At 36.8% G+C, this 126,419-nt stretch overlaps 3 protein-coding genes, 1 long non-coding RNA gene and 1 pseudogene across 6 annotated transcripts; 3 read left to right on the plus strand and 2 right to left on the minus strand.

Annotated features, from left to right (window-relative positions):
• Positions 1-12,016: 12,016 nt before the first annotated feature.
• On the minus strand, positions 12,017-14,940 carry LOC125676446 (uncharacterized; annotated as a pseudogene).
• Positions 14,941-20,147: 5,207 nt separating this feature from the next.
• Positions 20,148-81,431, minus strand: LOC125674160 (uncharacterized). 2 transcript variants are annotated; one of them, XM_048911248.2, is made up of 7 exons: positions 81,348-81,431; positions 79,780-79,941; positions 79,541-79,645; positions 56,329-56,433; positions 56,067-56,195; positions 34,045-34,137; positions 20,148-20,358 (listed from the first exon to the last, which is right to left on the minus strand). In XM_048911248.2, the coding sequence occupies exons 1-7, from the start codon at positions 81,375-81,377 to the stop codon at positions 20,281-20,283; spliced, it is 702 nt and encodes a 233-aa protein (XP_048767205.1). In that variant the 5' UTR covers positions 81,378-81,431; the 3' UTR covers positions 20,148-20,280. The 2 variants fall into 2 exon arrangements, with proteins under 2 accessions (XP_048767205.1, XP_056014070.1); XM_056158095.1 differs by having other exon boundaries at positions 56,067-56,207.
• On the plus strand, positions 69,272-76,687 carry LOC125674154 (uncharacterized). 2 transcript variants are annotated; one of them, XM_056158091.1, is made up of 2 exons: positions 69,272-69,344; positions 69,778-76,687. In XM_056158091.1, exon 2 carries the CDS (start codon positions 70,309-70,311, stop codon positions 73,186-73,188), a length of 2,880 nt encoding a protein of 959 aa, XP_056014066.1. In that variant the 5' UTR covers positions 69,272-69,344; positions 69,778-70,308; the 3' UTR covers positions 73,189-76,687. The 2 variants fall into 2 exon arrangements, 1 of the variants encoding a protein (XP_056014066.1); XR_008800964.1 differs by lacking the exon at positions 69,272-69,344 and having other exon boundaries at positions 70,821-76,207; positions 76,641-76,687.
• Positions 81,432-87,979: 6,548 nt separating the features above from the next.
• LOC125674158 (uncharacterized) lies at positions 87,980-90,702 on the plus strand. Its single transcript, XR_008800973.1, has 3 exons — positions 87,980-88,426; positions 88,542-88,978; positions 89,339-90,702. It is a non-coding gene; the product is annotated as an uncharacterized LOC125674158 (long non-coding RNA).
• Positions 90,703-103,622: 12,920 nt separating this feature from the next.
• Positions 103,623-106,702, plus strand: LOC125676445 (uncharacterized). Its single transcript, XM_048914308.2, has 5 exons — positions 103,623-103,753; positions 103,857-104,026; positions 105,318-105,510; positions 105,604-105,738; positions 106,037-106,702. The coding sequence occupies exons 3-5, from the start codon at positions 105,375-105,377 to the stop codon at positions 106,243-106,245; spliced, it is 480 nt and encodes a 159-aa protein (XP_048770265.2). The 5' UTR covers positions 103,623-103,753; positions 103,857-104,026; positions 105,318-105,374; the 3' UTR covers positions 106,246-106,702.
• Positions 106,703-126,419: the final 19,717 nt, after the last annotated feature.

Here is a 126,419-nt window from a genome sequence, read left to right on the forward strand (position 1 = left end):
TATTTAAAATATTCCACATTTTGTTGATATTTACACGGCACACTTTAACAAATTCTTTACATGTGTCAACATCACTCCGTGGCCGAGTGGTTAGAGGATCGCGCTGAAAATCACACGACCTCTCACCTCTGGTCGGCGCGGGTTCGAATCCCGCTCCACCAGATAACTGAAAAATTGTTGAGTATAGCGGAAAACATCAATCAATCGATATATAGTTATGACGTCATCAATTACTTTCATAATGATCAGGCAGAAACACGACAGCAGTATAACATTCCATATTTGTTTGGATCTTAGCTTAGTAGCTGCAAGGTTTATTTTATGCATAAAAGAAAATCGGAATTTGATATATACTTAGTAATTAATTATTTCAATTATGACGTCACATTCTTTCGCGGATTTTATCCCAGTAAGATAACCTGCCTTAACGTACCCGCGTGTTGCCTAAAGTTGAAAAAACTTTGCAATCCTTGACGGTAAACGCTAGTTATATTTTGAGATACACTGGCTTGAAGGAGACAGTCTACAGTTCTTGTATAACTTACCAAAACTGAATAGGTTCCATGGAGGGATTGGAATCTGCCCAAGTAGCCAATTGACGAAACCTGGACCACTGAAACCGAGAAATTGCATCTGCAATTTCATTTTCTATACCTTGAATATGCTGAGCTCTTATTTGTACATTAAATCTTAGAGTTTGCAGAACTATACTTTGAACCAGAGTCATGATTCTCTTGCTTGTGGAAGATTTGCAATTAATGATGTAAACTAGAGATAGATTGTCAATATGAAGGAGTTTTTTATTCCTCAATTTCTCAGCCCATGTTATAACTCCTTAGTACTATAGGAATGAGTTCTAACAAGGTAATATCCCATTAGATTTCCGCTGTCCAGCAACGAGGTCACTGCAGACAACACCAATGCCTACCAAACACAACACCGTAACCACGAGAACCTGAACTATCGGAGTAGAAATGGAGTGCCTCATCTTCCTGCCATACAAGATTAGGAAATGGTGTCCTTCCATTAAACTCGCTAAGGAATTGCACCCACATAAGCAGATCTAACTTAATTTCCTTTGTTATCCTTACAAAATCATAAGGTTTTTAACTATTGCGTTCATAAATCCTTGTACAAAAAGCCCTGCCTGCTGGTAATGCTTTAACTACAAATGCAAGTGATCCTGCCAATGATTGCATATATTTCAAAGTAACCTTTTTGATTCGAGTATCACATGTATTTTTGCCAACAATTCCTCAACTTTATCACCGGAAACAAAAAATAGTCATTGAAATAGTATCAATGCCCAAACCTAAGAAACCCAAACAAGTAGGCCCTTCCATTTTTTTCTACAGCTAAAGGAATACCCAATTCTAAACATAACACTTCAAACTGCCTCATTAAATCCTTGCACTCAAATGAATTGGCACTACCAATGAACGAACATGAAGTCATCTAAATAGTGAACAATACTACGAGACAATTCCCAATGCAGAAATGTAAAAAAAAATAATTCTCAAATAAAGAGCACGACAATGAACAACCCACAGGTAAACACTTGTCAATATATTATAAACAAAAATCCTGTGGACAAACTGGTAACAGTCGAAATGCACTGGAAATGTCCATTTTTACTAATAAAGTACCCTCACCCTTACTTGCAATTAAAGAAATTGCATCATCAAAGGTGGAATAATTTACTGAACATAGATAGGGGTCTATAAAGTCATTAACACTGTTGCCAGGAGGATATGACAGATTGGTGATCATTCGCCAACCACCTTGTTTCTTTGGGACTACGCCAATGGTGTTGCAACGCAAATTAGATATGGGAGGATACGAAAATAGACCCAATATTCTCCCTAACTGAACTTCTGTATTAATTTTTTCTTGTACCTACAAACTATATTGAAATGCTGATATCATGTTCCTAAACTCCACCCTCCTCCTGGGACCATTAACATTCAAAGAAAATCCCGACTTGAAACCCAGAGATAAACGATTAACATCTTGGTATGTTGATAACAATTTATCTAAATATTGTGAATTGATAGGTGATTAACCCAAAGCCCAAACATTCTGACCATTGTGTGGCAGAATTAAATTGTGACCGGCCTTTTGAATACTGGGAATGCTGGTTCCTGGAATGAAGATACGAACGATTGTTAGAATTAGATTGAGATGATGGTTGATCTGACACAGCAGTTGTATTAACCTTGTAACATTTAATAATAGGTGGGAATTATTACATTTAAGACAACTATGAAAGTAATTACAATTTGGCTTGTTGCAGATACCCTGATAATTATAACTGTAGCATTTATCGCGGGGCTCCAATGACTGCTGTCGATGTGATGCAAGATTAGTATATGCAGTTGATGGTTGCATGTAAATCATCCATAACTCTGCATTTACGGATGCCCAACTCAATGAAGTGTTACAAGATTTTTTGAGCTGAAATTGAACCAGTTGCCTTTGATTTATTAATGCCAAATATCTAAACAATGGGATTGTTTCTGTTGCATGTCTGACCAAATAAACTGATGCAAAAATTGCAAACGCATCTAGCCATTGGGACAGATTTGGTATTTTCTGCTTAGGTTTGACCTGAAATACCCCATACTCAAACACAACCTGATTTTGTTGAGTTGAAGTTGGGTCATGAAAAAGAAGGGTCCCGAAATTACAAAACTGATTATTGCAAAATTTATCTTTAATATTTTGAGGCAAATGTATTGCTAGTGGTGAAACTGTACTGATAAATGATTAGGCAGATCATTCAGAGGGTCAAAATGAACCGTACCTTGAGCTGGACCATTTTCCGCAGGTTGCTCGGGAATTACATGTAAAGGTATTGCAGTAGCTGCCTCTGTATTTCAGTCACAATAGGTTGCTCAGGTTGCACATATTCTAAAGATGCAGATGTTGATTGCTCCAAGATGGCGCTTTCTGGCTCCACACGAGGTTGAGTGGCTGCAGTTACTGGCTGTTTTTTCGGTGCAGAATTTGCTATCCTTCTCCCGGTATAGGGACGTTCTGGGTGCACAAAGCATATTTAAATGTCACTGATACTAAATTAGGCGATGGCAATCGATTGAGTAGTACTCAAAATTTTAAGCGTCTGCTCTGTTCAAATGACGAAATGAAAAAGGAATAATCTATGACATGTGATCCCGTGTGGATCCGGATTAGAATAGGTCCCCAGTACCCCATTGCTTGTCGTAAGAGGCGACTAAATGGGGCGGTCCTTCGGATGAAACCGCAAAAACCGAGGTCCCGTGTCACAGCAGGTGTGGCACGATAAAGATCCCTCTCTCCTCAATGGCCATAAGAGCCGAGCAGAGGCCTGAATTTTGAAGCCCTTCACCGGCAGTGGTGACGTCTCCATATGAGTGAAAAATTCTCGAGAGGGACGTTAAACAATATTCAATCAATCTCTGACATGCGCGCAGCAATGAGAATATGAATTTTGTACGACGAGCCCGATGCATTTCCGATTTAATCATGATAAAGCTGCACGAAATAACCTGGCTTATTCATATCAGATAAACCACATTAACGCCAGCCAAAAGAACCCAATACGCCCATCTCGTGAAATGAAATGAAATTCATGAAAGCAAAAATAATGATTCAGAATTAATAAAGAAAACATAAAAAGGCGTTGTGAAGAAGTTTCGGATCCAGCGAAATTCAAATACAGCATGGAAATATGTCTTTCAAATTTAAGTTTTTATGCGATATAATACTGGCCAATGAAATTTAAAAAAATGTGAATCTTAAAGTTGGAGCAGATAATTCTACTATGGGGAAATATCGTTTTAAGTGTTTCAGTGATCTTTCCGATAAATTAATGAAGATTATTTGAATTCAATGTCAAATAATTCAGCTTAATTGACCGAAGTTCATTTGCGTATATTACTTTTGTGTTATCACCTTGGTGGCTTTACTGTGGTCCGACGTATTCGTATAACGCACACCAATACTTGCCTCTTCCGTTTCCGTCTACAAGCAGACAAGTCACGAATTTTCGTTAGACGAAGTGTAATCTGTATTATCGACTACTTCTCCATCCTTATTTGCCATCATCATGCCACCCGTGCGAACCAGGGTGACAAGACTTTCAGAGGTGGAAAGAAACCGTCAATTCGTGTCCACAGCCCGGGACGTGGGAGAAGACGTAGGCCAAACAGCGTAGCCACCGACTCCTCGAGGCCCATACCCACGGCATCCGCTGTTGTAAATGCAGCGGGGGGAACCACACAATCAGAGACTGACGACACTCATGCCATTCAGGACTTGCAGGCTAATCCGTCAGGTGAGTTTGACGTAAACCATCAATGTCTTATTCCCCCCATTGACATTTTCCCGCCGGCTGTCGACTTCGCGGGACCCAATTTCTCAGTCGCGGAGTATCAACCCTCGGTAATCAATAGCTCTTTCGATCCGGTCAGCTTTCATGTCCCGGAAAAACTCAAAAATCAAATTTGGGAGGGAAAATTTATCGACATTTCCTTACTGCTTAGGTCAGCGCGGGAACTGGACGGCCATCTTGAAACTCAAGGCCAAATCGAAATCCGAAATGGTGTCATGTGCCTTGTCAAGCCTAAACATAATTCCTTTCTGTCAATTGAAAAATGGTCATCGGCTTTCATTATTTTCACCAGTATCATGCTAGAAAAATACAGAACTAGAGCCCAAGAGTTCCTCAAATATATGCGAGATATCAGACTGGCCGCGTCCAGGTCATCGGGGTGGTTCCGCTATGACGAGCAGTTTCGCTTGAGAAAACAAGCTGACCCACAGTCTTCGTGGGGAATCATTAACTCCGAGCTATGGCTCTTGTATATCACAAACGGTACTCATCCCTCACAACCCTCGGGAAAAAACTCCGCGGCCCCGAACATGCATCGCGAGTCTCCCGGCAATTATCCCCAATATAAAACACAGGTCAACACCTTATTTTGCAAGTTGTTTAACGCTGGTATAAATTGTAAGTTTGCACCAAATTGTAGGTTCAACCACAGATGCAAAGGGTGTGGTGGAGATCATCCAGCATCAAAGTGCCGGGCAACAAAATAATTACCAATCGTTGTATACACTTGGGAAAACCCCCATCAATGTCAACCAACTTGCCCATTACCTACACAACTATCGTGATCAACTTTTTCTCATTAGAGGCTTTCAATCTGGTTTTAGTTTACATTATCAAGGGCCAAGGCGCCCAAGGGATTCCAATAATCTAAAAAACATAGTACTAAATCTTCAACTAGCTCAACAAAAAATTCAGAAAGAATACTGCTCCAGCGAGTCGTCGGGCCTTTCGATTCACCCCCCTTCCACTCGCTACAAGTTTCACCTTTAGGCCTAGTACCCAAAAAGGATGGGGGTTTTCGGTTAATACACCACCTATCCTTCCCTGAGTATGACTCTATTAATGATTTCATTGACCCAGCACTTTGTTCTGTTCATTATGCATCCATTGACGATGCTGCTGCCATCAAATCCTTCTTGGGCCCTGGAACCTACTTAGCCAAGTCGGACATTAAATCAGCATTTCGTCTAATACCTATAGCTCCCTCAGATTTCGAACTTTTAGGTTTCAAGTTTCAGAAATACTATTACGATAAAATGCTACCATTTGGGGCATCAGTCAGCTGTGCAACCTGGGAAAGATTTGCTTCGGCATTACATTGGATAGTCCAAAATAGGACACGCAATTCATCCATTTTACACTATCTTGATGACTTCCTGTTCATGGGCTCCGCAAATTCAAACAAGTGTCAAGCTACTCTCTCAGAATTCAAACACATTTGTCAAGATATAGGTGTACCCATTGCTCTCGAAAAAACTACAAACCCAACTACAACCCTTATTTTCTTAGGTATAGAGCTAGACACAGTGAATATGATCATGCGACTCCCACAGGACAAGCTACTATTGCTCAAACAGCGCATTCATATCTTCCTTCACAGTAAAAAAGCTACTCTTAAATCTTTTCAGTCACTCATTGGGCTGCTAAATTTTGCATGTAAAACGGTAGCACCAGGGAGAGCCTTCTGCAGACGTTTAATTGATGCTACTATGGGCACTAACAAAACACACCATAAGATCAGAATCAATTCTTCCATCAAGGAAGACCTTAGAGTACGGGAACAATTCCTAGCAAACTTCAACGGCATTTCGGTCATTTCCTCTCCAACATTGACATCGGATTCGTACTTGCAATTATACACAGATAGCGCTGGGGGAACAAAAGGGGGGTTTGGCATCTACTTTGCAGGTAGCTGGGCTCATGCAAGCTGGCCGCACAGCTGGAGTCTTTCGGACATAGTTAGGGACATGACATTCCTTGAGCTTTTCCCGGTATATGTAGCAATCGTGCTATGGTCGCCACAATTGGCTAACAAACGTATTCTTTTCCACATAGATAATTCTGCTGTAGTCCAGGTTATTAATTCCGCTACTTCAAAATCTCACAGGGTCATGAAAATTGTTCGAAAATTGGTTCTCAGCACACTACAACACAATATTACAATCCAGGCGCAATACATACCCTCCAAACGCAACGTTATAGCAGATAGTATTTCTCGTTCGCAGTGGAGAAAATTTCGACATCTCGCCCCCCACACCGACCAGTGGCCAACCCAGTTACCCAACCAAATATGGGATATCTAAAGGTAGAATCACAACGCCTCATCAACAACGCCCTGTCTGATAACTCCAACAAAGCTTACATTTCGGCACTGAAGAAATTCAATACATTTGCCCAGAATTTTGGCATTGTCATTTCCTGGTCTTTACCCTTAGATATAATTTTAAACTTTATCGCATATTTGTCGTTCCAACATATGTCCCCAAATACAGTTCAGTTAAACGTACGCGCATTGTCATATTTTCATAAAGTAAGGCAGGTATCGGATCCAACAGCCTCCTTCTTAGTCGCAAAAGCTCTACAAGGGTTGGCACGTGGCAACACAGCCCCAGATACTCGGTACCCGATTACCCTACCCATTCTAGAAAAATTGCTAGAGTATTTACCTTTTGTGTGCACATCCTCTTTCGAATCTACACTCTTTGCTAACGCCTTCTCACTGGCCTATTTTGGTTTACTCCGAGTAGGTGAATTCACTCTGGCAAATCCTGCAATAGCCGATATTCTCATTGCATTCAATTTCGACATGTTACTCTCGGGGAGGAAAGCAAACATGTCACATTTACTATACCTCATTCCAAAACCGACCAAACGGGCAAAAAACCCCACTATATTCATTCGGAGTCAGCCCCACTCGATCGCATGCCCAGTCCACAGTATGCGCAATTTCCTAGCAATAAGGCCACACACCTCAGACAAGTAATGCTATGCCTTTGACTAGATTCCAATGATGGACCTCCTGAGGAAGTATCCTGCACCTAAATTCATGGTGATACATCTAGGTTCAAACGACATGGTCACCCCAGGCCTAACTGGCAAAAAGTTGGTCGAGGAAATAGTGTTCATTTCTCAGATATAATGCCCTAATCCCACAAACTACATTAGTATGGTCCTCCATCTTGCCCCGCCTATACTGGCATGGGGTTCCTGGCAAACTAGGTGGTAAGATTAACAAAAAACGCGTAAAGGTTAACAAAAGAATTCAAAAGTTCGTGTTAGATTTGGGGTGGGGGGTTGGGGGGTTGGGGGTCATTAACCATCACAACATCTCAGCGAGAAACGTGCGCTTATTTAGATTTGATGGAACACACCTTTCGGATATGGGCAACGACATTTTCTTAAACAACATCAGGGCAGCTTTTCACATATTCATCAATCAACTAGCCAATTGTTACCCTCAACCTGTTTAACTGGGTCTGGCATTTTAGGGGAGAGTTGGGGGGGTAGTGGTTTTTCATGGTTATTGGAGGTACATCATATCGATGTCTGTAGCAGGTCTGGGGGGATATAATACAGGAAAGTGTCCGTCCGATCTGGCCTGTTGTTCCCTGCCCATCTGTCATACAAAGACAGAGGGACTAATGTGGCTCATATGAGCAAGTACTGGCTCATATGAAGTAGAAAGCTGTGTATAGTGGCTCACGTGAAAAAGTTTTGATTCAAGTTAATTGGGGCACCCAGGACTGCAGTCTTGGTGTCCTCTCCACCTCCTTAACTGGGAGGGGAGACCCCAGTTCCGGAATACCAGGGGGAGGTACTGGTATGACTCACCGGGGGGCTATTTGGTGGAACAGGGTAAAGCAGATCGGGCGGGCCCGTTTTCGGTCCCTTGATGTCGCAGTCTGGGACGTTGGCTCTCGTGCTCACACGAGGCCACCGGTTTGCCCTAATACCTATGGTCGGTACTCCGGATATCCCTTTAGACCTGCAATTTTTTATTTTGTACATGTACATGTAACATGCGTCCAATTCACCCTGTGTGTACTATGTCCATTTCAGTTCTAATTGTTTCATGTTATGAAATATGTCTGGTTATTCTAATAAATATAGTAAAGCTCAGTATGTGTTCTCTATCAGTTAAAAGGCCAAAGGGGCCAAGAGAGTGGGCACCCAATATGGTTAGTTAGGGACTATCACCGGAGTGTTCAATTAATTTGGTCATAAAACCGGGGTTGGTTTTTTTTTCATGATTTCTAAACATTTATTTTAAAATACTCGTGAAAAAACATTTATTATCATTTCTAAGCTCGGAAATAGTAAAAAAAGGTGGGAAAAACATGATAAATATATTTATTCCGTATTGAAATCGAAATGGGGATTCCCCATGTAACTCTTCAAAAAAGGAGTCTCAAAAGGTATACGATAAATGCTTGCATCGTCTGACTTGTAGTTGTAATTTTTACAAAAGGTTGGGAGATCATAGCTTTATTTGTGGAAATTTTGGTCATAATTTCGAAGATTCTGACACTTCATCATTGTTTAATAGTAAGCATCAAACAGTTCGGAATATTCTTATTGATTCTGTACCGTACCGGAGTTTTATGCGTTACCGGACAGCTATATATGTCAAAAACAACGAGACCATTATCGCATATATTGGAAAAGGACACGGACAAATGCAGTGTTCTAGACTATTACAGGTTGACCGGGATGACTTCTAGGATAAACCTGCAACATTGGTATCAGAAGTGGGATACAAATCCAACAGTCGCAGATAATCCTGCACAGCTATATGTTTAACATATCTCAGGAGAGGATCTATCTAATGAACCAAAGTCCAGATTTTCTAGATGAAAATATCTGCATAATCAACTACGTATACAGAATCACATGGATTTGCAAGTAAAGTTTTGAGCGCAAGACATTCTGAGGTTGTAAGACATTCTGAGGTTGTAAGCAAGTGAAAATGAATCTAACAACGTCCGACTTTTGAAGCAGTCGTCTCTACGTATATCACATTTTATGTCCAAACTACTCTCCCTAGTTTTAACCTTGTACAAAAGAGTTAAATGTATATAATTTTATTCCTAACTTGCTTCCATACAGGTAAAGTTAATGATTTTCACCAGGTCTAAATTCATTTGAAATACCAGTTGCGTGTTAGTTTGGGCGTAGCAGGCAAGGTGTGCACAGAGATATAGTTGGCACCCAGTGTTCTGTATATTTAAAACTTTACTTACTAATTTCTCATATAAACCAGATTGTCTTCACTTCACTTCTGAGGTAAGTTTATCATTATTCAATATATTTAGTAAATACCGTAATGCATTGCAAACAGTTTTGCCATTTTCTCTTATCCTACAACTAAAAGTAATCTCAAGTTTGCATATTGTACAATCATGTAATATTGCATCACACGTCATAATGTACCAGTAGTGAATATATTATATCAAAGTAATGAGTAAATATGGGTGGAACTTTGATGCTCATAGAGTACTAGTAACTTTTTGTATGTGTAGTGCAGTGTACAATGTATATACGTCGTATAGCAAAATCTGTGATGTATACAGTAGTGGTAAAATGTGAAACCACGGTATTAACGTTATAGTGGATTTATCAAATGTACAGTATGAAGTTAACGTAAATAGTAAACTGTTGTGTAACGATACAGTATGTATTCTTTGATATTTATATTAAAGCTGACATGAATTAATATAGTATAATTCTATATGTCCGCCATATTTCTCTGCTAATCCGCCATATTAGTTGGATATTCTATTGGTATATGTATCAGGGTTCGCATGGTATATAAGGGGACGAGTTTTGCTACGCTTTACTTCACATTAGTGTCTTCGATTTACCTGTGCGGGTAGCTTCGACAGGTAACACGTACATCTCCGATACTAATTTATAGGACATCAAGAAGAAATGAAATCACGTTTTGGAACACCACGCAGTGCTCAAAATTATAATAAACATATCGTACAGTAGTAAATCATTCTAAAAGCTTTGGATAAATATATATATATAGAATGCCTTTTCTTTACGTGAATGTACGTACTTTTTTCAGTAAATATGTCAAAACTATACAAAAACGCGGAGAAATATTTCATCTATTATCTATTGATAAAATGGAATAAGCAAAGGGTATACAATCTATATCATTCACAATTACTTCAAGTAAAAGGCAAATACATAAATACTACTGTACTTATAAACATGACATGTATCCTCGCCATGAAAACGCATCGAATGCGGACGACTATTTACCTGGGTCAACTCGTAATATCTGTAAAAGACCGCAGATGTACGTGTACACTTGTCGAAAATACTCTAAGTAGTAGTAAAACTCCCTTTAATTGAAGATGAACAAGTAAAGTGTAGCATGTAGCTGAGCCAACATCGCTCACAATGTTATCCAAATTAGGCTCTGAATCACAATGACAACACCAAGTTGTATTTAACCTTTTATTGTTCAAACTATATTACACTAGTAGTGGATAAGAATGGCCGCACAATTTTTGTAGGAATCTAGGGAGACAACTAGTATACCAATGAACGGTGGGCAAAACTAGTGGCCCCGCTTTGATGCGAGTGCCAGAAGGGACCCGGGCTTAACATGGAACCACCCCATGTCTTAAATTACAAACCACGCCTGGTGGCCAGGTATACAATACCCAGCTTTTTCACCCTCTCTCTCGCTTGCTACCTGTATAAGTCACCGTTCAGTTTTAATTCCAACAGGCTTGTAGCCTCTCCTCCTTTTTATAGAGGTAGAGGGGGACCTAGCTCTGACTGCATCGGACCCTAAGCATTAAGTGAAACCAACCAACACAACATGACATATCACCTAGCAATGAGTAACCTGCCCTCATGATTTGATGCAGATGGGGAGAGACACCCAGGTTAAGCATGAGGCCAGTTGTCTCCCTAGACCCTGCCACTGACATTGATATGATGTCCCCCACAAATTTTTTTTGGTCTTCGTTCCAAACTTACAAGCGGTATGTACAATTAGAGGGTTATCCAGATCGAGGATGGAAGATTTTGCCCTTTCCCTTTAAAATGAAATGCAACCCCCTTTGTAAATTATCCAAGAATTCCTTATTGCCTGAATCTGATAAGTCTGAAAAGCTGTGCTTTTCGCACATCAATATTGGCATCATGCATGATACACGCCCCATTAACTTCAGATGTCATAATTTTTTTCAAGCATTTGTTGATCTTGCGGCGTTTCAAATCAATTTTGGGTCCCCCCTTCTTTAAAGGTGCCCCATGCCAGTAACGACGAGGGAGAATAGTGGACCAAATAAGCAATGTCTTAGGTAACAAAGCATTATAGCTGTACATGCTACATTTAATTTGATGTGAAAATTTAACTGTGGCGTTGCCCGGGGATGTAAGATCATTGGAACCTGCATGGATGACGAGCACATCTGGCTGTGGTCGGTTCCTGAGCTCCTCCACAATTATCTGGTCCAGTGATTCCCATTTCAGTCCTCTAACCCCCTTCCAAAAATGTTTACTCCAAGGTCAAGATTCTTCCCACCTGGTCTGTCCCTAGCCCCCTCGCCCACCCAATAGGGGATGAAGGTTCCAACAATCCACACCGACTTCACACCTGTAACTTGATTTTATTTGAATTTATAATCTGATATAATTCTGAAATGCATTGGATTCCCATCTTCCCAAAATTTTGATTTCTGAGTCTGGAACCCCCAGCTTTGCTAAATCTGTGTCTCTACCTATTCTGAAGCTGTGTGGCCTAAAGTGACCTTGTATATTTTTGAACTGTAGTGCTTTCTGAAGGATGAAATTAAATTGATACCTAGTGACCTGGCGATGATCCTTGTGAACGAAAATATTGTGAGGGGCAAGGTATGAGCGAATGTGCATTAACTCAAGTAGGCAGTGAACTGGACATATTTTGGGATTTGATTGCCTAGCTATATGTAATGTAGCCGTGTTGCCAACTTAGTCAGTTTTGGATTTTGGAATTATTATATTGACCTTGTCCTTGTAGATTGACAACTGAGTTAGTTGTATTGACAGGACCTCTCCTACTCTTAAGAGCCCATAATAAGACACGGAAAAGATTGTAGAAAATAGCACTGCCTCGTACGGAGCCTTGCAAACTGCGGGGAGTGCATCGATGACCTGTTCTAAAATAGAAATTGATATTGGGACTCTCGGGTCTACTGAAGTGCCTTGTTTTCTGTGAAGACCTTGCAGGGCTTTTTTAACAATGAATGTTTGAGTGTTGTCCTGAACACCTTTTAATTTATGTGCATAAGATAGAGCACTTATATACATGGCCACTGATCTATAAGCTTTACCTGTGAAAGAAAGATGGGCAATAAAATGAAGGAGTTGGTCCGTTAGGATAGGAAATTGGAACGAAGACCCACTTCTGAGCAAAATGTTTTGAAATTAGTCAATGCCCCTTGATAGGCTATGCGTGTGTTTTCGGAGAGAGCGCCATGTAACAGTTTGCTTGCCTCACTGGTTAGATATCCCAAATATTGCGTGGTATTGCCATGGATCTGCCGTTGGTGCCATCAGCCGGAATTTTCCCCACTGTGAACGAGAGATAGCGTCTGCAATTGAATTTGATTTGGAAGGGATATGTTTGGCCTTAATAAGGATGTTGAACTCAAGACAAGTCAGAACAAGTTTCCTAACCAGCTTTATGACCCTAAGGGACCTTGATGTTACTGTGTTAACTACATTTACCACCGACATATTGTCAATGTAGAAAAGGATTTTTGAGTTGGAAAACTGCATTTTCCAAATTTGAATTGCAACAATGACTGGGAACAATTCCAAAACAGTCATGTTCTGAGTGACTCCTGACATGAACCAATCCTGAGGCCATTGTGAATAAGCCCATTTGCCTGCAAAGTGAATTCCAAACCCCCTGAATTCGCCTCCAGTGCTATCTGTGAAGAGCTGCATTGCTTCGTTGTTTACCCAATAACCCGCACCAGTAACTGAGACGCCATTGTAGGACTTGAGAAAAGCAAGCCAAACCTGAAGGTCCGTCTTCATTTCTGCAGTAACACGGGTATGATGGAAGGCTTTAGTGAGACCGATAGTTGCATTGATGAGGCGACGGCAAAAGACCCTACCAGGGGTGATCACTCTGCAAGCGAAATTCAACAGTCCACTGATGGACTGTAGTTGGATGAGTTTAACCTTTTTCAATCCCATGATGACCAGGAGTTTTTCATGTATATCCCCGATTTTTTCTACAGGTAATCTCATAATCATTTGCTCCGTATCAAACTCTATGCCCAAGAAAACCAGGGTTTTTGTTGGTTCTACAGTTTTATCACTCGCAATGGGAACCCCTAAATCCTGACATAAATGACAAAAAGTGTCCAAGGTAAGCTTGCACATGGTTCGTTCTGAAGCACAGAAGAGAAAATCATCTAAATAATGTAGAATGTGGGTCTTAGGTGCATGACTGTGGATCAACCAATGAAGGAAACTGGCAAATCTGTCCCAAATGGCACAGCTTATTTTACATCCAAAAGGGAGCATTTTATCATAATAAAAAGCATGTTTGAACTGAAAACCTAATAAATCAAAATCCCGACTATTGACTGGCAGCAGCCTGAAGGCAGATTTGATATCTGTCTTTGCTAGAAATGCTCCCTGCCCAGTTTGAAAATAATTTTTGCAGCATCATCAATTGTTGAATAAGTAACCAAACTGTCTTGAGAATCAATGAATTAATAGATGATGCTTCGGGGCATGACAAGTGATGGATAAGCCGATAGTCCCCATTCTTTTTTGGCACAAGGCCCAATGGGGAGACCTGTAATGTTGGAAATGGGGGAGTTATGAAGGGGCCTGCTACCCGATCTAAACTGACCTCTTTTGCAATTTTTTGCTCAGCATTCGAATGTTGGTTTAGTAGACTTGCTAAGTTTTTTGACAAGCTGGAAACCCTGGGGCCTTTATACTGCAAACTAAAACCGTACTGAAAACCCTCTCGTAAAAACTGAAAATCATCATAACCATGAGTATATTTTTTTTTTTACTTAGATCGACTGGGGTTGTGCACAATTGATAAAGTTGGCTTGGTGTTGGGACAAGAGGCGGCTGGATGCTTGCCCCTACACGGATTCCGTGTTTGCCCAACTATCTATTCTGTATTGCTTGTAGGAGTTATAAGATTGATCACTGTTCGTTATCTTCACCTTGCATGTGCTTTTATCTGCATATAGGGAAGAAATAGCATGTTACACCCTGGTTGAACTTATGACAGTATTTGTTCCCTGCCATAGAAATGGGGATCCCCCCATGGCTCAGATTTGAACTATGTCGCCATAGTTGGCGGTATGGCTCTAACTTTGAGCTGATGAGGAATCGTTAACGTACAACAGCCAAAATTCCTGGTTAATAATCCCCCAAGAAGATTCTGGATTAGCTTCTTTGCGTAACCGGTATTGTTCATCATACTTGTACCACCCCCCTGACCTGCTGGCTGCTAGTCTGATGTCTCTCATGTATTTTAGAAACTCCTGGGCTCTTGTACGGTATTTCTCTAGCATGACACTCATATAGATAAAGAACACATAGGTCCACCGTTCAATAGTTAGAAAGGTCCCAGCTTTAGCCTTGACAATACAAAATTTGCCATCTTTGACTCCGATTTACCCCGTTCCCCCGATACTGTCCTGCATTTCTCTAGCCGACTTAAGTAGGAGTGATAAGTAAAAAAAACTGACCGCTCCAAATTTTTTGTTTGAATTTTATGGGGATATGGTGTCCAACATTATCGAAATAACTAATCACAGGGTCTGGGGTAAATTCTGAAAAGCCTGGGGTTAGGCAAAAAAAGAGAAGTGGCAGGGGGTGGCATTACTTCATCACTGGCATGGTCAACCTCAACTGGCGCAACTTGTGGTTCTGCCTGTGGGGGAGCAGATGGTACAGAAATGCTAGAAGGTCCTGGCTCTGGTTGCCGAGTGGAATTCTTCTGCATTTTTCTTGCCCCTCTCCCTCTGGATGGGGAGATCATCCCTCTTTTAGAAGCTTTTCTTGCTGGTGGCATCTCCTTTTCAATTTGCTACACTGATTCTTCTGGATATGGATTAATTTTCTAAGCTGATTGATTATGGCTACCACTCAATGAGGTTTAAACAGAAAGAGGAAGTGGTATGATTTGGTAGCTCATACCACTAATGGGTGTCTGTATAGTCAACTTGTACAAAGTTGTATTCCATCAATTTGTATATATAGTAGGTTGTCACTCAGTTAAAAGAGATTATCTTATATTCATTTCAATAATTTTTATTATCTTTAAATTTCTTTTTTAAAACTACCAGTTGGAGGAAACTGCTAGCACAATTTCTGCCTATATGTTGTTACAAAGTGAAGGTCAGTTGGTGCGAGTGTGTATTGAATTTGAGAGCAGAATGGAAAGCATATGCCGTAGGCCCATATGTAACAGTGCGTAGCTTCGATAGAACCATTTTCTCGCAGTTTATCTATGTCTTTGCCCAAGTGCTTGTTTGAAAAAGTACAGGGACAAATTCTACAGGGTTTTTTTTATGGCAAAGTCGTTGTGCCGACAAAAAATATTCACGTCTTGTCCCTCATACCTTCCTTCGAAAATTGGAAAAAAACCACAGTCCAAATTCTCTCTACTGACAGCAAATACACCCTTAAACGGCACTAAACACCCTAATGCAGTGTTATTTACTTTAACCTTCGGCCGAAAGCTAGCTTGAGTGACGTCACAATGGCGCGAGAGAATGGTGATTCATGAGACAATAAACTCATTGTCTACTTAGTAGTGTTATATAGAACAGAATGTAAATATAAATATATACCAGTACCTGTTTATCGCAATCTATTTACATTCTGCATTGAAGACTCGACTCCAATTCAGTTCTCGAAGTACATTGTAAAGTTATTAGTTTTGAAATCTTTAATCTGTTGTCTTACTGTTCATCGCAATTTTGCTCATTTACAAATCAAATATAGTTATGTGGTTTTCAAAAACAAAAACAAAAGAAAACCCAACCTACCTACCCACACTGAAAAATCTGAGTTGCGTTATAGCAAACATACAATTTTAAAGGATGGCCTTATGTTAAATTTGTAAAAATCATGGCCCACGGGGTAGGTTGGGGTCACAGTAGGGGATTAAAATTTTACATGCAAACATATAGAGGAAATTTTAAATATGAGCCAATGTGACTCATGGATCCCTTATTTTCATATTGCATCACAAATGTCACACTGTCCTATGGACAGACAAAATTTGTCTTTTGTCATAGGCCTTTGATATTTGGTATGTGCATTGTATACAATTAAAAGACATTGTGTCACGTGCTATTTTTGATGACCTTGACCTTTTATGTAAAAGTCAAATAATAATTTTTCTTTACTAGGCCTGTAATATTTGGTATGTTGGTATACAATGATTTTTTATATATTTCATATCACAAGAGGATGCTCTGCCTAACAGTGCTATTGTTTATTTCTTCCTCTTTGCAGGAATATTACACTGTTCATGGACAAGATGCATTGTTTGTTGCCAAGGAGGTCTTCAAGACAGTTGCTGTTATAAAATATTTAGGTACAGGTAAGGGATAATGCTCTTTACTGTATAATAATAAGAAATTTTTATACCCCTCCACAAACACAGCAGTCACCTTTATTCAGTTGCCACTTGTACCATGTGGTCATTTCATTTTATTTCTCCAGGTGAAATTTCTTTATAGTGTTACTCTATATAGCTGGGACATCACCTCTGTAACACGGTCAACAAATATACTAAACCAAGATTTTACTTTGTCATTACTTGGCAATTTTGACTTGTTGCATTACGCACATCCTGGATGTTTTAGCTCATGTGAGCTGAAAGCTCAAGTTAACTTCTCTAATCACTTTTTGTTCGGATTCCATCTGTCCGTCCATAATAAACTTTTAACATTTTCGACTTCTTCTCCAGAACTATAGGGCTAATTTCAGCCAAACTTGCCACAAAGGATGCTTGGATAAAGAGGAATTTTGTTCAAATGAAGTGCCACACCGTTTTTATGCCCCCCCCCCTTCAAAGAAGAGGGACATATTGGTTTGCACCTATCAGTCGGTCGACCACATGTTGTCCGCTCAATAGGTCAAAGGTCAAGGGTCAATCTAGTCTGGACATAGGAATATAATGTCCGCTCAATATCCTGAGAACCCTTGCTGGAAAGACATCAAACTTGGCACACTGGTACATCCTAAGGAGTAGATGACCCCTATTGATTTTGAGGTCATATGGTCAAAGGTCAAGGGTCAAACTGGGCATAGGAATATACTGACCATTCAATATCTTGAGAACCCTTTGCTTGACAGACATCAAACTTGGTACACCAGTACATCTTCAGAAGAAGATGACCCCTATTGATTTTGAGGTCACATGGTCAAAGGTCAAACTGGACATAGGAATATACTGCCCGTTCAATATCTTGCGAACCCTTTGCTTGACAGACATCAAACTTGGTACACTGGTACATCTTCAAGAGAAGATGACCCCTATTGGTCAAACTGGACATAGGAATATACTGTCCGTTCAATATCTTGAGAACCCTTTCCTTTCGGAGACTGGTCTCGCTTTTTCTACTGCTAAGTGCTATCTATCGGAACTCAGTTTTGTCATCAATGTACATGTCTAGCAGAATCCAGTTGATTCATTTATTATTAGGAAGTTTATGGCTGGGTACTGTCTCGGGATATGATTGATCGATTGAATATTGTTCAATGTCCCTCTCGAGAATATTTCACTCATATGGAGAGTTCAACACTACTGGTGAAGGGCTTCAAAATTTCGGCCTCTGCTCGGCACTTATGGCCATTGGGCAGGGAGGGATCTTTATCGTGCCACACCTGCTGTGACACGGGACCTCCGTTTTTGCGGTCTCATCCGAAGGACCGCCCCATTTAGTCGCCTCTTACGACAAGCAAGGGGGTACTGGGGACCTATTCTAACCCGGATCCCCACGGGAGGTCTCGGGATATGAGAAAACCCATAGCATTGCTTTTGTTGAAAAAAAATTGTCGATGTTCTGCCACATCTGTTTTTCCGATTTTGAAGCAGTCTTACAAATCCTACATAAGACCATTGGCACAATGAGTTTCTATTGAGTTGCTGTCTGAATATGGACTTGTGATAAAATCAAGACCAATTTTAATATTTTATTTTATACTTGCTTATCAATTACAATTTTATGTTTAGATTCCATTTGGATATTAGTTTCATCAATTATTCACTGGGCTCATGTATATGCACGGAATTTGAATCAAGATCATCTTGGTCGAGAATCATCCCCCATCTTATCGCATGGAATTCGTGGTATGGTTTGGGAGCAGTTATATCCCACAATCGAGTTTTTGTTGGCTCGTAATGAGGTTCCAGATATTATCATTATTCATTGTGGGGGCAACAATATTGGTCAGGCACACAATACGTTAAGAGGCCTTCAAAAATATTTTAAGTCAACTTTGGCTAATATTGCTAACTTAGTAAATCCCCAAAACTTTTCTTATATGGTCTCGCATTTTGCCTCAAAATAATTGGGTTAACTGCCTTGCGAACACGGAAGATCAAAAGTGTAGACGTAGGATTAATGGTGTATGTGCAATATTTGTCATAATATATACTGGTTCAACACAAGGAATTGTTTAGAAAATATAGAGTTCATTTGTCGGACTTGGGCAATAGCATTTTTATCAATACTTTAAGGAATGCCCTGGATCATTTCATTCGTTGTAGTCTTGTTTCACCAACATTTACATGATGCTTGTCATGAGCCAATGTTTCTATTGCTTAATATCTATATTCATTTATCTTATGCTGTCATATTATCATCATAGGCGCATACGTTGTATTATATTTGTACTTTTTCCAATGTATCATTAAATGGCCATGACAAGCACGCCAAATACATGTAGTATTAAACTTGTTTGACTAGATGCTATTTAGAACAAATTTTACCCCTTTTTGAAGGATTTTCTGGTCAAGTTTGTGTCTGTTGTCCATGTCAAGGCAGTAACGAAATAATTATTTCCTCATCCAAATATTCGAAAACACAATGCTTTTCAGATCAAAATTTGGCTCCATAACTTTCTCACCCTCCATATCCAGAATATAACACTCATTAAGATAGTATTCGCAGTACTTTCATTAAAATCCTTAAATTTTGACGTACATGCTCTCCCCATCAGAGGACGACATGTTGATATGTCTCAGTACTACAGAGTGAGCGAATATAAAACCTGCAGTACAAGATTACTTACCTGACACTGTCCAGTAAGTGAACAAAAGAAACATACTTCTACGCAAGACTGTTTATATTTTCAGACTATTAAAAATAGCTTTATTCATAATTATCATTGTCAATGGGTTTACCTGAGACTGTCCATTCTTAGAACAAAAGATGTAATGTTTAAAGTAGGATACAAGCCTCTAACTGTCCATTCTGTGCGAGAAAGAACTGATATCGGGCCTACGGGCCACGATCAGTTCTTTCTCTCACAGAATGGACAGTTTTTGCCCTACGAAAAACCCACCATATTGCATCAAGTTATTGTTAATTTGCTCACAATTTAATCTTTGAAAATCTAGAGTTTACGTACGTATCTTTTATATTGTCAATGATTTCTATTTAGGCGAACACAAAGCCCCACATGCAATAGGCTGTAGTTGTACTATATCCTTTCCTTTACTGCTACATGTACATGATACACACGGAATATTTATAAACACTGTCGATGTTGATGAATTTTTAAACAAATTTTATTAGTTTTTCTAGATATATATCCAAATTTTACGATAATATATCATCTAATGCGAAAAAAAACCCCATAATAATGTTGACTTAGATGCCTCAGTTGAGCCACTCAATTTATCCATACTGCTCTTCATATTGTTGAGCGATACGCTGTCTCCTAATGTATTCAATTCCCCAATCTCTCAGCAGTCTCTACAACAGAAATTAACATAAAACAATATGCCCTCATCTGATTCGCCCTACTCTTCCAAGAGATATAAATATTTAGCTCTTACCGTAAACTCGCAACAATTGGACAGCTTTACACAAATGAATTCATTGTAAAGCCATATTATTTCAGTAACCGTAGACTAATTATTCTTACCATTCTTAGAAATCTTTTTCCACACTATGAAAATTTGTCCCCTAAATCGTTCAAGGATTCATCAAATTTGATTTTACATACAATGAAGAATTTACAGAATACTCAATACTATTTTCAATACATACTGTTGTAGGAGGGTTGTTAGTGTTCAAAATTAATAGAATCCTTCATTAGTACGAGTATAGGATAGGGAAATTCCACCGAGGGGACAAGATTCGCAGTCTAGGACGAGGCTTTCCCGAGTCCTAGACAGCGAATCTTATACCAAAGGTGGAATTTCCCTGTCCCACACGAGTAAATAATGAAGGATTATTTTTCTCACATTTTACTTATAGTTTAGTACATAGAATTAAGTGCTTTGAGAAAATTCTAAATTATCAGAATCCTCATTTGAATTTCGATGCAAAAACTAATTAGATAGGCAGAAAGAATATGCCCGAAAATGGTTTACACTTTAAGTGTAAAGTAAAAAACCCAATGTTGTCCACCAGAAAACTACACTACATTAAAATTTAAAGAAAACAATGTAAAATATTTTACTTCACCATGTAACGTAAATCTTCACCGTGTAACGTCAATCATAGAAAATATATGACGTCACAATCAATTGACTCGCAGCAGTGTGAGACAGAAAAATCTCACATGGCTGTCTCACATGGGCAAAGTCGACTGGTGATAATGTGAGAATAATAGACTCCTTCATTCATACGAGTGTGGGATAGGGAAATATTCCACCGAGGGGACAAGATTCGCAGTCTAGGACGAGGCTTTGCCGACTCCTAAACAGCGAATCTTGTTCAAGGGGTGGATTTCCCCTATCCCACACGAGTAAATAATGAAGGATTATATTTCTCACATTTTACCCACAGTTCAGTGCATAAAATCAGGAGCTTTCAGAAACTTTAAAGTTATCAACATTCTCATTTGAACTTCAATGCAAAAACAAATTAGACAGCCAGAAAGAGCATACAGTGTAAACTAAATACACACAAGGTTGACCACCAGAAAGTTATATCAAATTAAAATTTAAAGAAAACAATGCAAAATATTTTACTTCACCGTGGAACGTAACTCATAGAAAATATATGAAGTCGCTGCAGTGTAAAACAGAAAAATCTGACATGGCTGTCTCACATGGGCAAAGTCGATCTCACACTGGTGATAATGTGAGAAACATGTTTCTCACACTTACACTAGTGTGAGATCGACATTATGAGTCCAAATGCGGATGCACAAAGTCTTCCACACTGCAGACAAGCTACGTTGCGGGATATGCTTTGCTGTTTCTCTTTTCTTGCCTAACGTTTCGCTTCCAGATCATCAAGACGTGTGGTTTCAAAGAGTTTGACGGCTTTGTTGACCACAGTCCTCCATGTGTCACGGTCTTTGGCTAAATAATCCCATCCATCGACTTTGATGTCACTGACTTTGAGAGAAGTATTGATTGCATCCTTCTATCGTTGGAAGGGAGCTCCTAGATACGTGTGCCTGTAGCAAGTTATGAGAGGAACAGCTATTTGGGGATACAGTCATCACCCATTCTCATAACATGACCGGTCCATCTGAGTTGAGCCTTAATTAACAAAGCTTCGACGCCAGGTAGATTTGCACGCTTTAGCACCTCTGCATTGGTGATCCTATCTTGCCATTTGATACCCATCATCTTGGGTAGGCAGAATTGGTTCAGTTGCTTTATGTGGCGCTTATATGGGGTACAGGTCTCACAACCGTTCAGTAGCAATGTCAGAATAACTGCTCTGTAAACGGCTACCTTAGTTTGAAGTTTTAGGCCGCGCTCACTCCACAGTCTAGTCCAGAGGCGATCGAAGGAAGCAGTAGATTTGGACAGACGACTAGCTATTTCCTTATCCAGGTTACAATCGAAGGTCACACGACAGCTGAGATAGGTGAACACACTACACTTTGCAACTGTATCTCCTGGATCTTGATGCATGGCTCTTGTGGCACTGATTGCAGCTTGGTCTGGTGGAGTACCTCTGATTTCTTGAGACTGATTGTGAGACCAAACGAACCACATGCCTCCGACATGTTGTCTGCTAGTTCTTGCAAGACGTCTTTGGAAGTGGCTGCTAGGGCACAATCATCTGCAAACAGAAAGTCCTGAAGCAGAGCTTGCTGTACTTTGGTTTTTGCCTTTAGTCTTCGCAGATCGAAGACGCGTCCATCTGATTTGTAGTTTATGGTGACCCCTGCACTAGTCTTGGAAAGAGCCGATTGCAGCATGACTGCAAACAGGATGCTGAAGAGCGTTGGAGCCATCACACAACCTTGCTTCACGCCATTGGTGACTGGGAAAACTTCTGACACACAACCGTTTTCCAAAAACTCTTGCCATCATACCATCATGGAGGGAGTGTACCATGAAAGGTGAAAATAACGAACAGTGATCAATCTCATAACTCCTATAAGCAATACAAAATACATGTAGATAGTTGGGCAAAAATGGACCCCTGGACACACCAGAGGTGGATCAGGTGTATAGGAGGAGTAAGCACTCCCTGTCGACCGGGATGTGAGTAAACTTTACAGGGCAATAAAGTTTTGCTAGGATTGACCAAAGGTCAGTTCGACAGACAGTGTCGAATGCCTTAGTCAGATCGATGAATAGGAGATAAAGCCCCTGATGCTGTTCCCTGCACTTTTCCTGAAGCTGACGAACTGTAAAAATCATGTCAATCGTGCATCGGTTGCTTCTAAATTCACACTGATTTTCCGATACAACATCGTTGATCAGATAATATCCGAGTCTATCGACAAGAATACGTGCCAAGATCTTGCCAGCTATACTTAGAAGGGAAATCCCTCGATGGTTGTCGCAGACTGACTTATCACCCTTGTTCTTGCAGAAATGGACAATGTTTGTATCCTTTAGCTCCTGAGGTAGTTCCTCATGCAGATATAAGTACTGGAGAAGTTCTGTGAGCTTGGTGATGAGTACCGCTCCTCCTTCTTTGTATATCTCAGGGGGAATCCCGTCCGGTTTTGCTGCTTTTCCTGGCTGTAATTGTTTCACAGCCTTTTATATCCCTACCTCCAATGGCTTATCGTGGGTCGTAGCGGAATGCTGTTTAATAACCTCTTCTTCAATGCTAGACGGTCTGTTGAGCAGCTTGTCAAAGTGTTCCGTCAATCGTCTCAAGACGTCCTCCTTGTCTTGTCAGCAGAGCACCCTCCACTGGGCGAACAGGAGTCATGGCATGGAATTTAGGTCCATACACTGTTTTCAAGTTGTTGAAAAAGAGCTTGTTTGCATGCATGTCTGCATATTCCTGCAACTCTGCAGCTTTCGCTTCCCACCAGCTGTCTTTCATTTAACGTAGCTTATTCTGGGCGTCTGCGCGTAATCGCTTGTAATGGGCTTCTTTGGATGAGAGTTCCTATCAGCCAACCAATGTGCATGTTGACATGATAGTAGGTCTTGAATATCAGCATCATTTTCTTCAAACCAATCCTGGTGCTTTCTCCTCTGGATACAAAGAACCCAATGGGCAGTCTCCAGCACTGTATCCCTGAAGTGTTCCCAATTCTCCTCTGTGGTACTCTCAGCAAAGGTTAGGCTTGCAAGTGAGCCTTGCAAAGCTGTCTCCAGGGCTTCCTTTGTCGCATCATTGCTACGGCTACTCACATTTAGCTTTTTCCTGCTTCCTGCTGTGTTGCATCTTCTGGGCACAGAAACAGCACTGAAGACCAGCCGCGATCTCAGTAAAGTGTGGTCTGTCCAGCAATCCGCTCCTCTCATGGCTCTGGTCACACGCACATCCTTCAAATCACAGCGTCTGGTGATGACATAGTCAATTAGATGACCATGCTTGGAACGTGGTTTTGTGTTTCACTGGAAGCTCGAAATACGTCTTAGTAATCGTAAGCTCTCTCTTTCCGCACACAAGGTGAGGAGTAGCGTACCGTTGGAATTTTCATTTCCAACACCATGAGGGCCTATGACCCCTGCCCAGGCCTTATGGTCAGATCCCACACGGACATTGAAATCCCCCATCAGCATCAGCTTGTCTGACTTGGGAACTGCCTGCATAGCCTCATCGAGGGTCTAAAAAGGCCTCCTTGTCAGTGTCTGCGTTTTGCATTGTTGGAGTATACAGTGGAGCCTCGTTAATCCGGACACTTTGGTTCCCAGCAAAATCGTCCGGATAAATGAAGCGTCCGGATAATTGAATCGCATATTTTCTAGCTTTGCATAAGTAACCGATATGTGCCTACTTTATTGATGCATAGTGAATTAAACACATTCTATCATTGGATTTCACCATTTGCATTAGTATATAAATTATGATAAATGTTAACATTTACAGGTATTTCAAAGCACTAAAATTTAATGTACGTGTTCAGTGTATTTGCCTGTGCTTACATTGTACATACATATGACCCCTACAAATAAATATACAAAACTGTGTACCGTATGCACTAAAACAAATAATGAAGCACTTTATGTAACTATAAGTAAATAAATCATTAGTAACTAACATAATAATTTACACTTCAAACATTTCATCACACTTTTACTTCTTAAAGAGGCCGATAATTTCCATCTGTCACGATTCACGGGTTCGGCGGTCTGTTAAAACAATCTTCATCGTCCAAAGTTGATATAAGAATTTCGTGATTATCATGTCAGTTGACAACATTCTTTAACCAAAATTCAATCTGCCAGAGTTTATATGTCTTATTCTATAATTATCCAAGACAATATCGGTTGAACAAAATCATTTAAGCTCGTAATATCAAGACCTACTACTGCTTTGATCTAGTCACGCGCACCTATTATTTTCATGATGCGATAATAACGGAACAAAACTCGGGTGAAACTAACATTACGGGTACATACAAAATTTATTTGTCATTTTCCTTAAAATGGTAATTTTCTCACTTCTACCCAGAGTTTAAAAATTCGAAAGCAATAAAGCTCTACAACATCGTAAGAAGAATCAATCGTACACAGGTACATTCTACATGCGTGACATTCTAAACATTAAAAACTTACTACATATACATGTGCATGAACATACATGTATATTTCACGCCAATCAACAGTATAAAATCCAGAATCTAGAAGTATAATCTACACTCTTTAGATTTGAATAAGCCGATATCAATTTACGAATCAGTACAATTGATATGTGTAGCAGTTAAAAAAAATATCATTACGGCATGATGTTTAATTTATTAATACTATTAGGGTATTGATCAAGACTATAAAATAATATGCTACAGATTTATTTACAAAATTCAACATTACACGCAATAAAGATCTTATGTGCGAAAATTGGCAATACAATGTCTCGATCGGCACGTGCTATCTAACGGACTTATCATCACACACCACCTAATTGGAGGGAGGTGTTGACAGGGTACAGGTAATCGCTTCAATTAGACAGTTTGGCTTGTTTTCTTTATAATTTACACCTTGTTAAAATTGTCCGACACAGACCTTCCCTAAACAAAATTACCGTCCGGATTAACGGTACAATTTTCAATGCATTATAACGTTTTGTAGTAAAAAGTGACCGTCCGGATCCGGAACGCGAATTTCCGGATTAATGATGCAAAATAATGTTTAAAAATTCCGTTCCCTGGAAAAATCGTCCGGAAGGTGAAGCGTCCGGATTAATGGCGTCCGGATTACCGAGGCTCCACTGTATACGCTAATGAAGGTGATATATGTACTGTCGTTTATTGGTAGTCTCATAACCATGAGTCTGTCGTTGATACCCTCCGGTAAACACTGTAGCTTCCGCGCAATGCTCGTGCCGATGGCGAAGTCAACTCCCGCTTCTCTTGGATCTTCCTTTGACTTTCCATACCAGAAGAATGAATAACCGGCACCAGGTTCTGTCAGTTCACCACACTCAACGAAACGAGTCTCTTTTAGTGCTGCGATGTTCACTCCGTATCTATCCAGTTCTCGTGCAGCTAACGCCGTCCTACGCTCTGGTCTGTTACTGGACTTGGTGTCTATCAATGGTCTAGCGTTCCCGGCACCAATGCAGAGTTTGCTAGATTTACTAGCATGTCTTCTGTGATTCTTCTTTGTAATGTCTCGACCGCACAGTTGGATGTCCAGTCAGTTGCAGAAATCTGACAGAGGATTCAGAAGGGCAAGTAATGTTTGGGTCACCCTTTGTAGACCCTTCCCTATATCAGGTGGAGTAGTGTTGTCCCTGGAAAAGGCTGCTCCGACATCAGGGCGGCTGCAGAAAGTAGTCTTTGCCCAGAGTAGACAACCAGCGACCATCCTACTCTGACCACCTTTGTGGACGTCTGTGGCTAGCAGCTGCCAGTACCATCCTGTGTCTGCTGCCGTCGTCACTCGCCCATCGCCACAGGGCTTTGAAGGTTGGCGACCGAGTCTTGTGTAGTTGCTTAAAGTGAGACCTGCTTTGCGCGGAGGTGGGCTCACTCACTCTGCCACATAAATCCGGGACCATGGCATACAGAATATGACGTCTGGGTGGAGAGATGTGCTGAAGTGTCTGCCCGATGATCACTACTGGCCTTTGGTCATCGCCCTGCGTGTGACACGACACTTTGTTGAAGCGCCGCTGTAACCGTTGAACCATGCAGGTTTCCTCCGCTAACATTGCCGCAACAGTCTATGAACCTCACAAAGCAGTGAACCTATTTACCCATAGGTGGGAGTTTGCTGGATGAGTCGCCGGCAGATGATCGACCCTGAAACAAGTAGTACTGGATTACAGGAAGCTTAGGACCGCATCAATAAGCACGCCCCCAACTTGCGATGTAATGGGGGTAACTGCAAAAATACTCTTTATAAAAGAATTCAAAATGACAAACGAATTTAAAGCATTTATTGCCAAGGGATATGATAAAAAGTTCAATGTCTGACAAAAAACCCCAAATAAATTCACATAGTTTTCACCAACACCCCCTCCCCCTTAAAACTAAATTTGATGAATGTTGAAAATAATCAGTGAATGAAAATTTATGTCGGATGACATAAAATTACAGGAGCCCCCCCCCCTCCCCTAACTATTTAGATTTAAATTTTAATCCAACAATCACGTTCCCGGAAAAATAATGAATGAAAACTAAATAGAAAAGGAAACTAAAACTACAACTAAACTACAAAAGCTGATAACAAACAAAACGTCTAAATATTAAAATTATCGAGTGCAATATGAGGGAATAGAAAAGTATGTTCCCATCGAGCGTCAAGATTAACTGAACTAATCAATCCTACGCTGGATCGAGTCAAAAACAAAAAATTAACTAATCAGTATTCTAAAGCGGTATGTTAACTCGTTCTAATGACGGCTTATAATGAGTATTTCGTACCTGGAGGTGTAAAGGTATATAACTAGTGTTGAACTGTGATGAAAAATAAAATATACATGTAAAGATTAATAAGTAATATGAAAAGATTAAATCGAAAAATAAATATCCAATGTGGCATTCTAGTATAGTAAAAATGTGGAAAAAAATTGATAAGGGTACTAAGTAAAGATATCATAAATAATAATGAATAAATAAAAAATGATAATAATAATAATTTTTTTTTTTTTTTTTTTTTTTTTTTTTTACTTCTAATGATGAAGCCGTGACAAGCAGATGGCAAAAAAGAAAGTGTAAAACAAACAGAACAACAGTGAGAAATAACTAGGGGAAGCTAGGCCATATTCATTCTTCACCAGAAGACTACTACAGTTTTACACTCTTAAACTTGTATGCATTATTTTCTGCAACCAACAGTTAGCAACTGTACATGACTCTAACCACAAACAAAATATGGGAAGTTTAATACGCATTAATACAATTCAAGAAAAGTATATGTACCTGAAAACATTAATTCATCATAGCATAACATCTTATCCACTCAAACTGTTTAACAGTTATTTACCTTGTTTGGCCTTAAAGTTTTTCTTTCAGGATTTTGCAAAGTTCGCAACGGTTTTTCGTGAAAGACACCATGTTATGCCTTTGTCAACACCTTTCACTCATAAAAACATACAATTTCTTTTTAGCTACCTTGACTATTAAAATACATTTATTGCATGCTGTATTCGGCATTTTTACAGCGAATCCCATTCACAAACTAAACAGTGTCCAGGTTGGAAGCTTATTTCAAACTCAGCACATTGTAATAAACAGAGATTTGACCATTTCTCACGATAGACTTTTGACATCATAACAGTTGCTTCTTCAACAAAAATGGAAAACGGAAATATTCATATCTAGTGATCAGTCATCCAAAATATTACTTTGTTAAACACCACTCTGATTCCACGCACAAGTACTTTTAAGTTGAAATGAAAAATATGCTAGAGTTCCTCATTGACAATATTTTCGTGGTCTTTGGTGATCAGGTCTTCCAACAGTCTGTTGGAATTCCCATGGGCACAAATTGTGCTCCTTTGTTAGCTGACCTGTTTCTATATTCATATCAAGCAGAATTTATTCAAAAACCTCTACGTGAGAAGAAAAAAATCTCTTCCTGTGGCCTTTAGATATTTAGATATATCGACGACGTTTTGTCTATTAACAATAATAACTTTCATTCATATGTCGATTCGATATATCCCTGTGAGCTCGAAATAAAAGACACCACAGAGTTGTCAACTTCTGCTTCATACTTAGATATTTTATTGAAAGTAGACATGAATGGCAAACTGACAACTCAACTGTATGACAAACGGGATGATTTCAGCTTCTCCACCGTCAACTTCCCATATTTATGTAGCAATATTCCACTATCACCTGCATATGGTTTTTATTTCTCTTAACTGATTCGATACGCAAAAGTTTGTTCTGCATATAGTCAGTTTTTAAATCGAGGAAAGCTACTGACAAACAAGTTGATGGTACAGGGGTTTCAACAGTCTCGATTGAAGTCAGCATTTCGCAAATTATATCCTCGTTATAACGATCTAGTTCGTCAATCATTGGATCAAATGCTGTCTGACGTGTTTCATACCGATTGCTAGGCCGTTTTTGGTACACTGATTTTAACTACGGATAACTCCGTTTATCTGATCAGGATATAGGGCTATCCGCGGGTGTGACCAGTCGACAGGGGATGCTTACTATTCCTAGGCACCTGATCCCACCTCTGGTGTGTCCAGGGGTCCGTGTTTGCCCAACTATCTATTTTGTATTGCTTGTAGGAGTTATGAGATTGATCACTGTTCGTTATCTTTACCTTTCTTTCAATTAAGAAAAAATCTAGATGGAAAACGTATACTGAAAAAAAATTATGTTCGTGACGGATTCGAACTCGGTCGTTTTAAAATAAAGGACTCATATTTAAATATCAAAGTCGAACGACTTTACCCACTAAACCACGCAGTAGCTCATATATTTCTAAGGAAAATTAACATAGAGGTGAAGATGAAAATAATATCAGTGAAGTCGTTTCGATTTTTTGATTTTACTAAATAAAGGCCCCCGTGAATTTTTTTTTTCAAAGCGACATTTTTAGAGGAAAACTCGAAGAACATATTCATGCTAAATTCATTTTGTTTCACGGAGGCAGTTTTTCTGAAATTCGGGGATACCCCTCCATTTTAACGCTAAAAATCATATAAATCGCTGATTGCTTGATTTAAACTCGAATTATTTTGGCAAATGTTGTCAATACACGTCTTTTCAACTTATTTTCAAAAATGTTTTAATCAACACATAAATTCCAATTGGTTTTATCATATATTTCATTCATTTAATTTTATCGATTTTTCATGAAACACCTTAAGGGAAATTAACATGAGACGTGCAACACCTTCTTTACAGAAACAACTAACTAAGCTAATACCTCTATAATTATTTGGGTCTAATACATCCCCTTTCTTAAGTACTGAAACAATAATAATAATAATATATAATAACAATTCTTTATTTATACACGATAGCACAATTAGTACAAATGACTAGTTTACATTGTGGTCCTGTATAAAACATATTCACAGGCAGATAAATGAGAGAATAGAAAAATAGATAACATAATATAAAATATATACATAAAATACACACACGATATCACTGGGAAAGAAATAAACAGATACATATCTATATATCACTTATTTGAGTAATAATGCTGCAAATATGCTGATTTAAAAGATGTAAAAGAACCACAGCTTCTGACAGACTCAGGTAATTGATTCCATAAAATTGTGGAGGATACCTTAAAAGACCGTTTATAATTTTCAGTTTTAACTTTTGGTAAATATAAAATGCCACTATCGCTACTTCTTGTTGTTCTGGAACTAACTTGGCTGACAAAACTAAAAACGTTCATATATTCTGGTGTCATGTTATTAAGAACCTTAAACGCAAGCACTAGTTTTCTATATACAAAATAATCATGAACAGGCATCCATTTAAGAACACTAAAAATATCAGCTGTAGAAGTCTGAGTTACTTTCACCTTCAATATAATTCTGGCTGCCCTTTTCTGTAATTTAAAAAGTCTGTCAATAAAAACCCTGTTTTTGGCTGAGCACCATACTGTACAACAATAATTAAAATGAGGAAATATAAACAATGACCGACTTTAACCACATTTGAGGGAAGAAACCTGATGAAAAAATGCGATTAAACAATTTGTGAATAATAGGTACAAGAAATTGTTTTAATTCAATAAAATATTCATTAATCAACAAGTCAGTTCCATTTGATTTTTCTCTCTTTAATTGTTTGAAAGCATCGGTGATTTCAATTTCTGTTATTTCACACTCAAAAACACAGAGATTGTCGTTCGCACGCTCAGGATTGGTTGTCGCAGTCGCGTTCGGATTACTTGCTAGTTCCTTAAAGTGTTTATACAGTGTTATAGAAGACACCAGGGTTAACATGTTGGGCTGTCCCTTGTTCCTTTTAAATAATCTGTAAAAGGCCTAGGGTTGTGTTTGCGCATACTATCAAGCATGTTCCCTTCAGCGCGTTGGTATCATCTTTTTAATTTCGATGTCAAAGCTTTGTATTCCTTCTTTGATTGCATGAGATTTTAATGCTTTACAGAGTTTTTATTGCAGTTAAATAATCGGAGGTCACTCCTATTTTCGTTTCAGCTGAGTGGTTACCCATGGCTTGTCAATGGGCGATACGTTAAATCCCTAATTACGTAACATATGACCAAAACAATGATATGTGTAGATAGTGATTGTCATGATGAACATTTTATATTCTCAAAGATAAAAAAGATGGAATGTTCAAGCAAACATAATTGATCATGGATGGCAAACACCTAAACCGTTTTCCAGCCATGAGTTTTGCAGGAACTTTGCTGTGGAGCACATGTTGATTCTGTATTCAAAGTTGAAAAGTAAGTGATAGCACCATCCAGTTTTACACAAGTCACTGCTTTGGTGGCATTTCAGTACTTGCAAGAACTGTGTCTTGGACTGGGTACCAAGGTGTCCAGGAATATTTTATGAGAGTAGTCTAAATGATATCGATCCATCTAACCTTAATTAAAAGTTTGAAGCAAAATCATTTTCATGCAATGTTTCTCTTTATCTCAAGCTAGTTATTGTAAGGTTAAAACAACATTCTTGAATCTTAAAATAAACAAATATTTTTCTATACTCAAAACTGTGTTTATACAAAATTTGAAACTGGTTTAGGGATAAAGGTTAGAAAAAAATCAATGTAGATGGAGATTTGTTTAATAATATTTCCAGTAAATCATCAATACAGTTGTGCGAACCTTAAACATAATACATCATGTTATCAAATCATACACCCCCACCCCCCACCCCCACTCAGTATCAACCGAATCTCAATGACTCGACTTTCTAAAACAATAATATTAATCATGACTTGTAATATATCAAAAGAAAGTAAATACTGATCACTTCTTTCTTTTAAAAAAAGGTGCAAATCTTACATTTATCAAGGTCATGCACGCGCGGCGCTGACAAGAAATCAGTGATGAAGTTTTGTTGTTTATGGAAAGAGCACTGTCAAGTAGTATTGTCTAGGAATGTTCTTCGTTAAAATTTTCAAGCGTGACTGCATGTAACGTATGTAACTGTACATCGTAATTTGTGGATTATAAATAAATAAATGTAAATCTATTTAGAACTACTTTAACGTAGGCCTATATGTAACTAAATACTGATGATAGGCATGTACTACATGATGTAGGCCCTATGTCGGTACAAATGAAAATATTTATTATTTAATGTAAATCAAGTTTATTACCGGTATTTGAATGCATTTATACTGACCTGCACAACTTCCCCATAACGTCCTCTTCTTTGCATCGACCGAAACACGATAAAAACTGCAGGATATTTCCAACTTCTATGATTTCGTGCAAACCATAAAGGTTTGTTTGTCACCGGAAGTACTCAAATCTTGCGTCATCTCGTTTGCGAGCTTACGGCTCCTATTGGTTAGGTTGGAGTGTAGAAATTCGTAAACTCCTAACCCAATAAATGCCAATAAACAATCCACAAGAAAGTATGAACAATCCCCTAAAACTTTGCAATAGTAAAACAAAGGTTGACAGATAGTTTTATCCAAGAAGAAACTCTTTCTTTGAAAACTCTTCTAAAGTTTTTCTTTACAAGAGTAAATAATATACTTGTCGGATGCATTCGATTTACAGTATTTCCTTAGAAAATCGTATTCGCTTTCTTTCGAAATATACACCATGCGCTCCCTGTTGTTACAACGAGGTACTGCAGCTCACAAATGTTGAATTTAAATTAAACGGATGATGAATTGAGGTGCTGCATGCGGCACTTTCTGAGCTGTGTAAACATTAATTACAGAGCAGGAGAATTCAATTTCAAAGAACAAATGATGGATTTACCGAAGATCTCAAAAATAGTTTTGTATGTATACTTATCAAAGAATAAGTTACACACTGATAAATTAAAAGTTTCAAATATGCATTTCTAATTAAATATTTAGCGGGCAATGCATTGCTCGACATCATTTACACACTCATTTCAACCCATGGGATTAACATTGCACTCATAATAAGTACAGTTACTGCAATTGTCAAGTTACATTTAAAAACACACTACAGCTCATTTTCCTCAAGTGTTTTTTTTTTTTTTTTTAAAAACACGTATTGATAGAATGAAAGAAAAAAATCATTTCCATAATGACAGTTTTGAACAATTTGAATGTATCAATTTGCTCTCAACTGCGTTTTGAAGATTATCCGGAATTCAAAGGTTTCTTCATGCTGACTCGGACTTTGAATGCATACTTTTAAAAATAATTTTCTACACCACACCTCTGCTGTCATTCAAAATCAAGTGATGTAAATACCCCTTAGGGGATCCACACTAACATATCCACACTTACGTTTAATATTGAACGAATGATGCATTGCGTATTTACAAATGCACAGTCACTGGGATATAATTTTGACCCCGTTAATATTGGGACGTAAAACAAACAAATTAAAACCCCCAAACTGGATCAGAAATGTTCATTTAAATGAACCCGGGCTTAGGTAAAGTATGAAAAATTCCATTTGGTACATGCTGAATTTTGTATTTGTTTCTTACCTCTCCATATGTTATTGTTTTAGCAATTCTTCCATATACAGGCCGCATTTCCTCGTCAGAGAACATGTAGCGCTGTAGTTCCCGTGGTATTGGCTGTTAAAGATTTATTATTGGGTTAAAACCATATATTTAACTGCCTACAACATTTTAGATGAACATATCTATTCTATTGTGCGGTGTTCTGATCAATTCACGCGCTTCTTTTCTTTCAGTGGAGGAGCGAAACTAATATCGCTCTTCCGCCTTGCACTAAAAATATCTAGTTGAAGGTCTTCCGTTGGGCCGTTTACGGAAGACCTTATTGTTATTCTTAAGTTTTTCTCTATTATCATGTCCCCGAACACATAGTGTCGGAAAATATTGTTTCCAATCAAGATCTTCCTTTAACTTGAGTTCTTTAGTCCACTTACATTCACATTTTGGTTTATTGTACTTCGACTGCAAACTACAAATACATGTATGATTAAAATACTATAGTTTCAAAAGGAATTGATTATTCTAACAAGAAAAAAAGACTAACTTGTTAGATTATGTGAATTTAAGCTATTTGAAAAATTACAAAAATTAAAAATCAACGGAATTCGGCCGGATCGAAAACATTTTTTTTAATCTTTGTTTTTTCAGCGTTTAAAAATAAGAACTGATTAAATCTATTTCCTTGGCACGTCCGGTATTGTAAACCACGATGACACCCCCCCCCCACCACACCCATAACCAACCATGCCACTTGCTATCAACGACTGAAAAATCATTAATTAATTCTAGTTTTGTGAATAAATCTTAATTTATCCTTACAGCAACAGTGGAGAGGGGCTCAAATATGTTGCAATCTATTCAATAATATTCGAATGCTGAAATATTTCACCATTGCTACAAGGGGATTGTTATATGAATTTCATTTTGTTTTTAGAAATTAGATAGGTACGCATAGGGTGGGGCGGGATCTGCGCATGTGTGTGCAGTAGTGTTGAATTTATCGATTTATTTAAAATTATCATTAAATTGAATTTAATTTATATTGAAATGCGTTTTCTGGTCAAAGGCAATGCTGTTCACACAGTTTTACAAACTTGAAAGGTTTGCAACAAGACTTGGCCATTTTTATCACACAATTAGTGACTTGGAAAGATTGAGGATAGAAATAGGTAAAATAGAGGCATACAGTCAAGAACATACAGTTCTAAACAAGTCGCGTCAAGTCACAGTGAAGGCAGCAGTTAAAAAAATGTATATAGTATAAAAATATTTCAATCACATTCATGTTTTAATGATTTGATATAAAACCCTGGGAGAAAACTAAAATGGGCTGTTTCTGCTGCCCAATTTCATTCATGTACTGAATTCATTTACTGTGCTAATAGATACTGTTTAAATTGAACCTGATCAAAGCATGAACATTACAAAATTTGTACATACATGTAGCTGCGCTCGCTGAAACGGTCAATATGTTAGCGAGCGAAGCTCGCGACGCGACGCGACGAGCTCGCTCCAATGATTACGCAATTGAGTCACGTGATTTGCTCTTTATAAGCAATCGGATCACGCGCTCGTCTTTTTCCGTAACCGGCGTAACCGTAGTGGCTGTCGCTGGTGACCAGGGTCGCTCTTAATAGAATATATAGGGAAGAGAACTACTCGAATCACCGGCGCCCCATTGGTTTTAAATCCATAGTAATAATAAATCCCCTTCTCAGATTTCTGTTTCGTATGCACATCATAACTTGAAAGATACATATTAACTTGTATTATCAAACTCCAAAATTGATATTTTAATGCATAAGACTTCTGAATTATGTCTAAGATATCTACTAACGAATAAACAATTTGAAAACAATGGCTTTTTATTCAAAGCATATTTACAATAGTGTTATCTCCATAACAATTCCTAAGTCATCTTTTATATTTTAATCACATGATAGCAGGTGTGAACAAGGCACAGCTAGACGTCTTAAACTTGGATTAACGTGCAGGTGTAAACAATTTCCTGTAAACACCAGGTTATTCTACCGTGACCAACCTTTGTAATCGTATAATTACAAGTACCACTCGACCAACTTACAAACAATATTCAACATTGTTTTATTATTCATTTATTTATTTTGCATAGTATTTTTCTTCTCTCACACTCTTTTATTTCAAATATATTTTCTGATTATCTGAATTCAAATTATCTCCGATATGCGAACAACCACACATCTACTGTATACAACTCGGGAGGTTTACTTTGGGTGTTTTTGTACAAAAGTGGAAGACTTTCCTATTACGAGATAATTGTTTTTATGTTAAAATTTAACCAAGTAGACTCTATATACATATAGCAGGGTCGTGTATAGGAACCAGCAGGCATGAGGGATCGTGCCATCCTTCTTATTCCCAATAAAAACCATAAGACAACAAAACTAACGTCTGGCGGCTTTTTTCTTCTTTATTTACCTAATATCTATTTATTTATTTTCAGGGTCAACGTATATCTAATCACTTATGCCCCAGCTATAATTGCTTACAAAGGACACGTTTCAGTTTCACGAAATTAGTCAAAATAGAATTCATGTTTGGTATACGGACAAAAAGTCACAGGATAAACGTCACTGGACAGAAAGTCACAAAATATGTAGGAAAAGTCACAAAAATGACTTAGCAAATGAGACCCCATATATACTTTTACAATAATAATAACTGGTGGTACCCAAATGCTCACTAAAGCTGTTGTTCAGACACCAGACATTTCTTACAGTGGATAGGAATACATGTCATCATTATTGGTGTTTGTTTTTCCACATTTAGCACCTTCAGTTCATTATTAAATGTTCATTATTAGATAATAAGAAAGGAAAAATCATTAACTTGTTTATATAGCAGTTATTATATGATAGTTCACTTACTTCTTGTTTTGACAATGATCTGGAGTGAAAGGAAGCCAACCATAATTCTGCCATCAGATTTTGTTTTGACAATCATTACATGTAATATGTAGTATACTAAACCAAATGATCATCAAGCTTATTTTTATTTTATCTAAATAAGAAATCTCTCTTTTTAAAAATCAAAATGATATTTACAATAAATATGATAGAAGGAATAACAATTTTATAATTATTATCAAAATCTCATAGAAAATATGAATTTCGCATATATATTTTCTTAAACTTTACAAAAAGAACAGATCTATATGTTTTCAAATATATATAAAAAATCAATAGTTTTTTATTTTCTTATAAACTGACTTTTTGTCCTGTGACATTTTGTTCTACTATCATAAAATTCTAATTGTGACTTGGTCTTATTTTCTTATAAAACTGTGACTTTTTGTCCTGTGACATTTTGTCCTACTTTCAGAAAATTTCTTATTGTAACTTTTTGCCCATGGTCATATTGGTCGTGACTTTTTGTAATTTGTAAAGTTGTAAATGGTTTGAAATATTTTCATGATCCTGGTTCTAATTAGGAACATTTATTTGAATCATTTTTTATATCATAAAATTACAATTTTCTTATATCAAATTCATGACAAGGAACTACGTAAAATTGAGCAGTATTTTGAATGAATCTCACTCTTTGCAGTCAGCCAATAATATGATAGGACTGGCTTCATGAGTATGTACAATGTTTAATATCATCATGAAAGCTGCCGTCTTTGGATCGTCTTTTGTCTCGCGTCTCGGAAGATATACCGAAGCAGACCCGAGAATAAAATATTTTGGAGTTGGTGGCATGACAGCAAAGGAGCCAAATCAAACCTGCCTGCAAAATCTGCTTCAGTATTCCCCTGATCGAGTTTTCGTTCATCTCGGTGGAAACGACATCAGCGTAAAAATCCACAAATCATTTGTTTTCAGTCTTATGGCCCGAAATATATGTATAAAATTAGCATATCTTTAAAAAAAAAAAATAGCCAAAGTAGAAATGTTATTGAAGAAAATAAAAACATATCCTATTGCAATTGGTTTACAAAATATTTCCAAGAGCATGTCTACAGCTATCAATACCATAATTCAAGCGTTCCATAATCATATCATGAAGTAAACCATTTGTTTCACTATATCGCAAAACACGTACCATAATATAAATGTTAGCATTAATTAATTAAAACATGACACAATTACATTTAAAGGGCATCAATGCATTTTGTTACGTAGGACTTATATCTTATTGTATACAATTTCATAAATAACATTCATACAGTTAGGCGTAGTGCAGGAGTGTAAAATGCAGATGATATAATAATCACCATTAGTATTTCACAGACACTTAGGATGGGTTTTGAAAGGGAGGGTTGGCAGAAATATAATTCACAACTCTTATCTAAAATATAGCTGACAAGCCAATAAAAAGAATTTCATGAACACGAAAATTCGCTTTCGGTTTAATTTTTTGGAGGAGGGGGGGGGGGGGGGGGTTAAGTTCCGACTTTTCTGAAATGAAAAAAAAAAAAAAAGAATTCTATTGTACATTACGACATGAGTATTTGACTGCTCAGCGACAAAAAGTGGGAGGGTTGGGGAACCAACCTGTCAAGGAACATTTTCATTTTAAATTAAAAGTATAATTTGCAAAATATGCTTGGAGAAAAGGAAGAACATCCCCTAGGTATAAGGACAAAAAGTCACAATGATAATTTTTGATCAGAGGCGGGTTTTTTTAAGGTATTCAATGTATAGTGACCATATTTCATATCTAATAAATGGATGGTGGAATATTTGTAATCATGGTATTATTTTAAAGGGTTCATCAATTAAAAAAAATCCACCATAGGAATTTTCAAAATTTTGTTTACTGCTTGATTTACTTCACCTAGAATTTAACATTGAAGTATATGGGAAAAGCATGTTTTATTACAATATTTTAAAAACAAATTATATTTTCATACTAATCTCTTGATAGAAAGTTACATACACTTATTTATGAAAATATGAAATAATTTTTTTTTTTGGACAAGTTTTTTTTTTTTTAAAAACTATATATATGTTTTATTTGGAAGCATACAATTTTGGTTGGGATAAAATATCCTAGGATATTCCCACTTATTCCTCACCTATGGTGCCAGGAGCCCATTGGATTGGATGTATTTCTTTTTTAATTACATACGTATACACACACACATACATACATATACACACACATACATACATACATATATATATACACACGTATACATATATATACACACACATATATATATTTAAATCATACACTATATTACTTTTAAGAAAATTAATATATAAGACATATACATATGCATACATATAGATATATATTCATATACATAAATTCGATATTTATAATACTATAACAAATATATATAAATATGGTAGAGATATTTTTCAGTAAGCCATGCTGCCTGTGAGGAACAGCCTTAAACACACAATGTCCATATTTTCCCCTTCAGGCAGCTCCACTGAAGGACAGACTCCTTCAGATAATCTGACTATATTTTTTATCATTATCATCACAAAGTCATAGAAATATCATAAAACCATTTATAATTGAAGTTGAAATTCAATGTTTTATAAGTCTCATATTGGTACATTAAGTTTGTTTTTACAAAATAGGAAATGTCATTAATATTTTCTTCTTTATTTTCATATCTTAACTTCATCTTTATTTTATATATGTAATAAGCTGTATATGATAATAAATGATTTATTGAAGTGGTAGTTTTATTTTCTTCATGAAAAAATCCTAATGCAACATGTTCCCATTTTAAATTAAATTTCAAATGATTTTCTAATTTCTTCCATATTAATTGTACGTTTCTACACTCAAAGATTAAATGTTTTGTGTCTTCGAGTGTTTGGCAATACGGGCATTGATTGGATACATTCTTATTCAGATTTATCATTATTTAGTAGATTTTGTAAGAGTTTGTAATTAAATTCTGCTGATTGCTTGTCTTTGATTTTAGTGATTTTTGACTGATAAATATTTGTTTTGTTTTCTTCAAAATTGAAATTGAAGCTTTTTGCCCAAAATCTCTCACAGTAGGGTTTAATAAAGATTTTATTGATAAATATATATTGTTTTGCTATTTATCAAGTTTAGGGGAATTCTTCTCTTGTTTTCTAATAAAATGTTACTTTGTTTTCTTATGTTTATATAGACTCCTTTTGAAGTATCGTGATATTTTTGGACAGGTTTAATAACCTTTTTCAGTGTGTTATATTAGCAAATCCAGTTAGAATTGTTGACAAGAATATTAGAAAAATAATTGAAATCATGAAAATTTCCGTTTTCATCAAACAGGTCTTTAATGTATAAAATTCCTCTTTTTATCCAATCTGTGTAAAAAAGAAGTTTACCATTAAATCGAGTCAAATTGTTTAACCATATAGTTTGCGACAATACTTCAACGTCAGTCATCTTTTATTTTATATGTTTTATGTTTGCATTCATTCAATGTACTGAGTACTTCGCAGTAAAATATTGGTAATGATTTGAAAATTTGCTTTATTTCATCAGTACTGGTTGTATTTGTCATTATGAGATATTCGGGTGTAATGAATCTTTTAAGAATACACGAATTAAGGGTGTACTCTCGTGGTACTTTTACCGCGAGTGAGTCTCCATACTTTTTAAAGTCGTAACTATGGTGTGTTTTATTTCGTATGCAGAAAAAAAAACATTAACATCTGTTTTTATTTGTAAGTAATGTTAATAAACTAACAAAAATTAATTAAAACATGACAATTTTTTTTACTTATTTTCTCATTTTACGACATTCATGATGACGTTACGATTGTAAACAAACTCGAGCTCGAAGACGCAAACTGTACGATGTCGCATTTAGTCTATTCTAAAGCAGTCCAGAAACATACATGGGCGATTCGTTAGAAGTAAAACGGCAGTTATAGATCAGACTGAATCCGATATTCTCACAAGTGAGTGGCAGACAAAGAAAATTACAGACAAAGCAGGCACAACCACGCACATGGTGACACACTACAATACTGTACATAGTGTCAGACGAGAGGGGGGAATGGAAGGATCAGTGGCGTAGCTTCCATTGAGGTAACCGAGGCAGCTGCCTCGGTAAAAAAAACAAACACCTTTTACGTTGTTAAAATGTCGATAGCTTCTGGGGGGCGCAGCCCCACAGACCCCCTGCCTCGGTAATATTCGAACCCAAGCTACGCCTATGAGGATGTTAGCGATGTAGTACCCGAATCAGAGGCTGCTGATATAGTATTGAATGAATTTGTAAGTTTTTCAATATACAAGAATTTTTTTTATGAAAATAAAATCTACAAACTATGTAGATCTGTACCTAAATTGATCTGCGATCTTCCCGATCCCGCCTAGTCGGTCATGAGCGAATCTCGCTCCTAACGTTCAATGTATCATTATTGAAGCATCATTTTGATTAAAAAGTGTAATCTATATCATTGTTTTAAAAAAATCGCCAAAGTATACAGCGAATTTAATTCATTAAAAAGAGTTCAAAGGGAAAAGGGGGGTTTCTCCCATCTAGAGAATTTTGGCGCACCATTCGTGTACAAATTAGTTAAAACAAAAGATAATTTTGTTGACTATATATACATGTATAGATATGTTTTTTTGGGGCTACTAGATCGATAATTTGTTTCTAATCAGTTCTGGATAATTAAAATAAAATTATTTTATCAAAATTTTATTTTAATTATTCCTTCAGAGTGTAATTGTCAAAAAGTTTTGATAATGTTAAAATTTGTTTATAGGGTATTGAAAATGCACATTAAAAAAAAAATCCTGATTAGAATTTTAGCATATATTTCATAAACAGTCATTTATGCACGAACAAATTCATATATAACATTTTGCTTAAGAAATTCTTTTAGAGTAACAATTTGTTGGGCAAAGCATTAAAACATAATCCCTGGCTAGACAAAAATTGGAGTTAGTTGAAGTTGGTGTATTAGCAGTCTGGTGGTAAACCTAATACTAGTATATTCTGTTCTATTGTTAAGAAGTTACAGTATTGATAGAAATTGAGTTCCAATATTTGCTTTTTAGCTACATCCATTTGGTAACCACAGTGAGAGGGATGAGTTGTGCTATCATCATATGAAGAACCATACCAGGAAGTGCAGATTTCTTTCTCATGGCCACATGGAAGTTGACAGTTAAAACTAGTTTCTGGATACTAACTCAAATACTTTGCATTCTATTCAAACCAAATTTGGACATATGGATACATACAAAGACGGGAAGATGCCTATCAATTTTGGGGTCAGAAGGTCAAAGATCAAGGTCACAGTGCATGGAAATTAGAAAATGCTGATGCGGGGACATATGTTTTACACATTCTGTAGTTATAAATGAATTAGTTATGTATATATGCATATATTATTTATGTTTTCTGATTATTTATCATATAATGAAATAAATATATAGTATTTGTAAATATGAATTGAAATGTTATTGTTTAGAATGTATGTCAGTGTAAGAAGGGGGTGGGGACACAAAATGGTTCAAATCTTTGTTCCAATGCACACTACCACACACATTTTTTCATTTAAATTAAGCAAAAATATGATTCAAATCTACATTAGTAATTTCAGAAAAAGTTTGATACAGATATTCTCCCTAGGTTGAATTTTTTGATGAAATAGGTCTTCAAATTTGTGTGATATTTTATACAATTATGTTAATTAATACTTGATTTTTTGTAGAATTGGTGATGTATTTTATGTAAAAGTTATTGAAATAATCAATTATGCTTAATTTTCATATAATAAAAGAAAGCCAAGATTATTCTGTCCTTAATTTTTGTTTTATAGTGTGTTTCTTGTGAAAATTGGTGATTTTCATGAAAAATTAAGTTTCAGCAAAGGGGCAACTTTGAGGGGCTGTAATTCTTTAAAGTCCACACTAACATACTTTTTTTTTGTTTTAAATGTCTTTCGGATAAAGATGTATCAGTTAAAATGGTTTATCAAAAAAGTTTGATACTTCTGAAAAAATTCAAACCAGGAGAGAACATCCTTAAAGAAAGATTTTAAAGATGATTGTTTTTCATTGAAAAGTCTTGTTACCCAAGCAGCCTTGAATGCTTTTAATTTACAATCAATATCAACAATACCTATTCCTCCTTCATCTTGTTTTCCAATTAAAGTATATCTTTTTATCCTTTCCCTTTTGCCCCATAGGAAATTGAAGATTGTTTTCTTTATTTTTTTATGGATTCTTTTCTTGGATATTGCAATATAGTTGCACTATAGTATAATTGTGTTAATGCTAAAGTATTTATTACGGTACATTTTCCATATAAGGTTAATTTTCTTGTATTCCACATTGTAAGTCTTTTTTCTAGTTTATTAATTTTTTCCGTCCAGTTTTATTGTAACACTGATTAGCATCATGACCTATATATATCCCAACCATTTAACAGGTGCATTGGTGATATTGATATCATATAATTTATCATATCTGTTTTTCAAAGGACCTAATAGTATTCCTTCAGATTTATTTTTATTGAGTTGCATTCCCGATACCTGACCAAAGTGTTCAATTATTTTAATGACTTTTTCTATAGATCCTGTAAAAAAAGTGATGTGTCGTCTGCATGTTGAAGTATTTTTATTTCATTAGTCATAAGGTCAGTACTAATGCCTTTAACTTCAGGTGAATTGTGAATTTTTTTCGACATTATTTCTACGATAAATAAAAAAAGCAATGCTGAGATTGGACATCCTTGTCGAATGCCTTTGGTCATTTTAAAGGTCCTAGACATCCATCCATTATTTTTTATGCGATATACAGGATTTGTATATAAAATTTTTATCCATTTTATGAATTGCTTTCCAAAATCAAATTTATTAAGGGTGTTGAACATGAAGTTCTATTCTACAGAATCGAAAGCTTTTTGAAAATCAAGAAGTAAAATTGCTCCTTATTTTTGTTTTGTTTCACAGTATTCAAATATATCAAGTAAAAGTCTTGCATTTTCACCGATATATCTACCTTTAATGTATGCGGATTGGTCTTTACTTATTAGTTTATCTATAACTTTTTGTACTCTTATAGCGAAAATTTGTGCTAAAATTTTATAATCACAATTTGTAAGACTAATTGGTCTATAATTTCGAAAATCATTTTTTCTCTCCCTTTTTATGTATCAGAGAAATAATTGATAATTTTTGAGAAAAAGTCATTTCCTCTTTTTCAAATGTTGTAATTAGTGATTTATAAAAGTAATTTTTAATGTCATTCCAAAATATTTTATAGAATTCGATAGGTATTCCATCAGATCCGGGGGATTTGTTGTTTTTCATCTGTTTTATAGCTTGTGCACATTCCGAAACCGTTGGAAGATTATCACATATATCTTTTTCTTGATTGGTTAGTTGAGGACATTCACAATCCTCTAAATATTTTTTTATATTTTCATCTGGGACATGATTTGTTGAATACAAGTTTTCATAAAAATTGCAAAGTGAATTCATTATATTTTCAGTTTTATTTATCATTTTATTATCTTCTTTAATTTCGTGTATTGTATTGGCAGATTGTTTTTTTCTTTCTAGTCTTAAAAAGTAGGATGTGTTCCTTTCTCCATTTTCTATCCAATTTGCTTTTGATCTAATAAATGCACCTTTAGTTGTTTTCGAATGGATTTCATCTAATTCGACTTCAAGAGATTTTTTTATATTCATATCTATTAAATGATGCGGTGAAAGTTCAATTTTTTCTATTTCCTTTTCTAACACTGTAATTCTTTGTTTTCTATTTAGGCGTTTTTGTTTTGAAAAATTTACCGAAAATTCTTTGATAATAGATTTCACCTTTTCCCATCTTGTTTGACTATCAATTATATTTTCTAAATCTTCTTGTTTATCTTTTAACAGTTGTTTTAACTCGGTAGTGTAGTTTATATCTGTTAATAGCGAGGTATTTAATTTCCAAAAACCTTTACCCCTGTTTTCTTTATTCATTAAAAGGTTTAATCTAATTGATAAATGATCCGAGCTTCTATTACCTTGCGTATTTGGAGGTTTTCTAAGAAAGACATTTGACATATCTAACTCAAAATTTTCAGACATGAATATAAAGTCTATTCTACTTTTAGGTATTCCATTTCCGTCACACCAAGTGAATCCTTCTCTTTCTTTATGTTTCATTTTCCATGTATCGACTAAATTTAAATATGATAGCAGATCTTCTAAATGTTTTGAGCTTTTATCTTTATATGTTGATTGTGATTTATGTCTATCTGCAAGTATAGTATTGTTTTCACTCATTGCTAGCTTAAAAATCCACGTTTTTAATTTTTTGAAAAATTCTATTCTACTTTTATCATCATTGGGTGCATAAACATTTACGAGTGTGATAATTAATCATTGACTTTAATATTAATCAAAAGTTTACGACCATCAACGGATCTGTGTATATTTATGATGTCAAAATTAAGCTTTTTATGAAAGAGAATGGATACTCCTCTGCTATGATATTAGAGTGTATGGATGTACCAAACCATCTTGAGTCATACTTAAAATTATTTTTTTCGCAAAAATGTGTTTCTTGTAGAAAAATCACATCAATATTGTTATCATTAAACCATTGATATAATGTATTTCTTTTCTCATAACCATTTAAACCCCTTACATTCAGGTTAATACACTTCAAATGTTCCATAGCGAAAATAGCAGACAAAAAATCGTGTCAGGTATAAACAAACATGAGAGACTGTTATAATAATTATTTGACTGAAGCCGGGCGAGGTAACCCAGATTTGGATTTGTTTTTCGATTTTTTCTTAACTTCTGTGGCTACCCGTCCAAGTATCTGTCCTAGTACATTTTTTCCTGGCCAGGTTGAGGTTTTTGTGTGCATGGATTGATCATAGTTGAGGCCTGTAGCCCAAAAATCATTGTAGGTGGTTTCTGCGAAAATGACATTTTTGGTAGAGTTTTCAAGAACATCTCGGAAATTCTCAACTTGTTCCGATTTTTTCGAAATAATATCCTCCATGATCTGAACCCGTGATGAAATCCAATTATCCGATGTAGTGACAAAGTTGCCAATTCTTTTGGCTTCGAGTGCCGACTTAGCTGCTCGGCTTTTATCGGCAGCCATGAGATCGCCAAATCTTATAGCTTTTACACACTGGAAGGCCTGTTCTGCAGAATTGAATTTTTCACCAAATACAGATATTTCACACGGGTAGAAATTTGAAAGAGCATTTTTTTCGCCTTGGAATAGGATATAGTTATTGGGGCATTTTTTAGCATGGGCAGAGCATTGTTCATCACCCGGGGGATGCCCCGGTTGAAGGCAAACTTTGCATTTAGTTTCTTCCATGCATTCATTGGTGGGGTGGTCAGAACTCCAACAGATTCGGCATTTTCGTTTGGGGGGTTTTGGTTGACCGTAATGATAAATGCGGCACTGTATCCCTGCGTAGTAGCTCGTGCGGGGGAGAAATTTGTTATCTGGAAAGGGTATCTGTTGCCATTTAACACACCAGTCATCTTTTTTGTCATCGGATTTCTTATTTTTTCATATTGTACATGTAGGTCACTTTTTGGGTTATGTGAGCATCGCCAAAATTTCTTTGTCATCGACACTCCAGACACAGTCACTTTAAGAACTCTATCTGCGGGTGATTTTGACCCAGTGACATAGGGATTTTGCTCGTATACATTGAAGTTTTGATTGTTGATATCAACCCCTTGAGTGAATAGAGTTTGTTTACTTTCATCATTGGTCAGGTATATACGCCAAAGATCACGGTCAAGCTGGATGCAACGTACCGTGTCCCCGACTGAGTGAATGACACTTTGCATAAGTTCAAAGTCTGAAATTCGATTGTTTCTGTTCATTTGGATTTCGCTATTTTTTAAATAAACTGGCTTAGATAAGGTTTCCATATTGCAGAAAGACTTTTACCAATGTTTAACACAGAATAATTTCAGGTAAACACGGGTGAACACGTACTCACCACACAGCAGAACTGTTCACAAAAAGGATCTCCAAAGTTTTCACTATATGTAAAGTTGAATTCAGCACAAAATTAAGTTCATATATCGGTGACAACGTCGCGAATTCTGATGGTGAATCTGGAGACCAACTGACTATGAAAACAGTCCAAATATTGTCAAAATTGACGGAGCAGAGTAGGTCACAGCTTACCTTAGCCCAGTCACGTGACTTATCAATATGAAATGAAATTAATCATTGACCACACACATTTTTAGAAAATTAGATTTTTCTTATTTTTACAAAGGGCAGACAACTCTTCCAAAAAGTCTTAAGTGCAAAGGAGTCAGCTTCTAATCATTTACCAGTCATGTGAATTTCATCTGCTTCACTTTCATCATTATTTAACAATAAACTTTTATGTTGATCTAAATCCTTCAAAATTGTTCATTATCCTTTCATTATACATGGAATACCTTAAAAAAGTAGGGACATTTATGGTTATATTTCTTGGTGCGAAAATGTCTTGGACATTAAATCCCTTATCAGCCATAATACTATCATATGGATCACAATTATTGAGCAAAGAGCTGCGTTCAGTAATCTGTCTGTCGCTTGCACTACCTCCATATGCACTTGACACATAAGAAACTAGTCCACCAGGTGTTGCACCAACAAGAACTTTGGACGTGTTACGATTTTTATAAAAAGAAAAAGTTAGCTGTTGTGCTTTCGAATTTGTTGGTTTTTTGATAGGACATTCTGTCCCGTCGATTATAACTCTAGTTTTAGGGTACGACCTTTTAAACCCAGATGGGGTAAAATGGCGAACTAGTTCTTGTATGGGCTAGATATTTACTTGTCGCCATTGATAAGAAATTAATCCACGTAATTATGATATTTTGAACCACTGTCTCCGATATGCCAAACTCGTACTCCAGAATGATGACCGTTTCATATTTTGTCAGAACTGACTAGTGTATGGTCCGTAAAGTTGTGAAAGGTGCAAATAGGTGGCGGTTTGATTTGAACTAGATAATCTAAGTGTAGTTTCAGCATTCGGGAGAAATAAAATGGGGAAAATAATTGTTTTGAATTAATTATGAGCGTCGGTGACTGGAGTCGCACTTCAGAATGATCGTTTCATATTTTGTCAGCTGATTCAGCTGCTGGGTCACAGTGCAGTTCAATGGCATACACATCTGTATTGTATGCCTCAGTAACAAATATTTGCCCTTGGTCTGCAGTTGATGTCAACCGTGTTATGTTTCAAGGCCATACCCTGCATACTAATCAATTAATTTCTTTACACAGGGATTTGCCAAACTCGGACCTTCGGCTAGCCATTGATGAATTGCCAACACAGCCAACCATCCTCATTGACAATTCACCCTTTTCTTTGCAGGTTGAGAAATCATCTCAAGCATTCTTTCTTTTTTTTTTTTTTTTTTAGGATTTTCAGTCGGAGTTCATCCCAGTCTGTACTAAGTTTTAAACCAATTTCGAACACTACTTTTCTGTTACTATAATTCAGAAAAATACACTGACACCAGCATATTTTAGTGGGGGGGGGGGGGGGTTCTTTTTTGTTTTACCACACCCAAACATATAAAAGATGTGGTGACTACAAATGAAGGGAAGAAAGAACAAGAATTTCAGTCTAAAATGCATTAAAATGCACCATTTTAAATCATTCTTTTTAAATGGGTCCCCCCCCAACCCCACAGTAAGGTATAGATCTGCCACTGTATTTGAGTGCAACCTGATGTTATAATAGAACAGACGTAGCTCAAGAATTGCAAATTCACATGAAATTATGCTACTCTAAAGATTTCTTCGAAAAAAATATAATTCAAATTCAACAAAAACTCAACAGACTGATTGAAATGGATCACAGATTAAAATGTATCACAATGAGGGAAATTGGGATGTTTTGGATAATTGACAAATTCAATGCAGAAAGAATTAAAAGGATCAGTAAATGATGTCATAATACTTGCCCTTTGATCTCTAAATATCAGGGCTCTACCATATAGAAATTTCATGCAAATGATTATGCACATTTTTAATGTAAGCTTGAGAATGTCCAATATATAGGATGTTTTCTATTCGTTTTTCACAGGGTAAATAATTCATATTGTTCATTCCAAATATAACTGATTATTGCATTAGTATACCTTTTTTCTAGCATGTTTTCAAAGAAATGAATTTAAACTAATTTCACGTGTTTTGAACTACGTGAAGTAAATTACTTTAATGGAGTATGAACTCCACATCTCCATTCTTAACACTAATTCATCATAAATTATCCACATTTTCGAATACTGAATGTCTGATATTATCATTGAAAAACACTAGATATATCTATAGATATGATGTTTACCTAGAAATGTAAACATGAGTCGGTCAAAAACAGGCACCTATCTTCTTAGTCAGGTTAGTGTTAAATAACTATGATAAGTTCATTGGATTGGCTAGTTGTGCTTTGTGCTCATTTAATTACAAATGAAAATTAGTCATGGGGCATCGATTATTCTGACCACAAACTATGTCGAAAATCTGCTTTAAATTCATAACTAGGCCCAATTGCTCAAAAAATTAAAACTAAATACCTACGCATTTCAACACCTATATAAAAATACTTCATTGACATAGTTGATATGAAAAAGGTAATTGCTTTTCAATATCAAAAAACACAATAGAGGAAATTCGAGTCACAACTTTGTTTAGAATTAGACTGGTACAGTGTGATCATGATTCGCATTTATTCATACTAGCAATTAAATCATCGACAATATAAACAATAATATTTACTTTTTCTTTTTAAACCACTATCTTACTTTCAAGGTATTGTTATCATAATCATAATGGAATAAATCAGTCGAGACTCGAGTACAGGACGACATTGGTGGGATGCCGATCTCAATGATTCTTGCATGTAAAATGAATGAGTATTAGTAAGTTTCTGTTGATTTTTTTTTCTAAAGGAGCTGCACTAGTTATATAACTTAATAGATTAGTTAAAATGCAAGTCTTCTTAGAATATGTACATAAATGAAGTTCATATGCCGATCACAATTTCAGATGTAGAATTAAAAACCAAAGCATTTTCTGGTTTTTTAAAACAAAATAATTCAATAATACAAATTGTTTTATTGTCTTTTTTTTTTTTTTTCATCACCATACTTCAAAAGAATTGCTGATTATAACCATATAAAATGTTTACAATTACCTATGGGTCGAATTATGCGAGCGTCGAACAGCAGGGCTACCGCTATATTTAGAGCGACCCTGATCACCAGCGAGAATGATCACCGCTACACCGGTAAGAAGACTCGGACGTGCATCGGCGCAAGAATTGCATCAAATCGATGCATTTCTTCGCCGGAAGCGAGCCTAAGGATGAGGTTAGAAGGCCAGAAGCGAATCCCTGTATAATGTGTTATTCAGATTTTCACCACAGATTCAGTTTTGGTATCATTAACGTCTTATTCACTCTAATACTTTTATGTTATAGACTATGACGACCGAGTTTTTTGGCGCTTAGACAGACCCAGCTTGCGAGATGAAAAACAAGAAAAATTTGAAAATTAACGGCGTAGTAATTTGCTTGTGTATTGATTGTGACGTAATGTTTGCGGGCCGGAATGTTTCCGGGCATGTGCCCGCAAACTTTTAAAGAAAAAAGAAGAGATGAAATTGAAAGTATATAATAAATAACCATATAAGTGGAAATTGATAGTATTAGAATTCCTTAAATATGTATGATAATTTGGATGCATTTGAAGGCTCGCGTTTCATATTGTAACGTACGACTGTGATGTCATAGTTGCAGTTGTGTGCACATGGCAACATACTCTGATGGCGTCGAATCACATACGAGGTTCATTTGCGGTTACGGAAATAGCCGAGAAGTTACGATTGCTTCATAAGTAGTCTCATTCAACCAGACACTCGGCTGTCTCCGCAAATCTCCGACGAGCAGAGAGTAGGAGAATTACGGAGAAAGCAGAGCGTCTGGTTGCAAGAGACTACTTCATAAGATGAAAAATGATGGGGACTACCCATGATGCTTCCGGAAAAAATGTTGCCGTCACTGCAGTATACCTCATTGACAACCCCTTAGATAAAACGAATAAATAGTTTGGAAAGTACCACAAATGATTTTAAATTCCAGACAAGTTTTCCCATACCTTGGTACGTTTTGTTGTGGATAATTGTTTGATTTGAAAGAAAAACAATCGCAGTTAATGGTGACGTCACAATCCACTGTTTACATCAACCGCGTTAAATAAATTGGCTCAAGTTGTGTTGTCGTCTTCGCTCGTCTCAACGGTCACACCGTAAACATTTTATGTCTTACGGCGTGACCGTGTTTGAGGGCGAAGCAAAAAAATATTGGCATTAGTATCTAGATCCATAACAGGACAAAAAATATCCCGAAATATTAGCACCTAATTTGTGAAGACAGCTCAATCAAAGTATTCTAAATTTAGACATTTTTTATCCGCCTATTCATTGAACGTGGGGGAAACTCTATGCAACTGATGTAAACGGTACATTGTGACGTCATATTCAGCGTCGGTGTCTAGCAAATATACAAACATGGGAGACATGGCACAATCACGTTAATCGAGGAGTGATTATATATGAGTAAGAAAAAAAGATTTTCATGCTTTTACGGATTTTATGTAACATCTCAGAACGACGTGAACTTGGGTACACGAGATTCAAAATGGAGAAATACATGTCCACGCGCTAGTATTCGAATCGACGCCATTGGGACCAAAATTTTCAAGTTCCATAGGTATGGTTTAGTTTTTCATTAGTTTTCTATATTTTCTTTTTGAACATGTATATACGTGTTACCTATAAGGAGAGCTCCAAAGGGCCGTGAGAGGGCTTAGCCCTCTATAAATAGCAATCACAGGTAGGCCTATATAAGTCTTTGTTGTTTGCCTCACTTGTCCACGAAAACATCACCGGAAGTTCATGGATATCGCAACACAACACTATAGAATCAAGTCCACGTAGACTTATCTTCTCCAGATTTTTTCGTTAATGTCATCAAAAATATCGAATTTTATTCTCTCAGTAACATCGTCCACCATCCGCCATCCTTTTTGCATTTTTACTTTTCGATCCGCACTTTTCGTTTTCACCAGAATTGGTTGGGGTTGGTTCTTTTGGCCAGGTATTTTATGTATGGCAAATACTTCTGTGGGGTCAATTAGTACATCCGTTTTCTGACGCAAGGCTTCATTAACAGTTTCCATAACGTTCTCTTCTTTTTTCTCAGGTAGGCCGTAGCACTTGATGTTGAACTTCCGAGAATATTGTTCGTTACGATTTCCCATTGCCACTGTCCGTTTGCCCATATTTTCATTTGATTCTACGCTCTTGTATAATTCATTAAGCGCATCACTCATTTCTTTACAGACTATCAATATAGGTTTAAAGAGATTGATTTTCATGTTTCACTTTCGAAAGTTTTTCGTTTAATTTTTTCTCTATTTTTTCTTGATGTTTATCAAACAGCTCTGTAACAATGTCTCTTACTAATCCTTTTAATTCTTCCGATCTAATCCTACATTTCAACTCGTTCTGAATTTCTGTTAAATGGGTTTGTATTGAACAATCACTATGAATTGCCCTTGTTGGAGTTGTAGGAGAGTTACTTACTTCATGCAATTTTTGAGCAGTATTAGGTGTTTTTATATTCGGGGGTTGTGACAAAGTTGCCGAGGCGTTTCTCGTAGTGGGATATCGCTCAGATTCTGTCATTTTTAGAATATTACTCATTCGATTTCAATAGTTTTGTAGCTATCAAAATATTGTCAAAATACTGTCTTCAGAAATTGCAGTACGCCAAGTCTTGTAGTAAGCGTGACAGGTTGTAACTTCCTGAGTAATATTCACCTGGTTCACGGTAAAATATAAAAACACATTTTGTCCTTTCTCCCGAATTATCACTAGATGTAAATAATAAATGATTTTTGGTCAGAAAAACGTATTTTGGTGCCGTTAATTCCACTTAATTATGGAGCCGAAAATTACACAGCCTTCACTCTCATGTCGACTTCCGGAAACTTTTTCGGAGGTCATTTTCTTGATATTGTTCGAAAGTTCTTGCAAAACTTAACAACTTTTGTTCTACATGTCTTATTAAAAGTTCCTCAAGAAAAAAATATAGATTGCGACACTAATCTGACTTTTCAGGCGAGCCATGAGACCCGCAGGCAAATGTCTTGAAATCATTAGCTAGAGCTTGCGAAACTGAACAACGAGGCCCTCTGAACAATCGAAAATTGGCGATATCTCGGACCGAAAGTGACGTCATCAACACAAACTGAAGTTTTCTCTAAGCATCATCAATATCTACCATCCCTGAAAATTTCATGAAAATCCGTCCACGCATGTTTGAGTAATCGAGTAAGAAAAAAATGATAATAACTAGACACGATCTCATTGCGAGTAACGAGTAGGTCTTCCGTCCGATTTCTGATGAGATAAGATCTTGATTGGGATAATTCAATTAGTGAAGATCAACTATACATGAAAGGAATAAGCACCTAAATTCTTAAAAATAGAGTGATGAACATGCAAGAGATATGATTTATCTATTTTCTTATTCGACTGTTCAAGCGAGCCAGGAGGCCAGCGGGCCTGTTTCGTTATATTATTACATAGATCTTGCTGAGGTGAACACCTTCTAATCAATATTCAATATCATAAGTTTCTCGAGATACAAGTTATTGATTGCAACACTTATCCGCCTGTTCAGGCAAGCTATGAGGCCTAGGGTTATATTATTGATATGGTTCGAAAGTTCTTGCAAAACTAAACAACTTTTGTTCAACTTATCTTATCAAAAGTTCCTCGACAAAAAATTAAATATTGCGACACTAATCTGGCTTTTCAGGCGAGCTATGAGACCCGCAGGCCTATGTCTTGAAATCATTAGCTGGAGCTTGCAAAACTAAACAACTTTTGTTCTATATGTCTTGTCAACATTTCTCAAGAAACAAGAGGCCCACAGGCCTTATCGGTCACCTAAAAACTGTGCAAAAGTATCACTACTTCCATGGGCTATGAAATCTAGAAAAAATTTCCTGTTCTGAATTCTAATGTTCAGCAACAGTATAAAACAAGATGTGTTCTTAAAACTTCAATGCCCTCAAAAGTGCATACACTGATGAAAGGCTTTATAGAATAGGTATATTAACATTAAAACATCTGCAAGTATGCATTTAGATTTTATACAGTATCAGCAAACTTACACATAAATACTATATACTAATTTTGGCCCTACCCTGGGGTCAGAACCCTTACTCTGGGGATAATCAAATTTACAATTTTGGTAAGACTACCTGCTCTATCCATTTAGTTTCAATTTAGTATAAATAGCACTAAAGAAGATGTTATTCAAGTGTTTTACACATAAACACTATATAACAAGTTTGGCCCCGCTATATCTATTGTTTACACATTTGATAACTGACCATTATGGCCCCACTCCGATACCAAAACGCCTACCCCTGGGACCATCAAATTTACAATTTTGGTAAAGGATTACCTGCTTTTTCGAAATATCTATTTACTTTCAATTTAGCATCAATAGCAAAAAAGATGTTATTTAAGTGTTTTACACATAAACACTATATACCAAGTTTGGCCCCACCCTGGGGTCAGAACCCCTACCCCGGGGATCATGAAAATTTTACAAATTTGGTAGAGGCCTTCCTGCTCTACATCACTATGCATCTAGTTTTTCTTACACGTGTGGCGTTCTAGAGAAGAAGATTTTTTAAAATTGGTCAATTTTGGGCAGTTTTTGCCTCACCCCTAAGGTCTCAGGGGTGCAGGAATCCTGAAATTTACAATTTATGTCCCCCTTGTTCCAACTATGTTTCATACCAGATTTGAAAAGAATTGGACTGGTAGTTATCAAGAAGAAGTTAACGATGTTCAATTGTTAACGCCCGACGGACGACGACGGATGAAAACCAATTGCTAACTAAAAAGTTATTAATGTTATTAATTGTGACACAAATTAAACTGTGCAGGCGAGCCATTGCGCCCTCGAGCCTACTTTTTGATATCGTATGAAAGATCTTGCAAAACTGGGCAACTTTTGTTGTACATGTTTTATCAAAAGTTTCTTGAGAAAAAAAGTCATTGATTGCGACACAAAATCAATTGTTCAGGCGAGCCATGAGGCTCACAGGCATATTTCTTGATATTGATCGAACTATCTCAATAAACTGTACAAGTTTTGTTATGTCTTCACAAAATATTTACCGGTACGAGTAAAGAGTTATAATTCAAATCGTGCGAAAAAATCGGGCGCTTTTTTAAACTCAATTTTCGGACCCTGGCAAGCATCGAGGTCCCTCGACCAATATCGATGAAATTCTTAACATGAGCATAGATACACTTCTGTCGTTGAAAACGACCTTAATAATATAGAAAAAGAAACCAAAAAAATAACAAGGTCTTCCGTTGAAGATGGTCTTCCGTTGAAGATGGAAGACCTTAATGATATAGAAAAGCCTTTTTAGCATTTTCATATAAATCATCTAAACTTTCAGAATGCTTCACCAATATACATGTACGAGAAACAAATCTGCATTGATTCAATTTCAATGCATGATGCTTTAAAACATGATTTTATTTATTTCTCATTTCCTATACATTGCTATAGGAGAGTCCAGCTAGAAAATCAATAAGATTTGGGGTATATATACGGGTAGAGTAGCATTGGCTGTCTGAAAGAAATATGGCGGGTAAAATGAGATATGTGTACGTATTTATGAATTCATGTCAGATTTAAGCTGAAAATGTCCGGGCACAAGGACGACGACTGGGAAAGAGTGATCGCAATTGAATATGTCATCTAATTGACTCAGGCTATTAAAAGAAACAATAAAACATTCTTCCATATTTCATCGTATATATGACATACTATTATTCATGAAAAAGAATGCGTCATTCAATATCCCCCCAAAAAAGATAATTATTTGTCAATTAAAGTCATTTTAAAGTTAACAAAATGTGTTTCCACATAATTTAGAATTATGAAAATAAATCAAGAACACTTATCAACATAAAATGCTTTGAACTAAACTTGCCATGTTGGTTTTTCCGCGGATCACTGTGACTTGTCTTACAATGTAAAGGAGAACCGTGGCCAGCACTCGAAAGTTGCTCTCTGCCAGGCCAGTAAATTTTTCCAAAGTTAACACTCGATAGTCCACAGGCTTTAGGAGAATCTGAAAAAATGAGCACTTCAGGTCTTGGTGATGGCATAGCAAGGAGAATTGCAATGCCTGGAAATTATCAACTATATAACTACACATTGAACTATAATTTATGTAATATATCGCGGATTACCGTGGTTATCAGACCTCTTGTGATGAACATTCCCACAAGCAACATGAAGGCTTCGCCGTCCCCGATGTTAACTGTCCTTAAGTTCTCATCAAAATGTAATCTTTCCTGAATTTGAATCATAACATTATACAATAATGATATATAACAAGTTGCTGTACTTTAAGAAATGGACTGCAATGCATGGATCATGGGCATGTATTTCTAACAGAAACTTAATATTCTAAGTTGAAATAAAAATGGGTTTTAAAACAGATGTTTTAAATTTTGAAACGTGCAAATATTGAATTGTAAATTAGAGCGGTACTGATATAATTATAGGCCAAATAGATATATATGAAGTATTTGCAGCTTTAAAATTAGAACTAAGAATCATCCTTGAATTTCATCTGGACCTTAACAGGTTGGGGAGGGGCGTACATTCCGCTATAATAGTGGTAGATCACCATCAGAGTGGGATTACACTATATTTTCAGCAGTAGTTAGCCTCCATTTCATCAAATTACATGCTGGTCGATTAAAGTGCAAGTTATGGGAATAAAACGAACAATAATTTTCATGCTTACATTTTATTAATTGAACAGATACTGGCTTGCCCCTCCTATGTTTTATAAGGCTCAAATAACCACTAGTTTCCTGAATTGTTCCAAGATGGGTTTAAAAACACAAAATGTATATGGTGCACACACATTTATTGAGATTGTCACTGTGGATGACATTAGCAAACAAGTCCCAGATACAAGATACATACTACAGTTGTAACAAGTCAGCTGACGCATCACATTTCATACAATGTCATAACAAGCACACACAACAGTCTGAGTGTCTAATTCGGAGAGTGGATGGTATGACCGCATTGTGAATCCGAACCAGGGGAGATAACAGGATACCGACATAAAACTGTAAAACGGGCAAACCGGTGGCCCCATTGTACACAGTCCAAATGCGTGAATGACATAAGGACTGGAATGATTTTGGACCTATCTGATGTCCCTGTTCTTCCAGGGCATTGCTGCTGGGTAATAGTGCCGTTACTTCCATATACCACACGAGACACTCCAGGCACAGTCTTCCTCCGTTTAAAAGAGGTAGAAAGAGAAACTAAGCCGTGCTGAGGCTAGTGATTTACAATCCATATTTTACTTTGTGCCGTAGACAAATTTACTGACTTAGATTGACGATCAACTTCGCACACTGACAACTCTCCGTCGTAAAAAAAAAAAACAGATGGGGGAGGAACAACAGTCCAGATGAGATCCAAATATTCCTTTATATCCCCTGGTCCGCCAACAGCCATCGATACATGTATGATGGGCTCACCATGACCTGAGTACACATTTCACAAAAGAAAATCCCCCCATGGAGCGAGTTAGGCTTATATTAACTGATAACCTAGTACGGATTTCATCAAGCAAACACACCCCCCCCCCCCCAACGAAGCGAATTAAGGCTTATATAAACTTAATGACTTAGTACACATTTTACAGATCAATACCCCCCCCCCCCCCCACGAAGCGGGCTAACACTTAGATTAACTTAATGACCTGGTACAGATTTTACAAACCATACAACCCCTCCTAGATGAAGCGAGTTATATTAACTTGATTAGGGTTTGGGTTAGATTCTGTGCGAAAATGGCATTTCCAGAATTAGACAAGTGGGTTCCATCGTACCCACTAAACAAATCGTGATTATGTATTGAGATATGGGGATGGCTAATGATAGATCCCCCTGCCTCTGCAATGGCAGCGGTCACTCTGCGGTTGAATTTTTTTTCGCTTCTGATCAATTTTCTTATTTCTAGCCAGGGGCACACCGTGCAAAAAAAGTCTTGGAAAATATTGGACCAGCCAAGTTTGGTTTGGGGCATAAGCGCGTTTTATCTGAGAAACGTGAATTGAATTTCCTGCCCCAGAATATTGCTGTTTAGCTCTTCTGAGACCTGGCCTGGGGGTTATAAAACTTTTTTTGAGCACGTTTTCGTTCTCTAAATCATACTCATATCATTTGATCCTAGGTGAATCACCAGGATATCTAGAGGTGGGAATGATTTAGGGAGATTGAGAATGTGGGGATCAAGGTCATGCCACTTCATTCCACACTTGGCGCGCAACTGGACTGTTGCTGGAAGACTCAAGATTTCTACCTCCATGTTGACTCGCATTCTCGCCTGTCCAATATGGAATTGAGGATCCCATGATCCTGATGGTTTTGTTGCCTAGAATGGCTTTTTATGGGTCATTGAAAGTAGTATGATTACTAAACTATATCGAGGGTTATATTATACATTTATTGCATGATAATGAGGAAGATATGAAGATTTATTCACCCAAGAAAATTTATATTGCCCGAGGGGAATATGATTTTTCTTGGGTGAACAAATCTTCATATCTCCCGAACATTCATGCAATAAATTGTTTATTATACCAAAACAAAGCAAGACTACAAAAATGCATTTGAAATTGGAGTCCGCTCATTATACATTAATGTATGTAGCTGAGATCGCCCTAACGGTAACACCGCGCCGCCAACATATTAGAAAGTAAAAACAACGAAATACAGTGATATGATACACAGTTTTTGTATTTCCATTCCCCTTGAATGCTTATTTACTTGCTTGGTTTGGATCAACCAAAACCAGGCGATTTAACTGTGTATCAAAGACCCGCATATTTTATGCCTTACGAACTGTAAGTAGAATGACTGGGACTTATTGTGACGTTACAATACATTTCGTCTACTTTGACGTTAGATTTAAGGAAAATGCACAAGGCTGTGTTGCGGTACGTTTGGTCGCCTCGGCATGTTCAGTCGCCCGGGAAGATGTAGTGTTCCAGGGAATGATAAACATCGGATTTAACCAATAAGTTGATGGTACAGGGGTTTCAACAGTCTCAATTGAAGTCAGCATTTCGCAAGTTCTATGGTCGTTGTAACGATCCAGTTTTTCAATACAACCTATCATTGGGTCAAGTGATGTTTGACATGTTTCATTCCGATTGTTAGGCCGTTCTTGGCACTCTGATTTTGACTACAGATAACTCCGTTTACCTGATTGATATGCAGTGATCAATCTCATTACTTCTATAAGCAATACAAAATAGATAGTTGGGCAAACACGGACCCCTGGACACACCAGAGGTGGGATCAGGTGCATAGGAGGAGTAAGCATCCCCTGTCGACCAGTCACACCCGCCGTGAGCCCTATATTCTGATCAGGTAAACGGAGCTATCCGCAGTCAAAATCAGTGTGCCAAGAACGGTCTAACAATCGGTGTGAAACACGTCAGACAGCATTTGACCCAATGGTAGGTTGTATTGGCAAACTAGATCGTTATAACCCTATATCCTGATCAGGTATGTGGTGATGAACGATACATCAATAAATAAGTCAGAAGTTCGGATTTCCAGTCTTTCTTTTCTGCTTGTGCAATCTTCAATATTGATCTGTTTTAACATTCAATTTCTCCATTGGCCTGTGGCCACAATGGGGTCGTCCTATGGATGATTCCATTAGTTTCACAATATGTTTTGAAGTATTCACAAACAAATTGTGGTCCATTGTCTATTGTTATAGAAACAGGTACATGTAACCCATGTGTACTGAAAATCTGTCAAGACCTCCACCATTTTCTCTGCCATTGTAGATTTCATAACAGCCAAATCAATCCATCTGGAATAATAATCAACTATAGTAAGAATATAATCTCTGGACGGTCCTAGGAAATCAGCTGCTAAATCAATGTCTTTTCCATTTTAGGCCACCACATCTTCGATCGCAATCACTGCTTCATGATAACAGTTCCAAGGTGTCCCTCATGACCCAATGGTAGAACTTTATCACGTAATGACTTAGGTATGACAATCCTTGTCCCTCAAAGTATCAGCTGAACAACAGCACACAATTCTGATTTTACTGTCAAATAGTCTTTGCTCTGTAATTGATACCATTTCCCTGATATCAAGCAATCTCTCAAGTTCTTGAGATCTTCGTCCTCTAATGATGCTCTCTCGAGCTCAGAGATGGTCATTGCAGTTGGAACAGCTTCTTCAACCACGAATCGTAAGTATTCTTCTGTGTCATTTGTCTTCAGGCTTGATGCATTTGTTGACAACATCCCAGACAACGAATCAGCAATGTTTGATTTACCCGGAATATGACGAACTGTATAACTGTAGTTCTGCATCCTTAACACCCATCTTTCTGCACGTGTACATTGTTTCGACTTCAGCGAGAAAATGAACTCAAGTGGCTTATGGTCTGTTAACAATTCAAAAGTATTCCCCATTAAGTATATGTGAAAACGTTCACATGCCCACACTAAGCTGAGTGACTCTTTCTCTGTTTGTGCATATCTGCGTTCAACTTCAGTTAAGAATCTACTTCCATAGGAGATTATCTTAGGTTTCCTTTGTTGTTCTTGGACTAAAACATAGCCTAGTCCTACTGGACTCGCATCTACAATAACTTGTGTTTTGGCATTGACATCAAATTAGGCTAAAGTTGACACAACAGTCGTTCAGTTTGTCAAATGCTTCATTTTGTTCTTGTCCCCAACAAAATAACTTGTCTTTACGTCAGTCTGTTTAAGGGTTCTGCTATGGTTGACAGGTTTTGTATGAATCTGCCTGCGAAATTGACTAGTCCCCAGAAACTGCGCACTTCAGATACGGATTGCGGTGTTCTGGCACTCCTAATAGTTTGAACTATGCTGTCCGCAATTCCGATACCATGTTCTGGAAACTCATGAAATCAATCTTCTCCATATTGAACTGACACTTCTCAATGTTCAAAGTCATTCCTGAGTATTTTAAATTCTAGGTTATGTCGATGTTCCTGTTCTGTGGATCCATGAACGACAACATCACTATATATTGCGTTCACACCAGGTAAGTCTCCTAATGTCTGTTGGATGATTATGTTATGCATCTCAGGAGTGCAGATCACTTCAAATAACAAAGGTTTGTATCGATAAGGTCCTCTAGGTGTCATAAAGGTAGAAGTTTCACTAGAGTCTAAAGTAAGCTCTAACTGGTGATAGGCCAACTTTCCAGTTTGCTGTAAATTTGCTCTGATTCAAGTCCTGTAAGATTTCATCTACAGTAGGAATTTGATATCTCTCACGGATGACTGCCTCATTAGCTCGACGCATATCAACACATGTACGAATATCTGAATTCTTCTTGGATACAACCACAGTAGGTGATACCCACTGACTTGGTCCTTTGACTCTTTCGATAACGTCCATTTTTTAAATTTCATCCAGTTTCAAGTATAACTTGCTGCGCAATTGATAAGGTACCCTACGTACAGTCTGACAGACAGGGCGTACTGATTCATCAATTGGAATTTTAAGTTGGCAGTCTTTCAGTTTGCCAGGCCCCTTGAACACTTTTGGAAATTTTCTCAGTATCTCTGTTTTAATGCCCATACTATTCACAGTGTGCAATGGTGCAGTAGTACCTGTCTCTTAAATCTGTAGCACACCAAGATGGGTAGAAGTATCATAGCCTAGGAGAGCTTGTCCACTTTCTTCAACAACAAAGAATCCAGTCGAAACACAAGTTTCCAGTACTCACATCAGCAGCAAAACTCCCTGCAACGGTCAAGAGTTTGTTACTACCATAAGGATACAGTTTCTTTGAGGATGCTTTCGACTGACTGTGACATTTCACTTTTTGTCCCATAGGTGTCTGTCAATAACATTCACTGAGGCTCCAAAGTCAATGATCACTGCTGTATTAATACCACCAATACTGACACCAAAGTCATTCTTCGCACAATACCGGTTCTAAATAGTAAACACATAAGTTCTCTCCTCACCACCACTTTCTAAATCTGACGTTTCAATGCTTTGTACTGCTGTCCTCTTGTTTTTGTGTCCTTTTTTTTTTTAAATTTAGTCTTGCAACATGTTTCATAATGTCCTTCCATGTGACATTTCCGACACTTCTGTCCTCGGACTGGACATTTTTGGGTCTGTGCGAATGTGACTACATGTACATGTATTTCCCACATGCGAAACACTTTTTGTCATCTTTATCCTGTTGTTTAGATTCATATTTATGTTTGTATCTACTCACTTTGTTAACTGTTTCTTGCTCTGGTCTGTGTTCCATAGTTACTGCCCTGTTCTCAGCTGCTTCCAAACTTTGTGCTATTTCTCTCAGTTGTTTCAGTGTCACATTGTTTTTCTCTAAAAGTTTCCTTCTCAGACGTTGCGAATAACACTTCTCTATCACTTGATCACGTATACTTTCATCAATATCCATAAAATTACAATAAACAGCTTCTTGTCTCAGTCTAGTAACAAATTGTTCAACAGTTTCTGTCGCCATTTGTGCCATAGCACGAAATTGTGATCTTTCAAATGTCTGATTTACCTGTGGAGTAAAGTGTTTATTCAATGTCGCTAACGCCACGCCATACACGTTTTCTCCCTCACCAGGTTCGGGAACTTCCAGCGTGTAGAAAATATCCTGAACATCCTTTCCACTTGCAAAGAGCTCGGATGAACTGGTCTATCGTGTCCAACGAATTCCCACCGAATTCACATCGCCATGCGGGTCAAACTTATGGATATTACTGACCTCGGTCAGAACAGGTTTAGCCTCTGCCATTTCGTTTATCCTCGACGCCAGATGTAGTGTTCCAGGGAATGATAAACATCGGATTTAAGCAATGACTCGGCAGCGTGATCAACACACATGTAATCATTCAGCCATTTATTAAATTCTAAACTTCCGGTCAATTCCAAGGGAGGTAATCAATATAACAATTATCAAGAGTTATCTTTCTTAGAATATGATGAAATTGTGATTAATCATACACTACAGTTTGGTCACCCACGACCATTCGTGCCACATGTTTGGTCACCGGCAACCAAACATGTTGCACATATCGTCGCCAAGCGACCGAATGTGCCGTGAGGGTGGACACGAATGGTCGTCAATAGCCGTGTTTCGAGTTCCTCCGGAACACAGTGTTTATTCTGTGTTTAGTCACGCCGCTTCAAAAATGTTCCACAGGGTTACTTCCGGTTTATCATTGTTTACCTTTGTCTACCAACAGTCGACACTTCGTGTATTAGACCTAGTAGGGTACAGATAGCCTTAATTTTGTCGATCATCATGAAATTGAAATACGCATGTAATAGTTTGGGGGTGTATGCGGTACATATTTGTTTATGAGCGTTTGATAAGCTACTATTGATCTACGAAATACAACGAAAGACTTCGTCAAGAACAGAAGATGATGCAATGTGTAACTCACACAAGGCCCAGCTGTCTAGTAACCGGAGGTGGAAAGAAAAATAACGTATTAGACTCAGTGAAACCTGTCAAACAGGTAAAATGAAAATTATGACGACATTTTATATATGATGAAACAAAACACAATGTGCACTGCTTCATAAAGCAGACATTAGGTCCAGTACAGTCTAGGGCCTATGTGAAATAGAATTTACGTTACCAAATCAGGGCCAAGATGTGCATAAACATGTAACATATATAATTATTGATATAAGACTTAAATAATGACAATACACAGTGAAGAGTAATATATTAGCTATAACATAAGTATTTGAAATAGCTTTATTATTTAAAGCTAGTTTAGATTGAATTAGGCTGGGTTTCTAAGTGCAATGGTATAGCCATATGTGAGTGAGGATAAAATTATCAACTTGAGTATAGTCAATATGCTGTCTAATTTGAAAATAATTATTTATCAACTAATACTTGTGTCACAATTAAGTCTTTGGAGTTTGATTTCTAATGATATACTCATGTTTTTGGACGAATTTTTAGTATGACTATTGATTATTGTAGTCATTTTATTGACTTTTCACAATCCAGCAGGTATTTGTGATTACTGCTCATATTTATAACATTGAACAAAATATATATCTGATCATGATTAAGGTAATATTATTCCTTTTAGCAATATCATTTCAATTATGTGCTCATAGACTGGTCCAGCACAATCTCTAGTATAATCAGCCATGTATGTTTGCTTAATCAAGCTATAGCTTTTTAAATCTAATTGAAATAGCTATATAAAGCTAATTGAAATAGCTTGATACATGTATAACTATTTCAAATCTTCTGTCAAATATATTTCTAAAGCATAAGAATTGAATTTCTAAGGGAAAATATTTCATCCTTGTACTCAAAACACACTGTAAACAATAAATGCTTATTAAACTATGTACCTTAGGAAGAATTTTTATTCAAAATTGTCAAATGTTTAGGATTATTAAGTTGTTAAGCAACATTTAACCAATCTTCACTGTTGAGAATCAATAGAATAATATATTTGCAATTTGATTCCACATTGTAAAGTCACCATATACTTATCTAAGCTTCGACACACACAAGGTAGTGGACAGTTATCAATACAAAAGAAATTCTCTTTTTATGCAAATTCTTAAAATGGCATATGATCTATAACTAGAATAGTGTTGTGGTTAGTTCAAAGTACATGTATATTGTTATGTGCCATTGCACTTAAGAAATTTAATCGAAACTAGCTTAATGAAGCTATTTGAAATAGCTTTATAAAACTATATAGCTAAATATAGAGATTGTGCTGGGCCTGATAGATATAGCAATACAGAGGAAATCTATCATATGCATCAAAAGTTTGAAAAAGGTGAATTGACTTTAATATTTATGAACTAAATTGAAACAAGAAAAAAAAAAAGAAATTAGGAAGAACCTTTTGTGTTCGTTTAAAACATGTTGGGTAAATTTTGAAGTTGTTTAACTAGGTTTATACATGATACATGTTAAGTGCTCAAATGACTCTTGTGATGAAATATGCATATTTTTTAGATTGATGTCAGAACTCTGAATGCAAGCAAGCTCCCATATGACTACAATGAATGTATAAGGGAAATTAGATACATGTAAAATAAATATGGTAAGCTTTATTGATAAAAGTCATGAAAACTCATACATTTACAGTTTTAATATGAATTACTTCATATATTTCTAGATAAGTTTTAAAAAAAATATACATGTATGTGCAGTGAACAGTATTTTTAACATTTCTCAAATTGACAAAAATCTATTATCAATATTGTGGCATCCCTCCTCTTTTTCAGGTATATGGGAACTGGAGAAGTTTCCATGCCTTTCACTTGAGGTATTCAGTTTCATCATTAATCATGTGAATGTCTGTATGCCAAACTCTCATGATGTCATGCCATTACTGGACATTCCTGAACACTGGTTTATTTCAGCCACACTACCTATAACATTGCCAAAATACTAGAATGAAAATTTTCACATACGCAAGATTTGAAGCAGCAAAAGAAAAGAATTAGATATGTATGACACACAAAAAAGAAGAAATTAATTCTCACCTGGCTGAAATTAACTTTTTACTCCTTTTTAGCTCCCTTTCACTGCATACCAGCCAATAACTAGCAGTCATTATATGCAGATCAGCCATTGTTATTAACCTGTGTATATATATGTTGAATAAAATATGAATGAAAATTGTTGTTCTTTGTTATTTCCTGTTTTAAATATATATTCAATAGCATATTTCCTTACACAGTACTGAATCAAAGGGGTAGGAGAGCAAATACATAATATATAACCTGGCCCATGTTCAGCTGGTTCCATTCTTGTATACAAGTGGTTTGAGTGGAAATGTACATTTCTGATGTACATGCAAAGTACCTTGATTGTACAGGCAATAAGCATCACTTGTGTTCGAATTTACTATTAAAGAGTAATCTTTGATAGTAAATTCGACCCCAAGCGATGCAATTGCCTGTGCTTGATTGGTATTAAAAGTTGGAGCAAAGATAAATAAAAGTTCTTTGATATGATTCAAAATTTTGCAGTGAATGAACCATCGGTATGGAGCTTGGATAAATGATTATGCAAATTCTAGTATAGATCCGTACTAAGGGATAGATTATCTGGTGTTTTCGTATTTTATTTAATTGGCAGATATTATATATGCCCCCCCCCCCCCCCCTCTCTCACTCCCTTGTGAAATTGCTTCATAATTTTTATGAGCCTGAACCATGAGTTCATAATTGAAATTCTCTAATATATGATGCTTTATCATCTATTTAATGTCGCATGAACACCGTTGTAAAATACATACAATGCTCAGATGTGGATGAGGGTACAGGTATACCTATTCTTAAGATTGACAAGATGTTGCACAGTCTATATTATATTTTTAAGAGTCAGTACAAACCTCTTGGTTTTCCTAAAAGTTGATATAAGCAAACTGGCTAAGACAATGTTGTTTCTTTGTTGGTTCAGCTTTCACGGAATGTAATAATCGCACTGAATTTCGGCTGCTCGTGGTTTTCTACACAATTGACGCCATCGTCTCCTCTGCGTGAACGCTTTTCCCGGGTTTGGGAAAAGGTAAACTTTGACATCTTCCGAAGTAAATATATATCCCTAGCTTTCCTTTATCTGATTTGCGACAATTTATACCGCAAAATCTATATTTTGTCAAAGACAAATTTTGTTACCAGTGTAGACAACATTAACCGGAAGTACTCCTGTGGAATATTTTGTTCAAATCACGTGACCGGCGTGGCTAAATACGAAAATTCCCGGGTGTTCCGGAGGAACTCGAACACGGCTATTTTAGGCCATACCTGAGCACGAATGATCGCCACCCATCCCTTCTTTGCATTTTGTTGTTGCAAAAACGGTGTGTTCATGTGTGTGTGCATTCGTTCGTGCGTGCCTCGATATCATTTTGAAAAATTAAACTTTCCTAGAATATAAATTAAAACCAAGGAATACATTGTGTGTGGCGAGGAGGGAGTGTAATTTGATTAAGCCATAAGTTCACCGCTCATTTACCATGCAATGACCGCTTTTAAAAAAATCCGCTACACGACACATTATCTTCATATGTTTGATATTCCTACACTATGAGTTTTAATATTCATAAGTAATTTTAATATCGTGTATAAAAATTCAAATTTGATTTGAATATAATTACTTAGATTGATATCTTGATAACTAACACAAAAAAAACCCAATAAAAATGATAAAAATAAACAAAAAGCTACTTTTTAAAAAATGGTTCAATATTTTTGTGTATACAGTGTAAAAAAAAATCAAAGGATCATCAATACCGACATATGACCCATGTCAGAAATTTCAAGTGTCTACATGTATGACAATAGACACGCGATACCTGTACAAGAGACAACGATCACAGCACAGACTGACCGCCCAAATTAGCAGAAATTAACACATAAACTTTTGGGAGATGCAACGCCCTTGCAATTTAAAAAAAAAAAATCTTTAACAACTTATTTTTCTAAATGTGAAATTCAATGTCGCTGATTTTCAGCTGTCAAAACACGGGTGACACACAAGGCCTGGTGCCAGGATGCGCACAAGTTCATACGCAAGTAGAATTACAGATGAATTGAATTTGAACAGTATTTTATATAGAAAATATTTCATAAATAGGATTAGGCAGCAGGCACAGCCTCCAACAGAGTCTCCATTGGTCAGTTACATTGTATGAAAAATGTAATAAATATAGCATGTGAAAATATCAACAAAATGATTGAAGTAAAAAAAGAAATAGATTATGAATAAGAGAGAAGAATGAAACAATTATGAATAAAGGGGGGGGGGGGGTACAACTACGTGCCGGTTATGGTAAGAATATAACAAATTCATACTATAATTTGGATTCAGAAGTATGTTTAGTTATACAGTGAAGTATTGAGTGAGTACATATGTACATGCATTTTGAACAACAGTATCAAATACAAAATATTTTACTTTTTACAGTGAAGGAATGTATTTTATCATACGTTCATGTAAAATACTGTGGAATCATCATGGTTCGTGGGAGATTGATGTTCGTGGATTTCGTAGGTCACTCTTACCCACGAATATACGTGCACTCGAACATTTTTTTTTAAATCAAGTAGAGTTATTTCTCCTAGTGATATCGCATTGCTTACCCACGAAATTACGTCCCCACTAACCAGCAAAATTTTGCTTACCCACAAACATTGACCACCACGAATTAAAATGATTCCACAGTACTCGAATCTGATTGTTTGAGAAGCATTTTTAAAAAAAAACATATTTCCCTCTGAGAATAGAAAGCACGTGTTCCAGGGTGATAGTATCTAGCAACGGGTAACGTTACTTGACGGATGATATTATAGACATTATCACATGCGTCAAATTTATGCTCGTATGGTTCGCGTAGATTTTTAGACAACGTCGTTTGAGCGTTTATAATAAACGCGAATACCTGAATACCTACATTAATATATTGATATACAAAACATCGCATGATAGTGATTGATTAAATGTCAACAGACGTAAGTTTTTCTGCTTTGTTGTTTATATATACATATATTGCATGTAGTTGAGCTTCAATGTTACATTGAAAATTTTCACCCCTCGAGAAACCATTGTCAGCCGAGGCGATGCCTCGGTTGACAATGGTTTTCTCAGGGTAAAAATCTTCAATGTTGCCCTCAACTACATACAATATTTATATAGTATCAAATATTTTTGAATTAATATTAAGCGATTTAGCATTGGAACCACATAACAATATTTCGACTGTAGCAGGGATATTAATAGAACTTAAATTATTTAAGAATATTTCTCTTTGTAGATTGTAATATGGACATTGTATGAAGATTGATTGATTGAATATTGTTTAACGTCCCTCTCGAGAATATTTCATTCATATGGAGACGTCACCACTGCCGGTGAAGGGCTGCAAAATTTAGGCCTATGCTCGGCGCCTATGGTCATTGAGCAGGGAGGGATCTTTATCGTGTCACACCTGCTGTGACACGGAACCTCTGAATTTTGCGGTCTCCTCTGAAGGACCGCCCCATTTAGTCACCTGTGATGGAATTGTAATTCCGGAATTTTCTTATTTGCTCGTTTTGCAGTTGTTAGTTTTTTGTTTAGAATCACTGCTTTTCCCGCAAACACGCTGTGTGAAGTTTTTTTTAGTTTTTCGAGCTATCAAGAGCCAAAGAGTAAGTGTTTATCAAGTGCATAATGTTAATCACATTGTTCGTAATGTATATTGATGCTTTCATGCAATTTTTGAGTGAGATTTTGTGCATTTATACTTATTACTCAATACACATGTTGATCATTGGCTCAGGCTAGGTATAAAACATGGACCAGTCCAATGTATTTTGTGTATCAAATCTTTGATTAATATTACTGTTACTTACCGCCTTGCATATTTGTGTGTGTGTACATTGATTTTTTGGTAGGTAAGTTTGTAGAGTTTAAAATTAAGAATCGCTTCTGTGAAGAACTTCCATTTTCGTTTATTTTCCAATTTTGGCATTGTATAAAATTCGGATTGGTCACTAGGATTGGAAATGGTTCGTAATTGTCATATAGTCAGTTATTTTCTATGTGAATTCTTACTTATGAACCTTTGTTGTTATCTTTCAGTATTTCACCCTCTCAGGAGGAGGCAGAATAAATTTGGAACATTAAAACCAGATCTTATTATTGCACAGTGAAATATCTGGCACCAACAATTGTCGGCCAAGATGAGCCTGAAATCGGAACCTAAATCACAGAGAGAGATGACTCGTACACGTCAGCTGTCAACACTGGGGCAGGAACAATATGAGACAGCAGTTGATAGACACTTGCAGAAGATTCGTGAAGTTAAAAGGGAAATTGACGGATGCATAGATGACATTAAGTTGATAAAACCCTCCAGCGAACCATGTATAGATGCATTCCGCCAACTTTTAAACTCCTGCTACAGTGCATATAGGAAGTGTTCCGAGGACTTTCTCTCCTACTTGCGAGGCATGCGAACACCTGAAAGTCTTAATGAAGCAGCGGCCCACCGTTTAATTATGGACACTATGAGAGCAAAGGTCGATGCTGTGCATCACAATTTGAATGAACTTTGTAATGTAAAAGATTCAAAAACACAATGGTCTAGAGCAGGATCTACACATTCACAACATGACCTTCGAAAGAAAATTAGCCCTAGCAGGTCCAAATCATCAACACCCAGTGAGTTTTCTGCAGGGCAGCTTAAGTAAAAGTGGAAGTTCAAGTACCTACCTCCAAAGAGTGGAAGCCAAACTAAATGCATCTCGAGCCAAGTTAAAATATGTCGCAAAGGAGGTGATAATTCTTAAGGAAAGGGCATCCTTGGACGCACAGCTGAAGTTGGTTAAAGCCGAGTGTGAAGTTGAGATGCGAGAGAAAGAAATAGAGGCCATGAGAGAAACGTATGGATTTGACAAGGAAGACCCAGAAATGTCCTCGACAAGGCGGTCACGCACGGAAGAATACGTTAACAATCTTCTTAATATAGAGCTCACAGATGTTCAACAGACTGATACTTCACCTACAGTGGCCCAGAAAGTGAGAGAATCTGTTCAAGAGACAGAACAAGTAGACAGCTACACTAATGCACATTGCGAGCGCACTAACCTGGACCCAGATGCTCCAACATTCATCCCCAACAGATCTTCACCCCGTAAAGCCCCGATGATCACATCATCCCCTGTTCACGTTCCAAATTCGAATAATATACATGGTACCTATGCTGTTGGAGATCCAACATGTGTTTCATCATCACCAAATGCATCTAACCAAATGACTGAATTCACCAAGTTCTTAGTGAAAAAGGACTTACTTTTGTCACGACTTACCAAGTATGATGATAATCCAATGCTGTATAACGCATGGAAGTTAAACTTCAAAGGCATAATGAGGGAGTTGGCCACTACATCAACCGAGGAACTGGACCTGTTGGTAAGATGGCTTGGTCCCGCGTCCTCCAGACAAGCCAGTACCATACGTGCATGTAACGCAGACAATTCAGCCCTGGCCGTGAAGAAGATATGGGAGAGGCTTGAAGAGCGATTTGGGTTACCAGAGATGGTAGAAAGGAGTCTGAAAGAGCGTATTACATCATTCCCTAAAATCACCGCCAACGACAACAAACGTTTATTTGACTTAGCTGATCTAGTCAGTGAAATAGCATCTGTTAAGGAACAACCACAATACCATGTTCTCTTTGGTTATTTCGATTCTTCTACTGGAATAAACCCGATTGCATCAAAGTTACCATGGAACCTTCAAGAAAAGTGGGTGACAGAGGCCAGTAGATTTAAACGACAACAGGGAAACGCTTTCCCTCCTTTCCCAGTGTTTGTCAAGTTCATACAAGACACAGCCAAGACACGGAACGACCCAAGTTTCCAGTTCGACCGCTCAGAAAAGATGAGTTCAAGCTCTAGTGTACCAAAGAAGACATCAACTGTGGTTGTCAAGAAGACTGAGACTACAAGTAACACTGCCAATTTAGATGATTCACAACTGTGCCCATTACACAAGACAAGACATTTACTCAATGAATGTTCAGCTTTCCGCAGAAAGCCCCTCGAAGAGCGAAAGAAGTTTGTTCTTTCCAATGGCATATGTTTCAAGTGCTGTGGACCTAAGAAACACAGAGCCATGAACTGCAAAACAAATGTGAAATGTGACATCTGTAAGAAATCTTCACATCCAAGTGCACTTCATGTGGATGTGGATTGCCACGTAGGGGAGCCCACGCCAGAAGGGACGGTGAAGAATGCGTGCACTCAAATTTGTGGAAAGGCAAATGGGACTAGCAGATCCTGTGCTAAGATTATACCAGTTAGAGTATATCCTAAAGATGACCCACACAAGTGTCGAGTTGTGTACGCACTCATAGATGACCAGAGCAGTCATTCCTTGGCAACTTCACCATTTTTTGACTTCTTTTCACCAGGAAGTACCAAATATCAGTATGTACTGTCTTCATGCGCAGGAAGATTCACTGCTTCAGGAAGGAAGGGTCATGGTTATGTAATAGAGTCGTTGGATTGGACACAAAAGTTAGACCTACCAGTTGTCATTGAGTGCAACGACATACCTAATAACAGAGACGAAATCCCATTTCCTGCTGTTGCACAACAGTACCCTCACCTTCAAGAAATCGCATCGTTGATACCTACAGTGATGGACGACATCGAGATTGAACTTCTTATTGGAAGAGATGTAGTCTCTGCACACCATGTTCTGGACCAGAAACTTTGTGAGAGTGACCTTCCAATAGCCCAAAAGCTCCCTCTTGGTTGGGTCATTATTGGACAAGTTTGCATGGGTAACCTACATTATTCAAATGCTGTAAATGTGAACAAGACTTTCATTTTACAGAACGGCAGACCAACTATATTTGAACCTTGTGACAGCAGGTTCCGTATTACTGACAACCCATTTGTGAAAACAGAACACGATGAAAAAACAGGTTTCTCTATTGAGGACAAAGACTTTCTTCATGTGATGAAATCCGGCTTGAAAAAAGAGGAGGATGGACATTGGACGGCGCCACTTCCCTTTCGACGTGATAGGCCAGTTTTACCCAATAACAAAGTACAAGCCTTGAAGCGTGCAAAGACATTCGATGCCAGTCTCCAACGTGACCCACTTAAACGTCAACACGTACTGGAATTTATGGACAAAATCTTCACACGTGGACATGCTGAAAAGGCGCCAACCATTCCCCAAGATCAGGAGTGTTGGTACCTCCCCATGTTTGGAGTGTACCATCCTAAAAAACCAAACTCCATAAGGGTTGTATTCGATTCCTCAGCTCGTCATGAAGGATTATCATTAAATGATGTTTTGATGAAGGGACCAGACCTCTCGAACAGTGTGCTGGGCGTTCTCCTTCGTTTCCGTGAGAATGCTGTTGCCATAACTGCAGACGTGGAACAAATGTTTCACAATTTCCGAGTTGATGAGTCAGACCGCAACTATTTACGTTTTTTATGGCACCAGGGTAATGACTTTGAGATCCCTTAGAAGAGTTCCGGATGAGAGTCCATGTGTTTGGGAACTCCCCATCGCCAACAGTGGCCACATATGGTTTACGTCGATCTGTCATTGATGCTGAACCAGATGTCAAGAACTTTGTGTTCCACAATTTCTACGTAGATGATGGGCTCACCAGCTGTGACACAGAGGAGAAGGCAGTAAGCCTGATGAAGCGGACTCAAAGAGCACTTATGAAAGGAGGAATTTTGCGTCTCCATAAGATAGCATCTAATTCCAAGTCAGTTCTTAGCCAATTCGACCAAGATGACCTTGCTAAGGACTTAAAAAGCATGGACTTTGGTTCTGAAGTCATACCAATGCAGAGGACTCTCGGTGTGATTTGGGATATTGAGTCCGACAAGATCACCTTTCAAGTTTCAAGAGAAACAAAGCCATACACTCGTAGAGGAGTACTGGCAACAATTAACAGTTTATTTGATCCTCTGGGATTTGCCTCACCTGTCACACTCCAGGGTAAACTACTACTTCGGGAAATGATGTTGCCCCCAGGTCCTGCTGACTGGGACGAACCACTCCATGAATCCTTTCGTGAGCAATGGGAAAGGTGGGTGGAATCTCTGCATCACTTAGAGGAGGTTGAGGTCTCAAGGATGTATGGAGAACTCTCATTATCCCAGGTATCTAGCACTGAAGTCCACATATTCTGTGATGCCTCTAAGGATGCTATCGCGGCTGTGGCATACATCAAGACTATGGGAGAAGATTCATCGGATGTAGGATTCTTGCTTGGAAAAGCAAAAGTAGCACCCAATCATGGCCATACTATACCTCGTTTAGAGCTGTGTGCTGCTGTGGTTGCAGTTGAGTTGGCTGAAGTTGCCAAAGAACAACTGGATCTTAAGAAAGAAGATTTCCATTTTTACTCTGATAGCCGTGTGGTGCTCGGATACATATCAGCAGAAACTAGAAGATTTCACGTTTATGTAGCCAACAGAGTCAGTCGCATCAGATCATTCTGTGGACCAGAACAGTGGAACCATGTGCCCACAGACGACAATCCTGCAGACGTCGCAACTCGTAAGTTTAGAACTTCAGATCTCACAGGCAGCATGTGGTTAAGAGGACCTGATCTTTTACAGAGAGTCAATCTTGACGATGTGAATGAACACTTTCCTCTTGTTGATGCTGAGAGTGATAAAGAAAGATATATCAGCCGTTAAGACAATACTAGAGCCTGTCTTAGGCTCAGGACGCTTTTCACGTTTCTCAACATGGAAAAGTTTAGTGAGAGCCATAATCACTTTGAAGATGTTTGCCAGAAAAACCAGTGCCTCTCATGTTATTGATGATCCAGATTTGATTGAATCTACAGAAAAACTCATCATCAAGGAAGCACAGTTTGAGACCTATGGTGCAGAAATCAGGGCCATTAGAAATGGCAGTGGTCCTCCAAAGAACAGTCCCCTCTTACCCTTAAATCCCATCTTGAACGATGATGGTCTTCTGCGTGTCGGTGGACGTATCCATCGTAAGCAAGTCAAGCAAGGTAATAACCACCGTTCAGCTCATCCCATTATACTCCCAAAGAACCATCATGTTGCAGTTCTGATAATACGTCATTATCACTCTAAGATACACCACCAGGGCAGGCACATGACAGAAGGGGTTATACGATCTGCCGGCTATTGGATTGTCAATGGAAAGCGCATGATTTCATCTGAGATCCACCATTGTGTCACTTGTCGAAAACTTCGTGGGAAGTTTGGATGGGTTCAGATGGCAGACTTACCAGAGGATAGACTGCAAGAAGCTCCACCATTCACCTTTGTTGGTTTAGACGTCTTTGGGCCCTGGTCAGTGGTAACAAGGAGAACACGGGGTGGTTCAGCAAATTCAAAGAGATGGGGTGTGTTATTTACATGTTTAGTGTCTCGTGGAATTCATGTGGAACTTGTAGAAGAAGTCAGTTCATCCTCATTCATTAACTGTATGCGGAGATTCATTGCCGTACGAGGTCCTGTCCAGCAAATTCGCTCTGATCGAGGGACAAATTTTATAGGGGCTGTAAAAAAAACTCAATATTGATGCAGAGTTTGTAGAAACTGGACCAGTTAAAGAGTACCTGACTGAAAGTAAAATATTATGGGTGTTTAATCCTCCCCATGCCTCCCACTTTGGGGGAGTATGGGAACGGATGATTGGGTCAGTTCGACGCATTTTGGATGCTCTTCTTCTGGAGAACAGGTCCTTTGACTTGACACATGAAGTTTTGTCAACCTTCATGGCAGAAGCGTGCGCTATTGTGAACAGTAGAACACAGATCCTGAGGCACCAGCTGTCCTTTCACCATCAATGCTGCTCACACAGAAACGACCAGAAACCACGTTCCAGTTACCCAAGTTCGGGAATAAGGATGCTCTACGCAGCCAGTGGAAGTTAGTTCAACGCTTAGCTGATGAATTCTGGTCAAGATGGAGGACAGATTATCTGAATGTGTTACAGAAACGTGCAAAGTGGATCAGTGAGGGTGAACGCTTCAAGGAAGGAGACGTCATTCTCGTTAAAGATCAAGATTCTCACCGAAATCATTGGCCATTAGGAGTAGTGGAGGAAGCATTTCCCAGCAAAGATTCAAAGGTTCGAAAAGTGAAGGTGACCGTATTTCGCAACAACTCCAGAGTATCCTATGTGCGCCCAGTGTGCCAGCTTGTGAGACTGGTTGAAGTAGTTTAGAGCTGTCTTGAGTTTGTTATTATTACAGATCAATTGATGAAAATGTTATAATGCAGAATTTTCATGTGTGTAATATTTTCAACTGAATTTTTTCATTGTTGATGACATATCCTTAAGTGCGTCACTTTGTGTTCATTCGGTTGATATGGTGATTTCTGTGAGAAATCAGTAGGGGAGTGTGATGGAATTGTAATTCCGGAATTTTCTTATTTGCTCGTTTTGCAGTTGTTAGTTTTTTATTTAGAATCACTGCTTTTCCCGCAAACACGCTGTGTGAAGTTTTTTAGTTTTTCGAGCTATCAAGAGCCAAAGAGTAAGTGTTTATCAAGTGCATAATGTTAATCACATTGTTCGTAATGTATATTGATGCTTTCATGCAATTTTTGAGTGAGATTTTGTGCATTTATACTTATTACTCAATACACATGTTGATCATTGGCTCAGGCTAGGTATAAAACATGGACCAGTCCAATGTATTTTGTGTATCAAATCTTTGATTAATATTACTGTTACTTACCGCCTTGCATATTTGTGTGTGTGTACATTGATTTTTTGGTAGGTAAGTTTGTAGAGTTTAAAATTAAGAATCGCTTCTGTGAAGAACTTCCATTTTCGTTTATTTTCCAATTTTGGCATTGTATAAAATTCGGATTGGTCACTAGGATTGGAAATGGTTCGTAATTGTCATATAGTCAGTTATTTTCTATGTGAATTCTTACTTATGAACCTTTGTTGTTATCTTTCAGTATTTCACCCTCTCAGGAGGAGGCAGAATAAATTTGGAACATTAAAACCAGATCTTATTATTGCACATCACCTCTTACGACAAGCAAGGGGGTACTGAGTATCTATATGAAGAAATGGTAACTATCCTCACATGGATTACTACAAAGATTTCAAGATGGATTTCTAATAAGACAATGATTAAAGAGATGTGTATTAAGATTGCTAGCCTGATTGCGAAGTAGGCAATGCATGATATTTACTATGATTATATATATAGATTTAATATATGTATTTCTTGCGGGTTTTTAAAGTTTGTTTTTGAAATATGTAATGGAAGGTGATTTTGTTACGTTTTTAGGAAGATTATTCCAGAGTTTTATTGTTCCAGGTACAAAACCATTCATATATAATGATGTTCTAACCTGAGGAGTGAGGAACATTGTTCTACTGTGATGATTTACATTATTGTATGTTTTTGATCTCTGTCCAGGTAAATTTTAAGGGAGGTGGCTTAGAATTAGGTCTTTAAGTTGTCATGAAAAAAAAACTGGCTTAGATCCGCCAAACCGTTCCCACCACTTTATTCTTATTTTTGATATTTCATGGTAGTTTATCGAAAACGAAAGTAGGTTTTTAATTAATTTGACGACATTTACTAACCAGGTAAGATTCTATTGTAGCGTACAGACTTCACCTCACATATGAAACAATACTAAAGATGCAAGTGTAATGATTCCGGATATTTGAGGTACGACCATGCGGAGTTCTCAATTAGTCACTTTACATCACGTATAAATACCGAGACTCCGCAGTCGTCTGTGTCATTCAGATAGAAGACCCAGCCAAGTTGAGAGGACGAAATCATGTGTACTAATAAAGTATTCATAGTAAACAATTCCTCGCCTGTTCTTACAGTTAGAGAGTGAATTTGGAAGGCCATCAGAAGTCTGGCTTGCCACGAAGAGGTTGACCTCCAGTAAAGAGGCTAGCCATAGTTCGTTTTTGGTGTCGTCCGCATTGGCTGAACAGACCGTCGTCCAGGCCGCTATACTCATTGTCCGTCCTGAATAAGGCATCCTATAGTGAGTGGAGTGGTTGAAGGGCTACCACATATACTGTCCGTCCTGAATAAGGCGTCTACAGTATATGGGGTAATCCGAGGGCGACTGAGCTCTACATTTTGTTAGTTAGCACTACCAGTTTATCGTTGCTTGCCTCTGATTGATATAGTGATTCTCTGTTTGATTATAATTAACTTAGATAATGTTAGGACATATTTGTATATTTTGGCAGTCCACTAAAATCATACCAATTAGTTTAAATTAGTTATTGCTGAATGTCCCAAACCCTGGAATTGACCAGGTACGATCCCAGAATTTAATGTAAATACGTTACACAAGCAGTAACTCTTGAGCAAGTGTTTCTGAGTTTCTTGGCAAAATTTGTTAATTCATAAGTATAGATATATTTATGAAGAATTGGGAAAAAAACTAGTCGAGTATCGGCTTTGTGGTATATATATATATATATATATATATATATATATATAGAGAGAGAGAGAGAGAGAGAGAGAGAGAGAGAGGATATCTATATTGCGTGTTTTGATATTTGGTTTAGCCAACGAGTTGATTGTGTGTATTTATTTGCGAGGCTTGCCAAGCGAATAAATACACCACATAAACCAAAATATGAAATACGCAATTTTAGATGTTCTATTCATCTCATACGTCTTCTTTTCGCTTAATTTACATCAAATACCAGTCAAAAATTATATGGGAGTACCTTTCTCAAACTGTGTAATGCACCAGTGAGTAGATTTATTTGCAATCGGTGTGTTAACTACGGAAAAGTTTTTGTCATTGCCGAACATACATCCGTAACATGAACTTTGATTCGTTGATTTGCCATCGCGACTCTGTGCAGCAGCCAATCAAATGACCCGCGCATATTAATTACATACGATGATTTTTCGGCGAGTTTACCCACGGATGATGAGTAAAACACGAGACCACCCGTGGGTATCCGACGATGATATGTCAGTGGCGCAATATCATTTTAATTTTGCTATAAAACAAATTCTAACTAAATACAGAATAACAAGTTATACGCTGTATTAACTATACTACATTTTAACACCAAAAACATAACACTAACATACATTGCCTGACAGCCAGCCGTGGTTGCTGGACGCCCGTAATTTATTGTATTCTAAATACACAATTCGCAGAAAAACAAGGCGTTTTCCCATGTACAAAAATTAAGATAACCTTCCAACTCCATATACAAAATATGAGCAATACATAAATATCAATACTTTTAAATATACCTCAAATCCCCTCTATATAGCATCAGGGCCGGCCAGGAAAAAACTAGAAATAAAACGATGAAAATCGCAAAAAACTCTAGAAAACCTGTGTCCGTTGCCAAGTGCCGCTGGATGCAGGGGTTTGTGAACGGACCTCACAACTTATTTGTAAATGTTTAACTTTTGCATGGCATGGATGAAAACATAAGATTTAATTATCCATTACGTTTCGTCTATGTCGTGACGAACGGCGGCTAGAAGTGAATACCTGAATTGCAGCTCGAAAACCTTTTTTTCTAACTCACATTCTATTGGCTAATAATGGATCATTCCATTCTACCTGTACAATATACTGTACCGTCAATACAACATTTTCCCGCTATTACTAACGAAACGCGGGAAAATATAATTATTTCATGCATCGATATGCATAAACACAGAAATAGGTCATCCAAGCGGGGACGTATCAAAATTAGTTCGGACCGGAAGTGCTTTATCACACGGGCGTGTGATAAAGATAATGTTTGCATTATACACCTTATGTATGAGATAAATATATATGAGTAAAATTGAAGTAACATTATATTTTGGAAAATATGACAATGCTCTACTCACCAGTTCACACTGTAGAAAGTAACCATTGGGAAATATGTTTCCTTCCCTTATCAATTCGTATATTCCTGATGATTTGTAATTTGTACCCAAAATGCCCTTGGAAGGCTAAAGAAAATGGTAAAAAACACATTATAAAATGAAATTGAAAATATGATTAAATTCAAAGTTTTAATTGGAAAGGGAGATGAGAGAGAGAGAGAGAGAGAGAGAGAGAGAGAGAGAGAGAGAGAGAGAGAGACCATTATTCCGGACACTTCATATATAATGTTTTCCACCGCATATTCTAGTTGAGAAGAAATGGATTTTGCCTCTGAGTTACTGCAACCGTTGATTAGACGCTCCAATTCGTACGATTCGGAGTGGGTGAGGTCATTTAGTATTACGGACATCTTTCCTGTTGGCTGGACAAATACAATTACAGTCATCAGTTTGGATTCTTTATATTAAGCCACATATTTATACAATGAAATTAAGTACATTTGCATATCTGAATATATTCATGGCAGGCGGTTAACACTGTTGCCAGCAGCGTGACAGTCAAGCTATCATTTCATGAAAAATCCTGAATTAAAACAGTTTTCGGACCTTCCAGTTACCACATGGGGTAAGCCTGTTTTGTAACCGGGTCAATTTAATCATATTTCCTTAACTTACATGTACGTTCAGCATTCATAAGTTCGCTGACCCTCCGGGTGCCCCTCTGTAATTCATGTTTAATTGTTATTTAAATCTTGGGATGACCTTCTCTGGTGATAGCCGTGTTCCGCTACTGATGAGAGTAACCCATCGGGATACTGGGCTACCGTCGAGGCGCATTCAGAAAAAAACAAGGCACCTTAGATATTCATATAGGTACAGTGTACTTTTACTGCCCAAAATGGGGACAACAGCTACCAACATAGAACAACGTAACCTAATCGTACTTAATTTTTCCTAAGAAGAAAATGAGATGAAAATCCCCCTAGTTCTTCCATAACACTGTGTGATCTATAATTCGAAAAACTACAAAATTAATGAGGAACAACTTATGTTCAAAAACATTTAATTCTTACTAATTGAGAAATTTCGAGAAACGCACAGGTGTCTTATATTACGGAACTTCTGAGATATCAGCTCTTCTGTGTTAGAGGTACGTTCAGTGTTCTGTTGAACGCTTTGGTGGGTACAAGATGTATACATATACAATAGACTAGCAATGTAAATACGGATAAAAGTAATGAAAGTGTCAATTTTGTTGATATCAGCCATTGGTATACATTAAACTGACCATATCGAGAATGATATTTGATTGAATTAGGCCATTAAATTAAATATGAAATTATATTTTATTTCCTCTTCTGCACGAGTGATATTTTAATCAAAGAAAAATGGTGATTATCGATTTTTTGTTTGAGCTGTTTTATTATTAAATACTAATAAACTTATTAATATTGTGTGTCCGTGCAGTTAGGGTGGTTGTATGATGTCTGATAATCGGCCTATAGGCAATATACGAAGGCAGCGATAAGCATTTGTACCCACCGCGTGTGGACGATAGTATGTTTTGCGTCTCACTATGCGTAAGAGTTCCACAAAGGGAAAGAACTATTGGGCAACTCGGAAATTGCGGAATGGACTTTTTAAACTGTGATGGATAGAGAAGATTATCCATGTTTCTGATGATTGACCAAAAAATCGAGTCTATATATCTAAATATTTATAGTATAAATGTAGTAGTATATAGATTGTGGTTGCGTTTGAAAGGCTACAATTTTTTTTAGTGGAAATTCTCCGTTTTTTAGAAACAACTGCAGAAAGATATACTTACGTTCAGATAGTTTGTGTGGAGCTCTGCCATAGTGGACTTGATGACTCTGTGGAATCGTTGAACACTTAGCACTCGAGGTGGAAAGCGCTGAAATAGTTTTTTTGAAAGACATGCATCAATGCTATATGCCCCATTTATCCACCCATACTTATTATATATGATTGGTTTAGGAAAAGCGACATATGTGGTTCCTAGAATCAACCTACAAGCTATGTTCTTCATGGGGTTGCCGCCTTGGGACATAATTTATTAGGAGTTATTTTTAGAGGGATGGGAGTAATTCCAAGAGGAGCCATAGATAGATCTCCCGCATTGCACATTTTTATAAGTTTAATTTCATTCAAACAAATAAACTAAAGTCTCGACTAACAAACACTTTCATTTCTATCAATGCATTTTGTGTGTGAAAAATCAGCAGAGATATGTTAAATTCAATAGAGAAAAAAAGGCATCTGTAACATTCTGGAAAAACGGGTATTTTATTTTCTTGATTATATTGTAGTCCATGATTCCCAATGTTTAGGTTGCAGCCTGCGATTACAGCTATAACGTTTAACACTAAGAACATTTATATAGAGCATTAGAGTTTTCCTGTCAATTAGCTTTTTAAGCGAAAGATAGGCTAAATGAAAAAATAAATATTATTCGTTCGGATGAATTAGCAATTTGTTCGGACGAATTAACAAATTGATCGTACAAATTAGTAATTCACTCGGACGAATAAGCAATTTGTTCGAACGAAAGAAATTCGTTCGGACGAAATAGAAATTCGTACGGTCGAATTATCAAATTTTTTCGGACGAAATAGAAATTTTTGAAATCATCCTTTTTCTCATGTAAATATTCTTGTTTGGTCCGACCCCTCCCCCCCCCTCCCCCTCTTTAGCTGATCCTCAGCTGCCCCTTTAAAAAACGATGTCACGCGCCTGCTCGTGTCCCCTTCTCACTTTCAAAGTAGGGGTGGGGGCAGGAGTATATTTGTGCCCCTTCCACACACTCTTTGGATCCCAACGAGATCCTCATCTTTATAATAAATGTTGTTTGATAACATCCTCCCCTTTATTGAGATGTTTGAAATTTCTGTTCTAAAATTGTTATTTACTATAAAGAAAGGTATGTAAACTTTGGATATGGATCCATATTTGCGTTGGATAAACTTTAATAGTGCATTAAATGCATTATTGTCCTGTACCAAAATTAATTTCGTATTGAATGTTGTACAGAAAATTGAATTTTCATATGTTTAAATTGATACTTGATTTTAGTCTTATTGGTAATGAAAGTTTAAGTTACATAGAAAATAATCATAATAACACAATTTTACAGCAAGATAGAATATCTTTAAAATACAGCTCATAATACGGCGGATTGTTAGGCCGTTCTTGGCACACTGATTTTGACTACGAATAACTCCGTTTACCTGATGAAGATATAGGTCTCATGGCGGGTTTGACCAGTCGACAGGGGATGCTTATTCCTTCTAGGCACCTGATCCAACCTCTGGTATATCCAGGGGTCTGTGTTTGCCCTACTGTCTATTTTGTATTGCTTGTAGGGGTTATAAAATTGGTCACTGTTCATTGTCTTCACCTTTCATGTATAAGAAAATATATGTAATGGGAATGGAGTGAAGCTTTATGTGAAAAAAAAAGCATTTCGGTTGAGCTTTGGATATGGGGATTCCCACCATTTTCAGCTTGTAATTTCAGGGGTTTTTTTAGGGGAGGGTGTGGTTATGTAGTTTACCGTATTTACCGTCTCCATCTTGATGAAAAGCATTTTTCATGGAAATATTTGAAATTGAATCTCACTTCGACATGTGGCCCAATTTAAGTATTTTGCTCCTCTATCACCACTTTAAGATGTGTGACTACGCCATTGGCTTTGCCTTATGGCTAATAACAAATTCATCCGAAAAAATAGATAATTTGTCCGAATAAATATACTTATTCGTTCGAACTCATTTCTATTTCGTCCGAACCGAATTAATAATTCGTCCGAACGAATTTTTATTTCGTACGAACAAATTGGTAATTCATCCGAAAGAATTACTAATTCTTCCGAACAACATATTTGCAAATTCGTCCGAACGAATAGTATATTTTTCTTTATTTGGCCTTTCTACGCCACCGTCATTATGATTTTCGTGATAAATATTCATACTTACTGTAGAATCATTTAAGACTGCTACTTTAAGCTCATGAAGGAATTCTGAGATAACAATATTACCCGATTCTACTTTACCACTATACATACCTGTATGTCCTTCTGAAATACAAAACTCAAAAGAATATGGATCTGTTAGAGAATTAAGAAGTCATATTTCAGAACACCATAGAAGATCTTTGTAATGTGTATACTCACAACCTGAGCCGTCTTCTGCATTCTAATAAATAGAAAGAATGTCGGTATTCATATGTCATGTTTATTGATAATTGTATACTCTCTCTCTCTCTCTCTCTCTCTCTCTCTCTCTCTCTCTCTCTCTCTCTCTCTCTCTCTCTCTCTCTCTCTCTACCTGGTTGTACTATTGCAACTACCCATGACTTTCACATTCTGTTTTAATGTCTTCGATGGTCCTAAGTGAAATACCATTAAATGAAAAACATACTATGGTACGAAGTGTTCAGTAAAAATCATACACAAATCTAGAATAAAAGGAGTTGAATATTTCAACTTACCGTCAAGGTACTCATTAAATGTTCACCTGTTTCACTCATTTGTTTTGTTATCGTGCTATTTAAACAATACAAATGAAGTATTTCGATTCGCTTGTCATGTTTTAAATGCACTTAATTTATTTTTTTGATCTTTATATTTTGAATGCTTATGCCTAATCATACCAGTGGAACAAAATAAAATCACTCGTATATCTTTAAAAGATATTTTAAAAATCACTATTTAATTGGAACATGACTATTTTACAAGGTTGTTGCTAAAACGCAGAACAGAAAACGGAAAATATTGTATGTAACAATGTTATGAGTAGGTCAGCATTTGGAAAATCAAAAAGCTTATTATAAACAAGGGAAACTGAAATTACAAAGAGAATGGGAAGTCGTGTTCGGAATCCACCGTCTAATCTTCATAATTTATACTAATGCAAATATAATGTAAAATCATTATAAATCAATATGAAAAATATTAAGCAAGTGCCCGTGGGCACCATTCCTTTTCCCGACGTTGTCATTTTCTGATTCCACGGTAATCAATTTTTGAAACCCAATTCGCAGTACAGTATTCGCAATTCAATAGCAAACTGCATTCTAGAACGCATTTTGCAATTCAAAATTGTGTGTGTGTGTGTGTGTGTGTGTGTGTGTGTGTGTGTGTGTGTGTGTGTGTATACATACATAAAACCAGATTGGAATTTTGAGGTAAATGGTGCCTCTCTGGTTTTGGAAATCTGCCCCTCCAATTCTTATTATTAATACATTACACTTCGTGAATAAACATCGGGTTTCGAAACATCGAAGACCCCTAACCCTGGATCTAACATTTTCAGGGTAGGGTATTAGTGGCCAACTCCAATCACTGTGAAAAAATGATGAGTCCTTTTTCTGGTTTTGGAGATCCGCCCCTAAATTTTTTTTTAGAGAATACATTACACTTGGTAAATGAACATCGAGTTAGGATATATCGAAGACCCCCTACCCCAGGATCTGAATTTATGAGGGTAGGTTGTTAGGGGTCAACTCCAACCACTGTGAAAAAATGGTGATTGTCCTTTTTCTGGTTTTAGAGATCCGCCCTACAATTTTTATTTTCATTGCACTGAGTGAATAAAAATTGGGTTGAATTCGAACTATCGAAGACCCCTAACCCTGGATTTGAAATTTCGTGTTAGAGGTCAATTACCACCACTGTGAAAAAATGGTGATGGTACTCTCTGGTTTTGGAGATCCGCCCTTCCAATTTTTATGAATGATACATTTCACTGAGTGAATAAACATCGTGTTCAGAAAAACCGAAGACCCCTATCCCAGGCACTAAATTTTTTTAAAGCGATAAGCATAGCTGAACGCTTTTTGTCGCTACATTTGTACTTTCGTTTTAGACGTTTCCGGACATCGACCGACTTGTTGTTCAGGTAGTATTCAATCCAATTCGACTCAATTGTTTATTGATATCACCAAACATGTCGGTATACATCAAGTTAACATAAAAAATGGACCACAAATTGCATAACTAACAAAATATGAGAAAATAAACAGCCACCTAATGAATTATTTAAAAATTTAAAGCAATACAAGCTGTAGCTGACGTTAAAATAAATTGAAAAAGAAAAGAAAAAATCTTCAACGTATTTGTGATTCATTCCCTTGCACATCTTCTGCATGGCATTGCGAACATTCTTTGTTCTGATATTGTTGTCATATTTTACACAGATCTAAACAAGCGATATACATATCTACTCAATTTCTAAATGATTAGAATACTCTATAGTCTATGACATCTAATCAAACTCTGATTTAATTCCGAAACTCTAGTGACACGTTCACGTCATTTACTTGTATGGATATCATAAATACATGGACTCACAATTTAACATACTATTCTATTCCAGACAAATAATATGATAAAGTGTGTATAAATAAAATAATAATGACCTTAACATCGAAATTCTTGACTTTTGGCCCACAATCTGTTTTGTAGGGGCGTGACTGTTGATGGATGGGCATGTGTGCGCGAAAAGGTAAGAAGTCTCGTCTTCGTTTTTCTTGCTATTGGGATGGTCTTTGTTAGTGGCCTCTTTGATTTGGTTGGGGTAGTTTGAGATTCACATACATTTGAAATTCTTTTAAAGTCCCTAATAATATCATCTCCTTCAGTTTTTAGACGAGGGATTTTCTTTCGAATTTCCTCGTCGATTCGGGTTCTTTTATTGCATTTATTTATGCAGAATTTGCACAAATACCCGGTTCCCTTTTTATTCTGCTTCTTGAGGTATGTAGGTAAATCTATCTGTTGTGTCAGAGTATACACATCAGGATGATTTTTTGTCTGTTATCGTGTCTCTATACATAATAGACATGCCTTTATACCGGCCGCGGCCATTGTCATCTATTAAACTTCCGTTCGTTTTAAAACATTATTTTCATTGGTTAAAGATGACGTCACGCATTAGGTGTGAATAATCAATATTACGATGCTTTCAGCGTTCAAGCAGCCACGGGTAGGAAAGAGCTATGCGGACTCCGGACCGTGACTTGAGACGATGTTAGACAGAGACATGAAACTTTCAGGGATTGCACTTGATAAAAAAATCGCTGAGATTTAAAGGTAAAACATCGCCGGAAGTGCTCGTCCACACTAGAAATTGTCATAAATGATATGTATACGGTGTGACCGTTTGACCGAGCGATACATGAAATGGTCATTGGCTAGATAGAATGTTCTATCGTTAAAGTGACCTGTGGTGAGGGTCTGTCCCGAGACACAGTTACATTATTCTAACTAGTCACTGGCGTGTCCCAAGTGATAATCATAATTCCGTTAAGTACGATAAATCATAATTCATTTAAAAATATATTTTATTTATGAAATTCCCCTTGCGCCCAGGAACATCTAAATATGAAAGGGGGCATATGAGGATAGATGAAGGATCCGCCTATTCATTTAACGTGGGGAATATACAACCAGGCGACGCAAAGCGTGCATTGTGACGTCAAATTTAGCCTCGGCTTTTTTCTCTCTCTCTTTCAAATCAAACAATTGTAAACAACAATACATCCCGTTTGCAATTGAAAAGACAGTTAAAACTAAACAAAACTAACCAACAAATTCAAAGTGGTGAAAATGTAAGTGTAAATATATTTGGGAAGTTTCCCCAGAAGCACGCGACTGCATAAACAGTTATTTCCCCAATCGTCCTTGCCGTTGCTAAGCGGAATGTAAACACGCCGCCATTTGCATTTTCACCTCGGATGCTGAGCAATAGAAATCGTGCGATAAAAATAAAAGCCCAACGGCGTTTGGGTATAGCCGCCGACAAGTCAAATATAGTTTAAAATTGTCTTACCTTACAATATAAAATCATCTAAGCTGTTGTTTGCATTAATCAGATCGAGGGGTTGAAGAACTAGTCGGTGTTTGGCAATCAAGGGTTCTTTTGGCTTTGATGAAGTAAGGTTGGGTACGAGTACATGTATAGAGGGGTCATATACAGATTTAATGAGTTCTAGAAATTTAAGAAATGGATCTTGGTAGTCTGTAAGATATTTTTTCGGATGCAGTACTGACTAAAATTTATTTAATAAATATCGTACTGAGATTTAACTGTGCCGTTGACCGGTAATGACTTTTTTAATGCACGCCAAGTAGATTCTGTAGTATTGGTGTGTGCCCCTGTATCGGGATCTACAAAGCAATCGCTAATTATAGTTGTACCGGGCTGTATGTTGGCTTTTATTATTTCAAGCAGAGTTTCTCGTGTTCGATCTACCACTGTTGTAAAAAAGCACCTTTTCGTCTCCCTTTCAATGCCACCAAAAACCGAAACACCGCCAACTTTCCGTTCCTTGTGAAATTTTCTTTTACCAAATTTACTTTCGTCAATTTCAACAAATTTCCCCACTCCTCCTATTTTTTCTGAATTTTTCTCGAAAATCCAGGTACATGTACTTCTCTGGAATAATTATACCAATCAACAACAGTTTGATCGACTTGCAATTTGAAGTTCGTGTCTCACGAAACTTTCAGTAGCTTTGTCTACCCAGAAATATGTTATTAACAGAACTTTTTCCAGCGTTAATGTGTGCTTTTCAAACCAGCTACCAGTCCTGATGGAAATTTTGTTGTTGCAGGTTTTGTTAGAACATCCTCCATACAAATCCGTCGCTTGAATATGACGAATCCTTTCTTAATCCAAATTTCCCGTTGTCACAGCTGCCACAGATTTTGCCGTCCAAATTTATCAAAACAGAAAGCAGTGAATCAGCTCTCTTACATCAGCACAAATAAAAAAAAATTCTTTCAGTTTTAGGGGCATTTCATCGCAAATCAGTTTGTTTACATCAACACCAGTGACGTGACCATTTTGCTCAACAACGGATTCCATTTATTTTGGAACAAAAAATGTACGTCTTTTTGCATTATATTTAATTTCGGATTTAAAAACAGTTTTTTAAACTTCATTTTTAACAAGGAATTCGAATTTGGGCTTATATTTGTGATTTTTTTTTTCCGTTTTAGCAATTTTACTGATCGCTAACGCGATCGTATATAGACCATTCCTGTGCGTAATTCTTACATAGTCGTCTCCCCTGGCCGATAGGTAGCGTAAACATCGGCGGCCATTGCGGTACTGCACAACAGATAGTCTGATATTTTGAAAACACCGATTATCATGCCGTATAAGCGGGGTGGAGGCAAAATGTGTGTGATCATCGGTTGCCACCATAATCAAAAGAAGTTATATGACTGGAAAAAGGCGAATTGCGAAGAACACGGCTTACTGCATAAGGATTGCCCTTGTCTTCAGCCATTCTCCATGCAGGGTCCGTGGAATTACCGGAAACACCAGGTAATTCCCGAAAACACCAATAAAAGTACCGAAGAATGTGGAAAGACGCCGAGCATGGATTCGTGCCATTAATAGAAAAGACTTTGATCCAAAGAACAAAGACCAGGTAATTATAGTATATATTGATGGATATCATTATATGTGTCCTCCTTTTGCGTCATTTCTAGTTCTCTATTGTAAACAACCGTGTGTACGTAGGATACCGCCGAGATGCATCTGTACATGTAGTATCAGTGTGACTATATGTATTGTTACAGAAGTAGGACAGATCGAATAAATTTTTAAAATATAAAACTGGTAACAAATATATAGTAAAAATCAGCAGTGCAGAAATACTTTTGACCCTTGAGTGTTGTTAAGTACATGTATTTACAGAACAGGTTATCAGACAAGTTAGGTTAGTGGTCAGAACACCTGATTAGTTTATTTTAACAGTTAATTTACTGATTCTTTACCAATTTTTTAGGTGTGTTCTATTCATTTCCTTGATGGTAGACCGACAGAGCCAAATCCTGATCCTGTTCTTCATCTCGGATACAAGATTGAAGTTAAATCTGGACGTCGAAAGGTCACTCGAGTGCCCTTTCTTCCAATTTCAACAGAGTGCAACAAACCGTGTCCAACAACTGAAGATTTCCATACATTTTCCAACCAAGAATGCGAATCAGCAGGTGATGGACACGTAGAATCGAATAATGTACAAAGTTCAAACCACTGTTCTCAGACAGAACCTGTAATATGCCACTTTGCTGAGGAAAAATGTCCTTGTGTTAAAAAAAACATGTGACTCAAGCACACAGACAGAAAATTTTGTGACCATTGAGCATTGTTATGCTATGTTAGGACCAAAGACAAAATGTATTGGCATACAACACTCTTCCCAATTAGGTGTGGATTTAATTAACACTGACAGTGAAGCCAGATTTTACACTGGTTTTACTTGTGCTGTTTTTTCCCCACTAGTTAATACTTTATCTGAGTTTGGAAAGAAATTGCCATACAGATTGCCTATTCCTGATCAGATTTTACTGACAATAATGCGTCTGCGTCTGGGACTAGCTTTTAAGGACTTGGGAAACAGATTTGGTATTTCATTTCAACTATGCAGTTCAATCTTTTCCTCCTGGATAAATATTATGCACAAACATTTGCGAAACTGTGTACTCTGGCTTCCACGAGAATCTATTCAAAGGACTATGCCACAGTCATTTAAGGATACTTTTCCAAAAATAACTTGTGTTATTGATTGTACCGAGATATTTATTCAGCGTCCATTTTCCCTTAAAGACAGAGCTCAAACCTATAGTACCTACAAGGGGCATAACACTGCAAAAGTTCTTGTATCCATACCTAGTGGATACATTATGTTTATGTCACATGCTTATGGTGGAAGAGCTAGTGATAACTTTATAACTAAGTCATGTGGATTTTTAAATGTGTTACGGTCGGGCGATGAGGTAATGGCAGATCGTGGTTTCACAATTAGAGAGGACATTTTTGTTCGTCGAGTTAAGTTGAATATTCCTGCTTTTACGAAGGGGCGGTTACAGCTTAGTGAAAAAGAGACTGTGGAATCAAGACGTATTGCTTCAGTTCGTATCCACGTGGAATGTGCAATTGCCCGTCTTAAGAACTACTGAATTTTGAACACAACAGTAGCTGTTAAATCATTGAAAAAATTGGACAAAATTATCAGTGTTTGTGCTGCTTTGTGCAATTTGCATGGTGACGTAATTAAGGAGAATTCAATGTACTAAAATTTGAATTCAAATGAAATTTGACCAGACAATCCGCATTGAATTAAATAAAAAAAATACTTGTTTGAAATCTGAAGTAATGTTGTTTTGTTTATTAAAGCTGTACTATATTTTCATCCTTAAGGTAGCATGGGACATATTTCCTTTTGAAATAAACTATGGAATTGACATTTAATTATTTATAATATATGAAATTTAAATATCCAATATATTTTACAAATACAGATTGTGTTGATTGTGATTGTGATGCAAATGCATCTGTTTAAATATTACAAAGTGCCCCGTACTACCTTAATGTGCATGTGTGAAAATTAAAAACAAGCAACACCATAAATTTGAATGCAGCCTTAAAGATATATTACATGTACATGTAAATTAATAACAAGTAACACTATAAAGAATTCAGTATGAATTTCATTAACAGCAGAGTTCCAAGTACTCCTGACATAATGTCAGTCTCTTAGCAAACAAATCATCTACAATACGTACAAGCAGATGTTGAAAGTAAAATTTTATGGCATTGCACATAATTTCATGTAAAAATACTTCATCAAATTCAACATCAATGCAAACTCGCTCTTCTGGGTTAAAGCTACAGACATAAAATTTACACACTTTTGCACCAGTACAATACATGGCAAGTTGAACCTGTGTGTAATAACCATTTCTGCCTGTAGGTTTTAGTTTTAATTGTCCGTCTTTTGATATTACATCATATTTCTCAGATTCAGTTAGTTCATTTACATACTTTGTGGGACATTTAATTTCCAAAGTGGTTTGAGAATCTATTATCCCATCTGGACTACATGAAAAGTATGGTTCAAGTTTGCTAATAACAGTGCCAGAAAGCTTAACATTTCCCCCTCCTAAACATTCTGATTCAAAGTCTTTTCGAACCTTAGGTTCACTCAAAGTTCCATGCCTGGTGTCAGCTGATCCCTTAAAACGTGGATATAAATGCGATTTTACAAACTTTTGAGGATCAGCTCTTTTTCTTTTTGGTACAGCAGCTAATTTAGATGATGGTATTCTCAACTTTCTGCTGTCATTCCATAAAGTTCTGTGTTGTCCTTGGCTTTGATCTTGAGTTTTGGTAGCAAGGATTTTATATGCACTGTCAGAAAGTTTGATTAAAGAATGCCTTGCACGGTTCACATGTTGGTTCATGGATTGGCTCTGAAAAGTCCATGTCATGAGATCCACGAGTAATGCATTGTGCCGCACCACTTGAAGCACCATCTATTGTTTGTAATTCAGGGGCATGTAGAATTCTATGCAACATGGTTCCAGGACAGTTCCATAGTGACGAAATGGAGCAGTTTGACACAAATCTCAATAAGTCTCCATGACTGTCAAATGTTGAGTCTTCATTTATTTGTTCTTTTGGTGAGGTCCCATTACTCATATTTAAAGGGTTATCGGGTTGTTTTTTTGTTGTTGTTGTTGTTGTTGTTTTTGGCCTTGTAAAGTTTATATTGCTAAGCCTATCAGGTTGTATTGATTTTGTCGAACCAATACCCCATGTAGGTGGTTTGTCTGTACATGCTTGTCCAGCAAATCCGTGCATCCATGCGAGAGAGATAGCATAGGCTATATCAGATATGTGACTACATGCCCTTCCAAGTCCAGCAGGACAAGTACATGAAGCTGACACAATATGTCCATCCTCCTCAAATGCAACCCATGGTAAGTAGTCTGCCTTTCCAATGCCAGGTTGAGATGGAGAAATACAGGCCTTAACATACGTTATGGAATCCACCTTTACATGATACCCATCTCCAAGCCAACCATTCTGAACATAATTATAGGCATACAAAGCACGAAATGCACGCATTTCTTTCCCATCATAAGCTTGTGAGTTGATGAGGTATTCCACCAAGTCTTCGTATGATGTTTTTGGCCGAGTACTGCTATTGTTCTTCTCCCATTTGATGTTGCTCGGTGGTAATCCTTTAAAAAGGAATAATTTGCACTATAATAATGTAAGTCATGATTAACAATAATTTCATTTGTGCCTATGATTTCTTTTAGCTTTCTGTTAAACTGACCGATACATAACCGAATTTCCTCGTCACCGAAGTGATCGAATCTTAATATTACCTAATAATCATAATCGGATGGACAGCTTTACAATTGCAGTTTGTGTGATTAATGAAAAATATTTGCCAAGAATTGTAAATATTGACCTTGGTACACACAAATAAAGTCCATTCATAACAAGATTTTGACTGAACCTCGATGGGGAAATCCCTGGTATAATTCCGCTATAAATAAATGCAAGCGGAGCTCTCCCTATAGGTAACACGTATATACATGTTTAAAAGGAAAATATAGAAAACTAATGAAAAATTAAACCATACCTATGGAACTTGAAAAGTTTGGTCCCAATGGCGTCGATTCGAATACTAGCGCGTGGACATGTTTGAATCTCGTGTGCCCAAGTTCACGTCGTTCTGAGATGTTATATAAATCCGTAAAAGCATGAAAATCTTATAAAATTTCTTAACCGTATATAATCACACGATTAACGCGATAGTAGGTCATGTCTCCAATATTTGTGTATTTGCTAAATACCGACGCTGAATATGACGTCACAATGCACTGTTTACATCAGTTGCATAGAGTTTCCCGCGTTCGATGAATTGGCGGATCAACAATGTGTAAAGTTTAATAGAATACTTTGATTGAGCTCTGTCCTCACACGTTAGGTGCTAATATTTCGGGATAATTTTTGTCCTGTTATGGATCTAGATACTAATGCCAATATTTTGCTTCGCCCTCAAACACGGTCACGCCGTAAGACATATTATATGCAGATATCATTGGAGAAAATGCACTTACCGATCGATTTCTTCTTCAAAGGAGGCATATCAATATAGGAAAACCAAAGTGTACAATGGAAGTAGATGCTATATGAACGTTGCTTCAGCACACCGTAATGGCGGAAGGTCACGTGATCAAAACATGTCAGCTGCCAAGAAAAGATGCGTGAAATGATCTATATATACTAAACCGCCTTCGGCGGCACACATTTTAGCGTCATATTTTGGGGACCGGTATACTAGAAGTGTTCCGTATATTTTTATTTAAAGAAACTCATGGACTCGTTCATCTATTTAGTCGTATTACTCTTTTCCTATTTGATGATTGGCTAAAAACTGTAACAGTAATAATTATTCCATTCATTTTTAACAAACTAAGTATTTGAATTACAAATTGCACATCAGTATTGTATTTGTGACATTCCAAATTAAAACACGAATAACCGTAGAAGCAACTAAAGAACAAAACAATATGACGGCGCCCATATGGATCACCAAAAAATGGTAGAGTCTAAAACGTAACCCACTCAGGCAGTTCGGAAAAACAAATTCCGGTATGATTCTGTATTATGTAATTTGGAGGAAAGGTCGAACCCGATGCAACACCGTCAGTTACAGCTTATATTGCTTTAAACCTATACCACTTGTTGGAATTAACTGCTACTATTATTTTCAGCATTGAAAAAGTAAAATTATGGATATAAAAGAAAATTAGTATTAAATGCTAACTACAAAACAACACTGCTTAAAATATTATCAACAATAATAATTATTTTTTCTTTATCTCACATCATCCCCAATACGAAAAATTAAAATGAAGAAGATATCTTAGAATATTCAACCAGTCAGTTCAAAACCTAACCCAGTCAGGCAGGAACATAGCCCAGCCAGTTTAGAACGTAACCCAGTCAGGCAGGTATATAAAACAATCAGTTTAGAACGTAACCCAGTCAGTTTGGAATGTAACCTAGTCAGGAAGGAACAAAACACAGTCAGTTTAAAACGTAACCCTGTCAGGCAGGTATATAAATCAATCAGTTTAGAACGTAACCACTGGGTTACAGTTTAAACCGTAACCCAGTCAGGCAGGTATATAAAACAATCAGTTTTTAACCTAACCCGGTCAGTTTAAAACGTAACCCAGTCAGGCAGGTATATAAATCAATCAGTTTAGAACGTAACCCAGTCAGGCAAGAACGTTACTCAATCAGTTCCACATAAGAGTCAGGCAGGTCGTATAATAGGCGTGGTATATGAATACCTTAAAAATAAGAAATTTCTGTTTGAAAACATTTTATTTGAGTGTAATATACTTATTAATGGTAAACATTTACAATGTCCTTCATTTAGTGTGTGACCCCAGGTCTGAAACCAAATGCACATTCTTGTATGAAAATAACTGAATATGTGCTATTTTCAGAATTCAATAAATCATATTCCCAAATGAATATTAGAAAGTTGTATTTTTTAGGTAATTACTATATTCCTACTCAATCCCGAGGAATATCTAAAATTTTGTGTAAATTATTGTTTGCATAGATATTCACTTCTAAAACTTTATAAAAAAGCATTATTCGCCGTACACGAGTTATGTCCCTTTGGTACACAAAGTGTAAGTAGCGGTTAAAATCAAGATGGCAGCATCCAGAGTTGTCTGCTCTCTACAACAGTAATTTGATAGCCCCTGTGGAACTCATCACAGATTTCCATCAGAAACAGAGTTAATTGATTTGAAGGATTGTTCAAGAACAATATTAGGCCACTTTAAAACAGCATGTGATTTGAGTGAGAAGTCGGTAAACAGTGAATCTGAACTACTTGCCATCCGTGATGGTATTTGGAATTACCATTCCCAGTTGGATCAAGGCACTACAGTTTGTGCCAACCATAGATACAGTTATGGGATATACATGTACTGGAAACCATCAAATAAATGTGGATTTCCTGGTCATCCTCTCGATTCCAAGTGTAAGCCACAGAGAGGCATGACTGTCAGGATGTGTGTTTTGGCTCAACTTGGATGGGGAAAGTTATGTAGGCTTGGCACAGGTGAGTGTTCCTAGCAAAGTCTAAGATAATTTATAATAACACAACAGAAGTTTAAAGGTTGATTTTCACTTTCTAATAAATAAGCATACGTGCATAATATAAGTTTTGCATTTTTATATTTAATATACACTTTGCCTCATGGAGAATAATTTTTCATAGAGAGGAAAAAGGAATGCAAGAAGTATTATTTATCATATGTGTGTGATAACCACCGATCAAATAGTTAGTATTGGTGTAGATTTGTATACTTTCAGTTTAATATGATCCTGTATCAAACTTCAGATATGATGACATCATTTCACTGTATTAGATAAAGGTTTTGTTAAACTGATTCAGGGCCCTTGATCTTGAGGGCTTAATAATGAAAGTACTAAGCATTAGGGGAAAAGACAGGAAAAAGTCCAAATAGATATTGTCCCTTACCAAAATATAAGCCCTCTGGCACACAGTTGCTGCAAATTTGCAGCGCATTTGCCGCAACTAGTTGCGGCACATTTGCCGCAAGTATACTTTTCGTATGCAAATTTTTCCTCTGGCACACAGTTTGTGGCACACTTCTGGCACACAGTGTGCGGCATATTTGCCGCAAGTATACTTTTCGTATGCAAATTTTTCCTCTGGCACACAGTTTGCGGCACACTCTTGCTGCAGACTTCTGGCACACAGTTTGCAGCAAACTTGCGGCACACTTCTGGCACTGTCTGCTCAAAATTAAGGGATGCTATATAAACTGTCATTACAAAACAAAAACACAAAAACAATTCAATTAATATAATTTCAAGAACAATGACATATCAAGTAATTAACATATTCAAAAATACTAATTAAAAAATGATTCAAAAACAGAAATGACTGGGTTCTTGTAAAATATGTTATCTATCATAGGAACAACAGTAGAAACATACTGGAAAAATGACAAATTAAAGGTAGAATTTTTCAACCAAAAAAAAAAAAAAAAAAAGAGAAACATTTTTAAAACATTTTTAAAATGTTACATGTATATATATATCTTCAATGTTTTTAAAACATCTATAATGTACAGGGTCTGGAAAATGTTAAGTAAAAGCTGAGTTGGTTACATAAAGTACCATGCTTAAAAAATGACTAAGTTCAACTTCCCCATGCACATGTAAATTTTTCAAAGAATGCCTGATCACTACCAAAAAGACACATGCACATTTACAATGCTTCCATAACAGCTGTTCAAGGTCTGAAGGATTTCAAATAAATGCTGTAAGAGGAGTTGATTACAAAAAATAGGTACCATCTATTCAGGAAATGCTTAAAAAATGACAAAGTTCAACTAAATGTAATTTTTTTTTAAAAAGTCTGATCACTTTCAAAAAGACACATGCACATGTGTCCATAACTACTGTACAAAGTTTGAGGAATATCAATTTAGATGTGCATGAGTTGGTCACACAAAATAGGTATCATCTATTCAAGAAATGCATAAAAAATGACCAAGTTCAACTACACGTATTTTTTTTTTTTAAAAGTCTAATCATTTTCAAAAAGATGCATGCACATCTTCAATGTGTTCATAACAACTGTACAAAGTTTAAGGAATCGTACTGCGAGCTCTAATGACTAGAGCACGGGAAATAATCCGAGCTAAATCTCAACCTCTAACAAGAATTTTTTTTTGACGCCAATCCCAGAAGTCCCTCGTACAAAATGGCGGATGGTTCGATTCGTAAAATAATAATAATAAAAATTGCTGGCTCGCTAATTACCCCATTGGACATTTTCACGACGATAACAACAGATGTGAAGAATGTTGTCCGGGAATATCACGGTTAGTGAATTCAAAAAAGATAGAAACGGAAGATTGGGGAAAGGGTAGGCGTGTTGTAGAATTGAGATGTTTGGTCGATTCCTTAAGCCACTGTCTGTTCTGTAGGATGGGACCGTTATATCTTGCGCATGAAACTATCAAAGGTGAAATGAAGATGGGACTGGGGGGGGGGGGGGTATTTGTATATACAGTGTATTAACTGCGGGCAGCTGAATACCATCCCATATGACAGTACATACTCCGAGCCATCGACAAGAGGACAGAGAATGTTTTCAGTGAACACAAAGTTAGGTGCAGGTATGTACTGTGTGTTTATAATTGAGAAATTGTACAATGTTATTGTTTGCATATTCAATTATATGTCACACCCACAGAAGGTTTGAAATTTGCTGAATATGTTTTGTAGCAATGATTGACTCGATTGGAGGCCCACAACGAGCCAATAATTTCCTTACAACGCTTGATCTCCCATCAATATCAAACAAAAATCTCAAAGCCATGGAACGACGAGCTGGGCAAATAATTGAAGATTATGCAGAGAAAAGTATGGCCATTGCAACTAAAGTATCATTTGACACTGAAATAAGGTAAGTTCAAAGTACACAAGGCTACTATAAAATATATGTGTGTTTCCTATTTTAATTCCCCCTAACTTAGGTAAGTAAAACATATTAATAAAAGAATTGGCTTTATGACCATGACCTGACCTAGGGTATGTTTTTACCTAGAGAAGCCATTGTGCGAAAATAAACTTATTATACAGCACAACCAGCCGCAAGACATCTGACCTACTGCCCGAATTGAATAGTGACCTTAACCTAATATCTGAATAGACCAGTAGGTGTGTCGAAGCTTAACTGGCTGCCCTGTAATCCCTCATAGGCTGCTTAGCAGCTGCAATGACAAGAGTGATACAAGTTTAATATTTATTAATTGGATCAGGAACAGGATGCAAATTTACATATATGGTGGAAAGGGTCGCATGCAAACTTTTTGTGGGGAACTGGGGAGGCGGCCAGTGTGCCAGTTTGACTACCAAAGTAGGGGCAACACAGGGGGCCCTATGTGGACATAGGTGCCCGAACCTGAACGAGTCCCCACGTTCTAAGGGAGGTAGAGATCTCTGCGCATCTCACCGGTCTCCTGCGTGCTACCTGGTTTAATTAGCAAGTGCGGAGCAAGCTTGTAGACTCTCCTACAGTTGTCGCAACATACACCAGCCAGTAGCATCCCCTCCCTTAGTAGGAGGTGGATGTGGCCCCAGCTATGAACTAGCTGAGAGCCCCACGAATTAAACTTTAGCAACTTATGCAAGAAATTAGTACTTTCTATGAATATCCACTGATCCTTGACCTAGTTTAATGGTCGTCTGGAGGGTACACGTGAAATACCTGCTCCCTGCTTTAGTAGTAGGTGGGAGGAGAGCCGGTTTTGGCGCAGAATTAGTGATCAACTACCCCAACGCACTCCCCAGTCTGTCACAGACATTGGAACAATGTCCCCCACAAAAATTGATATTTGTATGGTTTTTTTTCTTTTCTTCATGTATACTTGAAATTGGAGGCACTTAAACAGTGGGGTGGGCGACGTGCACCCTCGTCGTCGCCGCGGGCCCGCAGGCGCGAGGGGAGAGCATTTATCTCTACGCTCTCCTCTCCGAACCCCCTGTGCACTCTCAAGCAATGGTTACTAAGACCAAGTTATCACCAAATTGACACATTTCGGTAATCGCTCTCAACTTGAAGATTACCTGCATTTCCTGTAATTTTCGTGGGAATATTTAAAACTTTCAGGATTTCCGACCAGTAATTAGATTGAATTCTGAAGTTGATCATTGCAACAACAAGGTCATCTCAATTCTGCGGGGTGGGCGACGTGCACTCTCGTCCGTCACCCAGGCCCCCTGGAGGCACAATGGGAGAGCGTTTATCTCTATGCTACCTCCTTCGAACCCCCTTGCGTACTCTCAAGCAATGGTGACTTAACCAAGAGGTCACTGGTATCACCAAATTGACACATTTTGATAGTGATTAGAAGTTGTAAATTATTTGAATTTCCTGGATTTTTCAAGGGAATAGCTAAAACTTCAGGATTCCTGACCAAAATTAGACTGAATTCTGAAATGACCAATTCAAAATGTGTAATCTCAAAGGTGACGTAAGATTAACAACAAGGTGGTCGCAGTTCAGGCGGACTATAAGACTTGTCAGCTCTGAATAACTCCTATGATGGAAAGCAAATATTGGACAAAATTTCCTAACACCAATTGCAAACCATCTCCCAGTCCTACTGGAGGAAAATTACGTCCCATAACTGAAACTGGTATACCTCTAAGGGATGCCGATTGATTCTGAAGAGTTTCAGCAGAAAATTCTAGAATAATTTTGAAGTCTGAATTCCGTCAAAAAAGATCTAACTACAAGTCCCAAATACTTCCGTAAAAACTAAGGTAATGATAGCAGAATGGCACATTGCTAAATACCATTTTGGACGATTCCTAAGATAAAACAATGAACTGTAATGGATCAAACTTTTTCGACCGGAAATTCCTCATAAATTCGTCAAACTAATCCAAACGTTCCAGAGCCAGTGAGAATTAACCCAAACTCAGCTAAGAATTAAAATTAAGACCGATTACTCGAGCCAAAATACGAAAAAACCCAGCCCATAAACACCCCTAAGCCTCTACCCACAAAGCCACGCCTCCTCGGAAAAAGTTGGATAACAAAACATGACACTTCCTGACGTGGTTTCTCGACTGCTGGAACCATACAAACTCCAATAAATGCCTATTGAATGAATTATGGAAAGAAAAATTCAACGTCGAATACATCTGAGACAAAACCAGTCAATTATTTACATGAAAATGGAATGGAGTGTGATTGACTTAAAGTTAACCAAACAATAACTTTTGGTTAGGCTTGACATTGAGAATAAACAACAACGAACCGATCAACAATCTGCAAGTCCAAACTTAAATTGAGATTGTGGACAATTATCGGAAACAAAAACTGCAATTAAATGCAACTAATGATATGGAACTAGGGTCTCTGTGCTATGGAAAGTGCTAAATATCCTAAGAACGACAAGGTGAGAATATACTGCGACTCGTACGCTGTGATCCTGGTTCTAGCACAAACCTGAAACGTGTGTACGAAATAGCATATAGCGCTCCACGTCACGTACGTTGTCGGAATCATCTGTAAACTACATAAAATAAAAAGAGGCAAATTGTTGAAATAGCAAGAATACCACGTAATTGCATAGGGATGTTAATAATAGACAAGTACTATGAAGTTAATAACTCTGCATAAATTGACCGGTGAGGTCCTTGGTACCTAAAATTGTGATCGTGCTGTAGTAAAAACCCGTGAATCCCTGTGGTCGTGAATAGCAATGCCTACCCTGAAACTTGGGCCCAATAATGCCTAGCAAGTAAACCTAGCGAGATAATGTAGTGGTTGGCCACAATGCAAATTGAACCTCGTGGTAGGTTGAGGTCCGAGCCCCTGGTCTATGCAGTGCCGACATGGCACAATCAGGTATACCTGAACGTTATCCAGGTTCACCTGTGTATGACATGTAAATGAATAAATACAAAGTAACGCGACATAATGAACTGATTACAGAATGGGACGAATTAAGAGTAAGCAAGCCTTGGAATTTGTAGCATGATCTGACTATCTGGTGCCCTTTGATTGACCGACTCGCTAGCCATGCCTATTGAAAGGTCATGAAACCTACGTTAACCAAGTACCTTGAATCATGAATGGCATTTTGGCCAAATAGATACAATCAAAATTGTGCCATAAGTTTGCCATTGGGATACATAATAATAGAGCACCGGCAATGCTAGGTATATTAGGTGGTGTAGGACATGACCAGGATATGAATTTACATATGGCGGCTGCCAGAAGATACATACAGAAACTAAGTCTGAGTATGGTATCGCCCTATGGGCTATGTTGTGCGAGTGCTTTACGACAGCCGGTAGAATTTGAACTAAGTGAATATTAAGGAATATCAAATAAATGCAGCGACTCACCATGTTGACCTTGAGAAGGGATGGTAGCCTTCGTCAGGGATTAGAGACTATCGCCGGCTGAATAGGTACCTCCTGCCTTCAGGGGAGGGGGAGGACCAGCGTTGTCGTGCTTCACTGCCTGGCTGGTATGCCGTCCTTGTCTCGAACTCCAGTCCCGTGGAGATCCCGGTTAGAAAGGTCCGTGTGTGGTGGCACGATAAAAATCGCTCCCCGTAAAGCGGCCGAGCACAGGCCAAAATTTGGAAACCCATCGCCGACAGTGGTGACGATTCTATTCAGGTTGACCTTGAGAAAGGCGAGTAGCGTTCGCCCGGGATTAAACCTCCATCACCGGCTGAATGGGTACCTCCTGCATTTAAAAGAGGGGGGGGGGGGGTGACCATAACGTTGCCGTGCTTCACTGCCTTGCCCTCCTAGTCTCGGACTCAAGTCCTGTGGGGATCCAGGATAGAAAGGTCCACAGCACCCATCGCAGTTGTAACAGTCCGTCAAATTAAACCGCGGGTCCGAGTCACAGGTGGCACGATAAAAATCGCTGAGGCTGAGGCTCCCCGCTAAGCGGCCGAGAAAATGCCTAACTCAGGCCAAAGTTTAGCAACCCATCGCCGACAGTGGTGACGATTCCATTGTTGGAAGAGATGTTTTATTGTATTGCTTATAGGAATTAGATAGGTCACAGTTCGTTATCTTCACCATGGACAAAACAAATCAAAAACCAATCGATCGGTATTGCTTCTATCTGTCCCTCCCTTTTTTTGGCTTCATCCTGTTGCTGCACTGGTAAAGGATTGTTTGGCTGCGTATACGATTGCACGATGTTAATAAATTAGCTCGATGGCAATGGATTGTCATTAAGAAAATCATTTTTCACAATGTGTTGAATCTAAGATTTGAGCAGAATGAAAAGTTAACTCGTTCCCCGTTAGGCGGAATTGTAAGAGGCAAGATAGTTCGAACCAGGTTTATTTCGTAAACGGTACGATATATTAGCCAATCTTAATTAATTGTGGACTATTTGATATGTATCAAATAATCTTGATTATTTTATAAAAAGTTAAAACATATTTGATCAAAATCTTAGTTTTTGATATGCTGTAAATACAGACCTATCTACATTAGAATACTTTTCAAACAATATGATTGATTGATTAGATATTGTTAACGTCCCTCTCGAGCATCCTTCAATCATATGGAGATGTCACCACTGCTGGTGAAGGGCTGCAAAATTCAGGCCTATGTTTGGCGCTTACAGCCTTTGAGCAGGGATGGGTCTTTATCGTGCACAACAGCTGTGACACAGGACCTCGGTTTTTGCAGTCTCATCTGAAGGACAGAGAAACTCGAATGCAAATGATATAAAACATCCCTGTATCATCAATAAAGTCTGCAGCAAAAATGTAGATGTAGGGTCGGGAAACCAAAAACACACATAATTTATTTAGGCCTAATATGTTTGAAAGATTGACATAATTGTTATTTATAGTTTGTCAGAAATTTTTCAATTCAAAATACAGGGAATCATGTAGCCTTTGTAGGCACATACTGTATGCGACTCGACACAAAACACTAGGTATTATGCTATTTGATACTTTCATTTTGTAATTTGATATGAGTGGATAGGTATTGACTCATTAGAAGTGAGTGCCCTCCTATTTTATTCAGACTCTATCAATTGTGTGCTTCGGGAAAAATTATAAATGAATAAGTGAAACAATTAAAATATACCATGTACCTTCAAAAATTATCATTCATTGTAGTGACATTTCAACTATGGAAGAAAACAATGCACCATTTGTCCATCATGCTACTTTTGATGAGGAGTTGGGTACTGCAGTTATAGATGGTGAATTCCTAGGGTATGTAATATTAGAATGTTGAAACCTATGTTGGAAATGACAAAGTTGTTACACTTCATGTGCATATATAGATAACATGTATACCTATGCGAGTATAAATATGATACAGCTAAAATAATTTCAGTAATCCTGCATCACTTTTGAAATCTACAAGTGTGCTTGAAGACCAGGAGGAAAGTGGCGATTCTGGAAATGATGATGATGATGAGTAAGTGCAACAGTTCTAAAATTTTCATTATATACTATAACACTAACAACAGCATATTTTTTTTAAAATCTTGTGAGTGATCTGACTTGTATCAATGTACCAGTTAAACAGACACAGTGCTTGCACTTTTACAATTCATACACCAGAGAAAAGCCTTGATTAATTGAAAATATACATTATCTTGTGTTATTAATTTCAGGAATTCTAATCCAGCGCAAGTTTGTCTGCCAGATCGAGATTCACAAAATGTTGACCATTCTCCTCAGACTCCAAAGCTAGTTTGTCCATCACATGTAGATTTACAGGAAATGGACCTTGCTCTTCACACTCCACAAGGAATAGTCAAGTAATTCTCATATACTTTCATGTGATACATTTAATTTCGTTCATATATATTATCATATTGTGAACTTTAGTGCATTCTCATTCTATGTGGGCATTATTTATAGTGAAACTGCACATATAGACAAAGTGTCAGGAAGGTCATTTGGAAAAGTCAAGATGAAAAGACAGGGAGTGGCTGTTTCAAAGAAGCTGAAATTTAACCCAAGAGTAAGAACAGGAATGAGAGTTTGTGCTGACCATGGCTGGCAAAAAAGGGGATTTGATAGTCTAACAGGTAAGAGAATAAATTATAAAAGTGTAATGTGGAATTCTGCTGAAAACTGTATAAATTTTCATTTTACGCCATAAAACATTTAAACATTCAACAGGCCATACATTTTTGGTCAGCAAAAGTAAGTATGGCAATGAAGTTCTTAAAACTGTTATTAAACATCGAACTTGTTCGGTTTGCAAATGGTGGAAACGAAATAGACCTGGACAAAAGGTTCGCAATCACAAATGTGTCTGGAATCACAAAGGTTCATCAAGACAGATGGAGGCTATGGCTGGGATTCAGGCGATAAAGGAGATGATGTCACAAAAGACACCAGTTGAAGTTATTGAGGGTGATGGAGACAATACTGTGATATCAAGAATTGAGAATGAACTGGGTGTAAGAATAAAGAAAAAACTTGACCGTAACCATTGTGTAAAAATGTCACTAAACATTTATATGACTTGAAGAATAGTAAAGCCGCAAAGATAAGCAGTCAGGTGATTCAGCACTTCACAAAATGTATCAAGTACATCTTCGCTAAAAATCAAGGTGATCCAGATGGCATGCGGGAAAACTTGGAAGCATTAGTGCCTCACCAGTTCGGAGACCATACCAAGTGTGTTCCAAGGTTTTGTGGATACAAGAGAAGACCAGCTGTGACATACTTGCATCGAAGTTTACCGTACAAGACATCACTGAGTGACCCAGTTTTGAAAGAAAAACTTGATAAAATCTTTGAACCCGTGATTGCCAAAGCTACCTTGTATAGTGATTTAGGGTCCAGCCAAGCTTGCGAACATGCTAATCGATCAGTCAGTTTACAAGCACCAAAACACTTGCATTATTGGGAAAGTCAAACCCTTGACTTCCGTGTAAAAGCTACTGCAGCATGTATGAATGAAGGTCGCAAATACTTACCGGAGGTAGACAAGTTTTATGTTATCTTGAGGTGTTTGTTGAGTTTTGTTCAATTTCCTGTTGTCAGTTTTGACCATTTTTTGCAGCTTATTTTTGGAAATTAATATATATTACTAACAAAAACTCTTCGATGAATGTGTATATTTTCAAAGTAAGAAAACCTTATTTACATTAACTTTAGGCTAATATTTATTGTTATATATGAAAGGTGAAGATAACGAACAGTGATGAATCTCATAATTCATAATTTTTGTATTACTCGAAAAGAATGATGAATTCTTTCTTGCTCATTCTTATCTGACAGTTTATATACTATTACTTTTAGGTATTTAAAAAATTGATGAAATCTTTCTTGCTCATTCTTATTCAATGTATTTACTATTACTTTCAGGTATTTAAAGAACACGGATTATCCCCTGGTCATCATACACTGAAATATTCGGAGAAGATGGACATGGAAAGACAAAAGAGACAGGAAAGATCAAAGTTGCCTGGAAAGAAGCGCCGTCGATTGGAATCGAAGCAGGAGAGAATTACCCAAAAAGGAGCCAATGAAGCAGCTGAAGGAGATACATATCAATCAGGTAAACAATAACTTACAAAGTGTTAGTTTATGAATAAATGTTGAAATTGATTGTTTGTATATTAGAGATACATGTATATTCATATTTCATCAGAAGTTGGACTTTCTGACCAAGTCGACATCCAGACTATTCCTGATGCAGTTCCCAAACCAGGATTCACCAAAGTCGACCACCTGAACGAAGTTCAAGAGAATAGGGTCATTATCGACCTAGAAACTACAGGATTGAGTAAGAGATATTATAGACTTCCACATTTTAGCTGACCTTAGCTGAAAGCTCAAGTGAGCTTTTCTGATCGCTTGTTGTCTGTCGTCTGTCTGTAAACTTTTTACTTGCGAATATATAAGGAAAATCTATAAATATGGGCCAGGGTGACTCAGGTGAGCGATGTGGTCCATGGGCTCATTGTTGGAGTTTTGAATACCATTACCAGTTCTGTATTTAGAGTAAATTACATGTATATAGATAGTTTATATCAATATGTATTTTCATAAGTTTTCAATTCAATTTTATGGATCTTTTTCAGTTCAGCGTGGACTAATGCCTCATATCACACAGATTGCTGCACAAGTTATGGATTCTGATGCCGAGTTTTCATGTTATGTTTCACCTAAAGTACCCATCAATGAAAATGCTGAGCAGATAACTGGGATATCCTGGGATGGTGAACACATGACTGTGCACGGAAAGCAAGTGGCAACTGTATCAATAACAGAAGCACTTTCAAACATTTAAATTTTTTTGAAGAACATAAGCAATGTTGTTTTGATTGCACATAATGGAAGAGTTTTTGACTACCGTGTTCTATCCTATGCTATATGTAGAGTAGGAATGATGAATGAATTTTCAAATCATGTTTTAGCATTTGTGGATTCTTTGTCATCATTGCGTTCAAAAGTTCCAAAACTTGGTTCTTATAAGCAAGAATTTCTAGCAGAATATTTCTGTCAAGAATCTTACAATGCTCATATGATGCAGTTGATGATGTCAAAATGCTAGCAAAGATTTTGGGTGCAAGTGGCATGACAAAAGCAGATTATGTAAAACATTCTTATGCATCAAATTGTCATTTTTTACAAGAAGAGTTCAATCTTGCCAAGGCCAAAAATATTGGCACCCTACATTGTCTTGTTGCCAGTGGTGTACTCAAATTAGCTACTGCAGAAAATATAGCAGGCTCTGGTCTAAATCTACAACACTTGAAACTTGTTTGGCAGAGAAATGGTGAAGATGGTCTGAGAAATATTTTTACTGCAAAAAATTGCATTGAGAAACCACGTGTTACCAAAGATAAAAAGTTGTTGGGAAATATTATTCCAAAGCTTTGTTCATTTTTTGAACAGTAAATTTGTCATGTTTTATAAGCATGTTTTGTGTTTGACACATGTAAAGTTGATACATTAGCTATTTGGTCCTTAGATGTGAAAAGTAAACTTTATATGATAATGAGCATTTCCTGATGATTCAAGGTCAGGTCGATGTTAGTGACATTTATCATTGTTTTATTAAGAGTTCCTATGCTTTCATTGTTTGAATGATACATTTTTCATATGACTGTTAATTTTTTTTTCAAATTGGAATGTTGCATCAAAATGTTTCAATGTTAAGATTTTTGTATTGGGGGGTGGGGGGTGGGGTGGGGGGGGGGTTGTTCAACATAGCATAATGTAAGTTTTCTATGGTAAATGTCTTTATAATTGTGGTAAACAAAAATATAGGGATTGAACTTCATTTGCAGTACATTATTTGTGAAAAGTTTACATTATTTTTTTTAAAAAAAACAGTGATTTTGTACATTTCGCCATTTTGCACTTGAATTTTTGTATTGGGGTGGGGGGTGTTCAACATAGCATATTTAAAGTTTTCTACGGTAAATATCTTTATAATTGTGCTAAACAAAAATATAGGGATTGAACTTCATTTGCAGCAAAATATTTGTGAAATTTCTGCATTATTGTTTTTTAAAATAGCAATTTTGTACATTTCACCTTTTTGCACTTGAATTTTTATTTTTCTATTTCTCATGTTTTCTCATAGTCAGTCTGTCTTTTTTATGTTAGAAGTGTTTTATAATAAAAATTATGCTATAATAAAAGAAAACTTTAAATGTCTATTTATTTCTTATTTTATTTCATTATTTGAAAAAAAGTTGCAGCATAATTGAAAAATGTTGGGAGATATAAATAATTGATAATATAAGGTAATTTTGTGGTAAATTTTCAATGAAAAACATAGATATAACTTTTCACATCAATTACGGTCATAATACACACCTTGATTTACATTTTATAAAAATCAGCTAATGTGGGTCGGATACCTTAATTCCAAAATACATTACTATTTCGGAGTAAAGTCTCCGCAGAGACCCCCTTATAATCTTTACCTAGGGTGCCAGGGGCCCCCTGGATTAGATGTATATAGGCATAGGCATACATATACATATATATAAATTTATACATATAAATATCTACATATAGAAAACACAAACATATATGCATACATACAAACATACACACATATAGTATACTGTTATATAACAAAATTTATTAACATGTTATGGCAAAAAAGGTTGTCATTTTTACCAACAACACAACAATATAATAATGTACATAAAGAACCTGAAACTGTCATATGCGGGGTTAACAATTCAAAAGTTCATATCACAACCCCCATGGCAGCACTATAGGAGGACAGGACCCCTCCTCATAGTGGGAACTTCTTGCAAAATACCAGTATATAAAAGGTTCATTACAAAATTTTATTTGATATAGAAATATAGTTGATTGTAATCAATTCAAATTGTTCAAAATAAACTCACATTGAAGCATAGTTAAAAATGTGTATATACATATATTTGTCAGAGGTTTCATATTAGAAAAAGTCATACCTGCAAAGGTGTATAAATTACAATTTGTCTTTAATTTCTTTCATAACTTTAGCATATTTTTTATCCTGAATTTTTGTGTACACTTCTGTATAAAAATTCAATTTACTTTTTATGTGATTACATATTTCTTGAGGATTTTCGTCTTTGTTATCTAATCTACAGTACATTTTATACTTGTATATTTTACAGGCAATAAGAGATATTATGCTATTCAAAAAGAGTGTCTTTTCATTGTTTTCATAGTAAAATCCTATCACAATTGTTTTCCACGATATATCAAATTTTAAAATTTGTTTAACAATGTCCCATATATGAGAAACATTTTTACATGTTAAGATAAGATGTTCATTGTTTTCTTTAACATCTCTGCAAAAGACACAAAAATCATTCTTTACTATTTTCCATTTCTTCAGCAATTCTCTGTTACACAATAGGTTATTTAACAATTTATAATTAAATTCTGATATACTTCTGTCTCTTATGGATAAGATTTTTTGTTCATAAATAGATTTCCAAGCCGTTTTTGGTATTTCAAAAACCTTTCCGTAATATGATTGGTGTAATGGAGGTATAAATTTTTCATGGCAAAGAATTTCGTAAATCAACTTTGAATTGATATCACACACTTTAACATGTCCTTTACATAATAAATCGTATGATGTATTCCCATGAAAAATGTTTTCGTATCGTATATTTGAAAATTCATAACTTTTGAAGGTTTTTGTTATGACTGTTTTTATAATCATATATTCACACATCCATTTTTTTATTTTTTTTTACATATAAGTTTGTCATCAAACCATTCCAAAGGTTTTATGCCATTTTCATTTACAATATCATTCAAATATTTAAAACCGCTCCTCAGCCAATTATGAAAAAATATTGGCTTGTTTTTGTACATAAAATTTTTATTACACCACAACGGTTCTTTCAATAATGCATTCAGATAAAAAAAAAAAATTATTTTTTTTTTTTTTTTTTTTTTTTTTTTTACATTCGTTGAAAAATACAAGCATTTCCTTGTAGAATAGAGGAAAATGTTCCATTATTTGATAATCATTTGATTTCGTAATATTTGTTTTACATAGATATTCAAAATCAAAGTCTCTTTCTTTGCACAAACTATCTACAAAAAAGAATAGAGAGTTTCTCTCGCTTGAAATCCTGTTTATCCAAGATACTTTTATGGATTTTAATTTCAAAGATACATCGACAATTCCAATGCCTCCCTTTAGGACACTTCCAATCTGTGTATTTCTTTTAATTTTATCTCTTTTGTTCCATATATAGTTATATAACAGACTTTGAAATTTCTTAGTTACTTCTTCATTTGGAAAGCTCAGAACTGATCCAACATATATAATCTTTGATATTGCTAGGCTATTGATGACACAAACTTAACCAAAAATGGTTAGTTTTCTTTTTTTCCATGATTCAAACAGTTTTTCTAAGTCATCTACAATTTTTGTCCAATTGTTTTTATAACGTATTTCTTTGTTGTGTCCTATATAAATTCCAAGAGTTTTTATGCTATCATTGTTTACGTTAACATTTCTAATTTGTTTATAATGATATTTGTGAGGATCCGTTAATATACATTCTGTTTTTGACATATTTAAATACATACCCGAAACATTGCTGAATTTTGCTATAACTTTTAAAGAATGTTTTAGAGAGGATTCATCTTTAAGAGGAAGAGTACAGTCATCTGCATGTTGTATAATCTTAATATTTTTAGTCATTCCTGGTTTTTGAAATCCATTAATATTTGAATTCGATCTAACATTTACCGCTAATATTTCTATAACAAAAAGAAATAATATTGCAGAGATGGGACATCCTTGTCTTATACCTCTCTGCATATTGCATGTCAATAGTTGTATCGCGGGGAAAATGTCATAATATGTTCTCGCTATTTATTGCCGTTATCTAGTATTCAAGCTGTATGTGTTTTAATCTGTTTGTCAGAGACCCCCCCCCCCCCCCCCCCAATTTCTTCGATAATATATGTCTCATATATTTATATATAATATGTGCACGAAAGACTGTAAAGTAATCTTTACATCACTTTGTGACCTTGATATCACCCCCGATGTGTACAGTCATTTGGAATAAAGAAAACCAACGCATGTACATATCGACTCGTTACAGGTGAAAGATGACGATATTTTATTTCGACCTAGGCATATTCAGAAAGGTAACTAGTTGCAGATTTAGGATTTTGATACGTAAGGTACAATATTTTGCCTCGATTAGATACGATTTGGATGTGAATGTGGAAAATGCCCAACATTTGAGTTGAGATTATGGAAATTGCTATATTTGAGAGGATATTGTACCGATCCGTATCACTCTTTAAATTTACCATATCTATGTCGACATATCAAGCTCAAGCTGCAAATGATTTGAGTGCATCTTTCACCTGTACCGAGGTGGTAAACAACTAACAGTCTAGCGGATAAAAATAGCTCTACGTCACTTGTATGACGACGTAATAAGTAAGCAAAGGATTTCCCCACGTGATACGATTTTTGTTAAGGTATAAACGTATTGACAAACGAGTTTTACTAAAAATATGCGACGCTTGAAAGAATTTTACTTTTATATGAATATGCTGTTATTACTTGTTATTTTACTCGGGACACCTTAACCCCGCTGTGTAGCATCAAATTTCAGAATTGACTGTTTATGTCGGAGAGAATCCAACGGAAACTAAATTAGCGCTCCCTAGCGGTAACAGTTATTATCGCGTGTCTTTACCAGACTCTCTGCTCGTCGGAGATTTACGGAGAAAGCCAAGTGTCTGGTTGAACGAGACTACTTTTTTCAGCTGATGAAGAGGAAATCACGTGACTCATATGTGTAATCATTGGAGCGAGCTCGTCGCGTCGCTTCGCGACGCGAGCTTCGCTCGCTATTAGAGAGTTTATAACTATAAAATACACAGTAATTCACTTACTCAATGACTGGAAGATTCTCCTTAGAATATCTGCATCAACTGATTCAACTCCTGTTCTCGATTCATGTTCAAAATGTTGTTTACCGGTATAACATCATGGCGCCTGTCATGTCAATATCAACTTTCGCGCTCAGCATATTGTGTGAATCCCACACCCGACGCATTGAACCCGATCTCTATTTGCTATGCATAGAGCCGTAAAGCCCCATGAAGACCTACTTTGGTATACAGCTTAGATTATTCTAACTTAGTATCAATTAGCATTCCACAAACCAGAATAACGTACCTGGATAAAATCCTGATATGTAAAGTATACGATATAAAGGGGAATTTTTACCACTCTCATTTCAACTCACAAACCCAGTATCTGAACTGTAATCAACAAATATACATGTAAATAAAGAAAAGAAATCTCTCTCTCTCTCTCTCTCTCTCTCTCTCTCTCTCTCTCTCTCTCTCTCCATTTATTTAGATATAGAAATTTTTTCTTCACATTTTTTTTACTCTTTGAACATCTACAATTCAGACGATGATATATCAAAGGAAAACCATTGTAAAGTACTATGCAACCCTGTTACTGTAGTTCATGCTAGAAGTTTTTGTGAATTTTTACATGAATGTTTTGAATTGCGCACCAAAAGTAGAGTGCTATAACTACATTTAATTTATGTAATATGCAATACTAAATTGCATATATAGTCTAATATCACAGGTACATATCAAATATATACTTGTATTTACATATATGTAAATGAACTGTTAGTAATTAGTTTATTGTTATTATATATCTCATATTATGTAACATGATTGTATGCCAACAAGCTTGGTGAATCAATAAATAATTGAAATAATTAGATTAAAATTCAGATACCTGTGCACTTACATCAGCTGTGAAAGTGATGACAACCATTTTTTTTCTCAAAATCTCTCGATGATATTGAAATACATATTGATGACTAATAAGAACATTTATTTTTATTATGTACAAAAACAAGAAAATTAATCCTAATAAAACTACGTTAGATAACCGCTTTTAATGTAAAGAAATATGCTGCACCCCAATCAAATAATTTCTCATATAAAAACAAAAACAGCGAATACATTCTGCTGACAGCATGCAAAGGTAACTAGAGAATAATTATACTGTCTTGCAAGACAATAATATTCAATCACCAAAATCACATATTCATTTTCAAGAGGTTAAAAGGTGTTTGAAATAATTAAATACAAGTGTAATTATTACTTTGATATATAATATCTATTATAGGGCAACTTTCATTGAATTCAATATTTGGTGACAAAATGACCGTTAATTCCCATTAAGACAAGAAGATGGAAGGGGTGCAAGAAATGTTGCATATGTTCTATTATAGAAAATGTTGTGATGGATATATTGAAATGGCTCTTTTATTCTAAATATTCAAGAAAAAGTCGTGAACTTTGGTGCCCTTACTGTTTCAGTTCTAAAATTTTAAGAAAAAAGTTGTGAACTTCTGGCACACGATTCTGAATACCAACGAAAAAGTTGTGGTGCACTTCTGGCACACAGTTTTGATTCTGAATACCAAAGAAAAAGTTGTTGTGCACTTCTGGCACACTGTGCCACTAGTGGCACACTGTGTGCTGCCAGTGGCACACTGTATGCCGCTAGCGGCATTAGCTGCACACTTCTGGCAAACAGCTCTGGCACACAGATTTGTTTGCCGCAAACTTGCGGCAAGTTTGCAGCAAACTTTACATTTTGGTAAGGGGTATGACATGAAAGAGAAAACAAACTTTAATATAGAAGTTTATAGTGCATTGATGGAGTACAGGTGGCAATGAATTATGAACTTTATTTTATATAATTCTGTGTGTATATAATCACATGATATTTAGTATTATGTGATTATATATAGTATATACACACAGAAATGAATTTCCGATTCGTTTATATTTCCAATAAAGCATCCAAAATATTTGTTTACATAATTTTTTTTCCATTTTTGGTTCATGTTATATAGAGCAGTTTTTTTCCCTATAGATTTAAAAAATGTGAAGTGAGAATTTGCTATTAAAGTTTTAAAAAATTAATATTAGTGTGATATCTTCATTTCACATTATCTACATTCAGGGATTTATCAAGGTTCCTTTTACTACCAGTAAACGATACCTTTCCCCCTTTGACAACAAATGAATATAGTTCCACAGGCAAAAATTTCCTTTGATTGTAAAAACTACACAAAGTATGTGAATTTTAACAAAAATCATTTAAATTACATGTATATATATATTCTTTTCATTTTCTATGATTTATATCGAAGTCTTACAATATTATGATAATCAATCAATTTATATGCCTTTTTGGAGATATTATTATTTGAGGATGTCCCCCATTCCGCCCCTTCCCTGGAAGTTACAGATTACATTATCAAAAAATCCCCTTAAATATGAAATGGGTATAAGTAAAATGATAACTACTGTTTCATCTAAAACTTGGATAAAACCCTGTCATTAATGATTAGTTTTTCTTTATTTGATAAAGTATGAAAATACAAATGGAAATGTCCTAAAAAATAAAATCTTGCCTAGGTATATCACTTTTAGATTGAGGACATTGATTGAATCAGTGAAGGAATACAATCTGCATTCACATCACACATTCTACAAATTCTTTTATTTTTTTCTAATTGTGATATTTTGTCAATCAGTATTTACAATTTCTTTTTCATATCGTCCACCATTCTTCCTAGAGTATATGACTCAAAATTTCAACATTTCCTAATATTTTTTCTTTTGCGTGTATATATGTTCAGGTATATGTAGACAGTGCATTGCCAAAATCTCAGAATTCGAAGGACATTTGTTCAAAGCAGAAAATTCCAAAGATTGGCGAACATCATTTTTACCTACAAGTTCAAAAGTAAGTAACCAGTTTGTTAGTCTTTATGCTATATAGATTTGGTAGGTAAATTATTGTATCACAGGTTCATGGGAATCAATACATTTCCATGTACTATGAACAATATTGGGCAATACTGGTTGATTGAAAATTATTTGGTCATTATAGTATGTGTTATTGGTTAAAAATGTTAAGTGGCCATTATCTTGATTATGGTAAATACTGTAATTCATAACATGCACTATCAGTTTATAATATACTTGTAAGTCATAATATTAAATAAATAATGTAAATGATTTCTGTTGAATTGAGGAAGATGTCGCGGACTTTGGCTTCACTCGGTATTAGTTTTCCATTCAAATTTCGATTATTGTTTCCCCGTTGTTTTTGTTTCGATTATTGTTTCCCCGGTTTTTTTTTTGTTTTTTTTTTGTTTTTTGTTTTTTTGGTTAAGTATAGTGGCTGATTTATGCCACTTTACAATTTGTCGTCTTTATGTTATTTCGAGGCGAAAAGTCGACAAAACGAAAAGACGATAAAACGATAATTAGCGACATTTCGCCCCGAAATAACGAAAAACGACAAAACGAAAAATAAAAAAGACAACAAAATATAGGCGAAAAGACGACAAATAAAACCCGCAAATTAGCGACCTAATTTGTCGTCTTTTCGCTTGGCGTTTTGTCGTCTTGTCGTTTTTTCGAGGCATAAAGGCGACAAAACGAAAAGTCGGCAATACGATAATTAGCAACTTTTCGCCTCGAAATTAAGAAAAGTCGAAAAGACGATACATTACGGAAACTTTGAAGTGTCTTGTCTTGTTCATTTAACATCAACATGTCGATATCAAGAAGTCGATATGTCGCCGATTTAAACAATTAAACAACTTTTTTAACTCGATAAGTTTTCATCTTTATGCACTCAATGACACATTTTCCTCGTCTTGGTTGGATTTAAATCAACATGATGACTTGTAGCTTATGGCCAAAAATTAAGTCACTAAAATCAATGTCGTCCAGGTTATTACATTACACGACTTTTGAAAGATGATAGTTGTTGTAAGCCGCAAAAAATATGTCAATAAGATGCCAATTTTATGCTCAAAAAGACTATTTTTTGACAATAGCTTCTCATTTAATCAACCAAACGATTGAATGAAGGTGATTTTATTTACGCCGTTTTGATACTAATCGCAACATTAATATGAAAGTGATACATACCCGACAATATATTCGCTTTATTTCAACAAGGCGAGATGTTTTGTTTTTTTCGCATTGTAACCATGTTCACATACTAGTTTAATACCAATTTCCTATCAGCTAGAAGAAAGATCAACCATCACCACCGAAAAAATGTTCAAGGTATGTCTTTGATAACTTCTAAGGTATGATAAAAGTTATTCTTAGACAATGCATGGTAATCATCTGTTTGTTTTGTAAACAATGACCTGAGAGTATGTATTTCTTTTTTAGTTTGCAGGTTTTGATTACAAAAATTAAACTACCGAAGTTCATTGATTCTACAAGATATAAAGTTGAGTTGCCTATATCATAATAATTCAATAAGCTCTCTTCAATTGAATCAATGCTATTATCAATTAAAATGAAGAGAGCAATATTGAATGAATACCTTCTTCAATAAAATTGGTGATATCATGAGTTTTGCTTTTGAATTGCTAAATTTAATTATTGCGCTTAGCGATTGAATTATTAATATCTTGATTTCAATGAAAGGAAACAACAATTACATTAATTTACGAGAATGTAAGAACCCTAATTCCGGATTGTTTTGATATGTCATTCTTTACTACTGATATTTGTGGTTTCTTAAGCTTAGTATGTGTTCACCATATCTTCATCAGCACAAGGACAGTACAACTTATCCTTAAAGCACTCATACTAAAACACAGATGCATAGACGACAACATTGACAATACTGCAAGAAAAATCAACCAAGAGGGATATGAGAACTATGGCAATAAAACTATGTGGAAAGTTTTTGATACCCAGTGGCGGATTTAAGGGGGGGGGGGCGCAGCCGGCGCCCCCTAGAACTTTCAAAATTAAGGTAAATCGTGGTCTCTTGTTTAGGAAAATATAAACAGTAAAGAAGAAATAATTTCTTTCATTCTCGGAAAAATAAATGACAAAATCTTTTGATTTATTGAATTACTTTTATTGGGAGAACTTACATTTTTTCCAAAAATCCTTAAAATTTGCGTCATTTTATCAATTTCACCTTATTAGAAATGACAGAAAATAGCAAAAATGCCTACTTTAGGAGACATATTTCAGGCCCTATAAAATATGTAAAATCCATAAGCTTCACCCCTGCCCTCCCCCCACCAGCAGGGTTTCGCCTTGGACCTACTTGGGACCTCAAGGCGGCCCTCCAGACCCCCTGCCTTATAAACTTGCGCCCCCTCAACCGCAATTCCTGGATCCACCCCTGATACCCAATGTCATATGCGAGTTAGTCAAGAAACTGTGCAAAACATTCTTGATCCAGAAGGTTTTAGACTTAGTAGCCGACATTGTCTTCGCCGTAGAATGTATAGAAGTCGTGGTCCACATTTTATCTTATTATACCTCAGTCAAACTTCAGCCAGAGTTCGTTTGCTCACAAACCAATCTCTTCCAGTTAGGCATTATGGGATAGCGAATTCTTATACCGCGTATACTGTGTGACGTCACTGTAGAATGACGAAAAAACCATAACGTCAAACGTAAACAGTTCAAAACAAGAACGTAAACATTAAACACTATAATTTGAACAGAGTATCCATACCTTTTAATGATCTTTTGATAATTTTATGTTTAAAATAAAATCCATACTTTTATATTGATGCTCTTAATGTCAATATTTTCAAACTTTTAACTACAAACTACTTCTTTATTGTTATCTGCCCGCGTGATAATCGCGGACTCACAATATACAAATCTGTATATTGTGCTGCGTCACATAGGATAGGTCTGTACGTAGGTGACGTAATGAGGCCTCGACGGGGAGTTTGATACCTCAGTATGAGAATTCTATGCAACGCGTAATCTAATTGGTCTAGACAATCACGTGCCAGAGATGACAAAACTTCATATCTCCCTATCAAACATCATATCTCCCTATCATATTTACCCTTGGGCAGCCTCGTGCATTTTCCATGAATTTAACGTCAAGGTAGCAAACTCCCTGTTGAGGCATCATTACGTCACCTACGAATAGCAAACGAACTCTGGTGGAAGTTTGGTCAAGGTAGACGAAGTGTATTGTGACGTCACAATAAGTTCGAGTCATTCTACTTTCATAGTTCGTCTCTGATACAAAAATCGCCTGGTTTTGGTTAATACAAAAACAAGCAAGTAAATTAGCATTAAAGGAGAATGGAAATACAAAAACTGGTTATCATATCACTGTATTTCATTGTTTGTACCCTCTACCGTAATACGTTGACGGCGAGGTGTTACCTTTAGGGCGATCTCAGCTACATACAATGTATAGATGAGCGGACTCCAATTTCAAATGCACTTTTGTAGTCTTGCTTTGATTCGGTATAATAAACAATTTATTGACCTCGGGGAATATGATTTTTCTTGGGTGAATAAATCTTCATATCTCCCTCACTATCATGCAATAAATGTATAATACATGTCGATGGTTATGACAAACTTATTCCGTTTGGTATCACTATTTATGGAGCAATAGACGGATTTTATCTGTGCATTCTCTGGCTAAAGGCAGGACCATCAAATAAAAACCCAAGAATGATTGCAAAGTACTTCATTGATTACTTACGGGAGGTGGGCCGCTTACCAAGGGTGATACGATTTGATACGGGAACCAAAAATTTTATAAAAGACATTCAAATTGCTCTTCGCTCATTTCATTCTGACAGCATGAAAGGTGTGAATAGTGTTTCAATTGAAACATTTTACTAAGTTTTGGAGAAATGCTTTCAAAGATATGGTAGATCTTAATGTCTTGAACAGTACCGATCCTGTACTTCTTGAATGTATCAGATTTTGTTTCATGCCACTTGTACAGTAACACCTAGATTCCTTTAAAAATTCATGGAACATACATTTAATTCAGTCACAGAGACGTGGTGAGCTTATATCCAGAAAACCAGATGTTCTTTTTCATCAGCCTGTATTGTATGGGGCAACGGACTGTTCATTTAACTTTCCATGTGACATTTCAGTGCTTTCGGATATACAGCGCGAATACACACCAGATTATGCGATGAGAAGAGTTTATTTAGCTAGCAGAGTTGGTTATGGTTCAAAGAAGGGAAGAATTTGAGGTTGCAACAATCGTCAACGAAGCAAAAGAACTTTTTCCGGGTATCATTCGTTTAATTGTAATGTTTTCCTGATCTACACTGTACGCAAATGTACAAATCTGGAAGAATATGTACAATCTTTCGTCTGTAAGCTTTTGATATGAAAGAATATGGGGAAACGTAAAAATTAATGGAACATTAAATTGTTTTATATTCAGAATTTCATACTCCTCTTTACTTTCTTTGTCCATATAAGAACTCAAGTGATATGATTGTGAATTAACTCTCAATGACTACATAAACAGTATTGGAACTCGCAGCACTCGGACATCACGATCACGCTACATCAACAACTTTGTTTACGTAGCGCAGTTACATGTATGCATGGTGGTGAATTTCGTGAGGTAAAAAGTGCTATTCTGCACGGACGAAACATTTGGTCCACTATTATTACATTGACGTATTCCTAATCTAAACTATGGCCAAATTTCTCTATCTTTCGTCGAGACGACCCCCTCAATCATCGAGTCAGTCACAGCAACAACTTGCACTTCCAGAACCCCTTTTTGTTTTTCAACTACTCTTTGAAGGTGTACAGAATTCCGAAAAATAAATTCACGTGAAAATAGACGATTTTTACTGATCACGTGGTTGCTATCCGTCTCTACTTTAAGGACGACAGACCTAATTCAAAATTTTTGTGTTTCTGCGCATAAAGCCGCGCATATCGCTATTTACAGTCTTTGTGCATTGTGACGTCATTGTAATTGTTTCATCACATTATGAACATGCGAAATTTACGGACTGAACTTGAGACCGTATTTCTTCATTATACAAGTACATTATACAACTTTGAATATTTTAATCCATATTTCATATAAATTCAATAAAATCAATTTATAGAATTTCCGTAACTTCAATAGCTGTGAATCCATGACTTTAAAGAAATTGTCTGTGATTACTCTGTGTTTTGTGTGTAATTTCTGGGATTCCGTAATGGTCCATGTTTAAACAACCCCCCGTGCATATGCCATGAATCAAACTGTCATAGGTATGCACAACGAAGTATTATTAAATTTTTTCCCCTGAATAAAGTTTATATCATGAATATTTTTATTGATAGTACTTAATGTATCACTCTATATACAATTAACGATTTATGGCATGCACCAGAAGCGTATTACTCAAAAACCGACGATGCTATGTTTACAACCAACCGCGGAAAAGAGGGTAGAATTATATTTTGAAATCTTCGACCATTCCCTTGCAATAGGATTGAAATCCTCGGTATCTTGTGATAGGAGGGTTTGACCATTTTGACAATATTTTTAATTGGTCACCCGCACCTTAATTTTTATTATTTCCCAGGTTCTTTTGGATTTGAATTCTGTTTGGTCTTATTTTTGAGTATGTTTTCACACCTTCAGTCAGCCGTAATGACAACACAGTTCAACAGACAAAGACGTTTATTTAACAACACACAAAGAAGAGAAAAAAATTAATAAAAGATGATACGAAAATGATAAGGAAAAATCCTGTCTCTGACTATGAAGTATATGTATATATAATGATAATAAATAAACCAATCCCCAACCCAGGGTAGGGACAAGTTATCCTACCTTACTTAGACGGGGGGGGGGGGGGGGGGGGGGGGAAGGTGGAAGAAAAAGGAAAGCCCTATTAGTCATGAGGCCAAAATCTGTAGCTATTGTAGTGGAAATTACCGTGATTGAGATGCAAGTATGCAACGTCAATATCAATTAGACGGTTTTGTGCTTACGTCATTAAACGTTTATGTGATCCAGACAGACGCTGACAATTGCTATATAAAGAGCGATTGCGGCGGCTGCTCACAGTTGTCTGTCGGTAGCCGAAGAAGAAGGAAGGCGAAAAGGTAAGGAATTTAGTGTGCTCCATTTGCGGCTCTCAATATATTGCAGATATACCATTTGGGGTACACTGGGTCCCAAACCAAACATAATTCAGAGACAAAGAATAAAGTGTTTGAAACACAAGTAAGAGGTCTGTGAGCATTAGAGGCTCGGAAACATAGTTTCAAACCTAATAGATAATCAGAGCACAGAAGCAGAATCTTAGAACCCATTTATTTTTCGGAATCATTGTTAATCATTGCTTTCTATATACTGGCTGATTTATTTCTAACTGATTCTAGAGAAAGTTAACGTTCCCTACGCCTATTATTGATTGTTGAATAACTTAAGTAAAATTATCTATATACCTTGGGTTTGAGAATACCCAAAACGTATTACAAATTGGTGGCAGCGGTGGAATAGATCCCTTGTTGCAGATTTTATATCTGTGGTGTAAGTTTTAATTCTTAGGTAGGGAGTGCACTTCGTATGCGGATCTCAAATTACTCCATTTGAAGTGCATTTCGCTTCTGTTAGATATTGTGTTCTGCTTAAGACGAAATTTTTAAACTATGGGCTTCAAACTAGGGTTGAGTACAATCAAAGTCATGGAGAATATAGATAAAGAAATAAGTTACTTAGAGGAAACAATAAAAGAGCTTTCTGATGAAAGCATAAGAATTAAACAAAGCAAACATCAACAAACATCAACACCCGTAAATGTAAGATATTCTGGCATTGGTGTTTCGGAACAAAAAGGCCCAGAGCGTAAAAGCGAATTTGGTGGTGCAAAACCAAAAGTGAAATTTAATAATATATATTAGATATAATAAAGAGTCCTTTAGTTTCGGACGACATAAAATTTGAATCTAAACTAGAACTCGGTACTTATCCTGAAACACCACTGAATACCGTGAGTAATATCACAATGCGGAGAAACAAGGACGTCCGAGCTCAGGCTAATAGTTTAGAGGACTCAGCAGGAAGCAGGACTAATAAATCCAATAATTTAAAACCTTCAACGTATGACGGGACAACGTCATGGTTAGACAACAGGTCCCATTTCAATGTCTGTGCTTCGTTAAACAAGTGGTCAGATGTATCTGGCAGTATCCCTACGCGGACAGGCCCAAGGTGTGCTTGGAAATTTGCCTGACAATTTACAGATGAACTTCCAAGAATTGTCTAGATCTTTAGAACGTTTTTCTCCTGTGAACCAGACGGAATTATATCGAGCTCAGCTGAAAGAGAAGCGTCAAAAAGCTACGGAAACTTTACCCCAGCTTGGTCAGGATATAAGACGTTCGACACGCCAAGCATATCCAACAGCCTCAGCGGACGTGTGTGAAACATTGGCAAAGGAATATTTCATGGACTCTTTGTCAAGCTTGGATATGTGCCTAAGAATAAAACAACCAAGACCTGAAAATCTTAATAATGCTATATGGCATGCTGTTGATCTAAATGTGTTCATCGGTGCTGAACGCACAAAACACAGCGATGCTTATGCTCGGGAAATAGGCAATGAACAAAAGTGAGATGGAAATAGATCGGACACTCTTGAAGAAGTGGTCAGGTCTATGAAAGACATGCTTGAGAATCTTCAATTTGAAAAGATCATTTAATTATGTTTTTGTTTTGAAATAGAAAAACAAATAGTTTCTCTCATCAAAAAACTTTAATTAACGTTTTTGAAATGGCGTGTAGGAGTAACAATGAAAACAACAACAAAACTGGCTGTGCGTTCGGGTCAGGTAGAGTTACTGAGCAGAATTAAATGGATTGTACGCCAAATTAAAGGTGCAATGGTTCAAAGCTGAATTAGATATAAAGGAAGAGAAGAAGCTGTTACTGGATGTATGCTGCATTGCGTTCGAGGAGACGTTGAACACTGGTTGTGTCGTAGGAACGGTGGAATGCGACTCGGCTCCATTTCAACATCAAGTAAAAAGCTCAACGCCTCTTTATAATATCTCGCATATCAAAAGTCGCTGCTTACTCCGTCATGTTATCCAACTTATAAAACAGACGATATACATACCGGGAACTCTTGTTTACAATCTGTCTACTTCTACCAGTCAGTGTCCTAGGTCTATGTGTGTTGTTTCTTTAAATTAATTTGTATTTTATTCATATATTTGGTTGTGTTTATATTTGGTAGTATCAAACGAATATATTTCGTTCATAATGCTTGATTGGAAATTCTCGTTCTATAAATGCCGCTAAAATTAGAACAGGGAAGACACATTTCAGAGAAAAGTAGTCCCGCGTGCTTAGTGGAGATGAACTCCGGACGAATTTTTGTTTTTGACTAAGAAATCAAATGAATTTTTCATCCAATCAGCATCGTTGTTAAGTCATCACTTTAAAGGTTATTAAATGATTATATCATCTTAGCGCAGATCCCAAACTCCGTGCAGTGTCAATCTCCGGGCCTACTTTCCTTTACGAATAATGACACTGCCACAGGCTTTCCAAACTTCTGCAGAAAAACGCAAGTTACTATACGCGTGTGATTCGGTTTTCTAAAATAACTTATAGCGTGATCAAGTAGGATTTATTTAATCCAGAAATAATGGAAATAAATTATTGAATGTTCTCGCTTTTTCGGGACAATTTATCCATCTGTAAAGAAATTTGCGGTATATTTGTCTTTCCTGGCTGGATTCTTTCTCAAATATGAAAACAATTCGCAAAGTTGTGGCCATGATTAGATAAAAACTTCATCCTGTTTCCACAAACGTCACTACATCCACGACGCTCCGCTCAAAATTATAGTCCAATGTCAAGGCCAGTAGTGTCACTAACAATCAGGTTAGTGACTCGAATTTTCTCGGAGATATCATGATGTTGCACCATTCTAATCGTATCTTTTGAAAAGTTCGTAGTGCCATAGAGAATGATGCATGTTAATAAAGTTTAAATGTACATGCATCTTCAGTGAAATGCTACATGCACAGATTAAAGATTGACCATCGAAGATACATGTATTTAAAAGCCTAATTTCGCTTTTTAGAAAATCTTGAAATTGTTTTTAAAAACAAATTTAATACATGTAAACCAGATCTTTGCCATGTTGATGGAATGAGTTAATAGAATAATTGTCAACACCAAAAACTCGGACAAACAATATCATACCGCATAATTAAGTGCCATGTCAATCATGAAAGGTGAAGATAACGAACAGTGATCAATCTCATAACTCCTACAAGCAATACAAAATAGATAGTTGGGCAAACACGAACCCCTGGACACACCAGATGTGGGATCAGGTGCCTAGGAGGAGTAAGCATCCCCTGTCGACCGGTCATAACCCGCCGTGAGCCCTATATCCTGATCAGGTTAACGGAGCCATCCGCAGTCAAAATCAGTGCGCCAAGAACGCCTTAACAATCGGTATGAAGCACGTCAGATAGCATTTGACCCAATGATAGGTTGTATTGACGTACTAGATCGTTATAACGACCATAGAATTTGCGAAATGCTGACCTCAATCGAGACTGTTGAAACCCCTGTACCATCAACTTGTTTGTCAGTAGCTTACCTCGATTTAAAAACTGACTACTCTTGCATATCGAATCAGTTGAAATATATAAACACCACATGCAGGTGATAATGGAATATTGCTCAAGTTATTCTACATCCACGACTATACCTGTCTTTTATTGTATTTGTCCTATTTACATCTGATAATATTATTCCATTATGTTACCTCTAGATAAGTATATTCATTACTGTTCACCGGATATTCTATCCCTAAGAAGTTACTGAGACGGAATTTAATTATCAAATATATATTCAGTAAATTCGACTGTTCATCATCTTCACGTTCGATTGTATCTCATAATTCCTGTCGTGACATGTAGATAGATTTTTGAAGGCCAGATTTCTAAGGACACTTTAATAGTGGTTATATACACTTTGGTAAACTTAAAGATAGTTACAAAGTAAATAAATTTTTGTATCAAAACACGCGATCGCGTATTTCAACTCCAATGATAAGGGTTGACTGCACAATCGACTAGATTGAAGCTAGCAGCTAGCAGCCACTAACCAGCAGCTAATAAGACAATTGAAGCTACCAGCCAATAAGAAAGTTAATCAAAGTACTGAGAGTACTCAGACGGACTACTAAAAAGTAATAAACAATAATTCAAAATTGATAATTTTCAAACAATTAATCAACATATCTTTAATTACCAAGTTTCATATTTGAAGGTAATTGAGCTCACCTAAAATTACCTGACGTTACATCATATAGGGGGATAATGAATGTTAATAACAAATTAATCTTTGAAGAGTCCACAAAAGGAGTATGCAAGCAAGGAAGTGGACCCTTAGGACTATTGTTTTCCGCCCTCAGTTTGGGGCTGTGGGGTACCACCTGGGACCACTTTTCAGACATCTCTAATAAATGACAATAGGGTGTTGGAATAAAACACAACTGATAAAGGACTAGAGAACAATGAAATCAAACATATATAAACTTTACTAGCGGTCACATAGATCTTTAAGGGCAATTAAGCTCACCTAAAGGTTCCTAATTTTACAGCATGTAGGGTCTTGATGATGGCTAAAAACAACTTCATCTTTGAAGAGTCCACAAAAAGAGTATACAGACAAGGAAGGGACCCTTTGGACTATCATTTTCCACCCTCAGCTTGGGGCTGTAGGGGTACCACCTGGGACCTCCCAAGGGTAGGGCCACTTTTCAAACCTTCCTAATAATAGAATATTGGGTGATGAAAGAAAAGAAAGCCAATAGATGGGTAGAAAACAACAAAGTCAAACATATAAAAAAAACCAAAAGGTAACATGGACCAAAAATAGGGTCATATGAAGGCTAATAACTTAATTTTTGAAGAGTCCGTTGAAAGAGTATGGCCTTGGGGCCTTCCAAGGGTGGGTTCATTTTTCAGGCCTTTCTAATACTGTGGAATCATTTTAATTCATGAGGGCCAATGTTCGTGGGTAAGCAAAATTTTGCTGGTTCGTGGGGACGTAATTCCGTGGGTAAGCGATACGATGTCACTAGGAGAGATAACTCTATTTGGTTTGAAAAAAATATTCAAGGACACAATAATACATGGGCGAGAGTGACCCATGAAATCCCCGAACATCAATTCCCCACGAACAATGATGATTCCATAGTTATTGACTTAAGGGAAATGGAATAAAATAAAACTGACAAAGAACCAGAGAATATTGAAATTAAATATATAGAACCCTAAAAAGGGGTCATATAGGCTTTCAAAGGCAATTAAGCTCACCTGAAAGTTCATGATTTTACATCATGTAGGGTCATGATAGAGGTTAATGAAAATTAGTTTTTGAAGTGGAATGGACCCCTAGGGCTAACATATTCCGTCCTCAGTGTAGGGCTGTTGAGGTCGCACCATGTGTCTACCGGGTCTCGGTCCATTTTCAGACATCTTTAATCATTGACTGTGGTGTACTTTATCGGTGCCCAACTCAAGGCCATGGACGTATATGTATGGGTGATTGCAAAGTTGTTTCCTGCAATGCGCTGGTCTACCGCTATTTTTTCCGGGTCTTTTAATTTAGTTACTGTTTTTCAATTTGAATTACATTGAGGTTTAGTAATTATTTCTAGATAGATATAATCCATTATTTAGACATATTTAAAATCACAATTTAGTAGCTTTGTATAGTTTTTGTGCACAATGTGATGGATTTGTCTATGGATTAAGTGTTCTCTGTGTTTGCTTGTGCCCCTCCCCGGATAATCTAGCGATCGCACGGCATAACACCACGTCCCCGAATTTACACGTGAGTGGGTTGGTAGGCAATGTATGCTTTAGTTTAGACAACCCACGGAGTGGGAGCGCCCAAAGCGGTATGAAAGGCCCTAAGTTAGAGTTGTTTTCTCAGGGAAAATTCATGGGTGGTGATTATTTCACCCTGTCCTTGCCTTCTTATTTGAGGGAGGAGTTGGAAGGTTCAGGGGTACTAATGGTACGGGTGAGGTTTACTGGTCCAAAGTTCAGTTCTCAAGAGATTGAAAGCTCAGATTT

The sequence above is a fragment of the Ostrea edulis genome, chromosome 3 (assembly GCF_947568905.1).
Source record: "Ostrea edulis chromosome 3, xbOstEdul1.1, whole genome shotgun sequence".
Taxonomy (NCBI): domain Eukaryota; kingdom Metazoa; phylum Mollusca; class Bivalvia; order Ostreida; family Ostreidae; genus Ostrea; species Ostrea edulis.

Bases quoted from the DNA above. Each gene is read 5' to 3' on its own strand.
- LOC125674154 (XM_056158091.1), top strand. From the start codon at position 70,309: ATGACCTTCGAAAGAAAATTAGCCCTAGCAGGTCCAAATCATCAACAC.
- LOC125674160 (XM_056158095.1), bottom strand. From the start codon at position 81,377: ATGGCAGAGCTCCACACAAACTATCTGAAC. The intron at 56,434-79,540 runs GTGAGTAGAGCA...ATTCAAATTCAG, and splicing joins ACTTTCTACAGTGTGAACTG to GAAAGATTACATTTTGATGA. The intron at 20,359-34,044 runs GTAAGAAACAAA...TTTCTGTTGTAG, and splicing joins AAACAATAACATATGGAGAG to AGACTGCTGAGAGATTGGGG.
- LOC125676445 (XM_048914308.2), top strand. From the start codon at position 105,375: ATGGACATGGAAAGACAAAAGAGACAGGAAAGATCAAAGTTGCCTGGA. The intron at 105,511-105,603 runs GTAAACAATAAC...ATATTTCATCAG, and splicing joins AGGAGATACATATCAATCAG to AAGTTGGACTTTCTGACCAA. The intron at 105,739-106,036 runs GTAAGAGATATT...GATCTTTTTCAG, and splicing joins CCTAGAAACTACAGGATTGA to TTCAGCGTGGACTAATGCCT.